Source organism: Cervus canadensis, chromosome 6 (genome assembly GCF_019320065.1).
Source record: "Cervus canadensis isolate Bull #8, Minnesota chromosome 6, ASM1932006v1, whole genome shotgun sequence".
NCBI classification, from domain to species: domain Eukaryota; kingdom Metazoa; phylum Chordata; class Mammalia; order Artiodactyla; family Cervidae; genus Cervus; species Cervus canadensis.
In genome coordinates this window covers 83290017-83396149 of record NC_057391.1, presented here as the reverse complement: position 1 = coordinate 83396149, position 106133 = coordinate 83290017, and the positions used below count along the sequence as shown (strand labels likewise).

The window sequence follows — 106133 nt, the reverse complement described above, 5'->3', positions numbered from 1 at the left end:
TCTTATAACTTTGTCTAAAAGTGTTGAGAGTCTCCTAAGCGTTCCTACCTTTCGCTTCTTGTCATTATATTTAACATGAGCAGTATAAGGGACATCTGTCACTTATGCATGCCCAACACCGCTTTTGCTGCTAAGAGCACCCATCTCTTCCATTTGGAAAATTATTGGTCTCTCATTCTTAGATTCTGTGGCTCAGAATTGCAGGAGTGGGTGGGCACAAGATTCATGCCTGACCAACAACTCACCATTCACCTGAGACATGTGACCTGAGCTGGGCCAGTGGGAGCTTCGCCAGGAATCTCACTGAGACCCCGGAAAAGAGGCATTCTCTCTCAGTTGAGATTTTAAAGCCGGTGGAAGGCAAGCTTGCCAGCCAGCCATGCACCATCTTTATATCACTTGGTGGCCCACTATCCGGGAATGAAGCCAGCTCAGAGGGACACTAAACCAGAGATGGAGACAGATTCTTGATCACAACAGATCCAGTCGGATCTACTCTTCCTCTTGTCTTTTTGGTTATGTGAGCCAAACCTCCTCTATGCTTAATCGAACTTGAACTCAGTTTCAAAACTCGCAAGGCAGAGTCTTGAGTAATACCACCAGCATCATCATCATTGCTATATGCAGCACCACCCCGCCTTCCTGGAGCCAGAAGCAAAAGTCCAGGTCCTGAAGCAGAGCCGCAGATGATCATCATAATCGGCGGACCGAGTGCCCTTGGGAAGTGCGGGGGGAGGGGGTGGGGGGGTTGGTGCAGTGCAGGTATTGTGGTTGAGAAGGACAGAGGAGACACCAGGCAGAGAATTGCTTCTAGGGCAGAGGAAACACAAGGCGGAGTTCTGCCATTGAGACAGGCTCCAGCTGCCTGCTCCCTGAAATCTCATGTCTCATTTCCGAGTGCTGACTGCAAATGCCTTGTAGCGTGGGTGTTCAGTCGGTCAGCTGTTTGACTCGTAGTGACCCCACATACGTTTTTTGTTTGGTTGTTTGCCACCACCCCCGTGGACCAATGTGACCCGAACTCAGCCAGTCAGATACTCTCTCCCATGACTGACTCAGGCAAGTGACTCAAGGATGAAGAGCTCATTAGAGCTCATTTATTTCAGTGGTGGTGCGCTCACCAGCTTCTGTCACAAACCCTTGCTAAAGCCCTTGCTGCCTGGCCCTCTGGCTCTCCTCTGGCTCCTGAGTTTTTCCAAGCCTGGCCCCCCAGTCTTCAGCCAGGTCTCTAAGCTGCAGATAACCTTCCAATGAATTTCCACCTGTGCAAGTCAGTTCAGTTCCATTCAGTTCAGTCTCTCAGTCGTGTCCGACTCTTTTTGACCCCATAAACTGCAGCACGCCAGGCCTCCCTGTCCATCACCAACTCCTGGAGCTTACTCAAACTCATGTCCATTGAGTCAGTGATGCCATCCAACCATCTCACCCTCTGTCGTCCCCTTCTCTTCCCTCCTTCAATCCCTCCCAGCATCAGGGTCTTTTCAAATGAATCAGCTCTTTGCATCAGATGGCCAAAGTATTGGAGTTTCATCTTTAGCATCAGCCCTTCCAATGAACACCCAGGACTGATTTCCTTTAGGATGGACTGGTTGGATCTCCCTGCAGTCCAAGGGACTCTCAAGAGTCTTCTCCAACAGCACAGTTCAAAAGCATCAATTCTTTGGTGCTCAGCTTTCTTTATAGTCCAACTCTCACATCCATACATGACTACTGGAAAAACCATAGCTTTGACAAGACGGACCTTTGTTGGCAAAGTAATGTCTCTGCTTTTTAATATGCTGTCTAGGTTGGTCATAACTTTTCTTCCAAGGAGCAAGCTTCTTTTAATTGCATGGCTGCAGTCAGCATCTGCAGTGATTTTGGAGCCCAGAAAAATAAAGTCAGCCACTGTTTCCACAGTGCAAGTCAGGCAGCATTAACTTTTGTTGCGTGCAAACGAGACACCTCTTTGACAGTGCAGGCCAGCTGCTCCTCCAATGATATAGCCTAGTTTCTCTGACTTTATTTCTCTTCCTAGGCTGCAGTCCTGCATGGCCCTTTTTAATGTGCTTTACTGGAAGCCTCCTCCAAACAATTGTTATTTGTCCTTTTCATTCTCATTCCTTGTAGTGGATAATGATAGGGTTATTCTTTCTCTGCAGTGAATCCTCCTTCTCTGTAACTGATTCCTCACCTCCAACAGCTTGAACTTGGGCTTTGGCCATCATTGATTGCTCAAGCATTAGATATCTTATGCTGGGCCAATCAGGGTTCTGTCTTCTAGGAGTTATAAACATGACCTAGGGAATGTGAAAGTTGTAGGTGACTACAGTTAAGCCTCAGAAGTGAGGTTCTAGGGGAAAGGTCTATAGCTTTCTGCTGCTGAGGTTTGGGATTTTTTTCTGGGTCCCAACATTTACTATCTTGAGGAGAGATCTAATAAATATGCACTTCTTGATTTTTGTTGTTCAGTCACTCAGTGGTGTTCGACTATTTATGATCCCATGGACTGCAGCACGCCAGGCTTCCCTGTCGTTAACCATTTCCCAGAGCTTGCTTAAACTCATGTCCATTGAGTCGGTGATGCCGTCCAACCATCTCGTCCTCTGGTGTCCCCTTATCCTCCTGCCTTCAATCTTTCCCAGCATCAGAGTCTTTTCTAATGAGTCTGCTCTTCACATCTGGTGGCCAAAGTATTGGAGTTTCAGCTTCAGCATCAGCTGAATTCTAATATTCTAATAAATATTCAGGATTGATTTCCTTTAGGATTGACTGGTTTGATGTCCTTGCAGTCCAGGGGACTCTCAAGAACCTTATCCAACACCACAGTTCAAAAGCATCTGTTCTTTGGCCTTCTTTATGGCCCAACTCTCACATCCATACATGACTATTGGAAAAAAACGATACCTTTGACTATAAGGACCTTGTTGGTAATGTCTCTGCTTTTTAATACACTGTCAATGTTTGTTATAGCGTTTTTTTCCAAGGAGTAAGTGTGTTTTAATTTCATGGCTTCAGTCACCATCTGCAGTGATTTTTAATAAACTCAGCCACTGTTTCCTTTGTTTCCCCATCTATTTGCCATAAAGTGATGGGACCAGATGCCATGATCTTAATTTTCTGAATGTTGAGTTTTGAGCCAAGTTTTTCACTGTCCTCTTTCACCTTCATCAAGAGGCTCTTTAGTTCCTCTTTGCTTTCTTCCATAAGGGTGGTGCCATCTGCATATCTGAGGTTATTGATATTTCTCCTGGCAATCTTGATTCCAGCTTGTCCTTCATCCAGCCCAGCATTTCATATGACATACTCTGCATATAAGTTAAGTAAGCAGGATGATAATATACAGCCTTGACATACTCCTTTCCCAACTTGGAACCAGTCCATTGTTCCATGTCTGGTTCTAACTATTGCTTCTTGACCTGCATACAGATTTCTCAGGAGGCAGGTAAGGTGGTCTGGTATTCCCGTCTTTTTAAGAATTTTCCACAGTTTGTTGTGATCCACACAGTCAAAGACTTTAGTGTGGTCGATGAAGCACAAGTAGATGTTTTACTGGAATTCTCTTGCTTTTTATATGATCCAATGGATGTTGGCAATTTGATCTCTGGTTCCTCTGCCTTTCCTAAATCCACCTTGAACATCTTGAAGTTCTCAGTTCACATACTGTTGAAGCCTCACTTGAAGAATTTTGAGTATTACTTTGCTAGCGTGTGAAATGAGTGCAATTATGCGATAGTTTGAATATTCTTTAGCATTGCCTTTCTTTGGGATTGGAATGAAAACTGACCTTTTCCAGTCCTGTGGCCACTGCTGCGTTTTCCAAATTTGCTGGCATATTCAGTGCAGCATTTTCACAGCATCATCTTTTAGGATTTGAAATAGCTTAGCTGGAATTCCATCACCTCCACTAGCTTTGTTTGTAGTGATGATTCCTAAGGCCCACTTGACTTCACATTCCAGGATGTCTGACTCTAGGTGAGTGATCACACCATCGTGGTTATCTGAGTCATTAAGATCTCTTTTGTATAGTTCTTCTGTGTATTGTGTGACCTCCTCTTAATATCTTCTGCTTCTGTTAGGCCCATACTTTTCTTGATTAAGTTTTCTAATATTGGCTTTGTTGTTGTTGTTTAGTTGCCCAGTTGTGTCAATTCTTTTGCCACCCCATGGACTGTAGCCCCACCAGGCTCCTCTGTCCCTGAGATTTTCTAGGCCAAAATACTTGAGTGAGTTGCCATTTTCTCCAGGGGATCTTCCCGACTGAGATATTGGACCCAGGGATCAAACCCACATCCCCTGCCCATGTCTTCTGCATTGCAGGTAAATTCTTTACTGCTGAGCCACTGGGGAGGGCCTCTTATCTGCAGTCAAAACAACCTTAATTCATAGTCTCCACGTGATATAAGGCTCCTTGGAGGTAGGACCAGGTTTTCATTCATTCATCCATTTATTCATTGATAAAACATTTATTGGACACTTACTGTATTTTAGGCACTGTGGTAGGTGCTTAGCACACAAAGATAAATTAAACAAATACCTGAATTCAAGGAGCCTGCTCTCTGTCTAGCTTGGGTGTAAATGTCTTCAGTCAATCATTCATTCATTTAACAAATAGTTCATTTATTCTAATGAACTAATTGTCACCAGCACTTATTTACGTGACAGGCCCGAGTACTAAATGCTTTTCTTTTTTTTCCTTTATATTATACTCCAAAATATGTTGTCAAAATCAAAATTAATAAAATATCTAAAAAATTTTGGAAGACAATTTTAATGCAAATGTATTTAAAATTTTTGAAAAATATCCTATTACCTTGAACATTCATCTACAGGGAAATGTTTTCCTAGGCTCTGGCTACATGACCACTGGTGAACTGGGTCCAAGGTGAAAAACTAATTGAACAATTCAGCCAGTCTGTTTTGCTGGGGCAGTTTAATACATCACAGTGTCAGGACTAGTACTTCTAGTTCCCCACTGCTGCATACAAGCATATAGATGAGTCATGATGCATTGTGCCAAGGCAGTTTTCAGATTTTTCTGATTCTCAGAAATATAGGCAAATACAGATTGAAAGCAAACACAGTAGCTTCAGAGTCAATGGAAGTGGATTTCCTGTTGTATTTTTGAGTTAGATTTAGTAATATTTATATTCAGTAGTTTTGGGTGATCATCTTGACACTTTTAAACAAATTTATTTTTTTATAGATCAAAAAAAAAAAACGAAAACAAAGTCTAATGTAATGGGTTTTAGTTGAACCATAAAACAAGAACATTGCAAAGAAGATTTAATCATCATATCCTAGTATAATATACATAAACCTTGACTGGTATGCTTATGCCTGGCAGTCAGCCTCAGGATAGTATCTTAAGAAAAGGACTAAGAGTCCCATAGCAACAGAATAATTTCAAATAAATTGCCTAGTAGTGCTAGAAACTAATGAAACTCGAACTAAATGCTGTCTTATTTAATTCTCATAACAACTCTATGAGATATGTCCCAATTTGCAGATGAAGGAACTGAGTCACAGAGAGGTCGTGCAGCTTTGCCAAAGTCACATAACTTCTAGGTGCTGGAGATGGGTCTCCAATCCTGTCTGACTACAGGGCTCTTGCTTCTAATCATTGTGTAACCTCCCTGTCAAAGAATCCCAAAGCAATGTATCATATATTTACAGAGGTGTGTATAAAGTTCACAGGGAAGAAAGTGACTAATTTTGCTAGGAGATTGGAGTTCAAGAAAGGTTTCACAGCCAAAGAGATCTGAGCAGTCTTGGAGGATAAAAGAGTTGTAAGCCTGGCTGGTACCTTGCACAGAACTTTGCATATGAACTCAATAAAGTGATGATAAGGCTGCTTAAGCCTCTGGAAGGAATGGTTTTGCTGTTTGCATAGAGCCTGGGGGTGTTTCCTATTACCTTCTGAGGCATGCTTTTTGTGATTTAGCAATGGTGGGCATGATCATTAGATCATTTGTCTATTATTTCATGCTTCCCTGGTGGCTCAGTGGTGAAGAAGAGGCCTGCCAATACAGGAGACTCAGGAGATACGGGGTTTGATCCCTGGGTGGGGAAGATCCCCTGGAGAAAGAAATGGCAGTACATTCCAGTATTCTTGCCTGGGGGAGCCTACAGACAGAGAGGCCTGGTGGGCTCTAGTCCATGGGTTGCAGAGTGAGACACGACTTAGTGACTAAACAACAACAATAATGACAAAATCATTTATGCTCACAAAGACTTTGTGAAGTAAGTAGTGTGGGTATTAGCTTTGGGAGATGGATGAGGAAACAAAGGCTGATGTTGCATGTTGCGTGACTTGGTAATGATGTGGCACACACGGTAAGTATGTGGCAGAACAAGACAAGGACCTGGTGTCTTACCCTCTGGAGGGTGGGACTGACTAGCAGGATTCCTTAATCTAGCCAGCTTCCTTAACTCTTACTCTCCTGTTCAAGGCTTTGCTGTTTCCAACCTCTATACCTGAGCTTCTGAAGGGTCCCTCTTCTAGGAACACCTACTCCTTCCTCCTCACTTGCAGCTCTCCAAATTCTACTCATCTTTCAAGATCAAGCTCCCTTGACTTCTCTGGTGGCCCAGTGGTTAGGAGTTCACCTGCCAATGTGGGGGACAGAGCTTTGATCCCTGGTCTGGGAAGAAACTCCCATACTCTAGCCACCTGATGCAAAGAGCCCAGGCACTGGGAAAGACCCTTATTCTGCGAAAGATTGAGGGCAGGAGGAGAAGGGGGTGACAGAGGGTGAGATGGTTGGATGGCATCACCGATTCAATGGAAATGAACTTGAGAAAACTTCAGGAGAGAGTGAAGGACAGGCAAGCCTATCACTCTGTAATCCATGGGGTTGCAAAGAGTTGGACATGACTTAGCCACTGAACAACAATGACAACTGGGAGGATTCCACATGCCTTGGGGTAATTGAGCTCAGAGGCTACAACTAATGAGCCTGCATGCCCTAGAGCCTGTGCTCTGCAACATGAGAAGTGCGGTGAAGTGAAGGTCGCTCTGTCGTGTCCAACTCTTTGGGACCCCATGGACTGTACAGTCCATGGAATTTTTCAGGGCAAAATATTGGAGTGGGTAGCCTTTCCCTTCTCCAGGGGATCTTCCCAACCCAGGGATCGAACCCAGGTCTCCTACATTGCAGGTGGATTCTTTACCAGCTGAGCCAAAAGGGAAGCCCAAGAATATTGGAGTGGGTAGTCTATCCCTTCTCCCAAAGATATACCCAGCCCAGGAATTGAACTGGGGTTTCCTGCATTGCAGGTGGATTCTTTATCAACTGAGCTATCAGGGAAGCCAGAAGCCCAGGCACTGTAACTAGAGAGTAGCCCCCGTTCACCACAACTAGAAAAAGCCCAATGAGGCAATGATGACCCAGCACAACCAAAAATAAAAAGTAAAAATTAAAAAATAGAACTACCATGTTGTTCAGTTGCTAAGTCATATCTGCCTGCAATCCCATGGACTGTAGCACGACAGGCTTCCCTGTCCTTCACTGTCTCCTGGAACTTGCTCAAACTCACGTCCATTGAGTTGGTGATGCCATCCAATAATCTTCTCTGTCGCCCTTTCTCTTCCTGCCTTTAATCTTTCCCAGCATCAGGGTCTTTTCCAGTGAGTCAGCTCGTCGCATCAGGAGGCCAGAGTGTTGGAGCTTCAGCATCAATCCTTCCAATGACTCTTCAGGGTTGATTTGCTTCAGGATTGACTGGTTTGATCTTGCTGTCCAGGGGACTCTCAAGAGTCTTTCCCAGCACTACAATTTTAAAGTATCAATTCTTTGGTGCTCAGTTGTCTTTATGGTTCAACTTTGCTCACGAAAGCTATGGTTTTTCCAGTAGTCATGTACGGATGTGAGAGTTGGACCATAAAGAAGAACCACCATATGACCCAGCAACTCCACTCATGGTTATACATCTAAACAGACAAAGAAAAGATATATGCACCCCAATGTTCATTAAAAAAGAAAAAAAGATCAAGCTCACTCCACATCTTCCTCCCAAGCCTTCTCCAAGTTTATTCAGCCCACTGTCTAAGCCCCAATTAAATCCCTTACCCCTGCTTGAAGCAGGGGAAGATTCCTGCCCTGAAAACTTCCTATATAGAAAGTCTAGACTTGTCACAGCCAACCAGCCTTCCTCATCAGAACTCCTGTTACCTAATCACTCCAGCCTTTGGTCAGCGTTTCGTTTTTGTTTACTTCATGTATGTACATCTTTTCTCTTGTAGAATGTGAGAGGAAAACCATAAACTTTTTTTTTTAGCATCATACATGTATTGACCTCTCTGGTAGCTCAGTTGGTAAAGAACCCCCCTGCAGTGCAGGAGACCTGGGTTTGATCCCCAGGTCAGGAAGATCCCCTGGAGAAGGAAATGGCAAGCCACTCCAGTATGCTTGCCTGGAAAATCCCATGGACAGAGGGGTCTGGTAGGCTACAGTCCATCGGGTTGCAAGAGTCCAACACAATTCAGTGACTAAACCACCATTTCCTCTCTAATAACTATGGGGATATAGATGAAAATAGGTGAAAAATAATGTATATAAATATATATAAAATGCTTCTAGTATGAGCCGGGTATTGTGATAGGTGCAAAACGGCTCATTAATAGAATTCTTGCAATGAATATTAAGCAGGACGTATTCACTCCATTTTAAAGAATTAGGCTCCCAAAGTGGTTAAATATTCAAGGTTTAGCTTTTGGTTACTGGCAGACCTGGAACAAGACCAAGTTTCTTGACTCTCTGTACAAAAGAAATTGTACAGAAAACCCTGAAACTGAACAGATGTGAAGGGCAAAGAGACATGTGAATTATTACTTTAAATGTGTTAATGTACGATGAGCATTGAAGAATGGTGAGGGAATGTTAAAAAAAAAAGGTATCGTGTAAAAAAAGAAATAGATAATTAAGTAGAAGGCTGGGGACTCAAACCGACCACTTCCCCGGAGGCAAAGGCAGAGAGGGCGCCACCGGTTCAGGAAAACCGGCAACCCGCTCTAGAGACTTGGGCTCAGTCTAGTTCCCAGGTCCAAGCTGTCCGCCTCCAGCAAACCCTCCTGACAAACCCGCGGGGGCCGCGCCGTTCTAGCCCGTGATTGGCCAGGCGGAGGGAGGGTACGCCTCCTCCCCCGCTCCTGATTGGCCAGTGGCCCCCTCAGGCGCACGCCACTCCTGCGCGCTCCGCCCCCCCGGCCGGGTCTCGGGCTCCCGGGGGCCCCGCCTTGGGCGCGCCGCAGGCTTCGGCGGGAGCGGGCCCCGCCCCCGCGTGACGGCCCCGCAGGGAAGCGGCGGCGGCGTGCAGCCATTTCCGGTTTCGGGGAGGCTGGAGGGGCGCGGAGCGGGACTTTGGGGCAGCCGCTCCCTCGGCCGCCGCCTACAGAGAGCGTCTGCCTGTGGCCGCCTGGGTGCCGCCGGGACGATGCGGCCGGATCCCGGAGGCTGCTTCTGCTGCCGTCGCCCGGTGCGGGCGAACAGCTGCGTGGCGAATGGGGAGGTGCGGAACGGGTACGTGAGGAGCAGCGCCGCGGCCGCCGCAGCCTCTGCCGGCCAGGTACGGAGGGACCGGGCGGCCGGGGACCTGGGGGCCCGGTGCCCGCGAGCCGGCGCCCGTCAGAAGAGGCGGCGGGGAGGTCGCGGTGACCGTCCGCGGGGCTCAGGAGTGCCGGCAGCCGCGTCCTGGCGCTCACCCGGCCTTCCCGTGGCCGGGAAGCTCAAGGGCGGCCGCTGGGGCTCCCCTATCTCTCTGCGCCTGAGGTCTTCCCCCCACCTCACCCCACCCCACCCCGGAGGTCTGGCTCTGCTTCTGCTACCCGATCCCGCCAGAAGTGGGTGCTGCCGCTCTGGGGAGGCAAGGCGTGCCCCCCAGCCCCTCGAAGCCCGGGAGGGGCCACTCGTGGGCTCTTGGTTTTTTGGTTGGTTTTTTTCCCCCTCCGGAGGCTCCCTCCTCTAGCCCCTTCAGGGGGTTTTGCTTCCTCCTAGAAGCTCTGAAACCCTCTAGGGAATACCACACTTAGAATCCCCAGGAGGTAAAGAAAAGTTAGGAGGTGGTACCAGGTGGAAACGCACCCAGTCTCTTCCTTACCCCTTTCTGCAGAGCAAGACTTTGGGCCACAAACCTGGCAGTGAACCCAGTCCAGAGGCTTAAAATTAAGCACTATGGTCTTGGTCCTAAAAGCACGATGGTCTTGGTCCTAGGTGAGAATCCTACCCGCTCCCTCCCCCGCCCCCTACCGTCCTGGGCTCCACGTTGAGTTAGGTGGTCGTTTTGACCCCGTGCAGGAGTGCTATCACGCAAGGGAATTTTTTAGCCTGGTGATGACTTGTGATGAGGGTAATCCAGGTGGGTCAGCAGTAGAGTATCCGCCTGCCAATGCAGGAGACACGAGAGACTCGGACTCCATCCCTGGTTTGGGAAGATCCCCCTGGAGAAGGAAAGGGCAACCAAAACCAGTATTCTTGCCAAGATAATCTTTTGGACAGAGGAGCCCCAGGGGCTTACAGTCCATGGGGTTGCAAAGAGTCAGACGACATTGAGCTCGGGCGCACAACTTGCCATGAGTCTTGTCTAATTCACCAAGGCTGAGTCAGCAACCAAGCCCGGGCAGTTCTGAAATATTTTGAAAAGTTCTGAATTCAAAGCAGTAATGACTGTCAACTTTCTGGTTCTGTGGACTGACAGGTATTCTGAAATGTGTTTTTAAAGAGGAGCTGGTTAAAAAGATGAAAGGTCAGTGTTGGCGGAAGAGTGTTATGATATTTGCGGTTGACTTTAATACTGAAAAATCTCATTAAGAAATTAAGGAAATCATTTTTTTTCCCCAGAAGTAGTCTGTTCCCCTTAGCAGGAAATGTGACTGTTGTAATTTGGTATTACCATAAATATGTGCCAGCCTTCTCCCCCATTGGTACTATCTGGCGTGAAACAGAAAATAGGTGTTTCTCCAGGTCTTGTTGAGATATTGTCTGTAAGCGTTAGAGGGGAAATACATAAAAGAGACTTGACCTCCCCTTATGTCTTTTAAGGCATAAGACAACATGATACACAGACTCAAAAATTCTGTTTCCATTTTTGAAGAAATAATTGTGTGGGACAGGAAGTGATAATAATCAGCTCATTATAAGCCCATTGAAAAGGTTGTTTTCCTAGCAGTGGCTAGTCAGATAAAATTGTTGTGGTAGAGACTGTAACAGGGAAACCTAATGGTGGAAATCGGAAAATACATTACAGGCCAACAAGTGCATGATGATTTTTAAGAGCGAGGGGGAAACCGAGAGAAAAGTGTTCACACATTAGAGGTGCTTTGTGTCTAAGTGCTCTTTTCACTTAACACACTTGTGGTCGGAGTTAGTGTTCATAGTAAATAAGATCTCTCCCTCCCATAATCCTGAATTGTTTAGCACTGGTGGGCATGACATTTCTTCAGAGTTTGCTGACTGATACACTGAAGAAATATTAAGCTGCTGAAATGAAATTTAAAAATCTGTATAACTGGAAACCTTGACTTTTTCTAATATATCTTAGTGAAAAATTTCACTCAAGACACACTGGTGGCATTTGGAAGAATGGTTTGGTGGAGTGCGCCCAAAGAATATTTAGGGCTGCACTATCCCTTTTAGAAAACAATTTCTCATGAGTCTTTTTTTTTTTTTAAGACAAAGACTTTAGGTATTAACTTTTATACTAATAGGAGGACTTGGCTGTGGAGTGTTGTTTTTCCCCCTTTTTTCTTAAGCAAAAGAAATTTCATGAGAGCAAGAATATCTTTAAAATATTTTTAAAGTTGTGTTTAACTAAAGGGATGTGCTATGTGTATTTTCCCCCAGTTTCTAGGGAAATATGGCAAATTATGCCATAAAAATACACCTAAGATGTTAAGTGCACAGGCTTGTGTCTTGCTTTTACTGAAAAGAGAATGTAATGTGGTTTTTAAATCTGAGATATAAGTTCATTTCCTCACATATTCCACTCTTGTTTTTTGGCCGTGCCCTGAGTCATGTGGAATCTTAGTTCCCTGACCAGGAATCAACCTGAGCCCCCTGCATTGGAAGCATGGAATCTTAACCACTGGGCTGTCAGGGACGTCCCCCATTTGTCTTTTAATGAACAGAAGAGAAGTTAGAAACTTCTAAGATCCCTCTACGCTCTCAGGAGTCTACGTTTCTGTGTTTGAAGGGATGAATGTGTATGCTGGCCTCTTTGTTGGATTTGGGTTTAGCGTTTGAGTAAATATCAGTAGATGCCGTGGTAGAAAGGGCATTATGCAACAATCAGATATTATTGTTTGGTTTTGTGTTCTATTTTCCAGTGTTTTTTTTTAACTGTGGTAAAATTTACCATCTTAGCCATTTATAAGTGTCTCATTCAGTGGACTTAAATACATTCACAGTGTTGTGCAACCATCCACACCATCCATCTCCATAACTCTTCTCATCATGTAAATCTGAAACTCTGTACCCATTAAACAGGATCTCCACATTCTCTCCTCCTTCTAGTCCCTGGTCACCACCATTCCACGTTCCACCTCTTTGTCTTTTGGTGACTGACTGCTTTTTTTAGCATAGCATCCTCATGATTCACGTTTGTTGTAGCATGTATCAAAATTTCCTTTCTTTTTAAAGGCCAAATAGTATTCCGCTGTGTGTATATACACCGCATTTTGCATAGCCATTCATCTGTCAGTGTACATTGCAGTTGCTTCCATGTTGCAGTTGTGGATAACGCCATTGTCAGCAAGTAACTCTTAAACTGTGCTTTCAGTTCTTTCAGGTGTAGACGTGAAATTGTTGAATGATATGGTGTGTTTAATTTTTGTGAGGAAACATGCTACTGTTTGATGCGGTGTCTGTACCACTTTTCCTTTCCATCAGCAGTGCACAGGGCTTCCAGTTTGTCCACATGCTCACCAACACTTGTTATTTTCGTTTTTTTTTTTTTTTAACATTAGCTGTGAGATTTATAGGAGAAAAATATGTATATATCTACCCCCACTCCTGTGTAATTTCCTAAGTGATAAAAGTCCTGGGAGCATCTTTTGTTCTAATATTTGGTCTTTGACCTCCAGTTTCTGACTCAGTTTCACATTTCCTGGATAATAGAAACATCTTTTGTTCTAATGAGCTGACTCTCATTCGGCTCCTAAATGGGAGCCCCGGTCACCAAAAAGACCAAGTCATGATTAGAAGCTTGGGATTTGGGACTTCCCTGGTGGTCCAGTGGTTAACGTCTGCCTTGTAATGCACAGGACACGGGTTCAGTCCCTGGTCAGGGAACTAAGATGCTATATGCAACGGAGCAACTGAGTCCCAGCGCTGTGGCCGGGTCTGAACGCCCCTGCCACGACTGAGACCCGATGCAGCCAAAAATAAATAAATAAAACAAAACAAGAAAAGAAGCTTGGAATTCTCAGCCCCACCCTCAGCTCTCCAGATAGGGGAGAGAGGCTGGAAATGGAGTTAATGATCAATCATGCCTGCGTGATGACACCTTCATAAAAGTCCAGAGAGGACTGGGTTGCTGACCACGTGGAGAGGCTGGGACCGCGGCGCACCTGGAAGCCTTGTACCCCTCCCCACATTCCTTGCCTGCATCTGTCTTCCATCTGTATCCTTTGTTGTCATCTCCTTTTATAACACTGGTAAACGGTAAGGAACCAGTATTCCTGGGATCTGTGAGCTGCTCTAGTAAATTAACCAAGTGCAAGGAAGGGGTCCCCAGAACCTCTGATTGGTCAGAAGCACAGGTTCTTGATACTGGCATGTGAAGTTGGGGGTGGAGCAGGGCAGGCTTGTGGGACTGAACCCTTCCTGTGGGATCTGATGCTGTCTCCTGGTAGTGTAGAGGTGAGTTAAATTGTGGGACCCCTACACTTGAAACTAACAACATTGTGAATTAGCTATATTCTTGGGGTTTTTTTTTTAAAAGGGAAAGAAATTACAGGACACCCCGCTGTGTCACAGTATTGCTTGGTGGTATGTAGCAGCCCCCCTCCCCACCGGTCCCCCCCTCACCCCCGCACATACATGTGGTCAGAGTGTTAGTGGTATGGCAGTGTGAGAATTAAGGAGAGATATCACAGAAAAGTTAGGTTTTTTCCTGTAGCCATCCTTAAAGGTGTAGACATTACTGTTTTTTAATAGTGACGATAAGAGTTTTCACAAGGAAGAGAAGAGGTAATTTTTCCTCTCTGCCATTCAGAGGGAGTGAGAGAAGAGAGGATTTTTTGAGGTAAAGGGTGGCAGTTAGCGTTAGGGAAGCTTTGAAAGAGTTAGAATTGGAATCTCTGGCAGAATTAAGAGCTGGAAGGAACCTTAGGGGTTTATGTAATTCAGTTCCTTTATCTATTTGTAGGACTTTATTAAAACTATATCATTGAAACTAATCTTGATAGATGATTCTATCCTATTTTTAAAGACCTCTAGAGGTTTTGCAGGAAATTTTCTCAGCAGCAATTTGGAGTATTCAGTGATCTTAATTACCAAGAGTTTATTACTGTGGATTTAACATTTGGTTAAATAAATGCCATATTTTAGTTGCACCTGAAATATAGTACTGTTGGTTTCTACTTTTAAAGCCCCTTGTTAACATTACATTTTTTCTGTCTTCCATTTCTTTGAAGAACTTTTAAGATTTGTTTACACATTTAACTTTCCTAAATTAGTTAACAATATAGAAGAAAAAAATGATCTGCCTTTGAGAGAGTTGAACCTAAGTTTTTTCCCATTCAGTATCAGTTCAGTCACTCAGTCGTGCCCGACTTTTTGCGACCCCATGAACCGCAGCACGCCAGGCCTCCCTGTCTATCTATCACCAGCCCATTAGGAGTAGTTTTATGAGATATTAGAAGAATGACAGCCTTCTAGCTGCCCCAGTAAATAAGATTTTATCTGAAGGAATTGGGGCACAAGTTATGTTCTTATTTAAGTAACAAGATAAACAAAGTAGAAAGAACAAAATACTGGTTTTGCTACTTAGAAGAAGGCAAATGAATAACTAATGAAAGGTGGTTTACCAAGTAGCTACTAGCTTTTGTTTCCACTGAGAGGAAACAGTACCTTCGAAAAGAAGCTGGTTCTGACACAGGAACTGGAGGAGTAGCTAGAAGGTGAATATACCTGTTCAGGTTTCATGGGGCCTGGTGAGACATCAGAAGACCTCAGAGCTTTGCAGAAATAATGTTGTAACTGTTTACAACTCATGGGATTAGATGTTTGTTTCAAGTGCTTTTTGTTCCAAGCAGAAGAACATTTCAAGTCTTACTAGTTGGATCTGAAAGATTCCAGAGTCATTTGAGGAACTCAGAAATTCTCGTTAATAAAAATTCTTGGGACATGAGACCAGTATTTAACATATAAATCACTGTATTCTTCTTCTCCACTGCCCTCCCCCCCACTGTATTCTTAATATAGTATCTTAGAACTGGGATATTCAGGGCAGACAGGCTTGCCCATTTTTTAAGGTTGGCCTAGGTGGCCTAGAAACTTCATAGTGTTCTGAGCAAGTAGTTAATTGGTTGAGATTCAATTAGATTCCATTTTTGAAAGAAAGAAGCAGTGTTTATTGGCAGAATAGGCAATTGAGAGGGGGATGGGGTAGAGGCTGTGTTTGCATTCTGAGTGGGTGTGCCTTACTTGATTAAATACATGGTTTGTGGCCTCAAAAGCCAGTTGCCTTCTGAATAGCTTCTAAGAAGACTTCTATAATATAATTTGTAACTTGTGACTTAATGTGGATTAAGAAAATAAACCCTTTGCTCTTGCCTGATTCAAGCTCAGAAAATGTATCGTAACGCTTGTTGTCTTTCAGACTACCTTCAAGACCCATTATGAAGGTTAAGGTGGTGATTTTTCCTTTTGTTTTAAAATGGTTTTTCCTTCTGACTGTAGAAATAATACATGTGTACTGTAAGACCCTAAAGGGCAGGGATAATCCCTGTGTTGGGGGCTCATTTTTGAATGTGATCTGTTGTAAATCAGTCTGCTGTTTTCTGATATTTCTTAAGTAGAGTGAAAAATATGCAGTTATACTGAGACTATGCATGTGATCCAGTGTTCCTCTACATGTTGAAGTTGGGGAAAATATTCAATAATTTTTGTGATTCGGAAAGCTTTAGAAACTACAGATAAAGTACTGACCTGTCCAGTGTGGTGGTTTTGAATTATTCTAAATAATAAGCCTCTTTCTGCTTAATAAGTAAGCCCCTTCAGCAAACAGCTGAGCTTTTACTATTTGAATTGTGCCTGGTTTGTGATAGGAACTAAGGAGATCTTAGATGAAGGAATGAAGGGGTCGTGGTTGAAGCCATGGAAGTTGGTAAAGTCGATAGAAAAGGGCATTAAGCAAGCAGAGGACGCACCAAGGATGTAATTTTGGGGAATCCTGGTGTTTTGGGGAGAAGATACACACACACCATTGTTGAAGAAGGTTGATTGGGAAAGAAGAGAAGTGTTGGGAAGTGGTGTGAGAAAGCCCAAGGAAATGGAGGGTGTTTCAGTAAGGCGGGGTAAGCAACAATCTTGGTGGTGAGAAACTAAGGATAATAATAGCCATAAGGGGCTTCCCTGGTGGCTCAGCGTTGCGGAGTCCCCTGCCGATGCCGGGACTCAGGTTTGATTCCTGGTCCAGGAAGCACATGCCGAGAAGCAACTAAGCTTCCGTGGGCCACAACTGCTACTGAGCCTGTGCTTTAGAGGCCGGGAGCCACAGCTGCTGAAGCCTGCGGGCCCTGGAGCCTGTGCTGCGCAGTAAGAGAAGTCCCGCAGAGAGAAGTCCTCGCACCACAGTGACGAGTAGCCCTGCTTGCCACACCTAGAGAAGAGTCCGTACAGCGGCAAAGACCCAGCACAGCCAAGAAGAAATTTTAGAAACTTTTATTAAAGTGATAGAAATTGGTACCATTTACTGTGGTCAGAACCTCTCCCCAGCTTTTCTATCTATCTAATCTTCACGAGAGCTTGGGTAGGTGAATATTACCTCCGTTTTACGAGTCAGGCTGAATTCCAGACCATTTAAATATCTGGCCCAGGTAGTAAGTTAACGGAACCAGGTTGTATTCAGGTTTGTCTTAATCTGTCATGTCACTGGATTTAACAGTTCAGAAGTTACTCAAAAAAATTAATTTTTGAGGAGTTTAGGTATTAGGAATGACAATAGATTTCATCTCTTGAGAGTTGGTTATAGAGGCTGATCTTCCCTTGGATTTTTCCTGAAGTGAGCTAACCTCTCACTACTGCCTACCACACATAACTAGAAAAAATAGTTTGGAGCTTTACTCCCATCACACAAGCTATGCCACATTCTGAACATATATTTCCAGAAGTGTCCTCTTTCTTTTGTCAGGCACCTTTAGAAAAGAAGGGAATCCACATGTTTTCCTTGCCATCAGGATAAGTTCCTGATTTTTTTGTGAAGTTACCTCATATGGAATGGGCTAAGAGGTGCTTCCAAAGCCAGCCGTAAAACAGATCTGCATTTTGACGTTCCCATATTCCTACTGATAATTCAGAAGTGTGGGCCTCCGAGTGTGCGCGCACCGCTTGGTTCCCTGTGCGCTCTGGGCGGTGGTGCTCTGCACAGGAGGTGTTATTGTCCCTCACCACCCACATCTCTGCAGCACTTTCCTGTCTCTTAGATAAGCCCCAAGGTATGGCAGACGGATGTTGCAGGAAGCCTGTGTGCCCGTGCAGGTCTGCCACAAAGTCTGCATTTTCTTATGAGCTCTCTTCCACCTCTAACGTCTTCTGGGCCTGTGCCCTCCCCTCTGCCTTTGTAGTAGGCACCAACTGGAAGGGCAACCAGGTCCGCATCAGTCTCCATAAAGCCAATAAGCACAGCTCTTGCACACATAGCATCAAACAGAATTAAATGTTTAGGAAAAATGCAACAGAAAAATTGCAGGACTTGGATACTGAAAACTACAAAAACATTTTGAAAGAAATTAAAGATCTAAGTAAGTGCAAAGACATCCAAATGTTCAGGGATTGAAAGACTTAAGATTGGTCTACAAATTCAGTGCAACTCCTGTCAAAGTATCAGCTGGATTTTTTCGTAATACTTAAATCTGGCCCTAAAATTCATATGAAAACATAAAGGACCCAGAATAGACAAAGCCTTGAAAAAGAAGAACAAAGTTGGAGGACTCACCTTTTCCAATTTAAAAACTTACTGTAGGGACTTCCCTGATATTCCGGTGGCTAAGACTGCACTGCAAATGCAGGGATGCCAGGGTGGGGCAGAACTAAAACGCTTACATTTGTGGTCAACTGATTTTTCTACAAGAGTAGATAATTCAAGGGGAGAGAGAATGACCTTTTTAAAAGATGGTGTGGGGGCAGCTGGCCCATGCGTAAGATCAAAGGTCTAAATGTAAGAGTTACAACTACAAAATTCTTAGGAAAAAACATAGGGATAAACCTTTGCAGACTTTGATCAGGCCACGGTTTTTTTTGTTCCATGACTCCAAAAGTATCAGCAACCAAAGGAAAAAAAGATAAATTGTCCTGAATCAACATTAAGAACTGTATCTCAAAGGAGGCCATGAGGAAAGTGAAATGAGAATCCATAGAATGGGAGAAAGTATTTGAAAATCAAATCATATAGCCTGATATAGATAAGAGGCCTGCTATCTAGGATGTATAAAGCACTCTTCTAACTCAGTAATGAAAAGACAACCCAAGGAAGTTCCCTCGCGGTCCAGTGCTTAGGACTTGGCATCTTCACTGTCATGGCCTGGGTTCAATCCCACCACGCAGCAAGGCCGGAAAAAAAAAAGACAAACCAGTGTTAAAACGGACACGTGATTGTGATAGAAGTACCCGTTAGAGACCTCTGCTGTACATAGTAAAGGCTGGTATCTTTATCGCCTCCTGAGCAGGCGTGGTTTGTATGTAGGAAAAGGAAGCAGGTTTTTTTCAGGATAGCTAAGTTAATTAGTGTTGGTTCCGGTTTCCTAGAAACAGACATTTTCTTTCTTTTTTTTTTTCAGACATTTTCTTAGTAGGGGAAATGAAACTCAGATAACCTCTGTCTCAATTGATGTATAGCTGATAATGTGAATAGCAAAAATAGCTAATTATATGAATAGCAAAAAATGAGCACAAAGGTTGAGTTTAAAGTGAAAGTCTCATTTTAAGCCACTGATAATTTCTAAACAATCAGATTAAGTTATATTATCTCTGAAATAATTAAAAGTAAATTTGATTCATAGAATATCTCAGGAATATAACTGAAAGTGAAAGAAAGCGTTAGTCGCTCAGTCGTGGCCAGCTCTTTGGGATCCCATGGACTTTCGCTCACCAGGCTCCTCTGCCCATGGAATTCTCCAGGCAAGAATACTGGAGTGAGTGGGTAGCCATTTCCTTCTCAAGGGAAATCTTCCCAACCCAGGGTTTGAACTTGGGTCTCCTGCATTGCAGGCAGATTCTTTACCATCCGAACCAGGGAGTAAGACTAAATGGCAGTAAGGGGAAAATGTAGAAACTTGCATTCTCATCTTGACTTTCAATCCAGCTTTCTTGTAACTGGACAAATTGCTTGAATTTTCCTTGGTTTTGTTGTTAGTCATGTGAAGAGGAAAAGTGAGACAACTTGAGAAATACTTGTGCTCAAAATGCTTCTCATTTTGTGTGCAGTTCTCATTCTGCGTATTTATAGGTAACCCCCTTTAGATAGTATCCTTTAAAAAAAGTCTCCCTATTCTCTTTTATCTCAAAAAAAAAAATTGCAGAATTCTTGAGGACTTGAAAAAGGACTACCTTTTATTTGTATTGTCAAATACATATGAATAGGAATGAAATATTTGCTCAATGAGTGAAAAGAATGAGATAATCATGATGATTTTGAGCTTGTTGTTAGAAAGGGGGCTCTGGGTTCCTAGGAGAGTCTGATGTCCAAAAAATTAGTTTTTCAATTTTAGAAATGTTAAAAAAAATTAAATAGGATGATTCTATACTTTTGGGGACATGAAATTAAAGGGAGAGATCAAGGTGTGAGAGATACTCCAAGACTTTGTTGTTGTTTAGTCACTAAGTTGTGTCCTACTCTTTTGCAACCCCATGGACTCTAGCCCTCCAGACACTTCTGTCCATGGCATTTCCCAGGCAAGAATCCTGGAGTGGGTTGCCATTTCCTTTTTCAGGAGACCTTCCCAACCCACGTCTCGCACATTAACAGGCAGAATCTTTACCAGTGGGCCACCAAGGAAACACATAGCCCAAGACCAGCAATGCTGAAATATAAGGCTACTGTGTACTGTGCCTACTCTCTTTTAGTCGTACTCCTGTTCTCTCCCAGCCTCCTGGGAAAGCAGGGGTTTTTGATTGGTTGCTGGATGTTATGAATAAAAGACTGGCAGAGACTAAAGTCAATTTTTTTTGGCCTTTTGCCATTTACTCTCTTAGAGATATGGGAAGGGCCTGAGCACCTCCGTCTAACCAGGTCTTGAGTTTGGTGGGCTGGGCAGAGTTTTTAGGTAGATTCAGTTCACTCTAGTGAGTACAGCGTCTCAAGGATGGGATCTGTTGTGTGTTTGTTGCAGGCTCCTCACTCTGGTATGACCTTAACTCCTAAGCATGGTAAGATTGTGGTTGACTTCACATCACCTTTCTAGTCCATCTCCCTAGCTTCTCCAGCACTTGATAAGTGTCCTATGCAGAAAACTGGTCACATATCCAGGACTCTTCACACCAACCTATATAGCTCTTATAAACTCTGTTGGTTTTTCTTTTCCTTGGTAGAGCTCTTCTGCCCATGGCAAGTGTAGTTATGATCTGTTCATGATCAGATTCTATGAGTACCGTGAGGAGAGAAAATGACCAGCGATTTTAGCTCACTAAGGAAACGCTCTTCCCTCTCTGGAATCTTAATTCACCTTGTCCTCTTTGCATGGAAAACAGTTTCTCATTGTCTTTAAAACTACTTCTTGTTTTGAGTAACCTATATAGTTTTATCTAGGTTTTCTGTGAAAGGGATGGCTTGGCTCTATCTATTAACTCCAACTTGGAAGCAAAAGTCTCAGTGTTGTTTTTGATTGTTTTGTTTTTGTTGCTATAAAAGTGACATTTAAATAAATAAGGTAGAGACGATCTCTTTGTAAAATCGGGAGATAGATGGTCCTGAGTAGGTAGGGTGTGAGATCTAATCTTCTTTGTTGTCTTGCAGTCTTTGAGGATGTTGTCTTCAGTTAACATCTTCAACCACATCCACATGCTCGGCCACAGGCAGAGAGGCGGGAAAGTGGGGGGAGAGCAGCACTTGCTGTTTTAAAGGATGTCCTCCAGCCCTGGTACACCCGTCATTTCTGTTCACTTCCTGTTGGCCCAAATTCCTCACACAGCTGTCTTTTGCTGCAAGAGAGATTGGGGAATGTGGTATGTAGCTGGGTAGCCTTGTACCCAGAGAAAACTGAAGAGCGTCTGTCGCTAAAAGGAATTTAAAGAGAATGTATACAGGGGGCCACTTAGCTGTTTCTTCCACAGTATAGTAGGAGGAAAAGCTCTAACTGGAGTGTCTTTTTTTTTTCCCCCCTCTAAACAATCAGTTTTCTTAAAATCTCTTTTTTTTTTTTTTTAAATTTTATTTTTTTAGCTTCTCTGCAGCCCCTGGACCACCAGGGAATTCCCTACATCGTAATTTTATTTCTTTACAAATTGAGGATGCATTGAAAAGTAAACTAATGAAGAGAAATGGGAGGTCCAGAGCAGGAGTATCCTAGGCTGGAAGCAGGCAAACCTGGTCACTGTCAAGCCCAGCCCTTGTCCTGCCCCAGCCAGGTCAGGTTGGAAGATAACCATCAGGCACTCTGTCAGTACCAAAGCCTGTGGAGAGACTGTCCTGGCAGGAAAGACTAGCCGCCTCTGCTTTTCTCCCCGTCAGCCTCCAGCTTGGAGAGCCAGGTTTCCAGCGGGAGCTCAGAGTGAGGCTCCGTGAGGTGTTGCAAGCTGATGACTAGGTTCCCTGCAGAAGCGTCCAGTGTCCTGCAGCTGGAAAGGAGGCTGATACCTCTCCCAGGTCTCAATACACTTTGCAGCTCTGTTCCCAGGCCCATTCGTCTCTGATAATGTGCCTCTATCCACCAAGGGATCACCAGTCCCTGCAGGAGAGAGAACGAGCTGTGGAAGCAGAGCGAGAAAGCTAATCAACCCCTCTCAGTGACTGAGTTGGCTGTTGACTTCTAGACTCTAGAAGACTGACCACTTTTCTCTCTACTGTCTGTGGTTTATACCCTGCTCTTGTGCATCTGTATGTGTTTATCTCAAGCATACTAAGTTGTTGATGAAACACGGCTGAATTAGCAGCCCTTCTCCCTGGGGTCCCAACTTCTTGCCTGCCCTTCTCTTCTTGGAGGCTGGTCCAAAGGGACATGTAATATTGCAAGGGTCTGGTTGGCTGCAAATCCCCCAACACCAAATCACATACAGTGAGCTGAGAAACTGCGTTGCTCACAACAGGATTAGCAGGAAAAGGAGGGTAATGTCAGGGGATAAGGGCCCCTTCCAACAGCAGGGCATGACAGAGTGGTCGGGTACTTGAGCCCGGAAAGATGTCCCTTACACTTCATTTAAGGTCAGCTTGTATGACTTGCCAGCTGTGGAGCTGTCGCAGTTTCTCTGCTGTCCTGGGGTACTTTCTGGAGGCTGGCCTGGACCCTGTGCTGTTTACCCACGTGCTCTAGCCTAGTCACTGTCCGAACCTCCTTGTGCCTGTGACAGAGAAGGTCCCCATGGGATCCTCCCCCGCTTAGGCTCGTGTCTTTGACCAGGAGGTGTTTGCAGTGCATCTCCAGCTTGTCTTATTTCACCATGATAAGCTTCATGTACTGTCATCTCTGTGCCCTCGGACCATCAGTGAGGCCTCGCACCTTCTTGGACAGTAGATTATCCGAAACCGGCAGAACATCCGACCACTGGCGGTCTGACTGAAGGAGGTGATGCCGAAGAAGCTCTGGACAACACCCTGCTGGACAGTCACCCCCACCAGGGAAGAAGTTGAGCTCATTCTCCAGCAAATACATACCGCCATTGCTTAGACACTCTTTATATGCTCCAGCTGCTGGTGGTTCAGTGGTATTCTCAACGGGAGACTTTGTCAGTAGGAGCTGAGGATAGGAGAAGACATCGGTCTCAGCCACGTCCTTGGAGGTAACCCGCTGTCGGACTTAGGCGTGGTCAGCAGTAGGACAGCTGACCTCAACTCCAGGACATCACTCTTCAGCAGAGTTCAGCTATACTGGGAGCAGCTTCCTGCCCTCGGGAAGGATCAGCTGTCGTCCAGAGGAGGAGCTCGCACAGTTCTTTCTGTAACAGGCCAACATCTGGGCACATCGAGTGATGAGAGTGTCTTGAATAATCTTCACAGGGCTGTTCAGAATCCCCCCCACCACGCCCCAGGCTGTGGATGCAGAGCCGTCGCTGGCCTGCACAGCCGGGGTAGAGCAGAGCACTCTCCTCGTGGAGCCAGACGTAATGCTTAAACTCCGCAGTCACAGTCTTCGTCCCCATCCCGCCCCACATCTATTGTGCCACTCATGTAGAAAGCCACAAAGAAATCTACAGCGCGGACATGAGTGCTTGTCTGGGCCCGCAGCACAGCATCAAAGCCAATGACCTTCTGTGGATCCTGGCTGTGGTCACTAAGGAACCGTTGCTGGTCACGCTCCCTCTGAAAGCAAGCATGTTTACAGAGAGCCACCAGTGAGCTGGGTACTGCAGAGAGCATTGCCATAGCCACACACAGGCTCCAGAAGAGGCCGAGGTCTACACAGTAGCCGTGGGCCACACATTCTTTGGCCAGGATAGACACCCGCCTGAGGCTGAGACAGAGTCGTCTTATCTACGATGATCGGCTTCCTGTTGCCTCTGTTCTTCAGTCTCCCTGGAGCCTCTGCAGTGGGCAGGGAGGAGTGGAACAGAAACAGCTTCCTTGGACACTCAGCAGCCTTCAGAGCCTCCATCCTGGCCTGGATAATTGGAGCAAATACTGTCTCTGTCTCCCTCATGTCTGCAGATTTTTCTGGAATCTGATCCAATAAGCTGGTGATAACTGCCCGAGACTCACTGACATTGACCAGGAAGCCAACCAGCATGTTTCCCACATCAGGTCCAACCATCGTCTGTGGCTGGGCCAGTGAGGTCTCCGCAGGGTACAGGTGGACCTTAGTACAGGTGACAAAGCCAGCGGGGATTGCTGCCTCTTCTGCCCCACCCTCCCGAGGCAGAAAGTCTAACAGTACCTTGAGCTGCTCACAGAGGAGCCTAACAAGACCACTCCCGATGCCATTACAGGAGACGTCAGTCATGAAGATGAAGGCAAGAGTCCCGGGGAACTTGCTGTTCTTGCAGTCATCTGCAGCGGCCAAGAATTCGTAAGAGCCTGGGGAGCGCTCTGGACCATCATAAGCATCCACATAAGCCGGATGTTGAAAACGCTGGGGGTGGGGTGGGGAACATCATTGATAACAGCTGCAAAAGCAGCACTGGAAGCTTTTCCCTCCCTTGAGGAACCGCATGAAGGGGCATGTACATGGTTTGCAGTGATTGCAGCGCAAAGGGCCAGGTTGCCCGTGGTCAGTGATACACAGTGAAGCCTCCTCTGGGGGCAGCCTTGCCAGCAGCCTGATGACAGCTGCCGGGGCACCTGAGCCTTCCCCACGTCAGATGGACGTGGGGTAGTATAGGCTGTGCATCGGATGTATCGGGGGCTTGTGTTCCCTTGGTCATTCACCAGGAGGTTAGTGGTGACCAGGGGTGGCACCTGGCCCCAAACAGATGGCTCTGAACCCCAGTTGTTCCTGTCATCCTCAGTAACCTCGGTAGGGCTTGGGATGGCATCAGGGTCCAGGCACTTAGGAGGTAGTTGCTGGGAAGCCCTGGCTGACTGATGCAAGTGGCTGCTCCTGGGTAAGGACTTCCATGATTGGTCCGAGGCCCCTGGCTGGTCCACAGGAACCGTTTTGTTGCAGCTGGTAGCCTAGCTTCTGGGAGGAGTGCATGGGTGGTTGTGGTCCTGGGGGCCAGTCGTTTGGATGCTAGGGGGCAGAGCTTGAGGGGGGAGAGGACACATGACTGGGCTGGCTCTGGCTCCCTGGCCCCTCCCCCCAAACTCTGTCCAGCTTGGAGCGTGAAGCTGGACACCCCGCTGTCCCACGTGGTGGGACAGATCACTGGGGAGGCTGGGCCCCAGGGTGGCCCTGGGTCTGGCCAAGCGGAGGAGGCTAGCCCTGAGGATAGGGGCCATACAGACCAGGGTTAGGGAACCCTGCTGATGTTGGGGGGCCATAGCCTAGCCTCACAGTGGGAGGCACTGGGGCCACAGCCCTGCCGACCTGCATTCCAGCCAGGTGAGCAGTCACCTGTGCCTTTGTTGGGGGGGGGCAGAGGGCAGAAGTGAGGTGGCTGGCTGACCACCAGTGTCCATGGGGCTGACCCGGATGACTGAGACCCAGGGTGCCTGTGCATCTGGACAGTGGAGCTTGGCCCATTCTGTGCATCTTCTTGGCCAGACTGGCTGTAGGCTGTCTGTCCTCAAGGGCTCTGTGCTGTTGAGGCTGGAGGTGCCCCCGGGGAAGGTGGGGGAGGGTTTGGCAGGAAGCCTGGTACTGGGCCATTGTCGGCTCCATGGGGTGTAGGGGCGGCTGCGGGTCCTGGTTGCCCACCATCGCTGGGTGGTAACCCTGAGTAGTTGGGCTGGGGCTACCCAAATGGCAGCCCCGGTAGAGCTGACTTGTTAACCAGCGAGCCCGACTTGAGCTCACCCAGCTCCAGATCCAGCCTTGACTTCATTGCTAACGTCAAGGCTCCCAGGCTCCACTTCCAGTTTCCTTAAAATCTTGTATTAAATAACCTATTACTTGCCCTTTGTTTTGTGATTTTTCTGCTTTGAAAAATTAGTCTTATTTAATGGTGATGAGCATGTTCTCTATAGTTAGACAAACTTCAGTTCAGTTCAGTCACTCAGTCGTGTCTGACTCTTTGTGACCCCATGGACTGCAGCATGCCAGGCCTCCCTGTCCATCACCAACTCCTGGAGTTTACCCAAACTCATGTCCATTGAGTCGGTGATGCCATTCAACCATCTCATCCTCTGTCGTCCCCTTCTCCTCCCGCCTTCAAGCATCAGGGTCTTCTCAAATGAGTCAGCTCTTTGCATCAGATGGCCAAAGTATTGGAGTTTCAGCTTCAGCATCAGTCCTTCCAATGAATACCTAGGACTGATTTTCCTTAGGATGGACTGGTTGGATCTCCTTGCAGCCAAGGGACTCTCAAGAGTCTTCTCCAACACCACAGTTCCAAGGCATCAATTCTTCGGCACTCAGCCCTCTTTCTAGCCCAACTCTCACATCCATACATGACTATTGGAAAAACCATAGCCTTGACTAGACAGACCTTTGTTGGCAAAGTAATGTCTCTGCTTTTTAGTATGCTATTTAGGTTGGTCATAGCTTTTCTTCCAAGGAGCAAGTGTCTTTTAATTTCATGGCTGCAATCACCATGATTTTGAAGCCCCCCAAAAATAAAGTCAGCCACTATTTTCACTGTTTCCCCATCTATTTGACATAAACTGATGGGACCGGATGCCATGATCTTAGTTTTCTGAATGTTGAGCTTTAAGCTAACTTGTTCACTCTCTTCTTTCATTTTCATCAATAGGCTCTTTAGTTCTCACTTTCTGCCATAAGGGTGGTGTCATCTGCATATCGGAGGTTATTGATATTTCTCCCGGCAATATTGATTCCAGCTTGTGCCTCATCCAGCCCAGTGTTTCTCATGATGTACTCTGCATATAAGTTAAATAAACAGTGACAGTTACAGCCTTGACATACTCCTTTTCCTTTTTGGAACCAGTCTGTTGTTCCATGTCCAGTTCTAACTGTTGCTTCCTGACCTGCACACAGACTTCTTAAGATACAGGTCAGGTAGTCTGGTATTCCCATCTCTTTCAGAAACTTAGTAATAAATATTACCTGAATTTTGATTTATGACCTCTTTAATTTGTTGCCCTTTAAAAAAATGCTAGTTCTGGCTTTCCCCCCTTTTTTTGGGGTATGTTGTCATGTGTATTAATGAGAATGTGGTAAGAGGTTACTTATAGCAGGCAGTTAGAATCTATGTCCCTTAATATAGAGAAGTAAGTACTTATAATGTTGAGCAGGTATCCCTTATCCTAGATAAGATCATAAACAATATTCCAAATGCACAGGATTGATAAAGTGGGGAACCAGTTTTTAAAATTTACTAAAGCCCTAATAAAAGTTTTCAGGCTGTGCCAACATATAAAAAACTATTTTAGTAAGTGCAGAAAAATAGTTCTAAAATATTTTTAATACAGAGTCTGTGTCTGTTAAATTTCTTTCAGTTGATATCAGCTGACTCTCACTGAACAGCAAGGCGATTTATTGTAAGGATGATGGGTATACAAGCAAAAGGAGAGAGTGGGGAGGTATTGATGAACCACTCAGAAAAGGTGAAATGACAGGAAATAACAGTGCTTGGGAGTTACTCCCTGCAGCAGGTCGTGGACCTTTCCCCCAGGACATGGGTGGTCCAGTGCCCTTCAGACTCCTTCCTCACTGAAATTTTAAATCCCTGTGCGAGAGAGTTAACTGGGTTCATTTTGGCAGAGGTGCCTACCCCTGTGCCAGCCAGTTATGAGCCAGGAAATCGGGTCCTACTGCACAGGTGTGACCACCAGGTGCCCACCCCTGGTGTGAGGGAATATTCCCAGAAAAGGGAGACCGACGTGAATCCGGTGGCCTTTGCAGTTTGCGCCCACTACAGCCACAGTGACGAGCTCTGTGTTACAGGCCCAGAACACGTTAGAGGCAGAAGAGACCTCAGAGGAAGATGTGGAATTTGTGCAGACCCGCCTGGCACACGATCTCTGTTACATTCGTCTGTCATACCTTGATGCTTATCTGAAGACAGAGGAGTGCTACAGAGGTGTGGGTGGTGGGAGACGATAGTGGCTCCCGTGGAGAGCACCCCTGCCCAGAGCGCATAGGGAGCCGCAGACTGAAATCATGCGGAGCTTACATACTTGGAGTTTGCAAGAGGAATATGGTCATGTGAAAATACAGCTGGCTCTGGAAGCATTTCTTAGTCCATTCCATCTGAGATACTAACCAACAAGAAATCAGGAATTTATCCTGATTGCAAAGAAAAAAAAATGTGGACTCCCTGCTTTTCAAAATCAGGACACTTCTGGAAATAACACGTTCAGAGTGTGGCATAGCTTGTGTGATGGGCGTAAAGCTCCAAACTATTTTCTCTAGTATGTGTGGTAGGCAGTAGAGAGAGGCTAGTACATTGCAGGAAAATTCCAAGAAAAGACCATTTCAGCAGAACTGATTTTTAAGGAACAACACAGCATATCGCTGGAAATGAATAGGGTTCATTTAAAAGAAAAGACATAACAGTCCTTTGATTGCTGAGGCATAATGGGTGGTTCATATTGAACTTTAGTTTTAAAAATAATGTCTGTCCCAAGCTTTCCACCAGGTGGGCACGTTCTGTGGTGATAGGTCCTGTCATCCTGCTGTCACGTTCAGTGGGAATGCGTTTGTTTGCTTTAAAAGAAATCATGCCTCTGTGATTTTGTGTTTATATCAGAAATGTAAGGTTCCATTTTCCAATAATTACTTCATTATTGCTTCATTGCATAGTTGCTTTGTTTCCTTTCACGGGATTCGTGAAACCTCTGCTCAGGATTATTCCTTCTAATTATTTTATAATAAAACCTTCCCCCTCGCCCCCCCCCCTTTTTTTTCTCTATTCTGAAAGGAAAGAGAGAATGCAATACATTATCCAGATCTTTCTTTTGCTATAAAAGACACTCTTAGGACAATTAGCAAAATCTAATAAAGTCCATATTAGTATTCTAGCAATTTCCTGATTTTGATAATTGTCCTGTAGTTAGGTAAGAAGATGTCTTTGCTTTTAGAAATATGCACTGAAGTACTAAAAAATAAAGGTACATTATAACTGCTGCTGACTCACAAATGGTTCATGAAGAAAATTCTCCATTATTCTCTCTCTTTCTCTCTACACACACACACACACACACACTTCTTTTTTCCTGTACCAGTTGAGAGTAGGTTATATGCATTATGTCCCTTTACCTCTCTCTTAGCTCAAGCTTCTCAAACAAAATACCATAGATAGGGTGGCTTAAACAACAGATGTTTGTTTCTCACTATTCTGGAGACTGGGAAGTCCAAGATCAAGGTGCTGGCAGGTTCAGTTCTTGGGGAGGACCCTCCTCCTGAGGACCCTCTCTTCCTGGCTTGTAGACAGGCACTTTCTCATAGTATGCTCACATGGCCTTTCTTCAGTGGAGATCTCTGCCTGCCCTTCTTCTGAGATCAGATGGGCTTTCCTGGTGGTAAAGAATCTGCCTGCCAATGCAGAAGATGCAGGTTCAATCCTTGGGTGGGAAAGATCCTCTGGAGAAGGAAACGGCAACCCACTCCAGTATTCTTGGGATTACTGGGACATCCCATGGACAGAGGAGCCTGGCAAGCTACAGTCCATGGGGTTGCTAAAGAGTCGGACATGACTTAGTGACTAAACAACAACAGTCACATCAAGGGCCTCCCAGGTGGCGCAGTGGTAAAGAATCCACCTGCCAGTGCAGGAGACACAAGAGTCTTGGGTTCGATCCCTGGTCTGGGAAGATACCCTGGAGGAGGAAATGGCAACCTGCTCCAGTACTCTTGCCTGGAAAACCCCATGGACAGAGGAGCCTGGTGGGCTACAGTCCATGGGGTCACGAAGAGTTGGAAACAACACAATCATATCAAGAGGGCCCCACCCTTGGGACCTAAACAGAATTATCCCCCAAAGGCCCAGCCTTCAGATACCTTCACACGGAAAGGCTTACTTAGGGCTTTAACAACTGAATGGGGGCAGAGACACAAATGCTCAGCCCCTAACATTCTGCCCAAGGCCCTCCTGTGTGTGCTCAGTCTGTAAGTCACATCCAGCTCTTTGCAGTCCCACAGACTGTAGCCCACCAGGCACCTCTGTTCTAAAAGTCATGTTTTTTCAGTTCAGTAGCTCAGTCATGTCTGAATGCAACCCCATGGACACCAGGCCTCCCTGTCCATCACCAGCTCCCAGAGCTTATTCAAACTCATGTCCATCGAGTCAGTGATGCCATTCAACCATCTCATCCTCTGTCGTCCCCTTCTCCTCCCACCTTCAGTCTTTCCAGGCATCAGGGTCTTTTCAGATGAGTCGATTCTTCACATCAGGTGGCCAAATTATTGGAGTTTCAGCTTCAGCATCAGTCTTTCCAATGAATATTCAGGACTGATTTCCTTTAGGATGGACTGGTTGGATCTCCTTGCAGTCCAAGGGACTCTCAAGAGTCTTCTCCAACACCACAGTTCAAAAGCATCAATGCTTCGGCGCTCAGCTTTCTTTATAGTCCAACTCTCACATCCATACATGACTACTGGAAAAGCTATAGCTTTGACTAGATGAACCTTTGTTGTCAATGTAATGTTTCTGCTTTTTAGTATGCTGTCTAGATTGGTCATAACTTTTCTTCCAAGGAGCAAGTGTCTTTTAATTTCATGGCTTCAGTCACCATCTGCAGTGATTTTGGAGCCCCAAAAAATAAAGCCTGTCACTGTTTCCGTTGTTTCCCCATTTATTTGCCATGAAGTGATGGGACCAGATGCCATGATCTTAGTTTTCTGAATGTTGTTAGCACTTAATAAATCCTATCCTGAGTGCTAGTTGTACAGTGAACGGAAATCAACCTGGTCCTTTCCCTTATGGAATATTATACACATATAGGGTGATAGCACCATTATTTTTATTTGAATCACGTCAGAGTTCAGATTTAGCATTTAGATGGTAAAGAATCTGCCTGCAATGTGGGAGACCTGGGTTGGGAAGATCCCCTGGACAAGGAACTGGTGACCTACTCCAGTATTCTTGCCTTAATAATCTTGCCTGGAGAATCCCATGGACAGAGGAGCCTGGCAGGCTACAGTCCACGAGGTCACAAAGAGTTGGGCACATCTGAGCAACTCACATACACAGGCTTTGACTGAGGCCACGTTATAGAAGTTGCTTCACAGTTGAATCTCAGTTCATTAAAATGCATTTAATTTTATTAAATGAAGCTATGAGAGAATCACACAATATTTCAAAGCAAACTAAGGATTAAACTTCCTGCTTCCTGGTGAGTCCAGCCAACTGTGTAAATTTACATGGTCTTGCTGGTTTGGGTGTGTCTGAAAATAAAGGCAAATATCTTTTTTAAAGAGATCCACCCACAGTGTTCCGGCATATGTATCTCTACACATTTGTTAGAGGCATAGGAGCTCTGAAAATTGCCTTACTTTTTATTCGTATGTTCTATTGAGAAAAAACAGTTCAAACAATTTCAGAGTTAAAAGGTGAGTTAGGTACTGGTGTTCAAACACAGTCTTCTTATGGCAAAATATTTTTATAGTTTTTTTTTTTTAAAAGATTAGGATGTTATTTTTCTTGTGTTTTAAGTGCTCTTGATTGTGCTTTGTCCAGCTTAATAGCTTGCTTACATGTTACTACTTTTAAACAATTTTTTTATCTTCAGGTATTGACTTATTTTTAACTATTCTGTTCTAAACACATTACAGCTTTGCTCCTGCATAAAAGTTTACTATGCAGTAAATGTTAACACAGACTTCCACCTTTGGGGAAGAGATTGATAAAGACTTAAGTTAGTTTTAGGAATAGTTTTCAGAAGTTCTTTAGGCACCAAATTGAATTAGTACCAACAGATTCCGTGTATCATGCCTATGCAAATGTCTTTCCTCCGTTACATACAGTAATTTCTTCCCAAACTGTTCTGACTTGTAGCATTCTAGTAGCTTTCTCAAGCTAACATTCCCAGGATGCAGTAATCTAAAATATATTTAGTCCTTGGATCAGGTTGCCTGAGAGGCCAAGAAAGAGTCTTCTATTCCTTTGGAATTCTTAACTCTTGTACGGTGCTCAGTTGAAAATATATGTTCCTGGTAAATTGTGATTATAAGTTGTGATGGACAGGGAAGCCTGGTGTGCTGCAGTCCATGGGGTTGCAAAGAGTCGGACACGACTGAACTGAACTGAAATTGTGATTGACTATCCTCACAGTAGTTGGTTGTTTCAGAGTTAAGATTAAAAGTACGTACACACACACACACAAAAAAAAGGTACGTACAACTACTTCAGTGGAATTTTACTCTAAAGTAACATTTCCATTAAAATTGAACAAAGAGTAAAAAGTTTTCACCTATGTGATCAAATGTATAGTACCTTGGTGTTGATGTGTTAAAATTTGGATATCCCTGAAAAAGGAAACTAGGCATAATCTTACAGTATTTGGAAAGAGTCACTAGGTTAGGACGAAGGAGAGCAGAATGATTTCAGGACTGTTACTGAACACTTAACAGTTTTTCCCCTTGTGTGAGATTTCACTTTGTTTTTGCTTTATGCAGTGCTGGGTCACTCTTATGTAAGCTTTTTACTCCTGCACATAATGTATTTGTGTTAGCACTAACAACAAAGGCCAGTATAGACTATCTGTTCTCATAGGGCCTCGTGTGATAATTATTTGAACTGCTATGTCTTGATGACTTTAAGAATATACGCTAGTAAAACATTTATGAATTGTTTATTTTATTCTAAATTTTATTCTAAAACTGAATTTACTTTTGATTGTTGTAAGCTAGTATGCTATTTTCAGAACAGGCTTTCTCTTTGTCCATTTCTGTTTTCTTCATTAGAACAAAGAAAATTATACATTCTCCAGCTATACCATTTTAGGATCTCTTTCATAAAATCAAGCTATAGAAATCAGTGTTAAGCATTTTTCTTAGACAGTCCTTCTTCCCTTGTTTCTCTCTGTTCATCTGAAGTACATATAACTTAAAACTAATTTCCATTGAAAAAAAATTATGCCCTGCCTAGAGCTTAGTGGGTGTTTGGGTTTTGTTTTTTTTCTTTTTTTGACAGTTACTTAGAGAATTCTGAAGGTTGCGCATCTGTAGGCACTCAGATTTTAAGTAGTAATCTTTTTCTTCCCATGACTGAAATAAACATTGTGAACTTCCCTTTTAGATACATCATGTTACGCAGAACGGAGGACTGTATAAAAGGCCCTTTAATGAAGGTTTTGAAGAAACACCAATGCTGGTTGCTGTGCTTACTTATGTGGGGTATGGTGTCCTCACTCTCTTTGGATATCTTCGAGATTTCCTGAGGCATTGGAGAATCGAAAAGTGTCACCATGCCACCGAAAGAGAGGAACAAAAGGTAATGGTCAGTCTTCGATTCTGTAAACGGAAGCCGCTTATCTTGCCGTTCTCACTCTTTTTTTTCTTTAGGCATTTGGGTATACATTAAAATAAAAAAAGTAATAATAATCTAGATGCAGTTAAATGAAAACATTCCACAGGGAAAGTGAGGACAAAGGTAAAGTCACAGAGAAATCAAAGCATTCAACATAATTTCATCATCACAAGAATCTATACTTACTTAATGGATAAGAAAGCTGCAGTTCACCGGTTAAGTAATGTTTCCCAAGATGTGTGATGTTAGAATTGGTTTGTGGAGACAGGCCTGTGAAGAGCCAGAATCCATGACCTTTCTGTTCACGATACCATATGGTGTCCCAAGTTGTGTCTACAGTTTTCAGGAAAGATCGTGTTCTTCAGAACGCATGTTGTGTTTTGTCATAGACGTGTTGTACACGCGTGTCTTGTTCACAGATCGCCTCTACTCCCCAAAAACACAAACCCTAAAGCAGAATGTGACTGAGCTACTGTTTCCATGGAAAGCAATCTTGTTTTAGTCTTGGTAAACGGAGATGTAATGGTTGTCTCTGGGGAGGAGACCCTCTTTCCCCTCACTTCACTCTTCTCTGCATACTCCTTTGTGCCTCTGTAGTTAAGTATAATATACATGTATTATCTACTCTTTAAAAAATTGTTGTAAATCAGCTATACTCCCATAAAATACAAACAAACAAGCAAAGCCTAAGTTGTCTTGTGCTAAGGAACAATACCGTGTTCTTTTCCAAACCAAAATTTTCGTTATGGGCATTTTTAAAGTTTTTCAATTTTATTATTTAAAATGATGAAAGATTTTCTTTTTCCCCATAATAAAGGCTTTTTTTCCCCTTTTTGCATTGAAAAAATAAATAGAGTCAGAGTGAAATAATGCCTGATCTTGCAGAAAGCAAACTTGAGCGTTCTCGCACGTGGACTATGGAGAGGGTGGCCCGCCAGGCCAGGGCATGTACTCGATCGGAGAAGGGATTCGGAAGTTGGGCGCTTGTGGCCCAGCGAACCTCTCACTTCGATGGGGCGTAAGAGGAGAGAGGCAGACGTGGTGGCGGTGAGACCAGCACTGAGAGGGTCAGTGATGCTGGGAGTGGGTGGCGAGACGCGGAAGGGGAGTAAAGCGCCAGGAAACGGGGAAGGAAGGGGCGTCCTCAGCTCCTAGGAGGCGGAAACCAGTCAGCATGGGGATTGAGGATCCTGAAACTGGGAGAGCTGAGGAGCCAGGCCCTCTTCTCTCAGCTCAACCATGCTGTCCCCTCCCCAGCCCCAGAGCCACAAGCTGCCCTTCCTCGTTGCCCTATCTAATGCAAGCGAAACCCTGCCTTCTGAACTCTAGAACTCATTCTGAACGCCAGACTAATTTTCATCATTAAAGCTAGAACAAATTAAATTTCGTTTACTAACTTTTCTTCTTTTCCCCTCTGTTCCCGTATATCCCTGTAAATAGGCTTTCTGGCAGGGTGCATCCACACGACTGGTTTTTCACGCCCCGCAGGTTTGGTTTACCTGCTATGGGTTGTTAGCTTACTATCTACTTCCTGTGTTGTTACAGCACCACAGTGACTAATGTACAAACCAGTATCATCCTTGTTAGACTGAGTCGGTGGTGCTGCTGGTGACTGATGGGAACTAAAGTTTTATTCACATATTCAGACTAGAAAATCTTTATCTACAGGGACCTCTCCTAGTGTCTGCACACCATGGTGACCTAATGATTAACATGTACAGGTCGGGGTGGGGGGAGCGCCGATTGTAGTGTAGAGCTTTGCTGCTGAGGGGGCAGAAGTGTAGGCAGGGGCACGGGGAATGTTTGGGAGAGCCTAGAAAGTGCGCGTGTGAGAAGTTGTGTCTGAGTGTTTGGTGGGCGGTGAGAGGTCCTGGGCAGTTCTGAGCAGGGGAGTGGCCGGAGAGTGCGCACAGCTGCTGCGCTCTCTCCCAGTGTGATGGACGAACGAACGAGCCCGTGGGGATGCGTCTGAACTCCTCTGTGAGGGAGGACATTGTCTTCGGAACTTGTTTCTCGTCTCCAGAGGCGTCTTCGAAGCGTTGGGACTGCCTGTGTGTGCTTCACTTTGTGTAGAAGGGTTGGAACACGTAGATTCTCCTCTTAAATCTGATATTGTTGAGGAAACATAAACACTTCAAAATCATGGGCCTTTACAAAGCACCATAGAGGTAAATAGTACTTGGACTGTATGCAGATGTAGAACAAAAAAGTAACCTGAGTAGCACAGAGTGAATCAGGAAATAATTCTTGAAGGAAGTAGCGGGAGGAAGTATGTAGAACAGAGGGGACATTTACCTATAGAGTTTGTTCATGGGAGGACCATACTCAAGTCATTCAAATCCATTTCAGTAGGATTTTCATAGTAGATGGCATTAGCAGCTAAAACCTGAATTCTGCCATTTTCTTGTAACAGTTCAGCTTTTAGAAGGGAAGGAAGGCTTCTTCGGCTTTATGTCAGATCGTGTGTGTTTTCTGATGCTGGATTAGATATAGTGAGAGGGATAGGCCATTTTTAAAGTGCTGCACCGGAAAGAGGGGAGGGAAGGTGCTTGCTTAGGATTGTAAAATGCAAATATAACATTGTTACTTTCTCATTTCCCTGAGTGAGTGGTGCTTGTAACCACATCCTTATTTTTCCCCTCATTCCATTACAAAAGAGAGCCTGCTTAAACTATTTATGTTAGTTCTTCTTTCTATGTTGCTTTGGGTAGAAATGAAATGAACCACACAGTCATGCTAGTAAAGGTGAGTTTTGCATAAGTGTGTTCTGTTTTACTTAACTTGCATAAAGTTGTTGGAATTCTTTACTGCTTGATTCTCTGTTATTGGTGATGTTTTGGATGAAAATATTTTTTTCTCAGTCTGGTTTCTTTATTATGTGAGGTGAAGCTAGTAGTTCAGAAACATGTATGTGATAGATACAGTGAAAGCTTGAGTTAATAAAAATGTTCCAACATCTAAATAGGAAATACCTAGAAGTCAGGAGCAAATTATGGTGGGTAGTTACCGCACGGGCTTCCCTGGTGACTCAGCAGTAAGGAATCTGCCTGCAGTGCTGGAGACACAGGTTCAGTCCCTGCATCAGGAAGATTACCTGGAAAAAGCAGTGGCAACCACTCCAGTATTGTCTGGAGAATCCCCATGGACAGAGGAGCCTGGCGGGCTGCAGTCCGTGGGGTTGCAAAGAATCGGCCACAGCTGAGCGACCAAGCACAGCACATCACCAGTTAACGGTGTCCTGAGAGTCGGAAGTGAACAGCGAAGGAACTCAGCCATACGTATCCATTCTCCCCAAACTCCCCTCCCATCCAGGCTGCCAAATAATGCTGGGCCAGAGTTCCGTGTGCTCCACAGTAGGTCCTTGTTGGTTAGCCAACACTTTTTTTTAATGGTTATTTATTCATTTAATTTTGTCTGTGCTGGGTCTTCATTACTGCGAGGACTGCTCTCTAGCTGCAGTGCGCGAGCCTCTCATTGCGTGGCTTTTCCCGTTGGGGAGCACAGGCTCTAGGGCCTTAGGGCTTCAGTAGCCGTGGCACGTGGGCTCACAGCTGCAGCTCTCGCTCCAGAGCGTGTGGGGCTCAGTTGCCCCGCAGCATGTGGGATCTTCTCGCATCAGGGGTCGAACCTGTGTCTCCTGCGTTGGCAGGAGGATACTTCACCACTGACCCACCGGGGAAGTCCCCTGCCTGTTTTTCTTTTTTTTTTAAACAGCTTTATTGAGATATAATTTATATACCATGAAGGGCACCTGTTTAAAATGTACAGTTGAATGATTTTTGTTACTAGTTACAGAAAATGTACAGCCAGCACCATAAGCTAATCTTAGAGTGTTTTCTTTGTCTGAAAAAGGAACCCGTATTCAGTAACAATCTCCCTTCTTCCCTCACACCATGCTCAGTAGCCGCTAATCTACTTTCTGTCTCTAGACATTTTATATAAATGGGATCATACAATGTATGATTTTTTGTGTCTGGCTTCTTTCACTTGGAATGTTTTTGAAATCCATCCATGTATAAAAAGTGAAAAAAAGTGAAAGTGTTAGTCACTCCATTGTGTCTGACTCTTTGTGACCCCATGGACTGTGCCCATCAGGCTCCTCTGTCCATGGGGTTTTCCAGCCAAGAGTACTGGAGTGGGGTGTCATTCTCTTCTCCAGGGGATCTTCCCGACCCAGGGATCGAACCTGGGTCTCCTGCATCTCAGGTAGATTCTTTATTGTCTGAGCCACCAGGGAAGCCCCATGGTGTAGTATTTCAATTATTCATTCTTTTTATTGATAAATATTTCACTGTATAGAGTAGTCATCTGTTTTTCTATCTTCTAGGGATTTCTCACTGGGAATCTAAATTCAAAATAAACCTTTTTGAAGAGTTTTATTGAATGTTACCCCTTTCCCCTTTTGCACTAGTGATGTTGCTAGGTTTGCAAGAGTTTCCCTGTCACCTGTTAGGGTTTTTTGTTTATAGCAACAATATAACTTTTTAAGGAAGTTTTTTCCACTTTTGAATCTTGAGGTCTCTGTTTCTTTATTTAGCTGTTCTGTGCATTCAGCAGTTTGGAACTGTTTCTTACTATTAACTCAGAATGTAGAAGTTTAAAAAACAGGTCTCCTATCCCCTCTCCTAAGTCATTCCAAGTTTAAATTGAGTACTGTTGCAGTGTCAAACTGACAAACTGATTTCAAAATGCTTATTAAGATAAAGTTTTAAAACAGTAATTCATAGGTCCCAGAGACTACCAGCAAGCCCCTCAGCAGCTCTTAGACCCCAGCTTAAGACACCGTGTTGAGGTTTCCTTAGGTTTCAAGCTGTATTTTGGTTTTGTTGCTTCTCACTAAAGCATTTGGAAAATGCCGTGACATCCTTGGTAACAGCTGACTGAAAATGTAAAAACACGATCTTCGCTGCCTGGGTGTGGCTGTCCAGTAGAGCCTGTCACGGCTAACGCAGGCCAGGGCCCTGCTCCCGTTCACTGCACAGTTAGTGCTGGCCTCTGGGCTTCCGGTGAGTCAGCTTTGCCTCAGTTTGTCCTGTATCACATCATTGCACGTAGCATAGATGGTTATTTCCCCCATCTCAGGAAAACCTTCCCTCGATCCTTTCTCCTCATTTACGGCTCCTTTTTTTCTTTTAAAGCAGAGTTCTTCGATGTAGCCAAGTCTTGCTTTCCACTCTCCACTGAACCCACTCCAGTCCAAATTTTGCCCCCACCACTTTCAACTAAAACAATTCCTGTATTGCAAAATCTGATCGTCCTTTCTCAGTCTTCGTCTTGTTTGGCCTCTCAGCAGCATTTGACCCAGTTGATCCCTCCCTCCTTCTAGAAGCATTTTGCTCCCTTGGTTTCCAGGACCTGATTGCCTGTTTTTCCTCCTCTCTTTCTGGCTGTTTTTCCTCATCCTCTCCTGCTGCATCCTTGTCATTTGCCCAACTTCTCAATGTGGATGTAGGTTGTGGTGCAGGCTTCATGCTTAGTCCTCTTCTCGTCTGTACTCACGCCCTAGGTGATTTCATCCACTGTTCTGGTTTTCAGTGCCCCTCTGCATTGTGATAATGTCTAAATACACGTCTCCAGCACTGTCTTCCTCACTGGGCTCTACACTGTGTAGGTAGCTGCACACTTGGCATCTCCACGTAGGCCCCTCAAACTCTGCATGCCTAAGACTAAGCTGACATCCCCTTCTCCAGTCAACTAGCTGTCTTCCCCATCTCCATGAATAACAGTTCTCTTCTTCCAGTTGCTTAGGCTTAAAACTTTGGAGTTATCCTTGGTTCTTCTTTTGGGCATGTGCCATATGTGGTCCATTAGGAAATTCAGACTTCACCCCTTTTTATCAATCTTAATGATCACCTAGGCATAATGTATTGCTTGTTTGGCCTCTCACTGCTCTGCTCCAGGCACACTGGCCTCTCTACATTTCCTTCATGGCTCTCAGTAAGTACAGTCTTGCCTGGGTGCCGTTGCGCTTGCTCTTCACCTGCCAGGAAAGCTTTGCCCAGGCAGTCTTGTGAATGGTCCCCTTGCCTTCTCTTCCTCATTGTGCCCTGGCCACTTTAGCTAAGTCTCAGCATGACGCAGCATTTTACATCCTGCTGCTTTGTTTGATTTTTGTTTTCATTAGCACTTTTCATTACTGACATACTTTATATTTTATACATGTGTTTTGTTTTGTATCTGTTTCTTCCACCAAAATATAAATTCCACAAGGGCAAAAGAGTATCATTTTCTTTTTGTTCACTGTCTAATCGGTGCCGGAAAGACTGCCTGGCACATGTTAATGTATCATATTACACATTCATTTAAGTGTTTAAGATGTGAGTGGTGGTAATAATTACAGTGAAAAGTTTTGGGCTTTGAATTGATGTATTCACAGTCCTGTGTGTGGGTTTGTGTGTGAGTACGTATTCAGATGCAAACACACAGATGATCCACGTTTAGATTTAGAGAAAACATGTCTGTAGTCTTGAAATCTCATTTTATGCCGTCACTGATGTTACAGAAACAGCAAGGAAGCGACCTCCTATAACATTAAAAACATGAAAGAACACACAGCAAGTAAAATGACTTACATGAATAGTAGGAAAAGCTCTTGACCACAGTTCAAAGATTTTAAAGTCACCAGCTTAATAACTTTTCTCAGGTTATTTTACCTGATTGTCTTCATTAAGTAGAGCTAGAGATGACATTGTTAGTCTATAATACCCCTAGCCACATAATGCTTTTTTAAATTAATTTTTATTGGGGTTTAGCTCTTATGATATTGTGTTAGTTTCTGCTGTACGGCAAAGTGAGCCAGCTATACATGTAGATATATGCCCTCTTTTTTGGATTGCTTTTCACTTTCATTACTTCTTCAGGTGGGAATTATAGGATTTTCAAATTCTCTTAAGTACTGAAACAATTTTGTCATGTTTCAGCTATATCTGGACATACCTTACGAGGTTATTTCCTTCTCTAAAAAAGGTATTGCCAAAATAAAAATTTAGACCATTGAAGACTTTTTTTCATTAGCCTGTCTTTGATATGCAGTATCCTCTTTACCCAGGCTTCCTAGGTGGCTCAGTGGTAAAGAACCCACTTGCTAATGCAGGACCTGCAGGGATTCGATCCCTGGGCTGGGAAGATCCCCTGGAGGAGGAAATAGCAAACTCACTCCAGTGTTCTTGTCTGGATAAATTCCGTGGACAGAGGGGCCTAGCGGGGTAGTCCATGGGGTCTCAAAGAGTCAGACACTACTGAGCACACACGCAGTCAGTCAGTCATCCTGTTTATCACCATGAAATGTCTCAACAGTACTGTAGTAACCTGTAAACAACGTTAGAGCGTTTTTAAAGAAGAAGTTGCAGGTGTGGAGCCTTCCGTTTCAGTGGCCGAAGGTTCGGAAGCACGCTGATGCTTCCTGAATAGGTATGTGCCTTAGTGCCAGCAGACATAGGGGGTTTTCTTGTGGTCAGATGTTAAAGCAAATTGGGTAACACACTCTTGAGCCAGGCAGTTCAACAGACTCTGTCACGTAAAACTTTTGTTTGAGATTTATTGGAAAATGTTCTTTCCTTTACTTTTTAACCTCTTCATTGGTTATATAACCAATATATACATATGTACAACACACATCTTGGAAGGTTAATAAAAAAATGGATGTGGATGTAATGAGTGCTTATATAAGTGACCAGTGATGAAACTACCACCTTAGAGGTAGCACATTGCTGTCACCTCAGAAACCGCACCCCGACAAGTCCCTTCTCAGTCCTGCCTTTTCCCTCTCCCCCAGGCTAACAATTGTCCTGACTTTTCTTTATGGTTTTATCACCTGCACGTATATCTGTAAGCAGCAACATTGAGTTAAGCCCAGTTTTGAGCATTCTGTAAATGGATTTGCCTGTATATGTTTTTGTGCCTTAGTTTGTGTATTCAGTGTAGGAGTCAGCTTTTTATGGTGCACTTCCACCTCATTTGTTTTCATTGCTCTGTAGAATCCTAGTGTAGGAGCGTACTACTAAAATGTATCTACTCTAGTATCAGTGGACATGGAGCCTTTTGTTTTTCATTCAGTTTTTGTCAGTGACTAATAAAACTGCTATAAACTTTCTGATATATGTTTCCTGAACATGTATCTATGAATTTCTCAAGTCTTGGAATACATGGGTTATACAATATGCAAGTCTTCAACTTTACTATATAGTGACAAACTGTTTTTCAAAGTGATTGTACTATTTTTTGCACCTACCAGCTGTGTTTGAGAGTTCTCATTGTTCCACATCCTAACCAACAATTACTATTGTCAGAGTTAAATTTTTTTTGCCAGTCCTGGTGTATTTATGTCTAGTATCTCATTGTAGTTTTAATTTGCATTTCTCAATTGCCCAATTAAGCTAAACACCTTTGCATTATGATCATTTGACGTTTCTATTTCATGAAGTACCAATTAAACTCTTTGGCCTCCTTATCTGTTGGGTTTCTGTTCTGTTTTGTTTTTTTCTTAGAAATTTATAGGAAATTTTTATGTCTTCTAGAAGACATTTTACAACTGTCTAAGCCCATTTTGTGACTTGTCTTGCCACTCTGTGTGTATTTTTTTTTTAATTTATTTGTTTTTGATTGAAGAATAATTGCCTTACAGTACTGTGTTGGTTTCTACCAAACACCAGCATGAATCAGCCGTAGGTTTTCTGTGTATGTCTTTCAATGAAGAGAAGTTCTCTTAAAGTGAGCAAATTTATCAGTCTTCCTTTATGAATAGTGCCTTTGTACTTAAAACATTTTGTCTTAAGTTTGTGAATTTTCCTGTTTTCATTGCATTTTAAATAATAAATATACATCAAATCACATGAAAATACCAATATTTGACCATTTTTGAACTGCTCACATGATAATTTCATGTGATTCAATCTAATAAAATAAGATAAAGAAGGAAAGCCATATATCTGGACATAGTATAGTTGTATAAAGGTATATAATATGGCTGTATATAATATGGTTGGTAAGTTCAACTTAGGTTGTGATAGAAATTATTAAATCTTCTGAAAAAATTGCTTCCCTGCACTATAATTAGTACCTATTTTTACATGAGAGAAATAGATGTCAGAAAGTGGGCCCCTGGCTTTCAACCTCTGCAGTTCAAGTAAAACATTCCCTCAGGGATTCTTGTCTGTGTCACTTACCTCCTGTGGCTGAAAGACTGGTCTGAATGCAGAATAAGCACAGGCTTGTTCAGCCATTTCTCTGTATGGATGTATGTACCCACACATGGCCCCATTATTCGACTTTTCAGGGAAAGCTGCTTTGTCATGGGGGCCAAAATCCTTTTATACAGTAGTTGGTAGAGTTTTATCTTATTTATTTATTTATTTATTAGCCGCATTGTGCAGCTTATGGGGTCTTAGTTCCCCAACCAAGGACTGAACCCAGGCCCAACAGCAGTGAAACTCCATGTCTTAACCCCTGGACCACCAAGGAATTCCCTGGAGTTTTGTCTTTAGGCATTTGGGAAATGCTAGCTTTGCAGCCATCGCTTATTATAGCCTGTCTCTCACACTGCCAATCAACTACAAGCTCAGCTTTTACTCCTCTTATTTATTGGGTTGGAGAAAATGTTTGTTTGGTTTTTCCTGGCTCTAGTAGCACTTAGTTGTCTTTAACTTCATTAAAAATTTTTGTTAGATTGTATTGTAACAGGTGTTATATTAGTGTGCATTTTAAAAAAATTATCAAAATGGTTGAATTTTTGTGTAGCTATTTAAATATTAAAAATGGAAGAGAAAAAAAAATTTTTTCTCCATATTGAAAAAAGAAAGTGGCAGTGTTAGTTGTTTAGTTGTGTCCGACTCTGCAACCCTTGGACTGTAGCCCACCAGGCTCCTCTGTCCATGGAATTTTCCAGGCAAGAATAGTGGAGTGGGTAGCCATTCCCTTCTTCAAGGGATCTTCCCAACCCAGGGATCAAACCTCGGTCTCTTGCATTGCGGGCAGATTCTATGCTTTATTATTTCAAGAAAGGTAAAAATGGAGCTGAACACACAAAAGAAGATTTGTATGGTGTATGGAGAAGGTACCATGACTTATCTATCAGAAGTGGTTTGTGAAGTTTAATGCTGGAGATTTTTCGCCGGACGATGCTTTACCATCAGGGAGACCAGTTGAAGTTGATTAACTAATGTGTCAAATCAAGACATTATTTGAGAATGATCAGCATTATATCACACAGGAGATAGTTAACATATTCAAAATATCCAGATAAAGTGTAGAAAATAATTTACACCTGCTTGGTTATGTTAATCACTTTGGGTTCCACATAAGTGAATAAAAACCTTCTTGACCATATTTCCACATGTGATTCTCGTCTGAAATATAATGAAAAAGTTCTATTTTTAAAGCAAGCTGTGATGGGCAATGAAAAGTGGATACTGTACAATAATTTTGGAACCGAAGAGATCATGGGGCAAGTGAAATGAACCACCACCAACTGAACCAAAGGCTTCGTTGGTCTTCATCCAACGAAGGGGACGTTGTGTATGTGGTGGGATTGAAAGGGAGTCCTCTATTATGAGCTCCTTCCGGAAAACCAATTAATTCCAACAAGTACTGCTTCCGCTTAGAGCAACTGAAAGCACTTGACAAAAAGCATCTGGAATTAGTCAACAGAAAATGCATGATCTTCCATCAGGATACTGCAAGACTGCATGTTTCTTTAATGACCAGGCAAAAACTGTTACAGCTTGGCTGGGAAGTTCTGACTCATCTACCATATTTACCGGACATCGTGCCTTTGGATTTCCACTTATTTTGAACTTTACAAAATTCTCTTAATGGGAAAAATTTTAATTCCCTGGAAGATTGTAAAAGGCACCTGGAGCAGTTCTTTGCTCAAAAAGATATAAAGTTTAGGGAAGGTGGAATTATGAAGTTGCCTGTAAAATAGCAGAAAGTAGTGGAACAAAATGGTGAATACATTGTTCAGTAAAGTTCTTGGTGAAAATGAAAAATGCTTTTTATTTTTAAGACTCTGCCTGCAATGCAGGAGACCCCAGTTTGATTCCTGGGTCAGGAAGTTTGGTGGCTCAGATGGTAAAGAATCCGCCTGCACTGCAAGAGACCTGGGTTCGATGCCTGGGTTGGGAAGATCCCCTGGAGAAGGGAAAGGCTACGCACTCCAGTATTCTTGCCTGGAGAATCCCCATGGACAGAAGAGCCTGGCGGGCTACAGTCCACGGTGTCACAAAGAGTCGGACACAACTGAGTGACTAAGCACAGCCCAGCACCCGCTCCAGCATTCTTGGGCTTCCTGGTGGCTCAGACAGTAAAGAATCCACCTGCAATACAGGAGACCTGGGTTCGATCCCTAGGTTGGGGAGATCCCCTGGAAAAGGGCCTGGCAACCCACTCCAGTGTTGTTGCCTGGAGAATCCCCAAGGACAGAGGAGCCTGGCGGGATACAGTCCATGGGGTCTCAAAGAGTCGGACACGACTGACCAACTAAGCACACACAAAACTGAAGAAACTTTTTGGTTGACCGAATATTTGAGTAGTAAATTTCCAGTTGTGACAGAGTAACTGTGGATATTTTCTCTTAAGGAAATGTAAATGTTAGAACCAATTGCAGGAGAGATGGTATCAGGTACCACAAATTCCTGAGAACTTTGTGACTCTGCTTTAGCTTTATTTAACTAGATTTTTATCTACTGTGAGGCTTATTTAGTAGGCACTTTAGAGTCCAATGTCCTAGAAGGTTGTTAATTTTAAAGTTTTATGTAGAGCCTTCTTTAGCAGTGAAAATTTTTTACAGAATAAGGCTTAAACTTTTAATATTTTTGATTAGCTTATTTAAAAGATTAACTTGGGTTGGCACCAAGCCCAGATCTGAGGGCTAGAAGCCCAGTAGCTTGCTGACTGTTGTAAAACTCTGGCACAGTTTTCTTCTGTTTTGTTTACCTTCAAGTAGACCTCATGTGGTCTGGTCACCTGTTCTGAGCGAACATTATGCCTTAATCAAAGCTCCACTGTGACTGTATTTTTTACAGACTTAGATTTTAGCATAACTTATAATGGAGATCTTTAAAGTCTTGATCATGGACATTCATTTTGAGATTTTTTTATAAACTCCCATCCAAGGAAAGAAACCTAAGATGGGTGTCTATTACCTACCTTTTAGTTTTTCTTATTTATAATTCTTCTTTGGATTAATTTCCTTTTGATCCTTGAAAATATGCAGAGAATGGAATCTTAATTTTAGAATTATTTTTCTTGGTTGAAACTGGAATTACAAGGTTTTATGGCATTTCCCCTAATACATTATGGGGGCAGAGATGGAGCAGAGAGCAGTGTTCTAAAGTTATTAGGAAGGAAAACCATTTATTGACAGAACTGTACAACTAAGTTTTATTTTTATGAGGCCTGCTTTATGAAGTTAAATTCTTTGACCCTACTTTTGTGCAGTCAGGTAGTTACCTGCAACCATTTTCTTAGAGCTCACTGGTCAAAGCTAAGTGATTTTTGTCTGGTTGAGTTGTTTCAAAACAACAGAAAGAATGGATGCCTTCCCAAATGTTTTCCACATCAGTTAATTCTGAATAACTGACCTCTCCTTCTAAAGTGCTCTTGTAATATGAAAAGAGAAATTGTGCAGAGAAACTCAGTTAAACATATAGCATCTCACCATTCGTTGGCAGGATTTCGTGTCATTGTACCAGGATTTCGAGAACTTCTACACGAGGAATCTGTACATGAGGATCAGAGACAACTGGAACCGGCCCATCTGCAGTGTGCCTGGAGCCAGGGTGGACATTATGGAGAGACAGTCTCATGACTACAACTGGTCCTTCAAGTGAGTCTTGATTGGGAAGTTATTTCAGAGGATTTCTTCACCTCAGAAGATTTTCTATTGCAGTTAGAGTATTCTGTCAAAGTAGGAGTAGAAGTATTGAGAGTACAATATAGCGTGATTAACTTTCTTGCATGTTGTTCATTGCTTTGGAGATTTTTTAAAATGCATCTCTCTATTACATCTGCCACTGTTGGATTATAGCTGAAAAAAAATTTTACTTCCTTAAAAAACACACACAAAGAAAAATCATCCTTTTTGTTAGGCCATTTACTAGAATCAAGTGTCTGAATTTATTTATGAATATTTTTATTTCTCAGATGATTCAAGAAGTGTTTTTACTTAAATGTTTTGAACTGTTTAGAAAACTAATTTTTTTAATTGGAGGATAATTAGTTTCTGCCATACATCAGCATGAATCAGCCATAGGTATACGTATGTCCGCTCCCTCTTGAACCTCCCTCCATCTCGCACCCATGCCAGCCCTCTAGGTTGTCACAGAACACAGATTAGAAAATGTTATATATTCATAAAATTTTGTTAATGTTGTACAAGCACTATGTGGTTGTATGGTCATTATTATTATTTTTTTTAATAATACAAATAAAGTGAAGGTCCCCTATGAGAACTAACCACTGTCCTTTTGCAAATCCACTTCCCCACAAATGCTCACTTCCTAGAGGTGACCATTATTATCAGTTGATTGTATATTATTCCTCCAGATATTTTCTGTGGTGTATGTATGTAGTGTATTACTGGGGTTGCACACAGTGTTTTGATTTACACAAATGGGATCTTACTATAGAAATTATTCTACACCTTGGTTTTTTGCTTGCTAATATATCAGTAACATCTTTCTTGTGCCTATTCACACCAAGCTCATTATTTGCAGTGGTTACTTAGTATTCTGCAGTATAGATACATGTAATGTAGAACACACTGGGCTGCCTCATCCTATCTTAAAAACCCCAGTCTCTGAGTTAAGACAGCAGCAGTTTATTCTTTGTCTATACCTCATGACCGTCTTAGACCAGTAAAGCCTCTGAACTGTGATATCTTTATTCTGGGGTCCAGCGCTGACTGCGCTTCCACCATGTGGAATGTCACTGGTCCATGTGCCTGAGAAAGGGACATGGTAGATGAATTGTGTAGTGACTTGAAGGATCCTTACGCATATATCCTTTTATATGTGTGTAGGAATTGCTCAGTCAAAAACATGTATTGAGTTGGCCAAAAAGTTCATTCAAAAACGAACTTTTTGGCCAATCCAATGTATCTTTTGATAGGTAAGTACTGCCAAACTGCCCTCCAAAAGGAAAAGATATTCTTATCTAGAGCTTACAAAAGTGTCCTGGCCAACACTGAATATGGTTAGTTTTTTCTTTTTTTTTTTTAATTAAAAATTTGGGGGGGTCATGCTGCATGGCTTGTGGGATCTTAGAGTTCCCTGGCCAGGAATTGAACCCACGCTACAACAGTGAACACGTCAAGTCCTAATCACTTGGACCACCAGGGAATTCCCATGATATGGTTAGTTTTTAAACATCCCTATTGATAAGTGAAAATTGGTATTTTGTTTTAATGTCCACCTTCCTAATTGGTAGTGAGTCTGAGCTGCTTTTCATGGAGACCATATTCTCTCTTAATTCCTACAGATGGTGCTTCCTTTTGTATTATCAATAAGTTTATTATCACATGTAAGTATTTGACTTGTTACTGAGTTTCATGAACTTTTATGCTGTTGAAATACAGGTACACAGGGAATGTAATTAAAGATGTTATAAACATGGGTTCCTACAACTATCTCGGATTTGCGAGGAACACTGGACCATGTCAGGAGGCAGCTGCCAAAGTCCTAGAGGAGTATGGAGTTGGAGTGTGCAGCACTCGGCAGGAAATTGGTAAGCATAGGCTATTAGTTTGGTCAGCTAATGTTCTTAACTTTTTGTCTCAGGAGGGACTAATACTGATACAGAGCTAGAATGTGAATGTCCAAATACATACTTTGCAATGGAGTTTAGATCAAGTAAAGAATGCTTTATTTTTCTGAAGTGATGGATGATTTTAATGCTTCAGTGTGTTTTGAGATATTTTTATCTTTTCCATTAACGTTTTACATACAGACTATCTCTAGAAATGTTCCATTAGGTATTTGTTTCATTTATAGCTTCAATGTTGACTGTATTGCTTAAATGATAGTGGTTGAGAAACTTTTTACTGGTATACTGAGCCCATGGGCAGATGAGGGTTAATCTGCTTCCATACTGGTAAATTGAGGCTAATAATTCCTACCTTGTAGGGCTGTTTCAAGAATTAAATAGGCTAATTCATGTAAAGTGCTTATACCGTGGTAAACCCATCAATAAATGTTAACTCTTTTATTATTATTACAAGTCTGTAAAACATAAAAGCAAACAGGTGTCTACAAAGAGATTCCATTTATTTAAGCTCAAAGGAAGAGTCTTAATTTTTCCATCTTGTTCAAGAGAACTGATAACCAGGAAAGTTAAAAGACACCTTTCTGCATATTTATTCCTGTGAATCACCCCAAGACTTGGTAGGTTAAAGCAGTCGTTCATTATGGTTTCTAGTGGGTCTAGAGAATGGCAAGTGCTGCTGGGTCGTTCTTCCCTGGGGTCCCCAGTGATGCGCTTAAAGGAGCCTTATGCGGTGATGACACAGAGTAACCACACCTTGTGTCTTTATGGCCCTGTATAGATTGCTCGAACATCTTATCTCTTTTGATCTTTATAACAATGTCATGAGGTAGATAGAGCAGATATTATTGGTAATTAGACAGATAAGAAACAGAGGCCCAGAGAGGAGAAATCACTTGCTTGAGCTTTAAAGAACACACAGCATCCTAACTGAGCGGTCTTCTTTCTCAGCATCTTTTCTCTTCTGCATGTAGCCAGTATCATTGATGAACGTTTTTCGGTCCTTATGGATTTGAGCACTGATTTAAAATCATAATACAAAGTTAGGGAAGGTGTTTTTTTGTTTTTTTTTTCAGTTAGCCCCTCAAGCCTTTATTTAGTCCATTTTCTTGTAGTTTAGACTACTAATGCTAACACACTTAGTATCTTGTTTCTCAATCTAAAGCACAAAATAAACAGACAAATAGAAGAGGAAGAGTGGAGGGCTGTTAGAAAGGGAACAAGGGCAGGAGTACCAAGTGACATCTATTAGCAACACTACACAACAAAAACCAAGGAACCAACTTGGGACTAGCCAGTGCAAAGACAATGGCCCTCCACGTGTTAGTATCAGAAGACACTGCTGCTGCTGCTGCTAAGTCGCTTCAGTCGTGTCCAACGCTGTGCGACCCCACAGACGACAGCCCACCAGGCTCCTCCGTCCATGGGGTTTTCCAGGCGAGAGTACTGGAGTGGGGTGCCATTGCCTTCTCCTGGGAAGGTGTTTTTTAACTCATCTTTTGCTACGTAACAAACCATTCCAAAACTTAGTGGCTCAAAACGGAAACGTATATTTATTTGCTTGTGATTCTGTCATTTGGAAAGGACTTGACATTTATTGCAGCTCCATGTGGGGTCAGGTGGGGTATTATGACTGAAGATAGCATATCCACGATAGCGTCACTTGCGTGTCTGGCACCTCAGCTGATGGTGAGCCCTGCCCCTTCCTTCATTAGTCTCTAAGAGCCCCCTCCCTGTCCACATGATCTCTCTTTACAAAGGCTTTCTAGACTATTTTACATGGCAGCTGACTTCAAATGTATAGAAGCAGGTGCTGCCAGTGCTCTTAAGGCATAGACTTGGAAACAGCATGTGTGAACAGGAATGGGAGACATTGTTGGCAACCCTCTTTACAGAAATGTCACCACAGGTGCTGCATCTGATTTTATCCAACTATTGTATCTTTATGAGCCTTGACTCTTCATGATACTGACTCCTTCATTAGACTTTAGTCTGAAAAGGTTATAACATAGGCTGTGGTTCCTTTCTCTAAAGTAATAAGTAACTCTTAAATTTGAACTTTGGTGACACTGACTTCATTAACTTCTTCACACAGGAAACCTGGACAAGCATGAAGAACTGGAGAAGCTTGTGGCAAGTTTCTTGGGAGTAGAAGCTGCTATGGCATATGGCATGGGATTTGCAACAAATTCAATGAACATTCCTGCTCTTGTTAGCAAAGTAAGATTTAGTCTGTCACGTATGAAAGCTCCCTCATGTATATCTTCTTTGGTTTTGTAAAACATTCAGACAAGCCCAAAAAATTTTGTATAAGTGTATCCCATGGAAACTTACATCAGTTGAAGCTTTTTTACTGGAACCCATGATCTTTTCTCTATTGCCTTTAGATGACTCTTTCTTTCTTCATTTCGTTTTAAAGGAATTCTTGTAAATAAAATCTTACAAAAGACTAAAATTACAGAAGAAAGGATGTTTAGTTTGGAAATTATTAATCAGGTTGTTTCTTCTAGTAGAAAAATATGAAAATATATAGGTCCCTAATACTTGTTACTGTAATGCACATTGTTCAGAGATATATGGGCAAGGGGTGTGTATGTGTGAATAGAGCTTCCCAAGTGGCACTAGTGGTAAAGAACCTGCCTGCCAGTGCAGGATACGTAAGAGACTCAGGTTTGATCCCTGGGTCAGGAAGATTCCCTGTTGGAGGGCATGGCAACCCACTCCTGTATTCTTGCCTGGGGAATCTCCGTGGACAGAGGAGCCTGGCAGGCTATGGTCTATAGGGTCACAAAGAGTCAGACGTGACCGAAGCAACTTGGCACTCACATATACTTATATATATATATTTGCAAGAGAGGAGATTTAAACACAACTACATTGATATCACATTAAACATAATTGGTTTGTATTTCTAATTAGAAGACAGATTGTTAGGTTAGATTAAAAATTTTTTAAAAATTATAGACACAGGCTAAAAGTAAAGGGATGGAAAAAGTTATAGCATATAAACAATAATATGATTTATATAATATTATAGTATATAATAAACTAATAAATATTTTATAATATCAGTATTATAAACAAAGACTTCAGAGCAAACTGATACCTTTGCCATTGTGCATGCTTTCCTTAATGAGATATAATTATTAATGGTTTTGGCGTTTTGTAGTTCATCTAACTAAACCTTTCCCCTCAGATTCTTATCTTCTTCTCCTTGTCGTTTTGCAGGGTTGCCTGATTCTGAGTGATGAACTGAACCATGCTTCATTGGTTCTGGGAGCCAGACTCTCAGGAGCAACCATTCGAGTCTTCAAACACAACAGTGAGTTTGTTGTGAAATCTACTCTGGCTTTAGGGTTTAGGATTCTTTGGATTAGTGGCAATGGTAACAATTAGTTATATTAACAGTAGAAACTGTAAATGAAACTGAAGTACCAATACCTAAAATGTAAGTTCTGGTCCTGTGTTTTAAAAGTTACTGTCTTTCTCATTGGAATAAAAATACAGGCTGAAGGAAGCCTTTCGGTACAAAGTAAAACATTGTTCTTTTTCTGACTTTGAACTTTTTCATCTTCCTTGCACTTGATCAGTATGCATTTATACCAGATGCCTGTCTTGCCATAACATTGTGGGTATTGAAGTGAATAAAGCAGGCTTCCTGATCTCAAGGATCTCTGACTGGTTGCTAAAGAAACTGTAGACAAACCAGTAGTTAGAATACAACAGACGAATACTGAAATGCAGATATGAACAAGTGCCATAAAAGCAGAGAAAAGTGGCACTAAGCCAAGACTTTCTCCCTAAATGGAAATATCTTAGTGCATTATTAAAATAATTGTAATAAAAATGCATAACTTTCCAGTTTAAAATGCTCTCGTGTAGCGAAGAGATATGACCAAACTGTTTAATATCATCTTTTACCAAAATGTGTACACAAAGGTCTAAAAGACAGAAGTCTTTTAGACAAACGTCAGACAAAAGTCTGAAAGAAGGTACACTCAAATATTAGATGTGTGCCTCTGGATGGAAGGTTTACGGATGGTAATAACCTTCCTTTCATTTTTGTTTTGTCTGAAATGCTTTACAATGAGAATGATGTATACAGTATTTTTTTTTATGTAAATGGGATTTATGAAGCACTGTTGTTTGACTTGTTGTTTTCTTAAAACACGTTGGGAACTATGGCAGTGCGTGTGCCTGCCCTCCTTCTATAAGAGCAAGGTGGCAGGCAGTGCTCTGGTTCAGTCCCGCCTTCCGTTTGAACATCCAGGTTGTTGCTGAGTTTTTCTGCTAGAAGAGGTACCACCTACATTCATATTTTCCTCACTAGGCTGATTAGTCGGAGAGGGCAATGGCAACCCACTCCAGTACTCTTCACCTGGAAAATCCCATGGACGGAGGAGCCTGGTAGGCTGCAGTCCATGGGGTTGCGAAGAGTCGGACACAACTGAGCGACTTCACTTTCACTTTTCACTTTCATGTGTTGGAGAAGGAAATGGCAACCCACTCCATTGTTCTTTCCTGGAGAATCCCATGAACGGGGGAGCCTGGTGGGCTGCTGTCTATGGGGTCGCACAGAGTCGGACACGACTGAAGCGACTTAGCAGCAGCAGCAGCAGTCTGATTAGTGCCTTAGGGTAAATTCCCAGCAGTCTTTAGAATGCGTGGTTAAAATGATATAAATTTGCTGCACTTTTCCAGATTGCCTCCGAGCACTGTACAGATTTTTCCTCAGCAACACCTGAAATCAAAAACAGTGACTGTTTCTGCTCACAGGCCTACATGCATCATTTGAAATCTTTCCTAATCTAATAAATCCAGCAACATTAATTTTTATTTGATTATTAGGTGCTGAGCAACTCTTTATACAGTTACTGTCTTTGTGTTTCTTTGTAAGTTGGCGATTTTCAAACTGTTCTTCTTTTTACTGGTTATAAGAGCCCTTTGAGTTGCAGTATTTTTATTTTTAAATGCTGATGTCACACTCACTGTCTTACGACTTTCGTTTGGATTCTGTGTGATGGCCTTTCTCTTTCTCAGATTATTCTCTTACCTTTTCTTCTGGTCATTTTGTGGTATATTTTTTGTCTAAATCTCTCATTTACATGAGATTTTTTATACTATGAGAGAAGTATTGAATTTTGTTTCCCAAATAGATAATACGGTCAAGAATTCCGTAGATATTTTCTTTCATGTAAAATTTTGAATCAGCGTTTTATTTTTCTCTTCCTTTCTCTGTATAAACAGAGGAAGCTGAAACAATGAGTCCATTTTTACTTGTCTTCTGCTAATTACCACACATTGCCCTCTGTAGCAAGACTCGCAGCTTCAGATCAGATTTTTTACTTTGTGGGAGGATCTCCTTTTTCTGGGTTAGATAGCAGATAAGATTGCTTTGTTATGAATAACTGAAGGTGTAAATAGTCAACTTTTGGCCATTTTATTTGTGTTTATAGTATTTTTATTACCTTACCTCTCTTTTCTACTGGTTATTTTGTAAAAAGAGCAAATTTGTGTAACTTTGTAATCCCTTCCTTCAGTGGTGAACAGTAAAGAATCAGATTTATGTTGGGGGTGTCTCCCACCCCTGATAATTATACCCTAAACTTGATGTTGCATACATTTTTGGGCGGAGGACTCTTAAGGGCCTTGTTTCAGGGCATATATTTTAAGTGTGAAGTCTGTAGTGGTAGTAACAGTGGTCTTCCAAGCGTTTATCTTTAACAGGAAAGTTATGCCTCTCCTTAATGGCAGTATGCCCCAAGTGTTTCCTAGGCCTGTTAATTGCCGTAACAGCAGAGCCCTAAGAACTTGGTTGTAGACAGACAGCTGGTCAAATCAAACGTGGAACAGTCTCTACTGATTGCCAGGCTTGTTTAACATATAGATTCAGGCCTGTCCAGACTGGTGTTATTTTTAACCACTACTAAGATAAAACTATTTAACAAGCTTTTATTGAATATATCCTAGGTGAAAGGAAGTGGGATATGCACTTTGAAGTTTTTCTCCCATATTTGCTATTTAGAAGGTGTATGTGTTTACAGTAGTTTATTCTCATTTTCTTACTCAGCTTTCTTTATGCATTTACTTCTGAATGGCTCCCTGGGATTAAAGATACATTTGATTGTTTATATACAAAAAAAGCTAACTGAATGGCAAGGTATTTCATGAAAAAAATTGGTCATTTCATAAGCATGCTAACCAATTGAGTCAACTTTACCACACTCATTTAATTGAGTTTCTGGTGTTTTTGAACATTTGTTACATTTTAAATGAGATTTTAATTCAAGCTATCAGTAGCCTGCCCATTTTGCCCTGTTTTTGTTCAGTCCGATTCTAATTATGTTAATGTCTTTTGCTATCTGAGACATGCTTCCTGAATAAGAAATGTATTATTTGCATTTTAGGAATAAAGTTAGACAAGAGGAAGATACTGTGTGCTGAAATTCTTTTTTGTGTACTACAGATATGCAAAGCCTAGAGAAGCTGTTGAAAGATGCCATTGTTTATGGTCAGCCTCGGACACGAAGGCCCTGGAAGAAAATTCTAATCCTTGTGGAGGGAATATATAGGTAATCCTGCTATATTTATTCTGATGTCTGATTTGCCGCATTAAGTCATAGAAGTTTTAAGTTGAAGGGGACACTAATCTAGACCCCTCTGAAAACTAAGGAGACAGAGTTTCTGACTTGTTAAAATACCTGGGTCGTCTTTACTCTTTTCATCATGCTATATATATCATCTCCAAGTTTCCTTTCTATTTGGGTCCATTAATTTTCCACTGTTTGTATAGGGAGTTTACACATAAGGAAAATAATTAGAATATGTTTTCTAATGTGTCAGAACAAATAACATGCTGTTTAATTTTAAGAAATATTTTATATTGTTTACCTATTTGCAGCCCTTGCATTTATTCTCCCACCTCCTAATGTTTTTTATTCTTTCATGTAACTTTAATTACACATGCAATATATGCAAAGTCAAATGTTGCCTGTAATTGCAAACTTTAGAAGAATCTACTGTGACCTCTGTCCCTCCATGGTGAATTAAGGTCACTTGTATTCTGGTGTTTGTTTTAAAAGATCCAATCTCCTTTCCTCTGGATATCTGCCTAGCCATGGCATTGTCTGTCATTGCCAGTTTAAAACCACAAGCAGCATTGTCAGATCATTTAAAAAAGCAGTGAACTTAAAATAATAATAATGAAGTGGCCACCTCCTGGTTTTGAGAGTTGAAAAGTCTCAGTGTGTGTGTGTATTTTGCCCTGTTTTGCTAGCATGGAGGGGTCTATTGTTCGCCTTCCTGAAGTGATTGCCCTGAAGAAGAAATACAAGGCATACTTGTATCTAGATGAAGCTCACAGCATCGGGGCTCTGGGCCCTACAGGACGAGGCGTGGTGGACTACTTTGGCCTGGATCCTGAGGATGTGGACATCATGATGGGAACATTCACAAAAAGCTTTGGTGCTTCTGGAGGATACATCGGAGGCAAGAAGGTAAACAGGCCCTGACAGTTGAGCAGTTAAGGTGCACTAAGGCACTGGCCCCTAGATTTCAGTTTTGAGGAGATAGAGTCCCGAACTTGGATGTGGAGGTCCTAAATTTGTTTGCGGATCAAGCCCCTGGTGCCAGCAGGCATCACACTTCAGCTCCCCCTGAGTGCCTCTGATAAGCCAAAGGCGGGTTCTGTCCATTGTTTGTTGTTTTCCTATTGGAGCTTCGTTCTAAACTACATCCTGGTCTGAGGACAGATACCCTCTTGTATGAAAGAAGACAGTGGTGCTGCCCGTTGGCACAGTCTTCGGTTGGGTCTGAGTTGTGCTCACTATTTCAGACATAGCAGGGATGTCATGGGAGCCAGTGGGGACAGAAGACCAGCTTCGTCCCCTACCCTTGGTCTCAAATGCGTCTTGAGTGAGACAGGAGGGAAAGAATTACTTTGCTGGCTCTGGGTACTGCAAGGCATTGTCTTTGCCAATCCAAAAACTACATAATGAACTCTGAGGTATTTGAAAATCAGTGTAGCATGGTGGAAATGGTTGAGCCATGGAGACAGAACCCTAGGTTCGGGTTTGAGTGTTTTCCTAACTTTGTGAGACCTTGGGCAAAGTACTTAATGTTTAAGTTTCCTTATCAGTAAAACAGAGATAAGTGTGCCTGGCTGACATTTGTAGCAAGGGCTTAACAAATAATATATGTCCGTGCTATAACATGGAAATAACCTTGAAAGCATTATGTTAAAGAAGTCAGTCAAAAAGGCTCACCAGTTACAGTATTTCTTTTAGATGATATATCCAGAATAGGCAAATCATAGAGGCAGAAATAGGTTAGTGGTTGCTGGGGCAGAGGAGATAGGGGAAGTGGAAAGTGACTACTAACGGATATGAGGTTTCTTTTTGAGGTAATGAAGATGTTCTAAAATTAGTGATGAAAGTTGGAAAGCTCTGTGAATATACTGAAAGCCACTATATTATACACTGTGAAAAAGGGAATACTATAGTATGTGAATTGTATGTCAACAAAACAGTTATTTTAAAAATCTATACACAGTGTTAGGAAAAAAGCAATGTATGTCAAGTATTTGTACATGGTACTCTAAATGTACTTTAATTCCTCTTTAAAATTTGACCCTGAGAATCTTAAAGTAGGGACTTTCTCTTCATCATTGATTCCTTTTAGAAAAACGCCATTTTCAGTGGTTTTGGTCAGGTTCGATAGATTTTTGCCCTAAATTTTTGTTAGTAGGAAAAGGCTATCTCCAGGCTTACTTTGGAGAATTGATTGCTTTTTGGTAAGATTTGTTGCTAAACCAAAAGATAGAAAAATAATACTGTGGGAGATCATCAAGATACAATATATTTACCTTTTTATATTGGGTTTTGTACAATATTTCATATTTTCGAAGTAACACACTACACTGTTTCCTGGTTGCATTTTGTGTTTCCTGGTTTGGTTCTGAAACATAGGCTTCTTTGGTGCACATTTTATTTAAAGACTTAGTGAAGTTAAAAGGCATCAGAGAATAGGGATATATAATTGATTGATTGGAAATTTTTCTTACTGGCAGACAAGGTGTTTTTTTTTTTTTTTTCATTCAGTGAGATAGCTTTAATGTTCTTATGAAAAACCCAGTAAATTTCTGTTTAATTTCTGCCACATTAAATCATTTTATAAATCTCTGTGTATCGGGAGGATGTTTAATGTCTTTAAAGTTGATATTAGAGAACTGTCTTTCTCCTACTCAGGAATGTAAGGATGGGCTTTGCAGGCATGGGGTAAGATGCAGATGGTATTTTCTGTAATACTTAGAAGTAAGTCGTATCTAAAAGCAATCCAAACAGTTTCTTGTTTAATTTAGCATTGTAGATCTGTTTATAACATTAAATGATATGTTTTCTAAATTTGAGGTCTTTTTTAAAACTAGTTTTTCATCCTTCCATGTTGTGGCATGTTTAAAAAACAAAACAAGAAATTCCCTAGTGGTTCAGTGGTTAGGACTCCACGCTTTCACTGCTGGGGGTGTGGGTTCAGTCCCTGGTTGGGGAACTGAGGTCCCACAAGCTGTGCAGCATGGCCAAAATAACAAAGCCTAAGGACGTGGCCTGTTGTTGTTCAGTCGCTTGGTCATGTCCAGCTCTGCACCCCATGGTCTGCAGCACGCCAGGCCTCCCTGTCCTTCCCTGTCTTCCAGAATTTATCCTCATTTCATGTTCATTGCATCAGTGATAACATCCAACCATCTCATCCTCTGTTGCCCCCTTCTATTCCTGCCCTCAGTCTTTCCCAGCATCAGGGTCTCTTCCAGTGAGTTGGCTCTGCAGATCAGGTGGCCAAAATATTGAAGCTTCAACTTCAGCATCAGTCCTTCCAATGAATATTCAGGACTGATTTCCTTTAGGATTGACTCGTTCGATCTCCTCGGTATCCAAGGGACTCTCAAGAGTCTCCTCCAAAAAAAAAAAAAGAATCTCCTCCAGCACTACAGTCTGAAAGCATCAATTCTTTGGCAGTCAGCCTTCTTTGTGATATAACTCTCACATCCATACATGACTATTGGAAAAACCATAGCTTAACCTTTGTTGGAAAAGTGATGTCTCTGCTCTTTAATACACTATGTTTATCGTAGCTTTTCTTCCAAGGAGCAAGCACCTGTTAATTTCATGACTGCAGTCACTGTCCACAGTGATTTTGGAGCCCAGGAAAATAAAATCTGCCACTGTTTCCTTTTTTTCCCCGTCTATTTGCCATGAAATGATGGGACCGGATGCCATCACGTTAATTTTTTGAATGTTGAATTTTAAGCCAGCTTTTTCACTCTACTCTTCCACTTTCATCAAGAGGCTCTTTAGTTCCTCTTTGCTTCCTGCTGTTAGGATGGTATCATCTCCATATCTGAGTTTGTTAATATTTCTCCCAGGAATCTTGATTCCAGCTTGTGCTTCATCCAGCCCACCGTTTCTCATGATGGACTCTGCGTATAAGTTAAATAAGCAGGGTGACAACATACAGCCTTGACGTACTCCTTTCCCAATTTAGAACCAGTCCATTGTTACATGTCCAGTTCTCGCTGTGACTTCTTGACCTGCACACAGGTTTCTCAGGAGGCAGGTCAGGTGGTAGTCCCACCTCTTTAAGAATTTTCCACATCCCAACAAATGTGGATCCTTTTGTTGTGGTCCACACAGTCAGACGCTTTCGTGCAGTCAGTGAAGCAGGGGTAGGTGTTCTCCTGGAGCGCCCTTGCTTTTTCTTCTAACCCAGCTGTTGCTGACAGTGCGCTCTGCCCGTGTTGGTGGGCCTAGTGTCTCAGACTGACGTCCCCAGTCAGTGCTGTGGAAGGGAGGAGGCGTCTTTCACCCAGGCGGAAGGCAGAGAGGTTGCCAGTGCTCCCACCAACGGCCTCTAATGACTTGCCTCTGTGCCCTCCCCAGGCGCTGATCGACTACCTGCGGACACATTCCCACAGCGCGGTGTACGCCACGTCGCTGTCCCCGCCTGTGGTGGAGCAGATCGTCACTTCTATGAAGTGCATCATGGGGCAGGATGGCACCACCCTCGGTAAGGCCTCCTTTTCCTGGAAAGTTTCCTGGACCCAGTCAGTACTCAGCGGCCAGACGTGCTCTTTTTTCTTGAGTTTTTTCCTAAATGAGAAGTCGGGCATACTTCTGGGCGGAGCTGACGGGCGTGTGAGGTCTGGGTTTCTGTGGCCGCTTTTCTGTGTGTTTACACATGCCGTGACAGCTAGCCTGGCTTACTTCCTGCTGCGTTGTCTTCTCTCCAATGGTGAGGCTTTAACCTCACTGTCTTACGTGTTCTCGGTGAGTCTGAGGTGATGAGTCTTCAGGGTCTTGAATTGGATAATTTCGCGTGAAGATGTAAATTAATTCACTGGGTAGTGATGTTTCATTTCCAAAGTATGTAAAAGCTGCTGTTTCCATGAATTAGTGTCCTTTATTTAATGCCTTTTAAAAGATTTTTACTTTAACATACAATAATTAATAAAGGTCATCCTGAATCTGTTTGTTCTGTCTTTGGTAGGATTTGTAGTCCAAACTAGATGCCCTGACTTTAAAACATCCTCAAGTGAACAATAGAGTGACACTTGACTTTTATTTTATATCACTAGAGGGCAGCGTTGACTATAGAAACATTATAATAAAAGGGGAGCATTTGGGTTTTTTGTTTTTTCACTTTGAAAAGAATCTCCATTGTGAGTATGAGACATAGATTTGCTTGTTGCTTTTTTAATGCTTCTAAAATCAGTTTTACTCTTGTAAAACATTATCAGCCTTGATAATCTCCACTCTTCAGCTATGTAATATTTTGTGGTACGATTGATCTCACTTTCATTGAGAAACAGGAAGAAAGCAGTGCATCTCATTTTCATTGATTTGAGCCTGTTTTCTTAAATCAGAATTTCACCTTAATATTTTTTCTGATCTGTGGTACATACATTGTTGTTAGCTCTTGAAAGTGTTGATCATTTTCAGCTTCATAAACCGATTCCTTGGGGAAGAAAGTAATTCAGTAATGTTGTGAACACTGCATGTAGCTTTGTGAAAAGCTCCCTGTTAATAGAACTACAACGTTATCTTCTTTCTTTCTTATAAGGTATTGCTGGAAATAGTGTGCTTTGACCTGAGTATACATATATGCTTTTATATGTAACTGTATGTGTATCTATGCTAAGACGCACACATATATATACATAGCTATTGTTTATCTAGTTATTTGACATAGGTTTAGGTGACTGAAAAACGAATGTTAACAGTTACCAAAGTTACCTTGGATAATGTCTTTGCCCGATCCTAGAGCATGGATCTGAGTGATGTGTGACCTCTGTATAAATGACTCATCTGTGCTAAATGACGAAATCTAGGCTCTACTGGTAGAGAGAAGATGAATTATGATAATTAGATATAGGCTTTGGGTTAGCACTTGTTTTCCAGTTTATCTGTTGCCTCTGTAACCACCCTCTAAGCTTAGTGGTATAACACAGCAGCTGTCTTAACTATTCTCACAGATTCTGCGGGTCCGGAGTTCGGTCAGGGACGGCTTGTCTTTGCTCCACAGTGTCTGGGGCTTGAGCTTGGAAGACTGATGATTGGGGGCTGGGAACACCTGGAGACTTCTTCCCTCACACATCACCTGGGCTGGCATGACTTGAAGGTTGGACTCAGTTGAGCTGTCCTCTCCACGTGGTGTCAGTCCTTATGGCCTGGTGACCAGATAGGATGCTGCAGAGAGCATGCATTCCTAAAGGATGTGCCGAAACCCCATGACGTTCTCTGATCTGCTGTTAAGAGCATGTCACCAAGGCCAGTCCAGATTGCAGGGCATGGGGGACCAGACTCCACCAGGTTGAAGAATTTGTGGCCATTTTTAAAACTTGCCACCACCAGCTTTTAGATAGTATATTTTAAAATTAGTCCCTAAAACTTCTAATTAGTATGACAGACTTCTGTTGGCTACATTGTTTCTCTCAAAATATAGGATAATAAAAATCTAACCAAAGGTAGTTAGATTTTTTTTTTTTTTTGGCCACTCCATGGACTATAGCTCTCCAGGTTCCTCTGTCCGTGGAATTCTCCATGCAAGAATACTGTAGTGAATAGCCATTCCCTTCTCCAGGGGATCTTCCCGACCCAGGGATTGAACCCAGATCTTCTGCATCATAGGCAGATTCTTACCGTCTGGGCCACCAGGGAAGCCCCAGTAAAAAATACTATTTCTTATAAAGCCTGCTATCTCATCCTATTTAAGTTTGGCCTGATTTTTTTTTTAAGATTTGAGTCGGTTGGGGAAATACTTACTTTTATGACATTATTGAACGCATCTTTTCATTGTCCTTGAAGAAGAAAAGGTGGAATCTGGCAGTAGCCTTTTCACTGTGCTTTAAGGTGACCTTTAAGAAAGAGGTATCTGCAATTAATTACCTGATATGATTTTATAATAGAAATCACCTGCCTTGAGAGAAACTTAATCTCATATGTTCAGAACACTGAATCCCATTAACTCGGCAAACATTGAGTATCTCACTACGTATTAATATTAGACTGTAATTCAGAATCCGTAGATAGTGGACATCCAAGCAGATCGCTTGAATGAGCTGTGTACTTGGGGGTCACTGGGGATGTAGAGGATAGCGGGCTGTTGTGTTAATCCCAGAGATTACCATGTCATAGAAAAATGGAAGTTTTATTAATCATTCACCAAATACTTGCGTGCCCACAGTGTGTGGTAGGTGCTGTTTCTAGGCACTCCTGATTCGTCAAAGAATAAAATACCCCTTGATTCCTGCCTTGTGGGGTTCTAATAAGGGAAATAAATTACACAGTTGCCAAAAAGTGGTAAGTGCTCTGGAAAGAAACAGGAAAGTATGTGTTGGGTTCTGGAGACGCAATCTGCAGTTTTAAATAGGGTGGTCATTGAGAAGGTAAGATTTTATCGAGCCCTTGCAGGAGGTGGAACTTTAGCCCTGAAAATCCAGGGTGAGAAAGTCCTGAGATACAGATGACTGTGTTCAGCAGTAGCGTGGAGGCCACTGTGGCAGAAGCATTGTAGTGTAGGTGGAGTGTGTGAGGGTGGGTGAGCAAGGTGGCTCACAGGTAGAGTCTTGCCCTACAGGAGTGTTAGGTTGATATGAAAACACAGGTATACTGGTTCTCTTGCCTTGTGTAGTACCAAACTCGAATTCTTGGACAGTTTCTATGGGCTGCTTAATACGAACAAACTTGTGGCCTGTTTCCCAGAGGTTAGGAATTTTATAGCCCCTTCAGATTTCATGAAAAGTGCAGAATATAATATATCCATGCTTGTCTTTTGAAGGAATTTGTCTGGAGATCAGAGTTGCTTAAGAGCTATACTGATATTTTTCTTTGAGTGAATTTCAGTAGTGCAGTGAACTGGAAATGGGGGAAGCAAAGCGTGACCCATATATGAACAGAAGAGACTGTTACATAATATTGATGTTGCAAATAAAACAACTCTTTCTTCACTTAATGGTAAATACCTCACATGTGAATGTGAAAGTCACTTAGTCCTGTCCAACTCTTTGTGACCCCATGGACTGTACAGTCCCTGGAATTCTCCAGGCCAGAATACTGCAGTGGGTAGCCTTTTGCTTCTCCAGGGGATCTTTCCAACCCAGGGATCGAACCCAGGTCTCCCATGTTGCAGGTAGATTCTTTACCAGCTGAGCCGCCAGGGAAGCTCAAATACTTCACATACGATTTCTGTTTCAGAATAAGAGGAGCAAAGAGAATGTAATGTCGGTGCTTAGTCCTGTATTTAATGTTGGTTTAAGGGAGTATTAGAAATAAGAAACTGGCTTTCTTTTTGTGTCCTTAATGTAATTTTCTGACTTTGTTTTCAGACATACAGATATTAAGCATTATTTTAAATAGCTCATTTTTGACATAATATTTTCTCCATTTTGTAAGATGTAATAGTTTTATATACTTGTGCACCTTTCATTTCTCTGTTGTGTAAACTTATTTCACTGTGAACAGTCCTTCTTGTGGGGCCACTCTAGAAGTTTTTCCTCAACAAAGAGGATGCTAAACTAACAGAATTCCATTGTAGACAGGACTGAAGACAGAAGAGTCACCAGCAACTTGATTTCCTTTTTTATTTATTTTTTCCTCCTGTTTCAGTTTCAAATAATTCAGAGACTTGTAGGACTAGAGGCTTTAAGCAAGCTGCAGTTAGCACAGCATTTTTTTGTTTGTTTTTACCCTGGGCCACTTGTACCACCACCTGTGTGTTCTAATTTCTTTGCCACACCCTTGCTTTGAGACCCAGATTCACTTTTTTGAAAACATTTTGTTCAAAAGATGTGTGTGTGTGTTTTAAGATCATGAATTTGTTATCTCTTCCATAAGCTACTCTCTTATTGGAATTGTTAGCATTATATATGTGATCATAAATTTGTGGCAGAATTTCATTTTTGACTCTGATTTAGCAACTTAAGGGGTGCATACATTATCTCTACTAAAGTATTTATTTTCTTTCTTGGCCCAGTATGGACCCTTGTTCATTTGCAGGTCTCTTGTTTCCATACAAAGATCATCTTTGGTTATGTCTTTCATTTTTAAATGTATATATTGTTTTGTTTTTTGAAACTTCCTACAACTTCTGGGGAAAAAATGGAAATTGTAGGAGAAAATAGGAGCATCTTATCTTCCTTGGTGTTCCTGCTTTTTCCAATTGGTATTAAGAAATCGGGAGCAGGGGAAGAGAACTAAAAATTATGAAAAAAAAGTCACAATAGTTTAAAATGTTTGTCCCTAAATTTCAGGATGTAGACCTATAGTCGCATGGCAGAGTTAATGTCTGTCATCATAATGTTTTGAAATCTTTTTTTATCTGTAGAACAGTCACAGACTTACATAAAAGTTGGAAGTACAGCCCACAGAAATACTTTTTTCTCCTGAATCATTGCTGATCTTATGCTCCATTATCCCAAGTGCTTTAGTGTGTACTTCCTACAAAGGTGTTTTCCTCCATGACCATAATACAGCCAATCAAAGCAAGAAGTTTGCACTAATACATGAATATTATTTAATTCACTAATATGAACTTGCTGTCACTGAATGTCAGTGAGTAATAGTGGTACGCTGTTACTGTCTGTTCCTCAGGCCGGCATCCCGAGGACGTGGGATGTGGCTCAGGGTCACCTGTTGCACTGAGTTGTCTTGTCTCTCTAGTCTTCTTCAGCCACAGTTGCTCAGTCTTTCTTTGACTTCCATGAGGTTGACACTTTTAACAATTACAGGCCAGTTATTACACAGAATATCCCTCAATTCAGGTTCATCTGGTGTTTCCTTGTGATTAAGATTCAGCCTGCCTGCCTTTTAACAGGAAAAAGGCAGAAGTATGCTGCTTTTTCTCATTGTATCCCCTCTTCCTCTTCTCAACTAAATATAGTATAGAGCTGTCTTCAAGTTCTGTAGGCCTGAAATCATAGCTGCCTTTCCCCATATCTGAGTCAGAGTCTGTGGCTTCTGTCTGTCACTTCTGCTTGTTCCCTCTGCCACATGACTGTTTTCAGGCCCTGACTCCCTGTTCCCTAAGCAGTTGCGCCGCCCGTAACTGCCTTCTTCTCTCCAGTCTCTCCTGTACCACCTGTTAATCTTCCTGACACACAGCTCTGTCGTCGTCTGCCTGAAGATGCCGAAGCAGAGGATAACGGCGTTCAGTAACTCCTAGGTGCTCAGTAACTCCTAGATGCTCATAGAATAAAGCCAAATTCTTTGTAGGATGTTTGAGATCCTCTGTAGTTTGATTTTTAAGCTTATCTTTTTCTGTCTGTAGTCTTATTTAAACCAGTTTGGTGCCTGTGACAATGCTGATCCTCCTGTCACCCAAATGCTATTCATTTTCACAACAAACTGAAATGCTGTCTTTTATGATGCCTCTGTGCTGATACATGTTTTTCTCCCAAAAGCCGTGTTTCACAAGTTTATAGTTTCACATATTTATTGTCTCAATGAACTCATGATTAATGTTCGAACACAGTGTTTTCTTCAAAGTGTATAAATCAATAGACTTACTTGCTAGATGTTATTGTTGGTGTCCCAGTCCTAAAATACTAAACATATAGTGAAATCTCTGAGGTTTTTCATTGCAATTTTTAAAGGCAAATGTTTTTAAGATTTTTTTGATTTTTTGTACAATTTTTAAGTTACTTTCCGTTTATGGTCATTACTAAATATTGGCTCTATTGCCCGTGTTGTGCAACACTTTCTGAGCCTACCTTACTCAACAGTGTGTGCCTCCCACTCCCTACCCCTGTATTGCACCCTCTTCCATTATAATTTTGACTGTATATCTTAAGTATCTTATGTTACCCAATTTTTTTTCTCTTTAACACACAGCTAATTATGCTTATAATAGCATAATTCCAATGACTATATGAAGTTTATTATTGCCACATTCAGCATGTCTAATAATTTTTGGTTTTGTCTTGAGTGACGTTTTTGAGTCCTCTGTATCTTAATAGTATTCACACGACTTTTTCTCTTCAGCAAACATTTTTGGTAATACAAGGATGAAATTTAGTAAGGTATTAGAATAATGCTGTTGTAGAAAGATGGAGACTTTACCAAAAATGAACTTTTAGTTAATAAGCAATATTATTGGGCAGTAACTCTGAAGGCTTGTTGGTCAGTTCATGCAGATAGATTGATAGCTTAGTATTTCATAGTATGATGTGTGAAAATATGAGTTATTCCAAAGCTATAGATATGAAATTTGACTAACCCTTTACTGTAGTTTTTCTATGCATATGTCATCTTCCTCTTTAGATTATTAGTTCTTTAAGGTCAGGAACGTATGTCTTGTACCTCCTTTGCAGCTTAAATACTGCCTACTTCAAGACCTTAGAGTAGATAATTGTTTGACTTGATTTTTCTCAAAATTGTTGTCTGTCTTCCCCAAGTAGAATATAAATTCCATGAAAATAGGGCATTTGGGGCCGTCTTGTTTGCTTTATTCCTTCTGTTTAGAACCATATTTGGCACACAGTTGTTGTTTAGTTGCTAAGTCGTGTCCAGCTCTTTGCAAACCCTGGACTGCAGTGTGCCAGGGTCCCCTGTCCTTCACTGTCTCCAGGAGTTTGCTCAGATTCAGGTCCATTGAGTCAGTGATGCTATCTAACCTTCTCATCCTCTGCTGCCCCCTTCTCCTTTTGCACATAGTAGGCATGCAGTACACACTTGGTGAATGATTAAATGATTAATACTTTGGTGCCTTGAAGATAGGCAACATAAGACCTAATGACTTATGATTTCACCCATTATTTGTATTCTCAAACTCTGAGAACTTATGAAATCTAGACACCCAAATAGAGGATAAGATAGATCATTCACTCAAACACGATTATTCTTGAAACTTCATGTATACTGACCACTGTTCTTAGAATTATAGGACTTAGGGAAATTAATATTTTAATATGAATATAATCTTTGATGCGATGCTGTCACTGCTTTTCTCTTAGTGGGATCAATTGTCATGCTTTTATGATACAGTTAGCTTGAGCAAGAAGCAGCCATTTGTAAGCTAGTTTTCAGAGCCAGAGGAGGAAACATTTGTCCTATGATAACTGACTGGTGTTGTAGCTCATTAATGATAGAGGTAGGGAGACTAGTAATCATTGGAAGAACATTAAGAATCAATTAGGACAGAGAAGTATCTTATAAACAGGACTTATAGATGGGGGACTCTAAAGCAAATTAGACAAAATGTACATACTTGCTTGCCATTAAACACTTCAGTTTTCCTTTAGCATCTATTTTATTCCAAGCGAAGATATGACCTGTGTCAGATGGTAGGATTTATGGCCCTGTATGTCCACACAGTGTTTCTGTTCCTTCTTTGACTGTGTATTGGGTTAATATGATTTTTCTCTTTTTTTCCCCTCCAAACCAGAATTAGTGGATCTGAAATAATTGTTTCATAATGATAATACTGTGAGCTGTGAAATGTTTAACTACTCTCTCAACTTAAAATCAAAACTAAAATAAATTGTTGAGTTGTTGGGGGTCAAAAAAGAGAAAACACTTAGCCTTGACACTTGGAAAACTTTCTTTTGTTTAACCAAGTGTAGTGAAGTATTAGTGCTTTTAATTAGTGTCTCATCTTGGGGTTCAGTTATAGGTAGAGCATGGAAAGTTTAGCTATGGTTATAAATCAGAAGCACCAAGAACCTTGACAATATGAACGTAGCTGACAGAAGGCAGGAGACACAGAAAGAGGGTAAAGAAGGTCAGGGCATACGAGTGTATCGGTTTCTTTTTACCGTACTTAGTGAAACCAGTAGATACTGCCTTAAATTTACAAACAACGCATTTTGAAATTAAGAAATCGTCTTCAGGGCATTCCCTGGTGGTTCAGTACTTGGGACTTGGTGCTTTCACTCCTGTGACCTGGTCCCATCCCTGGGGGGGGGGGGAACGAACTCACAAGCTGTGTAGCCTGCCCTCCCCAAGAAGATAGTCTTTAAATTTATGAAGATAACTAGCCATTACGAGAATTTTTAAATTAGTAATATTACAAAAAAGTAGTGGTGATTAGTGGACAAAACATGGAAAGGAGGAGTCCAGATAGATGCCTTACCTAGATCCAAGATTGACAGAAAAAGCGGCAGAGGGGTAAGAACACTGTTCGGCATTTCTGTACTAGCCACGAGGAAAGCCAGGAACAGAACCTGGAGCCTCTCGCTTGGGAGTGGGAGTGAGGTGGCTGGGTGGAGGAGTGAATTTTATTTTACCAGATTGAATATGTTACTTTTATGATTAAAACTTTTTTGTTTTAGATTCCAGAGTACATTAATAACTTCCATGGAAATAAATCCTGCTTAAAGTTGAAAGTAAGGCTTAACCGTGCACACGAGTAGTCTGTGATTGATTATTGATAAATGTTTTCATCTTTGTTGTGGAACGATGTGTTATTCTTCGGTGACAGGAGCGCCGAGCCTTCAGAAGAGCTGCAGCACGCAGGGCAAGTTGAGATCCTTTCCCTCCCCTACATTGGGAGCATGCCTTTCTTCTTTCTCCCAGTTTTTTCCTCATTTCCTCTCCAGTCCCTGTCCTTTTCTTGAAGAGAGGGCCGTATGACCAGAATGATGAGTCAATCCTGAGAGCCGTGTTCCCTAGGAACCACAGTAAGGTAACAGTGGCTGGGAATTGTGCATGTACTCTGAGTGGACACGTGAAGTTAGAACAGGCTGGTGAGTAGGAAAGAAATGAGAGCTAGGAAATTCTGACAACTTACACAAGACATTTGAAATTCTAGATTTTACTTCACACATCACTAATCCACATCCAGTAATGGAAATTTAGCTGTAAGATCTATTCATGAATCAAGGCAAAATGTCTGGCCGAAGCAACTAGATTTGTGCTTTTCCATTTTCCAGAGCTGTGCTTTCATGTGTTTTGATGTCCAGAGACATAGTCCATAACAAGCGTCGCACCTAGCTTAGTGTCTGAAATCTAGTAGCCTGTTGATAAACTTGCTGAACAAATGAATACACACATGATCCAGAAGTATTCGAAAATGGATGGGTAGGTTCTTAAAGTACAGTGTGTGACAGTGAAGTCACTCAGTCATGTCCAACTCTTTGCTACTCCATGGACTATACAGTCCCTGGAATTCTCCAGGCCAGAATACTTGAGTGGGTAGCCTTTCCCTCTCCAGAGGATCTTCCCAACTCAGGGGTTGAATCCAGGTCTCCCACATTGCAGGCGGATTCTTTACCAGCTGAACTACAAGGGATAGCTGAATTTTAAAGCCAGAATGGCAAAATTATGGAATAACCTAGTTAGGTGCGTCTTACTGATAGACTGTAATATGACAGAAATAACTTTCTTTATAGAAACTGTATTTTTTGTACTTCTTGGTACTGAGGGGAACTGAGAGCCCCTTGGGCAGATTGAAGTTTAATTAAAATTTGGTTTGGCTCATTTGGATTAAGTCCTATAATAGACTTGTTAATGAGGTGTTAAACAATCACCTTGAGAATCCCAGTTCAGTTCAGTTCAGTCACTCAGTCGTGTCCAACTCTTTGCAACCCCATGAATTGCAGCACGCCAGGCCTCCCTGTCCATCACCAACTCCCGGAGTCTACCCGAACCCATGTCCATCGAGTCGGTGACGCCATCCAGCCATCTCATCCTCTGTCATCCCTTTCTCCTCCTGCCTCCAATCCTTCCCAGCATCAGGGTCTTATTAACAAATCTATTATAGGAATGAGAGTCCCAGGAACTGTCCAAAGCTAATTTAGAACTGAGAAAGGTTTTTTAAAAAAGCCTTCCAGGGGCCCCCACACTGAGGGAGCAGGACTATTAAAGAAAGCAGTCCTTGAGGGGGAGGGAGTGGTCATAAAGAAAACTTCCGACACCCACTGGTTATGTTTGGCAGGCAGGCTTCTCCTTTGGTTGAGCCTGGGTCCTTTCTTTCTGATTCCTAAGCTTTCTGAGGCTAGGAGTGCTTGAGTTCCACTTTTTTTCTTTATTATTACATATCTGCTTTTATGTAATTTGTTTATTTTACTATTAGATTCATCTAAGTAAAAGTCAAGTTTTCTAGTGAACCCAGTTTTGTTCTTAGCCACAGTACAGTTTAGCAGTATATCTAACACTGAGAGTTAGATTAGATCCCTTTACTTGTAACTAGTGCCTAGAACAATGTTAAGAAATATTTAATTCTTCATTTATCAAACGTTTCTCAGGCATTTACTCTCTACCCTGTGATGGCTGTGCTGTTGAGGGGTACAGAGTGAACAATACATGATCCTCGCCTTTAAAAATACTCATAGTCAAAAAAAAAAAAAAATACTCATAGTCTAGTGGTAGGGGTAGGATTCTGAGAAGGACTGGTTTCAGAGCCACAAATAAATTCCTCTTGGTTCAACTTCCCCCTTTCTTCGTTTTCCTCCTTCCTTCTCCCCCTTCACCACCCCACCAAAGAAAACCCATAAACTTCCTTAAATCCAGCTAACTATTCAAAGCAAATTAAGATCTTACTGATTTTATATTTCTTACTAATCTATCTCTGTGGATTTTTCCTATGGAATATATTACTTTAGAAAAATAACCAACAATCAAAGAAAAACTTTCCTTCTGTAAAGTAGGCTGTTATCTTGCAAAAAGCCATTTTTATCCCATAGCTTAAGCCTTCTGAAATTAGCAAGCAGCATAACCACTTTATAGGTGGAGAAATTTGAGCTCACACATACGACAGGTATTCTCAATATCTGAGTAGAATGTGGCTTTCCTGAACTCTATCCACTTCTACTTCTGAAGTTCCTTTAGTGATATTTAACATCTTATTAAAATAGACTACTATTTTATAACCTATTTTTAATTTTCTTTTTTCTGGTCTGCAAATTAAAAAAGAAAAAATACTAAGTTTAGTTATAATCACCGCTACAAATGAAAGCCTACTACCTCTTTCCTCCCCATGGATCAGTAACCCCTTTAACCTCCCTCTTTGCTTCAGAAATCTATCCTGAATTCTCAGGAGCTCTGTAGCATGGTTTGTCTATTTCTTCTTCCACTCCCATTTCTTTTTTCCAAATCCAAGGACTAATAAAACATTTCTTGCCACACGAGTGGTCTCTCCTTGTTTCAGAGTTTGTTTGAAGCTGACTATTAAGATGTCCACAGGCAGCAACAGGCTGGAAGCTAATCTCTGAACAAATGTAGACTTGTTCATTTAGTAGAATATTGTTATTAACGCACAGCATAAATAAGGAGTTTGAAGATGTTCCCCTTGGACAGGAAAAGAGCCTTGAACTGTTTTGGAGGAGATGTGGTAAGATGATATAAGGGAACTAGCATTTTTTTTTAATAATTTTATTTATTGATTTGTTTTTTCTTTTTGGCCACGCTGGATCTTCATTGCTGCATGGGCTTTATCTAGTTGCAGTGAACAGGGGTGACTCTTCTTTGAGGTGCATGGGCTGCTTCTTGCAGAGGCTTCTCTAGTTGTGGAGCTTGGGCTCTAGGGCGAGACGGTCAGCAGTTGTGGTTCCCAGGCTCCGTTGTTGTGGCGCACGGGCAATTGCTCCTTGGCCTGTGGGATCTTCCTGGATCGGGGCTCGAACCCATGTCCTCTGCATTGGCAGGCAGATTCTTTACCTCTGAGACACCAGGGAAGCCTGGGAATTAAACTTAATTAAAGTACTGTGAGTCATATCATTATTAAGATTGAAGTAGATGGACTACTTCAGTTTCATTTCATAATAAAATTGATTTAAAAGATTTTTCCATGATTTGATCAGTTACTGTTTAGCTGAGATGAATGACCATTTCTTCTCATCACTTATGATTTGGCAACTTTATAGCCTAGTCTCTGTTCTCTTTGTTGAAGAAGAATAACTTTCTCAACCTTAATACGGTTGGAATTGCTCCCCCCACCCCACCCCCAGAATTGTTTTTAAGGGCTTTGTCCAGGAGACTTTATCCTAGATTTTCATCAACTTTATTATAGTTTATTGCCATGGGAATACTTACTATGTATAAATAAGTGACAAGACAGATGGACTCGTCTCATTTAAGAACCAAGATATTCTCCTTAGGGCTTTCCTTAAGATTGGAGATCTTTTTGAAGAGGAATTGATTTTTTTTTTTTTTAATTGTCACCTGTGGTGTAGGAAAAAATAAATGATCTAAATACTTGTAGCTGCCTACCATCTACTTTGACAGTGGAATGAGTTTCAGAAGGACCTCATTAAGGTGTATTCTTTTCAGCCCCTGTTTCAGACTGTGTCCATGGACCACGTGCATCAAAGTCACTTTTAGTGTGGTGGTTTCTAACCTTGTTCACACACAGTAATAGTAATTAGTAACAATGCCTAATACCTAATTACCACGGCCCCTTTGCAGACCTAGTGAATATCTCGGGGTGAGGCTCTTATAAGTTTTTATTTAAAAACATCCCAAAGGATTCTAATGTGTGGCACCACTGCTGTAGAGTTTGTTAAAAATGAGGATTCAAGGACATCCCTGGTGGTACAGTGGATAAAAGTCCGCCTGCCAACGTAGGGGACACCGGTCTGGACTCTGGTCTGGGAAGATACCATACGCCGCAGAGCAGCTAAGCCTGTGCACCACAGCTACTGAGCTCTTGTTCTAGAGCCTGCGAGCCGCAACTACTGAAAACCGAGTGTCTAGGGCCCTTGTTCTGCAACAAGAAAAGCCACAGCAATGAGAAGCCCTCAGTCACTGCAACTAGAGAAAAGCCCATGCAGAAACGAAGACCCAGCACAACCAAAAAATTAATTAATTAATTAAAACAATGAGAGACCCCGGAAAAAAACAAGGATTCGAGTCCACTCCATCAGACCATGAGTCTTGGTGGACAAGGCCCTAGACGATGCATTTTAAAGAAAACCTAAGTTAATAATGCAAACTAACTTTTAAGAGATTTGAAAGTTGTCTTTTTCTTTCTTTTTTCTTGAGCTTGTTTACATCAGTGAAAACCAAAAGCAACTATTCTGATTGGTGGTAATTGGAGAAAGGAAAGGAAATTAGAGGACAAGATATTTGATCTGTTTCTTTAAAAAGAAAAATAAGAGAAATATTGGCGTGTGGAACAGGAGTTTGGTGTTGATGCTAAATTGTCTGTCTTCACTGTGTTTGGAACTGAATGCATTGATGCATCCTTCCAAAGAGCTGATGGTCCTTGCTGAATGAATCAGCAGTAAAGGTGAAATTAGAACCAGTTAGGGGAGAGAAAAGAGACAACAAAGGGATCAGGGGCCTGTGATCAGGCCTCTACAGGCTGGTTGGAATTCTCTTGTTTTAATGCTACTTATATTTTTATAGCCTATTAATTCAGAATCTCAAATTCTTTTGTACCTAACCTACAAAAGCCTTGCCCACTGTATACTCGTTTTTTTCTAAATGTTGCATACTTGCAGATGCCTCTGAAACTCTAGTTTAATTCCAGGCCTCGCTTTATTTGCTGACCCCCTTCACCTGCCCATGAGTGCTTGACCACAGTAGTCGTGTTTCCTCGTCACTTCGTTTCTGTCTAAAAGTAGCCATGAATGATACATTCCAGTACCAAAGGAGGACAGTAGGACAGTCTGGACAAATTAAGCCTTTCTGTCCTAGTTATGGGCTGGCACCCTTTAAAACTCCTTAATTTTCCTTCATTTCTGAGGCACTTGGCCTCCTTTCCTCCTTTTGTTTAGGGCCTCCTGTCTCTGGCTTCGCGTTAGTAACCATTCTTTTAAATTCTTGATTGTAGTGAATCAAGGACTTCAGGCCTTGGCCCCGCTGCCTGTCGCACAGCAGCCCTGCGGCAGTCCTTGTTCCTGCGGCCGTCCTCAGGAAATCCTAGTTTTGGGCATTGACAGTGATTGATTAAAGGATTAAGCTGCTGCTAGGGAGAGGGTGGTAAACCACGCTCGTGAAAGGAATTTACCTACGGTGCTTGGTGTTCACAGAGCTCCTCTAGTTGCCGAGAAAAGAAATAGAAATAGTGTCGTTAACACTATTCAGATATTTAGATGCATGTGGTCGCAAAGAATTGGACACGACTGAGCGCACTCACACATACACATGCACTCTTGTAGGGAGGGGAAGAGCTGAAGGCCTGCTTTAGAACAGCGTCCCTAGGCTAGGGAGAGGCAAGCCGTCTGCTTTGACATTCATTAATTTGACAGTCGCCCAGGCTGAGCACTCAGATATTTGTCGACAATCTAGCAAAACAGGGGCTGTGTCTAGAGCCTGGAAAACTCATTTTGCTTCAGTGTTCCAGAGTTACTGAATTCTTGCTTCCTGAAAGTCCCTTATAAATATCCATTTTACAAGACTGTTCACTATATTTATTTTTCTATTCCCTTGGTCTCTTAACAGCCCAATGGAAAGATTTCCTAGTGCCCTTTAACTGGGGCTTAAGTGTTATTAAAATCAGTCTGTCCTGCCTTTTGGCTAATATTTCTTTTACTTTTGTTTTAGGTAACATTTTTAAATAGTATATTTCATCCTTTTTTCTCTCAGATCATGTGAAAAACATGAACAGATTAATTCAAGTTCCAGCATAGTGTGGTTTTAGAAACAGCTTCATTGATGTTTTTCTTTAGGTCCTATGCTATTTCTCTTTCACCACTACTGCCTTCTCTATTCCCTTTTGGTATTTTAAGATATTTTTAGATACAGTGATGCTAATTTTTCACCTGCATCTCTGCAGGTGTTCATGTAGAAGTTAAATAACTGATGACCTTAAAGGTCAGTTGACTTGCTGTGTTTGCTGACATTCTTTTGTCCCTCTTGCTCTCTTTTCCAGGAGGACATGAGATTCCACTTTTCACAAGGCATCTTGTCTGGATACTTGTGACAAGTATATCATTTATTGATCTAGAAAGTGCTGTGATGAGAGTTGAAAAATGTTATCTGCTGCCTCTCTGCCCCCACCCACTTTAGAGCTGATCAAAGAGAATGATCATTAGTGATTAAGAAAGTTGAGTCAAGAAGAGACTGCTTATTCAACAAAGAAAGCTTGATGACCTGGTTAAGAATGAATCCCTATTCTGCCCAATTCACATACTATGGTATCATCTAAATATGAATATATATATTATATATATGTAATATATATGTTATCATAAAATAGAAGTTTCTCCATGGTTTAACCTTGATGATTATCAATATATTTCTGTTGACATGAAAATCAACTTAAGTATCTATGGATTTATAAAATTCATAGATTAAGCAAAAATTATCAAAACTTTAACAAGTACAAAATATTTGCTACAACTTGTAGAAAAGGTTCCTCCCCCATTTTTTACCTTTACTTATTCAAGTTTTTTTTTTAAGCAAATATTTTGTTTATTTTAATGAAGCTGATACAGACAGTGTCCATTTAAAACCACTATCCCAGGCCAAAAAGTAGCAAAAAGAGCAGTGTTCTGTTGTAATCACATCTACATGAATAACTTTAACTGCTAATGATTATTAGAACTTTTCTGGGATCTTCTAACAAGGTTTTTCTTTCATCTTAAAACACTTTCTCTTCAGTGAAGCCATCTTTGGAATTAGTTATTGTTCTCACCATCTCTGTCACCATGACTCCAACCTGATACTGCTCTTCTTTTGGTCCTGACCCTCAGATTTTAAAATTAGCTTCAAGCTAAGGAAAGGTCATATTTCATAGTTCAGTTCTCTGAAAAACATCCATCTCCCACTGAAAATCCTTGTCCAGGAGTGAAGTGATCATATGCCTAAGAACTAGAAAGTCATTAGAAACACTCGCATTAATGGATCTTATTTATCACAAGCCTGCAAATACACAGTCCTGGAAGAGGTGGCCTCTTTGTGCACCCATGTTATTTTTAAAACACAGAGAGTGATATAACGAGGGCTGAGGTTGGGTCACCAGAATTCAGCACAATGAAAACAGACGATAGTGAATCATGGGCAGAAGAATCCAAATTACAAGGTTTTTTAAAGAGATGGGGTGCCAGTTTTCAATTCTGTTTTGAACACCACATTACAAAAGAGTTTTTTTTTTTTATAAGTTTTTTTAAGGATTAAGGAAAAGAAAAAAAAACAAGAGTCTAAACTGTTGACTGACCCTCTTTGTCCCTGACAAACTTTAATCACATCTTCCTACATTCCCAGTTCTTGTGGAGTGTGATTATCAGCAATTTCCTGACCTTCAAAGAGAAATCTGGATGAATTCATGGGAGCTCCCTGTTTTTGACAGTGTGATTCTTTGAGTTTCTTGAAATATGTCGTCATTTTCACTTGGAAGTGAATCTCACTGCTCTCCTGTACAGTGACCTTGAGTTTAAAATAGTCTCCTTCCTTCTTACCCATGAAATCCTCAGTTGAAGGTTTTACCTTCTGGTCAGACCTGGTGACAGTGGCTTCCCCAGGAGACTCCATACAGCGGCGGCCTTGGGTAGGCAGAACTTCACTTTGGGGTTTACAAATTCATGTCTGTACCTCACAGCACAGCACCAGAACTGAAGAGACTTCACTACACCTCCTGCTTGTTCAGTTTTTAATTATTTAGCAAGCCCTTCTCTTGTAGTGATAAATAGAGAGCATGATGACAAGATTTTTTTATTCTAAAATAATTTGCTGCTATATATAATTTTGAGTAATGTCTACCATTCAGTTTTTGTCTGAGCCACACCTCTTCAGTGACAGGTGCTCTATTCCCAGAGACCTAGAGAGCTATTTGTTTTTGCAATTGATAAAGGATAAAAGTGCTAAAGAATCCTCCTGCCAATGCAGGAGACACAAGAGACTCGGGTTCAATCACTGGGTTGCAAAGATCCCATGGAGGAGGAAATGGAAACCCACTCCAGTATTCTTGCCTGGGAAATCCCATGGACAGAGGCGCCTGGCGGGCTTACAGTCCATGGGGTTGCAAAGAGTTGGACATGATTGAGCACGTGTGTATACGCACACACACACACACAAAGGGTAAAAGAAGCGCTTGGTCAATTTAGTATTTGATGTGGGACGTGGTTCTTATCTCTTCTTTACAACAAAAACCTTTTAAGTGAAGTACAGTAATTATATGGGTTAGTATTCTTTCCAGTTCTATGCTTATACTTCAAATGGTAGAACTGGGGATTGCAGCCATAAGTGGAGCGTAGTAGAAAAGAAAATAGAAGATAAGTGGCTCTAACAGCAGTTAGAATTTATTTTTAACTTCTAAGTAAACGTATGGCCATTACTCAAGAAAATATTCTATTAAGTATCTTCTAAGTCCCACAGCACCTGGAATAACTTGGTCAAATGAATAGATTGTTGTCTCTTGGAGAGATTCCAAGCTTTCTAAGACATCCATGCCATAAAACATCTGCTGAACTGTTCCTGTGCAGTATTTTTATAGGGAGGGTAGAGGGAAAGAGGAACGGAAAGGGAAAGAATTGGTTCACATAGTTACAGGGGCTGAAAGACTCCAGTTCTACAGCAGGCAAGCTGGAGACCCAGGTGATTTAGGCCAAATGCCGTCAGTCTCAAGATCCGGCAAGCCCTGGTGCTTCAGTTCAAGTATGAAGACAGGAAAAATAATAATGTCCCACCTTAGCAGGCAGGCTGCCTGGCAGGTCTTATTTTGTCCTATTTAGGCTTTTAGCTGATTGATTGTGGCCCCCACACACAGGGTAGTCAGCCAACTTAAATGTTACTCTCATTCAAAACACCCTCACAGACACAAACAGAATAACGTTTGATTAAACATCTGAGGCCCATGGAGCCCAGTCAGAGTGACACATAAAATTAGCCAGCACAGTATTCTCAGTTAATTAGTCCACTCTTTCGAATACTAAAAAATTTTTTTCTCCCTCCCACCATTCCCCTCCCCTTCTCCTGAATACTAAAATTTGCCTTTAATGTTTCTCAGCTTCAGTAGAAGTAAATAAGTGAATAAACTCTTGTCTAAGCTTGTCAGCTTTTCCCCCCCTCCATATTGGGCTTGGCAGTGAAGACCCAACTTTGGATTCTAAACTCTGATTTCCTTGGAATGTTGACAGTTTTACAACATTAAATTCAGTTACCTTTGTATTTTAGGTTCTGCTCATTAATTGATTTTTAGTGGGTCCCACGCATGATGTTTACATCCTTGTCAATTTGCTAGAAAGTAGATCATCAGTAACAGCCAAGAACAAACTGATTTGGGAACTTTGTTATATGATTCTAATTAATGAAAGTAGGAGACTAACAAGGAAAACTCTGGATGTGGAGTTTATTTATTTGTACAAATAAGATGTGTTTTCATGTTCTGGTTTAAGTTCTGATTTTGAAATTCTTTTTTATGTATTTTGTTTGAGTCCTCTTGCTGCATAAGTATATGGAATTTGGGGGTCAGTCTGTTAAGGATCCCAAATGTGGAATTTTTAATACTACCTTTTTTTTTTGGCTGCATTGCATGGCTTACAGGATCTTATTAATCCCCAACAACGGGTTGAATCCAGGCCCACAGCAGTGAAAATGCTGAGTCCTAACCACTGGACTGCCAGGGAAATCCCTTTAATACTACATTTAAATGTATACTCCTATTCATTCATTCTTATTTTGTTTATAGAAGCAATACCTGCTTATTTTCAAAAACTCAAACATATATCACATAAAGTAAACAGGAATAACCAGTGTCAATTATTTGGCATATAGTCTACATTCTTTTACATGGACATATATATACATATAACGCTTCCCTGGTGGCTCAGATGGTAAAGAGTCTGCCTACAGTACGGGAGTCCCAGGTTCTGGGTCGGGAAGATCCCCTGGAGGAGGAAATGGCAACCCAGTCCAGTATTCTTGCTGGGAAATCCCATGGACAGAGGAGCCTGGCAGGCTACAGTCCTTGAGGTCAAAAGAGTCGGACACGACTGAGCAACTTAACACCACATATGTACATATATACAAATAGTATACACATATACTGGAGAAGGCAATGGCAACCCACCCCAGTACTCTTGCCTGGAAAATCCCATGGACAGAGGAGCCTGGTAGGCTGCAGTCCACGGGGTTGCTAAGAGTCAGACACGACTGAGTGACTTCACTTTCACTTTTCACTTTCATGCTTTGGAGAAGGACATGGCAACCCACTCATTGTTCTTGTCTGGAGAATCCCAGGGACGGGGGAGCCTGGTGGGCTGCCATCTCTGGTGTCGCACAGAGTCGGCCACGACTGAAGCAACTTAGCAGCAGCAGCAGCATACACATATACAGATAATAATTTTATTAGTGTTATTTTTAGCAAAGCATATACATAGCACCAAAAGATTAGAAGAGTTTGACTAGTTTGACCACCTAAAAATCAGTGAACAGAAAGAGTCATTTAAGGGAGGGAAGAAAATGAGGGTATTGATTGCCTTTTTAGCAGTTTGGGTGGACAGTTTCATTCTAAGGTTATTAGAATTTACTCCATAATTTTGACAAGAACAAAAATCAGATGAGTTCTGCTAGGATGCAGATGGTGCTTATGAATAGCAACACATAAGGAAGTCCATCCTCAAGGAAATCAGTCTTGAATGTTCATCGGAAGGACTAATGTTGAAGCTGAAACTCCAATACTTTGGCCACCTGATGCAAAGAACTGACTCACTAGAAAAGACCCTGATGCTGGGAATGATTGAGGGCGAGAGGAGAAGGGGACGACAGAGGATGAAATGATTGGATGGACATGAGTTTGAGTAAACTCTGGGAGTTGGTGATGGTCAGGGCTGCCTGGCGTGCTGTAGTCCATGAGGTCGCAAAGAGTCGGACACAACTGAGCAACTGAACTGAACTGAGGGGCATTTTTGATTATCATAGACTGGCCTATGGAGAGGTGCTATTGGCATTTATTGCCAAGAGGCCAGTGGTTCTGAATGTTCTGCAAGGCACTGGACAGCCTTAACAACCAAGAATTGTCATGCCCCAAACACTAATAGCAGTCTTTTTGAGAAACACTGGCAATAGTTGACCAAAATTTTGCATGATGCCCCCCTTTGGAAGGTGATGGATGACAGAAATCTTACAGTGGAAATTGGAAAGAATGCAGGATGAGTGGAAGTCTCTGGGCACCATGTCTTTTCCTGGGAGCAGAGCCAGACAACCAGCCTGACATGGTGTGGGCCCCCTGGGCTGGGGTGTCGGGGGCAGTGTAGTGACAGACTGCTAGGAGGCAGGTGAGTCTCCAGGGGGTGGGTGGGCAGGGACCAGCAGTAACTTGTAATTAAACATGGTTACTCTGTTTTCCTTTTACATTCCTGTTACCTCATATTTCTTTGAAATTAAAAAAAAAAATTTTATCTTGGAGTATAGTTGATTTACAATATTGTGTTAGTTTCAAGTATACAGCAAAGTGATTTATTTAGTTGTACATAGTGTTTTAAGTATACAAACTTTTAAGTTTAATTAGGTCTCATTTGTTTCTTTTTGTTTTTATTTTCATTTCTCTAGGAGATGGATCCCAAAAGATGCTGCTGTGATTTATGTCAGAGTGTTCTGTTTCTGTTTTTCCTCTAAGAGTTTTATAGTATCCAGGCTTACATTTAGATCTTTAACCCATTTTGAGTTTACTTTTGTGTATAGTGTTAGAAAATGTTCTTATTGCTTTTACATGTAGCTGTTCAGTTTTCCCAGCACCGCTTATTGAACAAATTGTCTTTTCTCCGTTCTATAGTCTTGCCTCCTTTTCACAGATCAGTTGGCCGTAGGTGTGTGGCTCTGTTTCTGGTCTTTCCATCCTGTTCCGTTGATCGATGTTTGTCTTTCTGCCAGCACCATCCTGTTTTGATTACTGCAGCTTTATAGTATAGTTTGAAGTCGAGGATCCTGACTCCAGGTCCATTTTTCTTTTTCAGGATTGCTTTAGCTGTTCAGGGGTCTTTTATGTCTCTATACAAATTTTAATATTTTTTGTTCTATATCTGCAAAAAATGCCCAATACCAGATTGCATCTGGTATTGGTAGTTTGATAGGTTGACTCTGTAGACTTCCTACATAGTATAGTCATTTTGACAATATTGATTTTTCCAATCCAAGAACATGGTGTATCTTTCCATCTGTCATCGATTTCTTTCATCAGCATCTTGGAGTACAGGTCTTCTGCCTCCTTTGGTAGGTTTATTCCTAGCTGTTTTGTTCCTAATATTTCCTTTCAGTCGGTCCTATTAATAGAGAAACTAGAGTAGATCAGTGGTTAAAAATACAGTCTGGAACCAGAAGAATCAGTTCAGATCCTGTTCTTCCACTTGATTTACGTAACCTCTCTGGATGTTACTTTAGTTTTTGCAGCTGCAAAATAATTTTTAAAGTTGTTTCTAAAAGGAAGAGGTGAGAAAACCTTTTTTCTCTCAGAAGTTATTGATGTGGTGTATAAAAGATGCTGTGGTTTAAGTGTTGAGCATAAAAGGAATTTGAATTCATTTTCTTGGCCTGAGCTTACTTTGTTTCTTTTGAAAGTATCATTGTGATTGCATCTGAGATTTTTCTGCCAAGCCAGCTATTTACAGTTCTTGTCATTAATGTAACTGCAATAGTTACCACACACCTAACTTCTTCTTCACATAACCCCAGAGTACTTTCAGCTGAGAGGGAGATGGAGCTGTTGTCCTAATATTGGATTTAGATATTGCACCACTAGTGAGAGAGAGTGCTAGGTTGATTTTTTTTTCATATTTTATTTATTTATGGCTGTAGGGCTTCCCTTGTGGCTCAGATGGTAAAGAATCTGCCTTCAATGTAGGAGACCTGGGTTCGCTTCCTGGGTTGGAAAGATTCCCTGGAGGAGGACATGGCAACCCACTCCAGTATTGCCCGGAGATTCCCACAGACAGAGGAGTCCGTGGGGTCGCAGAGAGTCGGACGTGACTGAGGACGGAGCACACACATTTACGGCTGTGCTGGGTCTTTGTTGCTGTGTGGACTTTCCTCTAGTTGTAACGAGCAGGGGCTACTCTCTAGTTGCAGTGTGCGGGCTTCTCATTACAGTGGCTTCTCGTTGCAGAGCACAGGCTCTGGAGCATGTGGGCTTCAACAGTTGCAGTTTCCACGCTCTGGATCGTAGGTTCAGTAGTTGGGGCTCACCAGCTTGGTTGCTCCACAGCACGTGGGATCTTACTGGACCAGGGATCGAACCCATATCTCTTGGATTGACAGGCAGACTCTTTACCACTGAAGTACCAGGAAAGCCCCCAAGTTTATTTAAATCAAGACAAATCAATATGTTCATCCATTCACTTATGGAAGACTATGAAGTAGTATCTTGTCAGGAAGTAAGACTGGTTAGTAGTTGACTTTGTAATATTTAGACATACAATAACTAAAGCTAAATATAATTTTTCCTTAATTAGAAATTACTTAACTGGCAAAGGGAAATGGAGGAAGCATTTATTCAGCCTGGCACTGTGCTTGCTCTGTTATGCAGTTTCTTTCCTTTAAAGGGAGTTAGTACTAGAAGCTTCCAAGATTTGGAAATAACCTTTGAAAACAAAGTCTGCATGTGATTTGAGTTACCTGATATTGTAAAGACTTGTTTAAAAAGTCTATAAGATATAAACTCCAGTTTTAGATATCAGTGAAGACACGTGTTTAACATAGGCAGAGTAAACACTCAGGATGACTGAGTTTATCCTATTTTTTTTTATTTTAAAGAAAATGGTTTTCAAGAGAAAAACCGCAGGAGTGAAACATGTTCCTTTTCACTCTGGATTACATAGTCCAACCAAAGTAAAATATCTTAAAAAGTAACCTTCCAAATAGCAAAAGTAAGACTTTGGACAGATGGTAAACTGAAAGATAGTAAAGTTCAATTCTAGACAAAAAATATTAAAGAGATATTATGTGAGATACCCATAATGTAATGTTTTGGTAGTATAGATTAGAAGGCGATAGGTAATATTTTTTCATATTTTATCCTGACTTATGTCCCATAACTCCTAATGCTGAAAACTAACTGAAACCATTCTTGGGTCTATATGTTCTGTTTGAGGGACCCTAAACTGGGAAAACCCTCATCTGCTTTGACATTATGACCTTTAAGAAGAAGTGGGGAAGGGGGAAGAAGTTCTTCAATTTCAAATTCTTCCAGCCCATTATAATTAATTGGAAAGTATGCACCTAAGGAAGAGCAGTACTTTCATTTTTCCCAGGAAGGTAGATTATGTCAGCATAACCTGGAAATCTAAGAAGATTAGGAGCTGTGTAATGGGGTATAATGTGACTTAGGGGATCAACTCTGAACATCACTCGTTGATGTCCTTAATTTTGGAAGATTTCAATTAATACTGAAAATGTTATATTTGAAGTTGCAGACTCAAACGCCTTTGGTTGATTATAAGTTATATTAAAAAGTTCATCAGCTAAGTTGAAAGTTGTATTGCTGTGTAAGCAGGTGTGAAGTGTTCGTCGCTCAGTGGTGTCCAACTCTTTGAGACCCCATGGACTGTATGTAGCCTGCTAGGCTCCTCTGTCCATGGGATTTCTCCAGGCAGGAATACTGGAATGGGTAGCCATTCCCTGTTCTATAGGATCTTCCAGAGATCAAACCTGGGTCTCCCTCATTGCAGGCAGGTTCTTTTCTATCTGAGCTACCAGGAAGCCTTGTAAAGAGGTTTTAGATACTTGCTATATTTTTTGAAGCCTAAGTTCTGAGTAGTTAGCACTAATGGCCATTGAAGACAAAATGTCTGCTCCCTTTTGAATTCCTTACTTTGTACATTGAGGTTATCTTTTTTTGTTTGTTTTTGTTTGTTTGCTTTTTAACCAGTCCTCAGACTTCAGAAAATTTGTAGCTGCATAGAACACTGTTCTGATTGATAAACTGTCTGGAAGGGGTGTCTGGAATGCAGTTGTACAACTGCAAAATCTGTTTAGCAATAGTTAATAATGTAACTCTAAATCTGACTCGGTTTTGTAAAAGTGACTTAAGGTTATCAATGTACAGTGGTTGTCAATACATAGATAGTTGTGATGCTCCTTCTAGTCCATCTTCCTCCCTTTTTAGGCTTTCAGTTTCCTTTAAAGAATTAAATCTAATGATGCCGTCACAACCCACTGATCTATCATATTCATTTTACTTCGCTCCTTAGCATAAAATGTATTATGAGAAATTGAGGAGTAAAAAATGACCAATTATCTACTACATTTTCTGCAATATTAACTACACATACATATTTATTCTCTCTCTCTTTCATGCCAAGCTGTAGATGTTTACTGAAAAGATCCTAAAAATGGCTTCATTCTAACAAATTGCCCAAAAGGACAGCCAACACAATAAGGTTCATCTGTAAAGCTCAAGAGAATCAGAAGATGGGTTCTCTCTAAACTGCCTTTTTGCTTTTTGTCAACCTAAAGTAAAGATTTATGTTTGAAAAATAGAGAAGAGTACTGATTTCTTATATTACCATCTGTGTTCTCTTTGAGGCAAAGATCAAGACCTTTTAAGAGTATTTTTTTTTTTAACAATGCTCACCTTTTTTGTTTTTAAATTCACATTTGACTCTATGCTTGCTATAGCTTTGCAGTGAGAAAACTCCTTAGAAGTGAGCTTGGAGGTTGAACTTAAACAACTGCTTCTTGTATGAATATTAACTGATATTTTATATGATGCTTAATTCAAAATGGATAGCTGTGTTGTCTTTAAAATTCAGTATCACCTCATAAGAGATAACCACTTTCCTAATATGTTTAACTGCAAAGGTTTACTGATTTGTAAGTAACTTGGCTGCTTTTCCTATTCTTATCTTTGAAATTATTAGGTTGACTCAGAAGAAATTGCCTTTTTAAGGTCAAAAATAGTCAAATAGTGGCATCTTCTTGGTTCAGCCTAGTAGTTTTTGTTGGATAAACAGACCACTTAATTTCTGGGTTTCTCTATGACCGCCATTTCTAGTTTAGTTCACTTCTTTCTCCAGCACTGGTCTTGATTCTTCCCCTCAGTCTTTTTTCTCTGCTCACCACTGATGATTGCAGTTTGCTGTTGCATATGAGCTTATTGGAAGAACTACTCTCTGCTTGTCTCATCCTTGCCCGGTGTCTTCTTAGGCTCCCTCACCCGTTCATCCCCGTCCCATTCATTTGCTAGTAAGTGCCATTTAAAAGTAAGGTACGGATGCGCGTGTGCATGCGCGCTCAGTCGCTTCAGTCGTGTCTGACTCTTTGCAGCCCTGTGGGCTGTAGCCTGCCAGCCTGCTCTGTCCTCGGGATTCTTCCGGCAAGAATACTGGAGTGGGTTGCCAAGCCCTCCTCCAGGGGATCTTCCTGACCAAGGGATCAAACCCGCAGCTCCTGCATCGCAGGGAGATTGCTTACTGCTGAGCCACCGGGGAAGCCCAAAATACAGATATTGTTACCCAGTGAGGGGATAAACACTTTAGAGTTTGAAACAGACATAATTTCTGACTGTGGTGTGAAAGCAGAAGCACTGAACTGGCATCAGAAAACCTTGATCTTCCTCCTACTGTATGAAAGGGCTTGCAGAAAATAGTTTAACATCTATGGGCCTATTTTGTTGTGTATGAACTATAAATACAGTTGACCTGTGTGCAGTGCAGATATGAACTGCCTGGATCCACTTATATGTGGATATTTTTCAATAATAAATACTACAGTACTACCTGGTCCCTAGTTGGTTGACTCTGTGGATTCAGAGACACCTCCAGCTACTGAGTCTTGACTATAAATTATATGTGGATTAATCCGTGTCTTATTAACGGTCAACTGTAGTACATATTTTTACCATATCCTCCTAAAGTAAGTTAGAATCAAGTGAAATTGAGCTGTTAGTTGCTTATTATAGTAATTCTTTCCTTATTTGGGCATGACTAAGATGCTTAAATATATATTTAGGAGGTAATTTTTTATTGAAATATAGTTGATTAACATTGTTTTAGTTTTAGATTATAGCATGGTGATTCATTATTTTTGCAGATTATATTCCATTATAAGTTATTACAAGATAAAGAGTACAATTCTCTGTTGTTGTTCAGTCCCTCAGTCATGTCCAACTCTTTGCAACCCCGTAGACTGCAGCACACCAGACTTCCCTGTCCTTCACTGTTTCCTGAAGTTTGCTCAAACTCGTGTCCATTGAGTCGATGATGCCATCCAACCATCTCATCCTCTGTCATCCCCTTTTCCACCTGCCTTCAGTCTTCCCCAGCATCAGGGTCTTTTCCAATGAGTCAGCTGTTTGCATCAGGTGGCCAAAGTATTGGAACTTCAACTTCAACATCAGTCCTTTCTGATAAATATTCTGGGTTGATTTCCTTTAGGGTTGACTGGTTTAATCTTCTTGCTGTCCATGGGACTCTAAACAGTCTTCTCTAGCACCACAGTTTGAAAGCATCAGTTCTTTGGCACTCAGCCTTCTCTATGGTCCGACTCTCACATCCATACATGACTACTGGAAAAACCAGAACTTTGACTATACGGAGCTTTGTTCACAAAGTGATGTCTGCTTTTTATTTATTTATTTTTTTTTTTTTTGATGTCTCCTTTTTAATACACTGTCAAGATTTGTCTTAGCTTTTCTTCCCAAGAGCAAGTGTCTTTTAAAACAGTAAATTCTCTTGCTTATCTATTTTATATGTAGTAGTTTATATCTGTAAATCCCATAGTTTTAATTTGTTCCTCTCCCGTTTGGTAACTGTAAGTTTGTTTTCTAAGTCTGTGAGTCTGTTATCATTTTGTAAATAAGTTCATTTGTATCATTTTTTAGGTTCTACATGTAAATGATATCATATAATGTTTGTCTTTCTCTGATTTACTTCACTTAGTATGATAATCTCTAGGTCTATCCATGTTGCTGCAGATGGCATCATTTCTTTTTTTTTTTTTTTAATAGCTGAGTCATTTGTGTGTGTGTGTATGTATGTGTGTGTGTGTATCATCTTCACCCATTCATTTCTCAATGGACTATTATGTTACTTCCATGTCTTAGTTATTGTAAATTAGTGCTACTGTAAATATTGGAATGCATATCTTTTCAAATTAGGCTTTTCATCTTTTCCAAATATATGCCCATATAAGTGATATCATATAATATTTGTGTCTCTCTGACTTGTTTCACTAAGTATAATATTCTCTAGGTCCATCCCTGTTGCCACAAATAGCATTATTTCATTCTTTTTGGGAGTGATATTCCATTGTGTGAGTACATATATATATATCCCACATCTTAATTCAGTCATCTGTGGTTGGACACTTGTGTTGCTTCCGTGTCTTGGCTGTTGTAAATAGTGCTGAAACGAACATTGGGTGCATATATCGTTTTGAATATATGCACGTCTCTCCTTTTTTTCCACATCCCTAGGAGTGGAATAGTTGGATGATGTGGTAGTTGTATTTTTACTTTTTAAAGGAACCTCCATACTTTGCCTAGTGGCTGTGTCACTTTACATTCCCACCAGCAGTGTACAGGGGTTCCCTTTTATCCATATCCTCTATTTAGGAGAGAATTCTAAATCTGAACTTTATAAATGCCAAAATGAAAGTTGGTAATCTCAGCTCTGATGTTCATTAATGTGTAAATAGGTAAACAAATTGTGGTGTATCTTTGGTAAGGAATACTATTCTGCAGTAATAAGGATATATAAGTTGGGAATTCTAACCGCCTATTCCCAGTATCTTCCAGTTATGCATGTGAGTGGTATTTTAGATGTATTTTCTTCTGGACTCTTCTTGTCAGGGAGCAGATGACAGTGAATGGCAAGACTGAACTGTCCACTTCCTTTCATTACAGAAAACGTGCTCGGAGTGACGTAGTAATAAGTGGAGGTGGTGAGGTCTAAATCTCTGGCGTTTCTTCTTGTCCTTGATAGTTTTTCTAACAGAAGGTAATTTGTGGTAAGAAAGAGGTAGCAAGTTGTAAAATAATACAGGAAAAATTAATGTATATGGAACTTAGCAAATGTGTCAGTTTTTTTAAAAATCTTTAATAAGATATCATTTGTATACAGTAAAATTCACCAATGTGTAATTTCGTGAGTTTTATCAAATGTATGCGATCATGTAACCATACCATAAAGTACAGAATATTTTCATCACCCCTGAAAAGACCCCTCATACCCCTCTTCCGTCAATCATCTCTCCATTCCCTGGCAACCGCTAATCTGTTCTGTCACTATGTCTTTTTAAGAATTTCCTATAATTGGATTCACAAGAGTGTAATCTTTTGTGTCTAGCTTATTTCATTTAACATAATACTCTGTGATTCATCATCATTTTTGTATGTGTCAGTTATTTTTATCTCTCTTGATCATGTTTCTTCTATTTTTCTGAATGGATGGAGCATTTTTGTAATAACATTTTTCATCCTTGTCTGCTAATACTCTGTCATTTCTGGTCTGTTTCTCTTGATAGACCTTTCTCCTAGTTGGTGGGTCATATTGCCCTATTTCTTTGAATGCCTAGATTCTTTTACTACATATTGTGACATTGTGAATTTCACATTATTAGGGGCTGCATTTTGTTACATTCATTTAGGTATTAATGTTGGACTTTGTTCTTGGAATCAGTTGGATCCTCTCAGGACCTGCTGTTTAGGAGGGTTTGGGTGGGCCAGAGCAGCTTTTAGTCTAGGGCGAATTTAGCTCCTCTACCGGTGTGACTCTTGAGGTCTTTCCGTTTCAGTTGGTGAAAATAGAAATTATTCCCAGTTCCGTATGAGTGCTGGGCATCGCGTAGCCTGCTGCTTTCTGGTGGATCTCCCCAGCCTTTTATGGTTTCTTCTCCTATGTGTGCAGGTCAGCCCTTTGCCAAAGGCTTTTCTGCAGGCCCCAAAGCTCTCTTGTGCACTTTCCTCCTCTCCTTTTGTGCTGTCCAGTAAATTCTAGCCAGCTTAGCCTCCCCAGCTTCAAAATCTGTTGTCTTCAGCGGACAAGACGAGGCCCCTGCTCCCAGAGCAGCCTGGGAGCTGTCTCTCGGTGGTATGAGGGCAACTGCAAGACCCACTGCTGGTTTCCTTTCTCTCCAGCGGCACAGTTGTGCACTGCCTGTGGCCCACAGTCTGGAAACCATTCTTTAATACACCCTGTCAAGCTTTCTGTTGGTTACAAGCAGTTCAGTAAATCCAGTTCCTGGTACTCTTATCACGGCTGGAACTGGAAGTCTCTTATTCTAAATGTAGAGTAAGCGTGTGTTGGTATTTCTAGGGGGAAAATTAGAGTATGTCGCTCATCAATTATCAACATAAATGTAACATACTTTAATGTCTGTTTTAATATTTGTAAGATATATGTTGTAACTTAAGTGATGTTCTTCGGTGTTCACACTAATCTAATCTACGCTTATGTTTGCTTCTCTGGTTAACTTAAAATTATTCACATAAAGTATTAATTTCGGGTTATTTGTAGCAAACTTATCTAGAGTAGTTTCCCATCAATGATGGATATGTTAGTGTTTTGAGTCTAAGAACATTTGTTTTTTTGTTGTTGTTGTAGGTTATTCTCTTTCATTACTTTAAGTATATCCTGCCATTCCCTTCTGGCCTGAAGGGTTTCTATTGATAGATCAGCTGTTATCCTTATGGGAATCCCTTTGTGTGTTATTTGTTTTTTCTCCCTTGCTGCTTTTAATATTTGTTCTTTGTGTTTGATCTTTGTTAATTTGATTAATATGTGTCTTGGGGTGTTTCACCCTGGGTTTATCCTGTTTGGGACTCTCTGGGTTTCTTGGACCTGTGTGACTATTTCCTTCCCCATTTTAGGGATGTTTTCAGCTATTATCTCCTTGAGTATTTTCTCATGGCCTTTCTCTTTGTCTTCTTCTTCTGGGACTAATAGGATTCAAATGTTGGGGCGTTTCACATTGTCCCAGAGATCCCTGAGGTTGTCCTCATTTCTTTTGATTCTTTTTTCTTTTTTCCTCCCTGCTTAATTTATTTCCACCATTTTATCTTCTACCTCACTTATCCTATCTTCTGTCTCTGTTATTCTACTGTTGGTTCCCTCCAGAGTGTTTTTTATCTTATTTATTGCATTATTCATTAGAACATTTGTTAATCATCTCTATTTCCAGTTGATTGATTTATCTTTGAGCTGTATGATTATATTTTTTAAAATATGAATCTGCTGGATTTCTCATATATGTGAAAAAATGACTGCAGCCTTCCTTATTTGTGAGTAGATTTTGAAAACTGTTGAACAGTTATTGGCCCTTACAAGCTGATCTTTTGAGTTTGTGTCTTGCTCTCTGTAACAGAACGATTGTTTTGGGACATCTGTTCGTAGATCGACGTCCCATAAAGTCAAAACCAGGTCAAATATCTAGTCAGTTAGCATTTAGAAAAATCTATGCCTTAATCTATTTGTGTTTAGGAAAGATGAACAAAGTAGGGTTAAAAATATGATTTTTACATTACATGGATATGCTGCTGCTGTTTGGTAGGAGTTTTAGGAAAATGGTAATACAAACTCAAAACTCAAGAAGAAAATGCGGGACTCTGAATGGCTCTCTCTCTCTCTGGTCTTATGTGTAAAATCACTTGCAGCAAGGTTTTTGGAATGAATATTGAATTTGAGAGACGTTAATTCTAGTCAGCTGTGCCACTCATATGACTAGGCCAGTCACAACCTCGTGAGTCTCCTAATATGAATATATATGTTTACATATTACATACTGTATAAATATTTGTATAGATATACATGGAATGATAGTAAGTCTCTCTCCTACTGTAAAGGGTGGCAGGGTGTAGATGAGACGGCATCAGTGCACATGTTGGAGGGTGCTAGTGTGCCCCTAGTAGTAGTGGAAACACTGCTCATTAAACTGTATTTTGTTCGTTACTGTGAAATCTACTCTCAGCACTTACCATGACAGAATTTACCAAAGCAAGATATATTTGTGTCTTTTTATATTCCATACAGTTTACTGTGCAAAAATATTTTATGTTGGAAAGGAAGAAACAAAATGTAGAATTTATTGATAGAATAGAGATAGGAGAACTTGCTGTCTTTTTCTGCCTCTCTTTTTTCTTAGTATTATTTTGTTTCCCTCCCCACGATTTTCCAGGCAAAGAGTGTATTCAACAATTAGCCGAAAACGTCAGGTATTTCAGGAGACGTCTGAAAAGCATGGGCTTCATCATCTATGGAAATGAAGATTCTCCAGTGGTGCCTCTGATGCTCTACATGCCAGCCAAAATTGGGTACCTTTTTTTTGTTGTTTTGTTTTAAATTTATTTATTTATTTTGGCTGTGAGCGTGGGCTTTCTCTAGTGGCAGCGAGCAGGAAGTGCTCTCTGCTTGTGGTCCATGGGCTTTTCACCGCAGTGGCTCTCGTCACGGAGCAAGGGCTCTAGACTGTGCAGGCTTCAGCAGTTGTGGCACACGGGCTCCGTGGTCTCGGCTCGCAGGCTCCAGAGCTCAGGCTCTGTACTTGGGTTGCACGGGCTTACTTGCTCCGCTGCGTGTGGGAACTACGTGAACCAGGGATCAAACCCATGTCCCCTGCATTGGCAGGTGGATTCTTAACCATTGTACCACCAGGGAAGTCTCCAAAATTGGGTACCCTTTTGCAGATGACAGATCAGCCTCTTATTAGACTTAAGATCTCCCATGATGTGAGACCAGGGTTATATATTCTGTTAGGTAAAACTGTCTTGGTCACATTATGTTAACCTTCATTTGCTGGATGTGCCATAGAGTAAACAGTGGATTCCAGTTTGTAAAATGCATTGTAAAACTTGTTAGTTTTTCATTAAGCAAACATTTGAGTTAAATGCACTCTTCTAGGGGGTTAAGATAGATCAGTTAACAAACCACAGAAATAAAAATCCCTGTCCTTGTGGAGTTATGCTCTACTGGGGCACAAGTAAGACAAACAGAATAAATGAGGAAATTTGTAATATGTGTGTTAGAAGGTTTTAAGTGCCATGGGAAAAAAACAGAGTAAGATAGGGGGTGAGAGAGTGCCTTGTGGGTGGGCAGATTGCAGAATTCAATGGGATGGTCACCCCTGGGTGAGCCTCAGTGGGGAGGGAGGATGATACCAGCTGGAACTCATAGCTGAGCAAGTTAGCCACTTGGAGGATGAAGCTTCTGTGCAAAGGCCACAATGCAGGAACATAGTTATAGTTAGCCAGTGGGAGACGAGCAGGAGGTGAGTGGGGCTGAAGCGCAGTGCCCAAGGGGAAGCAGTGAGCTGTGAGGTCAGCCGTGTAATTGCACAGCTACCAGATACAGTGCACCAGCCCCTTTCGCTTGTGCAAGGCACATATAATGGAAATCTTTGCCTTGAAATAGCTTTTGGTGTATTTGAGAAGCACAGATGTGTAACAAAAACAAAATATATTTGAAAAGCCGATATGGAGTGGATAAAGGAGTCATCTGCTTAGTCAGTAAAAAAGGCACATCTTTTCAGAGTTGTGAGTTTGGGTGTTAAATATAAATTTGAATAAGGATCATTTCTCAGGTTTAAGTGAACCCATCAGAGGAGCAAGTTTTTTCTTCACCTTTGAATATCCAGTGCCCACCATAGCTCTTGGCACTCAGCAAATGTTTAGTCAAGTGAAATTATTATAGGAGGGGAAATTAAATCAGGGAACCTGGAAGTACAGTGGTCTGGGTGGTCATCTGAATGATGAGCTGGGGATGAGCTGGCCTCACACACACCTAAGGAAACCCTGAATGCCAATGGCAGCTCAACACCTAAATCCATCCAGAAAATGCATGGTCTGGAAGGGTAATGCTTGGTCTTTCTACCAGCAGGAAAACGTCCATGTTATAGCAGATCCTCCACATCCTTAATCTTAAAAGTTTTTTAATACTGCCAAGCCTAACATTTCAAGGACCAGGCTTAAACTCAAGTTCATTTTGAAACCTCTGAGCCACTGTTAACGTGTCAGGGACACCTTACAGCTACAACTGCAAATTACTTTAGACAAGCCTTATTAAAAGTTGGTCTCTGCCAACACTTATCCTTTCACCTTTCTGAAGGAAACCGTTTGGGAGAAGACCACTTTAGGATTGAATAGAGTCTTTGTAAAACTGTCAGTTTTAACTTTCACAGAAGTTAGAAGAAATTCCTAATAGAAATCTCTAGTGCCTCTAAGAGTTTAAATCACTCAGGATGGCAAGACCTTTGTACTCTGTGCTTTATTCTTCTTCCTGGTTTCTTGTTTTCCCTTTGCAGCGCCTTTGGACGGGAGATGCTGAAGCGAAATATTGGTGTCGTTGTGGTAGGATTTCCTGCTACCCCAATCATTGAGTCCAGAGCCAGATTTTGCCTGTCTGCAGCTCATACCAGAGAAATGCTTGATACTGTAAGTAGACACTTTCACTTTGATATAAATATACCTTATACTAAGAAGGCCTGTGTATCAGGTGAAATCAATCACCTGTTGGTCCTCATGGTCATTGAGCACCTGAGATAGATAGTTGCTGGTAGAGGAGGGAGCACACAGTGTTGTTTAATACACGGCTGTTAGCAGAAAATTGCAAGACTGTTAGCATCACCCACCAGACCCTGTGTGATCAGGGCTCTTGGGAAATTTCTGGCTTCATCTTGCTCCACTCTCTCCCTCCTTATAGTCTCTACAACTCTTTATTCTCTTTCTAGTCTAGCTTTCTCTTGTAAGCTTTCCCACCTGTTTTTCTGTGTGTGGAAGTTTCTCTCTTGACCCTTCTCTCCCCTTTGTCTTGCTGACTGTTACTCATTCGTCACATCTCCACGTAGACTTGCTCAAGGGTTTTCCCAAACCCTCTTGCTAGATGTTTCTGGAAATCCTAAGACTCCCGCCTAGAAAATTCTTTACACCTGTAGTTATTTAATGGCAGTCTTTTCCATTAGGTAAGTCTTAAGCAGGAACTAAGTCTATTTTTTTCATTCTGTGTGCCAAGCATATAATAGGAACTCATAATTACTACTGACTAAAAAATTTCATGGTCTCTTAATATGTTCTCGTCTCTTGGTATTTCCTTAATATGCTGTTACCTCACACGTAAGACTTCAGACTTTTTAAAGGTGTTCCTGTGTTGGGTGCATTCAGTTCAGTTCAGTTCAGTCGCCCAGTCATGTCTGACTCTCTGCGACCCCATGGACTGCAGCATGCCTGGCCTCCCTATCCATCACCAGCTCTAGGAGTCTAGTCAAACTCATATCCATTGAGTTGGTGATGCCATCCATCCATCTCATTCTCTGTCATCCCCTTCTCCTCCCATCTTCAATCTTTCCCAGCATTACAGTCTTTTCTAATGAGTCACTTCTTTGTATCAGGTGGCCAAAGTATTGGAGTTTCAGCTTCAACATCAGTCCTTCCAATGAATATTCAGGACTGATTTCGTTTAGGATGGACTGGTTGGATCTCCTTGCAGTCCAAGGGATTCTCAAGAGTCTTCTCCAACACCACAGTTCAAAAGCATCAATTCTTTGACACTCAGCTTTCTTTATAGCCCAACTCTCACATCTGTATATGGCTACTGGAAAAACCATAGCCTTGACTAGACAAACCTTTGTTGGCTATGTCTCTGCTTTTAATATGCTGTCTAAGTTGGTCATAACTTTTCTTCCAAGGAGTAAGTGTCTTTTAATTTCATGGCTGCAGTCACCATCTGCAGTGATTTGGAGCCCAAAAAAATAGTCTGTCACTCTTTCCATTGTTTCCCCATCTATTTGCCATGAAGTGATGGGACCAGATGCCATGATCTTAGTTTTCTGAATGTTGAGCTTTAAGCCAACTTTTTCATTCTCCTCTTTCACTTTCATCAAGAGGTTCTTTAGTTCTTCACTTTCTGCCATTAGGGTGGTGTCATCTGCATATCTGAGGTTATTGATATTTCTCCTGGCAATACTGATTCCAGCTTGTGCTTCCTCCACCCCAGCATTTCTCATGATGTACTCTGCATATAAGTTAAATAAGCAGGGTGACAATATACAGCCTTGATGTACTCCTTTCCCGACTTGAAACCAGTCTGTTGTTCCATGTCCAGTTCTAACTGTTGCTTCCTGACCTGCACACAGGTTTCTCAGGAGGCAGTCAAGTGGTCTGGTATTCCCATCTCTTTATGAATTTTCCACAGTTTGTTGTGATCCACAGTCAAAGCGTTACATCTTCTTCTTTGATTGATCCCTTGATCATTATATAGTATCCTTCTTTGTCTCTTGTAACAGTCTTTATTAAAGTCTATTTTGTCTGATAAGAGTACTGCTTCAGCTTTCTTTTGAATTCCATTTACATGGATACCTTTTTCTATCCCCTCACTTTCAGTCTGTATGTATTCCTAGATCTGAAGTGGGTCTCTTACAGGCAGCATATATATGGACCTTGTTTTTGTATCCATTTAACCAATCTGTCTTTTTGTTGAAGCATTTAATCCGTTTATGTTTAAGGTAATTACCTCTATGTATGTTCTTATTGCCATTTTGTTAACTATGTTTGCCTTTACCAGTGAACTTTCCCACTTGTAATTTTCTTTTTTTTTTTTTTTTTTATTTTTATTAGTTGTAGTTTTCTTGTTTCTAATTCTGGCCTTTTCTTTCCAGCATAGAGAAGTTCCTTTAGCAATTGTTGTAAAGCTGGTTTAGTGGTGCTGAATTCTCTCATTCTCTGCTTGTTTGTGAAGCTTTTGATTTCTCCATCAAATCTGAATGAGAGCCTAGCTGGGTAGAGTATTCTTGGTAGTAGGATTTTTGCTCTCATCGCTTTAAATTTATCATGCCTTTCCCTTCTGACCTGCATAGTTTCTGCTTAAACAATCAACTGAAAGCCTTATGGGAATTCCCTTGTATGTTATTTGTTGCTTTCCCTTGCTGCTTTTAATATTTTATCTTTGTCTTTAATTTTTGTTTGTTTGGTTAATTTGTGCCTTGCTGTGTTCCTCCTTGGGTTTATGCTGTATGGCCTCTGCACTTCCTGGACTTGGGTGGCTGTTTCTTATCCTTTGTTAGGGAAGTTTTCCGCTGTTATCTCCCTATATTTCCTTAGGCCCTTTCTCGGTCTCTCTTCTCCTTCTGGATCTCTTATCATGTGAATGTTTGTGTGGTTAATGTTGTCCTAAAGGTCTCTAAAACTGTCCTCATTTCTTTTAAATCTTTTTTCCTTATTCTGTTCCACTCCAGTGATTTCCATCATTTTATCTTCAGGTCACTTTTCTGTTCTTCTTATTCTGTTGATTCCTTCTAGTAGAATCACTAAAAATAAAAATATTCCTTCTATTTTTCATTTCAGTTATTGTGCTGTTGAACTCTGTTTATATTTTGTAGCTCTTTGTTATACATTTCTTGTACCTGCTTGGTCTGTGCCTCCATTTTTTTTTTTTTCCCCCTGAGTTCATCTTTGTTATCATTACCGTGAATACTTTTTCAGGTAGATTTTCTATCTCCACTTCGCTGATTTGTCTTCTGGGGTTTTATCTTGATCCTTTGTCTGGAACATATTCCTCTGCTGTCTCATTTTGTCTAACTTTCTGTGTTTGCAGTCTCCATTTCTCAGGCTGCAGGGTTGAAGTTCCTCGTCCTTCTGGTATCTGGCCTCTGGTGGGTGAGGCTGGTCTAGAGGCTTGTGCAGGCTTCCTGGTGGGAGGGATTGGTGCCCGCCCACTGGAGGGTGGAGCTGGGACTTGTCCCTCTAGTGGACAGGGCCATATCAGGGGGTGTGTTTAGAGGCAGCTGTGGGCTCAGGAAGCCTTTAGGCAGCCTGTCTGGTGATGAGTGGGCCTGTGTTCCCACCGTGTTGCTTGTTGGGGCTGCGGCATCCAAGCACTGGGTGTCGGTGGGGCTGTTAGGTGGGGGCGGGCCTTGGTGTCAGGGTAGCAGTCTCCAGAGAGCTCACCCCAGTGAGTACTCCCCCATACCTACACCGCCAGTGTGAGCCACAGCCACCCCTGCCTTCCCCTAGGGACCCTTCCAAGACCAGCATGTAGGTCTGGCCCAGGCTTCTGTGGAGTCACGGCTTTTCCCCAGGATCCTGGTGCACACAAAGACAGTGTGCATCTTCCAAAATGGAGTTTCTGTTTCCCCCAGTCCTGTGGAGTATTGTAACCAAGCCCCACTGGCCTTCAAAGCCAAATGCAGCTCCTCCCATTGCCAGACGCCCCCCAAACTGGGATGCCTGACACGGGGCTCAGAACTCTCCTTCCTATAGGAGAAACTCCAGTGTTAATTATTTTCCAGTCAGTTGATATGAGACTTGATTGTATTGCAAATGTGCCCTTCCTACCATCTTGTTGTGACTCCTTCTTTGTCTTTGGATGTAGAACATCTTTTATGGTAGGTTCCAGTCTTTTTTGTCAGTGGTTGTTCAGCAGGTGGTTGTGATTTAGAGAGAGGGTGAACTCAAGTCCTTCTTCTCCACTGTCTTGTCTCCAGCTTCTTTAAGATTTCAGACTTCTTAAGGAAAAAAGGATTTCAGACTTTAAATAGATCCTACTTTCTGAGAGTTTATAGAGCTCTAGAACATGATATTTCCATAAAATTAGTTGATAGAAAAAAATTAGGTGATAGAAATATCAGAATATTAATTCATTGGAGAGCTACTAATCTTAAAGAATATTATGAATGCATGTTTTTAAAAGCTTAATTTTTAAAAACAGCTTAATTGACATTTTAATTTTAACTGCGAAAGATTTTGATTTTTGTCCCTATTTCTTCATAGCAAATCTTCTACAAATACGGTATATTCTTAATCATCTGATACTGAAATTGGACTCAATTTATTGATATTGTATCTTTGTTTTTCTTCTTTGTTTCGATTATACCTTTTGAGATTTTTCCCATAGATTTTCCCTTTACTCAAAAATATTACTGATGAATTTCTTCATTGATTATTTTTTAACCTAGTGATACCAGCTTCTCTTCCACCTTGTTTGGGTATTTAGGAGTTTCAACACACCTTTTAAAAAAATAACTGTCATTAAAAGCAATGACTAAAGTTATTCACTATGTCTTGTAAAAGTTTTTACTCCTGATAACTAAACACATTCATGAAATAACTTACCTGTAACCAGGTATCTTGGTAGATTTCTGTTGCCAGTAGCATGTTTACCAGTTGACAGTTTTGATCTTTTTCTCATAATATCCACTTGAAGGATTATTTGACTTTGCCTTCCATTTAGGTTTTTTAAGCATAAAGTATTTTTTTTTTTGAAACTGCAGGTTTGTTAAAGTAATTTTGTCTTAATGATTTTTTATGGAAGTAAACATGAACATTACAAGATACAAATGAAGTTTCATTTATTAATTGGCCCTGAGACATGATTCTATATATAGGAAATGCTCTACAATTCACACTAAAAAACTAATCTACTATAGCTAATAAATTCAGCAAAGTTGCAGAATAAAAAGCACAAAAATTAGTGTATTTCTATACACTGGCAGTGAATACATGAAAATGAGATTAATATTTCATTTACGATAGCATTCAAAAGAATAAAATACCTAGGAATAAATTTAACCAGGGAGGTGGAAGATTTGCATATTAAGCTGTAAAACATCGCTGGAAGAAATGAAGGAAGACTTAAATAAATGTAAAGATACCCCATATCCATGGACTGGAACATTTAAGTTTATTAAAATGTCAGTTCAGTAAGATCTGTAGATTCACTGCCGTCCCTATCAAAATTACAATGGCCATTTTTGCAGAAATAGGAAAACTGATCCTTAAATTCGTATGGAACTGTAGGAGGCCCCAGATCAGCAAAACAATATAGAAAAGGAAAATAGAAGTTGGAGAACTCAAACTTCCTGATTTCAAAACTTACTACAATGCTACAGTAATTGGAACAGTGGAGTACTAGCATAAAGATAGATTTGTAGACCAGTGGGGTAGAATCAAGAGTCAAGAAATAAACCCAGACATCTATGGCTACCTCATTTTCAACATGGAAGCCTAAGACTGGTTAATGGAGAAGGTATAGTGTCTTCAATTAATGGTATTGAACAGCTGGATAACCGCATGCCAAAGAATGAAGTTATACCCTTACAACATGGATGAGCCTTGAAAACAGTATGCAAAGTGAAAGAAGACACAGTAGACTATTCATATGCAGTGTCTGAAACAGGCAGACCCACGGGGCCAGAAAACAGACTGGTGGTTGCCAGGGCCTAGGGAAAGGAGGAGTGAGGATTTGAGTATGGGGTTTATTTTTTGAAGTGATAATGTTTTAAAATTAGATAGTGATGAAAGTTGTACAACTCTGAATATACTCAGAAGCACTGAATTGTGAACTTCTAAGAGGTGAATTTTGTGAATTGTATCTCAGTAAAGCTATTATTTTTAAAAAGGAGGAGAGCAAAATTGTCAGCTCAGGGATGCACAGCTATTCTAGTATATTCTCTTATTCAAAGACCATATTCAACCCTATAATTAACATGTTTTTCCCCTAAGAACTCATCTTAGTCTGTCATCCAGAAGTTCAGTGTAGACTATTTGTTAACAAACTGTGATACTTGTAATGGTTTCTTATTCTTAATCTAATCAGGTAATGTCACATCATGGCCAGCAGTTTGTAGTTACAGTTTTCTCTTTTATGTCAGTAAAACCTGTTCATCTGAGATATTTGTTATAGTATCAGTCTACATCCCTTTGGGCTGCGGTGGCTTGCTTTCTCATTTTCTTTTTTAGTTGATGAACAATATCATGTTCTTCTGAATATCCTTTACTTTGTGATTTAGTAAGTCATGTGTTGTTTTAAATTAATAAGTCCTGTATCAGAGGTTGGGAGAATAAATGGTTTAAGAGATTCTCCCAGCTAAAATTCAATCTTAAATTGTTTCCATATGGAACTTTTAATTAAACCTCTCCTCAGAGATACCACTGTTCTGATAGCATATTGAAGTCCAGCTCTTACTTGCTTTTTGTATTTTTCACATTTGGAGTGAAGAGTATTTTTTTTTTAATGTTAGAATAAATATGCAATACTATTTATTAGTGTTCCTCCCCACCTCTGTAAATACTGATTTCTTAAAGGCTAAACTTAAGAACAGTTGTATATGTCAATTAACTAATAATTAACTGATTCTCTTTTCTGAGCTAGATGGTATATATTTTCCTATGGAATTATAACCCTGAGTGGACAGATGATTTATATGATGTGGTGGAGATTTGGAGAGCCACACTCGGGCAGCAGGGCTTCTTCCTGTTCTTAGTCTAATGAGGTGGTGTCCCAGCTAGACCCATTCTCACCAAAGCCGAGGCCTATTAGACCCACATCCACAGATGCCTATGGAGTGAACGACAGTGCTGGAGAGCTGCCTTGAACTGAAAATGCAGTCTGTGACCTGTACCAGGCGCTTTTATTAGAAAGCCTTAGAATCTAGGATCTCAGCATTTTGGCTGTCTTCAATGGATTGCTCTGAGAAGTTCTGATCACATATATCATGCATCCCTCTCTTACATTGTGATTCTCTATTCTGACTCTCTGTGTGCTCCTTTTTGGAAAGTTAACTGAACTATGATCTGTGTACTTTGCTGTATGTTTGTATGTATACTTCAGCCAGGAGTTGGGTTTTGTTTGTTTTTAAGTACACATAGGAAACCATACACACATTATGAGGTAAGACTAGTGTAGCAATCAGGAAGAGATTTTTCACTTCATCGCTTGTCTTAGTGTTTTAACTTTTATAAGGAACATATTATCTTTGAAAAATAAAAGAGCAAACTTTACAGAAAAGAAAGTTATATTGAGAGTTTTGCTGGAAAAACAAGATAATCTGTCCATGTTAGGATTTGGGGGTTTAAAATCAAACCTGAGTTTAAATGCTGACTCTGTTCTTTCCTTTTTCTTACTAAGTCTGCACAGCAGTGCATTTGGGGACTTCATCTCTCATCTAGGAAGCATCCCAATGCCAGCTTCTTATCGCTTTTCTGGTAGTGTGATAACAGAAAGAACGTGTACTGGAGGATAAAAGTAGAAAGTAGAGGGGACAAGTTGTAGCCATCCTGGCCAATTCAGGGTACACACTCCTTCTAGTAAGCATGTCATACATTGGTTAATTATACCCTTCATCCTGAATCCCTGCTCTTCACAGCCTGTTCTTCATGGTCAGCCTGAAGTCCTTGCTCAAAAACCAGCTCTTTCCACTGCTAGACGCTAGTCTGCTCAGAGTAAATGCACGGGGTGCAGTCCCACCACAGGCTAACCGTGCCATGGTTGTTTTTAGAAAGGTAAGGCAGCAAGTGTGCCTTCCTCCTCCCGGCTCTGACTGACTCCCTCTGTGTCTTGTGTACTAGGCTTTAAAGGAGATCGACGAAGTCGGGGACCTGCTGCACCTGAAGTATTCGCGCCATCGGTCAGTGCCCCTCCTGGACAGGCCCTTCGATGAGACGACATACGAGGAAACAGAAGACTGAGCCTTGTTGGTGCTCCGCTGCAGGAACTCTCACTCACCCAGGAACTGCGTGTGGCCTCCCCGAGCCAGTGGCAGGAACCACACTTCTGTGGCCATCTCGCGTGCAAGACATTTCCTCAACTACTGACGGCGGCCACCTCCACTCTCAGCGGCGTTTTGTAAATAGTGAGAAACTGCTGCACATCCTTCCTTCGCTACATTTCACCTTTAAAAAAAAAAAAAAGAGGGTGACTCACTTTGCTTTTTTTTGTCTATTAAAAAAAAAATGTTTTACTTTATAACTATTCTACTTGTGAAATTACGCTGACCCTAGCCCGTCTCTGGCTGACCACACAGCCCGTTTCGCTCTTGCAGCCCCCTCCCACTCCTAGCCAGAGCTCCTGCTGTCCCTGGCCTTCTTCCTAGGGAGCAGGTGCCTCCCACTCACCTCCTGTCCAGGTCTCAGAGGCTGCCAGCCTTGGAATCCCTACTGAGCCAGTCACGACACAGTCCACCAGTGTTTTAAAGATGGCTGAAGTCTAGCCATGTAAGAAAGGCAGTCAAGACTACTGTTGCCGAAACTGCCCCCCTCCACTTGGAACTCTCTCTGGCCAGGAGCCTCTGAGGCTTGGTCTTTGTCTATTTTGTTCTGGTCACCAGAGGATAATCCTTCACCTTCAAATATTTCTCCGTAATGGTCACCCTCTGAAGGTTATGTCCAGTTTTTGGGTGTTTCCCAAGCTGCAGTCTGACAGTCCCGCCCCCTCTCTAAGACACGGAGATTGCGGCCACGTGCCACCCTGGTCAAACCTCGGTGCTGAAGCTGATGCCCAAGCTCTCTGCTCTCTGTGCAGAGCGGCCCCTCGGTGATCCTTCCTCCTGCCGGCACGAGAGGGCAGGGGCGGTATGGAAAGAGGTGCTGGCTCCTCGTATCCACAGAATGTCTGGTTTGGTTATTACTGCTTTCTACTTTTCAAAATTATGACAGCCTCTGCCTGGGTCTGGGTCCAGATTAGGATTGAAACTGATAAAGGAAAATGTGGGTAAACCCTCTGTTCAGAAATCATTTGTCACGTTCCCGAGTGTATTAGCTCACCCCTTCTAGAGGATGACCTGTGTAAGTAGCACTCTCTGAGTGATGTTGCTCTTTCGTCCTCAGTGTCCTAGTGCAGTTCTCAGCTGGCATCTGGGCCTCAGGGGCTCCATCTCCTTCCGTTACCTCCTTGTTTCTCCCTGAGAAATTCTGAACACAATTTTTCGCTAGCCTGAGATCCTCTTTTGACTCTGTTTTCATACCAGGCAAGGGAACGTCTTTCAGTGAGCTTTATACTGCTTGACCAAAGAACAAATCTGAAAATCACCATGTTAAAGTTATTACTTTTTTTTTTCCCATTGACCAAAGCTTAAGTGAAGAGAACTTTGGACTGTTTTGTACGCAAGATCAGCTGTCTTTTAGTAGCCATCAAGTATTACAAGGGAAGGAGTGGAAACAGAATGGAAGAACTTTGTGTGAAAACAGTTTTGTACATTTTTTAAATCACTCCTTTTATTGGAAAAAAAATTCTTAGTCCAAGTTCTTTCTAGGCATCTTGTCATCAGATGTATTTTTGTGCTGATATGTTTAGTGAAGGACATAAACGATGCTATTGCTGGTGAAGTTTTGTTCTCACATCTTAAGTTATCATAGGTCATTCTCAGCATCTGAGAACCTTAAGCCCTTGAAATAGTCTGAGGTTTTATTATACCTTTTTAAAGAATTAAAAAAAAAAATTAACCAGGTAGAGATGCAGGGACTGCATTTAGCATGTACAAGTTGGAGTAAAAAAGACTGTGGTAAACTAAGTAATTAGTCGTGTAAAATAAAATACGTTACTAACATTTCCTGCACATCTAGGTCCTCACCGTAGAACCCCATTAGAATACCAGAGAGCTTTTGCTGGTATAGAGTTTGCAAAAGTCACAAACCTTAAACAATGAACTTAATGGCCAGTCTTTTATTTTGACTTGCATGAAGTCACTGCAACTTAAAATGTCAGTTATGGGCATTTAATATATATATATGTATCACTTTGCTATGCAGTTATTTCAGGATAAATGCAGTTAAGTTATAGGTTTATTTTGAAATGATAAAACTGTGATCTCACCAGGAACTCTACTTTCTAGAGGATAAAACATTATGCATACTGGTTGTCTCTTCCTGAAACTGTAATGTAAATCTAGGGTCCAGTCATATCACAAACACCATTACTTAACCACGTACTTGGGAAAATACAAGTGTATATAAATGAAGTCATTGGGAATGAGTAGAAACAAACCCGGAACAAGTAAGTGTTGTTCAGTACATGGTTTAACACAGCCTGCTTCAGGAATCTGATGGGATTCAAACAGGCATCTGCTAACCATTCCTACCAAAGCTGATCCATCAGAGTTAGTTGATAGAGGTGTGGCTAATCTTTACTACTTTTTCTCATCCCTCTTTTCATGTAGCATTGTCTTCATCCATTTCAGGTTTATATGACCATTTTGTGCAGATCGCATCAGAAACCAGGAAGTGTATAACTAGGGGACATCAAAATCACATCCAAAGAATGGATCAAGTGGCAATGTCAGATTCTCCTCCCATCTTTAGTAAAAGCTTTGCCCTAGAATATGGTGTGTGTTTTGGAACAAGTAAATATTGAAAGGGAAGGTCCAGGGTTAAGGTCTTTGGAGCACCAAGCTTTTTGCTTTGCTTTGGAACATTTTTTGCCTTTAAAAAAACATTCTGGTCTCTGGAGCTCAGAGTACTGCTCACTCATTTGAGGAACTTGACACCTTTAGTCTTTTCATCACTATGTTAAACTTTTGTGATGGGGTATTTCAGTTGGTCAAACAGGCTTCTTCCTTACATGCTCATGGAAGGTGAACAGAAGTAAGGGGACACAGCTACTGAGGGCTGTGTGTCTGCCTGGTGCCTTTTCAGAAGCCAAGGCCGTGTTTATTCCCTCACGCCTCCCTTTCCAAATTGATGAGGATCTCTGGCAACCTGTCATACTGGGCTAGGCAGCAGCACGGAACTGCTAGTCACGTGAAGAAAGAGGATTTGGCTTGTTCTTGCTTGGTATGAATTTGTGGCAAAACCACCTTCAGAAGTTTGAATATAATTGACTGTTGCCCAGTTTTCTCTTTTTTTTTTTTGTCACTCCGCATGGCATGCAGAAGTCTAGTTCCCCAGTCATGGATCAGACCCACGCCTCCTGTAGTGGAAGTGTGGAGTCTTAACCACTGGACTGCCAGGAAAGTCCCTCCTGGTTCTCTTGTAATAATACAAAGAGTTGCTGTGACCGCATTCCCAGGGTGTCTCTTGATGTTCTAGGTAAGCCAGAATAGGTTTTAATCTCTACTTGCTATAACCTGTGTGGTTAGAAAAGATGAAAGAGTTCTTTTCCTCTGTCCACTGTCAGGAACGTCAAGAATTGTTGAGCACTTCACACAGGCAAAATCAGTGTGGCCCCAAGGGGTAATGAAGGGGGAATTATGAAAATCACAGGATTCGTCTTGGCTGTTGAGCAGCTGTCTGCTTCAGTGCACCCTCAGCCTATAGATTGATATGCTGCTACCTGCCTAACATGGAAGGCCAGTGCCCAGTAAGCATCTTAATCCGTGAAGCCAGTTAATCAAAATACCTTCCAGTCTCTCCTCAGTGTTACCTCCATGAAGCACAATGTTCAGACTCCTAGCCAGCTGCCATGTGCCCAGATAGCTAAGTTAGACGGCTGGCTTCCTGCCTTATCGTACAGAAGAAATGTCAGGACTCGCCAATAATCCTTTTGCTCTTACTGTGTAAAAATCTCATTGCCCCTTTAGTCATTTCCAATACTTCTAAGCACCTTTTCCTATAGATTGAGCCTTTTCTAGGGAGGAAACTGAAGGGGCTAGCTCGAGCCCTCGTTGAAAATGTTTTTTCTAGTCTCTGCTGAGTCTGGAGTTACCACATTCCCAGTCATTCTTGGGGAGGACTTGGGGGAGCTGTGGTCAAGGTCTCGTTTACTATGGAGTACACATGATAAATGGCCTTATAAACTGAGATTCTTTGTGGTATGATGAGTTTATTCAACTGACCGTAAAGAATTCAGTGTTTATCTTAAACTGCCGTTACTATGTTTTTAATGAAGCATACCCAAAGCTCTGTTCTTTTGGAGCAGTTGTGGGGAGGTTGAATGAAAGGTAAAAGTTATCGCGGCGCCCTGACATTGTGCCAACTGTCCTGCCTTGTTGCCGTCTGCGTGGATAGTGGATCCTCCCATAGACGAGGGGCCTGGAGCCCACTCAGTGTCTGCTTTTTCCACCACAGTTCCGGAGTTCGCTGTGCACAGCTTTGTCACTTGGCCCAGGTCTTCCTCAGAAGTGTGGGACATATCCCTGGCTAGGGTGGAATGTCTTCACCCTTAGCATTAGGTCTTGTTCCCTCAGATGTTAAGGGTTGGAGCAGTGAAAAGCATCCTCAGTGGTTCTTCAGAGGAGACTAGTGAGGTCACCAAGTCAGCCAGCATGCCCACACAGTCTTAATGATCCCTCTCTGGATAAAGGCAGCTAACATTAAGAGAAGGGGGAAAGATAAATGAAGAATAGAGACGTAGCTTATGGGGAGCTGAGTTCTTTATTTTGTTGGCCTGTATATTTTTCATTCCTGAAAAACTGGAATATGCAAGAGGTGCTGTGATAACCCTTCTCCAGCCCTGTAATGCTCATATAATCTGAGAAAGAGAAGGGAAATATATAAATTAATTTTTTTAAGATTTAGTATTGTGTTAAAATGTCACCCTGTCTCCCTTCCTTGCTGAATGATTTTTTTTGTTTGTTTGTTTTTCGTTTGTTAGATGATGGTTGAATGGCTTGGGGGAGGTATATCCATTCTGAGAGTGTATGTTAAGAGCTGAAGGGGAACTACTTGAGATGACTTAAGAATCATCCCATGGAAATACATTGTTTTGCTCCAATAAAATACTCGAAAAGCTGTATCTGCCTTTATTCATTCAACCAATAAACACTGCGTACTGTTTCCATGCCAGGCACTGTGCTGTGTGTCGCTCAGTCGTGTCCGACTCTTTGCAGCTCCATAGACTGCAGCCCGCCAAGTTCCTCTGTCCATGGGATTCTCCAGGCAAGAATACTGGAGTGGGTTGCCATTTCCTTCTCCAGGGGATCTTCCTCACCCAGGGATCGAACGCATATCTCCTCTACTGGCAGGTAGATTCTTTACCACTGAGCCACTTGGGAAGCCTGAGAGGAATTCATACAGGGAGTCAAAAGGAGGAGGAGAGAGACTTTTGGGTTCACAGTAGCTGGAACAGTAATA

The 106133-nt window shown here is 41.5% G+C and overlaps 2 protein-coding genes and 1 pseudogene across 2 annotated transcripts; 1 reads left to right on the top strand and 2 right to left on the bottom strand.

The window, feature by feature from the left end:
* Positions 1 to 9275: 9275 nt before the first annotated feature.
* SPTLC2 (serine palmitoyltransferase long chain base subunit 2) lies at positions 9276 to 105793 on the top strand. The gene is made up of 12 exons (XM_043472656.1): positions 9276 to 9546; positions 33084 to 33278; positions 45983 to 46137; positions 47887 to 48035; positions 50167 to 50291; positions 51300 to 51393; positions 54538 to 54643; positions 55348 to 55567; positions 59003 to 59129; positions 90542 to 90677; positions 92663 to 92792; positions 100698 to 105793. The coding sequence occupies exons 1-12, from the start codon at positions 9415 to 9417 to the stop codon at positions 100815 to 100817; spliced, it is 1689 nt and encodes a 562-aa protein (XP_043328591.1). The 5' UTR covers positions 9276 to 9414; the 3' UTR covers positions 100818 to 105793.
* LOC122443993 lies at positions 21836 to 25769 on the bottom strand (annotated as a pseudogene).
* On the bottom strand, positions 75692 to 75901 carry LOC122443912 (small ubiquitin-related modifier 1-like). Its single transcript, XM_043472657.1, has one exon. The coding sequence runs from the start codon at positions 75899 to 75901 to the stop codon at positions 75692 to 75694; it is 210 nt and encodes a 69-aa protein (XP_043328592.1).
* Positions 105794 to 106133: the final 340 nt, after the last annotated feature.

What these genes read in the sequence shown, in the direction of transcription:
- SPTLC2 (XM_043472656.1), top strand. Translation starts at nt 9,415, where the DNA reads ATGCGGCCGGATCCCGGAGGCTGCTTCTGCTGCCGTCGCCCGGTGCGG. An exon ending in CTTGTGGAGGGAATATATAG is followed by an intron (nt 54,644 to 55,347) that starts GTAATCCTGCTA and finishes CTGTTTTGCTAG; the next exon opens with CATGGAGGGGTCTATTGTTC. An exon ending in CCAGAGAAATGCTTGATACT is followed by an intron (nt 92,793 to 100,697) that starts GTAAGTAGACAC and finishes CTTGTGTACTAG; the next exon opens with GCTTTAAAGGAGATCGACGA.
- LOC122443912 (XM_043472657.1), bottom strand. Translation starts at nt 75,901, where the DNA reads ATGGGTAAGAAGGAAGGAGACTATTTTAAACTCAAGGTCACTGTACAG.